The sequence below is a fragment of the Patiria miniata genome, unplaced genomic scaffold (assembly GCF_015706575.1).
Source record: "Patiria miniata isolate m_02_andy unplaced genomic scaffold, ASM1570657v1 HiC_scaffold_5, whole genome shotgun sequence".
Taxonomy (NCBI): Eukaryota; Metazoa; Echinodermata; class Asteroidea; order Valvatida; family Asterinidae; genus Patiria; species Patiria miniata.
The window spans coordinates 326,104-470,282 of NW_024037072.1; the positions used below are offsets into that span (position 1 = coordinate 326,104).

Sequence of the window (144,179 nt, forward strand, 5' to 3'; positions counted from 1 at the left end):
TTGACCCCAAAACCAATCCCAACTTGCCTACTCCCAAGGGCAACCCCCTACCAAAGTTAGACACCAAAATCTCATTTCTAACTCAAGTTATCATCCGGAAACCATTTACATTTAACTCACCACGGTGACCTTGACCTTTGACCTTTTGACCCCAAAACCAATCCCAACTTGCCTACTCCCAAGGGCAACCCCCTACCAAAGTTAGACACCAAAATCTCATTTCTAACTCAAGTTATCATCCGGAAACCATTTACATTTAACTCACCACGGTGACCTTGACCTTTGACCTTTTGACCTCAAAACCAATCCCAACTTGCCTACTCCCAAGGGCAACCCCCTACCGAAGTTACAACCCCAAACAACATTTCTAACTCAAGTTATCATCCGGAAACTAAGCTGCCCGGACGGACGGACGGACGGACGGACGGACAGACATACATACATCCGGACGGACGGACGCCCTAGGCGATGACAATACCCCTCGAGCCTCTCGGCTGAGGGGTAAAAAGGAAGCGAATAGAATAAGACTTCCAGCATATCTGGAAGAACGATGACAAAATCACTCAGGAACATTCAACAATAGATATCAAAATAAAATTTCTAGAGGTTAATGTCTTTAAATTTAAGGGTTTGAAACCACTTAGAGTTGTTATCACACATGATTCTTTGATTGTTTTATTTAAACATCACTCCTACTGATAATTTGGCGATAACTCATCATTTTTCAACTTTTATTGTAACCAATATTTTTCTTTCATTGTTTCTTAGATTTTTAATGAAGCCAAACAAGATTAAAATCTGGTTTTCAATATCAAGAAGCAATGCAAATGAAGAACAATAAAAAATAAGATATTCTGCCAGAACAAAAGTTTCACTTGAAATATATTTGTTTTATAAGACAATGATAAATGAGGATTTTTAATCCATTTTGCTGCATAAATCTTTGTAAGAACACAGACTTCTTTCCAACATGTGACATCTTAATTACAAACATGATCACATCAATGTACCTTTGACAAATAAACACTTTGCTGATTGCAATGTCACCCGACGACAATATCAAGTTACAACCACTGACTTTACATGCATGTCTCAAAACTAATGACACATGTGAAGCACCTCCATTTTTCTTGTAGCGCATCAATTCCACATGTAACCAACATTTGCTAATACCATCCAGCTTCAAAAGTTCTGAAGCATAAACTTTGTCTTTGCCTCATCAACGAAGAGAAAAAATGAAGGAATGAACATCAACACCACTCTGTCTCAAACATTTTTTTTAAGAAAAAACTTTTGGGACTAATAAATGTTTTCCCTCTGTCCCCCGACTACACGTGAACAATTTTCATTTCAGTAATTTGTTTTCTTTTCAACTTGAAACCAATCTGAAGATTTTCTTTGAATGTGACATCACTGATCTTGGCTAGTGACATCTTGGCAGTATTGGGGAAATCATTTTCACTTAAGTGACTTCACCAGTATAATGTGAGATCAATAGTAAATTTAGCAAGAAAGGCCCCATTTTTATGATCCTTCTGAGCAGAAAAGATCGCTCATCATATTTATTTGCTAAACATTCTGCAAAGCAGCTTCTGTGCTTAGCATCTGCATGAAATTTGTCTCTGATTGCAAGTCAAAATACGTGATCACTTTTGTCCGACAAAAAGCTGAAACTTACTTTTGTTTATGTTCTGCACAATCTCGGTAAAATTCAGCTGCCGTCATTTGCTTATGAGCTCCATGCACAAGTACCCCCTCAACGGTAAGAAAGGGAAAGCTGGGGTAGACCACTGGGAGAGATATTTGAATGCAATGCCAATGATGCCCAACGCTTATGCAATTATATGGCTTTGTATACATTCAGAATAAACCAAGTGGAGCGTACTTCCGGTATGAATCCGGTATACTATCCACTGGGCACCAAAAGTAATCAAACAGTGCCCTCTCTTGTTTGTGCATGGAACCCATATTAAGCTCAAGCAATATTTCAAAATTTGCTTTACACAGAATCATTTTATTCTATGCACACATCCCAATTTTGTAGCGACGCAGCATATAGCCCTTTGTGTTGTTATTTGCAGGCACATTGAGTACTATATGTATTTGAACCTTCATCCTTCGTTTGAAAACATGTTGGCCACTTTTCGCCCCTCCCTTATCCATTACCCACCCCCACCCCTTGCCTTCTCCCCACCCCTTCCCTTTTTTTTTTCTTCACCTCTCCTCAACCTTACAGATGATGAAACAAGTCAAGGTGATATCTATTTCCTGGGCTGTTGTACGTTGTGCATCTGCTTGACTTGAGGGCTCTTCTGGTGCGCAGGCATGGGCTTGTTGTGGAATGCACGCACAGCCTCAGGCGGAAAATCCTTGTTGCCTCTAGAGGGCGCTCCAGAGATCAACATCTGCACATCCGGCTTGGGTGGACTGTTAGGTGTGAATAAAATACAAATTGGAAATGCAGTTTACAAAGTTGTATGAGTACAAATGGCACCATTACTATCAAAATCACTACATAGTTCTTGCAAAGGTGTTTTTTCCCTTCAAAAATGAATACCTTCATTAAGGATCTTTCATTTGGCATGGTCTGGACTCTGGAGTCATTTCAAATGACTCCAACAGTCAATCTTCACATATAGTGGCTCCTTACTGCTTTAAATGTCAAACTTTTGATGTAATTAATTCAAAATGTTTAGAAAAAAAATTTGGTTCAGTGCAACTGTGCGATTCTGACACGGGTGTTATTCTCCTACACCTGAACATTTGTTTGTTATAATGTGTCTCTTCTTCAAATATTTCTCGGTGTTTTTGAAGGACCCAGAATGTCAGTACCAGACATAAATTCATCCTGACAGTGACACTGTCTTTATGATTGTTTGTTTTTACCTGGTTGCAGGGCCATACTCTTCCTCCTCCTCTGGTGTCATTTCTTGCGGCTTCTCATGAGGCTGCTTGCCAGTTTGCTTGATACGCATACCACCGGCCTTCACTGGATGGAGTCAAAGTATATACAATTCAACAAACAATCTCATGAATTTAAATGCAGAAATGTAGGGGCCTAATATTTGGGGGGTTTTTTCGAATTGGGAATGAAAAACAAAGTGGATTTCCATCTTCTTTCTTTGCCTGTATCGAAAGTAAAATTTTCAAATCCCATACAAATTCTGCGAAACAATGTTGCAACCTGAGGTTGCTTTTTTTTTTCCTCATGTTCAATGATCCTCCATCCAGCACTCCAAAAAATGACCAATACGCTTTCATGTACTTTGGTTAAAATTCAAGATTCGGAAAGATTCCCATATCTGGTCATCACTTGACACCCTATGCACAAACCCTATGAGACTGGTCTGAAAAATGTTAAGTGTTTTCTCAGTAAATATTTTTCCTGCTAAATATGACTTTCTAGGTGAAGGGAAAATCAGTGGTTTGGAATCATTCACTCAATAGTTACTCCAGTTAGTGCAGTGTGCATTGCGTGTGGTCTGATCTGGCAATACCCCTAGTTCTAGGGGTAATCCGGCAAGTGGTAATTGATTGAGAAATAAGCTAACATGAAGGCAGTGGATATTTAGCCGGAGACGGCAAACCTTTAGTAAACGTTAGCTTGATGGATATGCACTGAACATGCGCAGCAGTTACTGTTTTTTTGTACTTAGACATTTTCCGGTGACAAATTTTAGTCCGGCTCCATGCCAACATTATCGTTGTTACTCCATTTTCACAAGATGGGAATCAGACCATTTTACAATTTCGGACTTTATTTCCTTTGAAAAAATCCTCCAGAGCCACAAATCTGAAAAAGAAAATGTAATGAAGGCCGAATAAAAAAAACAAACATGTTTCTCGTCCGGGTTTTTGAAAAAAAGGAGGAAGCGGGGCTTTTTATATGTCATTTTTTATTTGTTTCAAGATGGCCGCCATTTAAAAATTTCCTTCAACCGTTGGTGTTTCCACTGTTCAAAGACAGCTTTAAAATGAAAGATAAGTTGGACAAGAGAACTGAACATATTTACAGTGTCATTTAGACTTGTATTGGTCTACAATTTATTTTCCGATGAATTTGTGGACTTTTTTGGTGTTTTTTGTACTGCATTTTTCAAAAATGAAAAATAATTTTAAAAATCCAGGCGGCCTCCAAAAAGGAAGCAGGTGGGGATGTCACGCCCCAACTATCGCATCGGTCCCAACTATAGTTGGGACTGTCCCAACTATAGTGCGGCAGTTGGGTCGGCCCAACTATAGTTAGGACTGGAGTTGCGCCGGATGCTTCATGCTTGATAGATCTTGTTGGATTAAATGTTCCGCGGCGCTGGCACCGTGTATTCGTCGTGCATGCATGCCGCAAGGCTGGCCGGCCGGTCACGTGGTACTGCCTAGTTGGATGAGTTGTCCAGCTGCTGGGTTGATTGTCCAGCCAAGGGCGGATCCAGGGGGGGGGGCCAAAGGGGGCCATGGCCCCCCCCCCCCCCCAAAACGAAACCAATTTTTTGTTTTGTTTTTATGTGACATTGCAATAAAGGCAGGCAATGAGTACACCACCATCTTTTCCTCAAAAAAAATTGGTTAAAGTGGTCAGAAATTGCCTCAGATCGCACCACAGAGCATCTAGAATCCAAAAAAATTTCGGGGCCCTTAAGCGGGCCCCGAACCCCACGCCGTAATTTTTTGACCCACTTTTTGGGGGGAACAAAAAAATTTTTTGGCCCCCCGAAAAATTGTGTTCTGGATCCGCCCTTGTGTCCAGCAACATTTTGCAAAATTCAAAGATTGCCGTGGCCGGCCAACTATAGATGGGCCCCACCCATAGCTAATGTCAAAGGTACCAAAAAGTCGGACAGTATGTAACAGAGCTGTAGGGAATGTTTTATAGTCGTCGTACATCAATGTAAACTATAGTTGGGACCGCCAAATAAAAATATTGCGGTGGCCCAACTACAGATGGTCCCCACCCATAGATAATTTCATTGGTCCCAAGTAAAGTCAGATGTGTATTAGAGTTGTAGGGAATGTTTTATAATCGTACAACAATGTACACTATAGTTGGGACCGCAAAATAAAAAGATTGGAGTGGCCCAACTATAGATTCGCCCCATCAATAACTAATTTCAGTGGTCCCCAGTAAAGTCAGACGTGTATCAGAGCTGAAGGGAACGTTTAACAGTTGTACATCAATGTAAACTATAGTTGGGACACCGCAAAATAAAAAGATCGGAGTGGCCCAACTATAGATGGGCCAGCCCAACAATGGAACTTACAGTTGGGACCGTCCCAACTATAGTTGGGACAGGCCCAACTATAGTTGGGCCAGCCCAACTGTGGCACTACAGTTGGGACAGGCCCAACTATAGTTGGGACAGGCCCAACTATAGTTGGGACCGATGCGATAGTTGGGGCGTGACAGGGACGAGAAACATGGTTTTTTTATGTTAAAATAATAAAAGAAGAATATTCTTATTTTTTGGGATGGGAAAAAAAAATTCAAAATTTTGCAAGCGGGGATCGAACCCGGAACTTCCCGCTCATGAGATCCGTTGCTTATCCACTAGGCCACAGGTGCTACACAACCTTTGGTTGTAATTTAATATATCTTATAATTTAGCCCTATCTTAGAGAGTACAGCGCCCTCTGTTGACAGGGATAGCCACCAGCAATATATCCACCCTCTAACATAAACACACACAAAAAAACAGTTTTAAAATAACAATAACATGATTAAGTTTTAGTTTTACCCAATATCAAAAACATTAAACTTACCTGCAGGCGGATGCCCAGCTTTCAATTCTTTTTCATCGACGTCACCCATAATACAACTACGGATTTTAACTACGTCTGAAGAACTAGCTCTGAATAACGTTTCACGTTTGTGAGTGTGTCCGTTTCAGCAAAATCCACACGTATGCACGATGCAGTGATGCACGTCCACGTAAATAAACGTAACCCAGCTGTTTACAAAATGCCTGGCTGACCTTCAAATTCACGCCCAATAAATTTGAAAGACAACTGCTGAGAAATAATTCAAGTTTCTCTCAATAAAAAGTACACACCAAAAGTTTTTTGCTTTCCTAAAGCATTCTTAATATATTTTAAATTGATATTTTACTTTATTCGTAGTTTATTTGGATGATACAAGGCGATAGGGGGAGCACCCCTTTGACAACTAGTTTTGCATGACCTTTCACGTGTGACCTCTGAAATTGCAAGGTTCGAACACGTTCCCGGGGTTAAGGTCGGACTTATCAACATAAAGTCAGGTGCAAATGACAAGACTTTTTGGAAACGAGGTGAAAACGTGCGCACATAATTCTGACGTATACACATCCCGGTCGTAACCGACTCTGTACATCTTAATGGCGAGTAAATTCTGCTTTTTCTCATGAAATTTAAAGCTTTTTAGCTCGATAATTACAGATTTGATATGTTTGAAGTGATAAGATTCGCTTAAGGATATAAAACAAACGATCGATTTAGAGGTACTTGTGAGAAAGATTGTTGTTTTCATTGTCATTGGCCGCACAGTACTATCGCAAGCTCTGCGTACTACAGAGCTTGCGATAGTACTGTGCGGCCAGACGCAGTCGGGCTAGCGTGCAGTACAGTGTGCAGCACTTGCTTGAAAACTTGGGGTAGGAAATTATATAGTCGGACTCCCTATTATCGCGGCATCCCTATTATCGCGGCATGGGAAATTTCTCTTTTTAGAGTGTCAAAACTCCTTCAAGTGGCGATTTTTATCCAGTTCACCAGTCATCAAGGATTTTCTTCCGAGTTGTATAAAAAGGACGATTAAAAAATGTTGTGTCTTTCGGGACTTTTAACGATTTTAATAAATATTAACGTTTTCCAAAACTTGCAAAATTTTCCCTCACCGTGTCTGCTAAAAGGTACCGTTTATATTTTAACATAAATCTTTAATTGCGCTCTGTCCATGAAAGTTCCATTGTCTGGTTCCCATTCTTCAGCTGCAAATGTAAAATGAAGTCGAACGACGATATTTGCAGCGCGAAATCGTAACAACTTTTACGGGATCAAAATAAGCACCGCGCGTTAGAGAAAATAAAACGGCACACCGTGTAAAGTGAATGGCGCCCTCAATCTTCGATCAGTAGACTTGCCTCAGGGATTTGTGTTCTCCTTTCGGGGGAAGGGCAGGGTCTTAAGAAATCATCCTGCAGACATTTTGTCTTTAATCAACTTGAACGTTACAGGGAAAATATCAGACTTTATTCAGGGGGTGTTTTGGTCAAAGATAAACTATGAACAAAAAAGTTGGGATCATTATAAAAACCACTTCCCGCATACCGCGATAATAGGGAGTCCACCTCCGTTCACACACGCCGCGCATGTCTATTTTCACAGGCATCGTACACGGAATAAACCACACCACCCGTCAGATTTTTTTATATTAATTTAAAAAGGAAGAGTTATACTACACATAAGACAGGACAATTCTGGAAGGTTAGTGGGCAATCTCTATTCCGAACGAGAAACGTGATAAGTACCGCGATAATACGGCGTTCCATACTACTGAACACACATTCCATTTTGAATGATTAAGGGAAATAAAAATAGCCCAAACAGGCCTTGTCAGAAATGCCAATAAATGGGAAGTCATGAAATTTTTATATTTTTGTAATAAATTATTCCCAAATGATGTCTTTGCCTTCCTTTTTAGTTTACACTTCAGCGTCATCATGCATTTATAATTTCATTCCAATGTGTGCTCACAACAATGCATGTTCCTTTTGCTCCATGAAAGAGATGGCACGTATTACTGTGAAACTGCTTAAAACGTTACTGTAAATGTAATCTTCTTTTTCATTTCTGGTTGCAGGTGTGATCTGTCCATTAACAAGTGAAGCAGCAAGTAACAATGGGTGGAGGAGACTTGGTAAGACATCTTGAAAGTTTGTGAAAGGAGTGTTAGGCTGAGTAAACAAAAAAAGTAGTTTCTCGTCCGGCCTTTTTGAAAGAATAAAAGAGGCAGACAGGTTTTTTCTCTTCTTTTTTTCACCAAGATGGCAGATTTTCCAAGTTGGCGGTTGGTTTCTTCAATATTCTTGACTATTTTGCTGATTCAAAATTGTGTCCAAAGGAGCCATAAGTGATAACCCTTTCTACATAGCTACAATTTTTGTTTTGAAACCAATAAAAAGACAACAAAAAAAAAGGTCGCAAATGTAAGAATTTTTAAAAAGTTGCCAGGAAGAAAGGAAATGGGCGGGTATGAAAAACTTTTATATATTTTTTATCTTAAATCTTCTGTAGCATGCAGTTAAAAACAATATACCACCTCCAGTTTGAACTTGACTTTCATATCGGTTCCAGAATCTGAAGAAGAGTTGGGATCCCCGTCGCCATGACAACCAGGAGAAGAAGTGGAAGCTGGAAGAACTAGACAAGAAGGAGCGACAGAGGATGAAAGAGATGCTTGAGGAGCGACAGGGGGAGAGATCCATGGAGGACATGAGGAGAAAGGGAGAAGAGGCTGGAGTCATTCAGTAAGATGCCACTGGCTTGCATCTTAGATATCCAAATATATGTTTTGAAAAATTGGGATTTTCAGCATTATGTATTGTGAGTCCGAAAATCAATACAAGAAATTAGACTGCTGCAAGAAACAATGTGTCTACCATTTTTTTTTAGATGTTTGATGGAAAGTTAGTCAAGTTGACCCACATTATATTTGACTAATTTTCTGCAATTTCTGCTCAAGCAGTTTTACTCTGCTTCGTGCTATACAAATCCTTGATATAGGCAATGCCATGGCATGTTAATGGGGACATGACCCCCCAAAACTCAAATTCATTCGAAAACTTCTTCAACACTCCATACTCAGGTGTTTGAAGTATCACTATAGTCTGGTAATTGTGAGATAAGAGTGAGGGGATCATTTTAGTAAAATTTCAATTTGTTTATCATTATAATAACCGGCACTACAGTCAAAGTGTAACGTCAGTGACCCTTACTTGAGTAAGGGGCGTTATCCAGTTTGCCTTTAATAATTACTTTGTTGTTAGCTGTTATTTTATTCTTGGATCTTTTCATTCTCTGGCAATAACAGAAAACGCAAAGACCGTGTAGACTGGATGTACAAAGGCCCAGACAGTCATACTAACCCTGATGATTATCTGCTTGGGAAGGAGGTTGATAAAGCCATATTGGAAGCCCAGCATGGTAAAAAGACAACCGGGGTGAGTTTCTGAATTTGGTCTGCAAGTTTATAAAAACTGATCAATTTTGTCTCATCTTTTTAAGGCAGTGGACTCAAATGTGTAAACAGAGATAGCAATTTCTAGCCTAGTAACAAGGGCAAGTGAAGGACTCCTTACATGTCACACAAGGTTTTCATCCTTTTACATATATGGGAACGCATACCAGGGAAAGTAAACAATGAGAAGGAAGTAGACTGCTCTCTGAGCCCTCCTTTACATCCTAGACTTTACTCTTATATCTATGGAATTAATTGCTACAATGTTCATGCACATATGTCTGCTTGGTTCCTTACACCAGTGTGTGCCATCGTTTGCAGCATATACATAAGAGTTTAAAGAGGAGATGTTGGGAACCAGTCCAGAATTGAGAGCCCATATCACACTATGCTACATGTCATCATTTGCACTATTTTATACTTTAATAGAATAATTGCATACCACAAAAATGTCCTACATTGACAGCAGTGTATTGTATTCTCACCACCTGTCATTAAGGATTTTTATACAATCTATCTCCCTGTTAAACAATGACAGTATTGAGCCTGCCATCAAGAAATGACATGTTTACCCCTAACTCCCACTCACAACTAACTGTGATTTCTGTTGACCAGACCCAGGGTGGCATTGCTTCTGCAGGGGCAGTAGTCGGTAGTTCAGCCAGTACTTCCATCGATGCTAAGGATATGGCCAGGAAAATGAGAGAGGATCCTCTCTTTGCAATCAAGTGAGTTTAGGGACACCATTGAAAATGGAAAGACTGCTGTTGCACTATACTTGGAGCAAGTGCGTACTGGGTTCTTTTGTGATATGACAGTAGATTTTAGATCAGAAACATATCTGCATTTGTGCATTACACCCATAATCGCACAATATCTATTAAATAGGTTTTAAGAGAGAGGCCCAAAAAGTGCTAAAAAGTGGCAGTTTGCCCCATGTTGTTAATTTCTGAATAATTGCATTCCATTTATTATAATATCTTGTGTTTATTTCAGAAAACGTGAGCTCAACAATCGGAAAGAGCTGGTCAGTAATCCAATCAGAATGAAGCAACTGCAACAAATGGTAAGCCAATGGTTTTTTTCCTGTCTGAGTCTAAGGATGAACACTTAAGTTCAGAATGGTATGCATTAAAATGCATCATTGTTTGTTATTGTTCATTTCAGCTACAAACCCAAGTCGGCAAAGACAAAAAGAAGAGCAAAAAATCCAAGAAGCACAAAGACAAGAAGAGTACAAAGCACAAGAAGTCACATGCTGCTTCCAGCGATAGTTCCAGTGAGGAGGATCACTCTCCCAGCCCAGCTAAGAGGAGAAACCTTCACCAACACACATCGCCAGAGAGATACAGAGTTAAAGGCCATCATAGGGATGAGGACAGGCGGCGAGAAAGTCCCATCCGCTCTGGACGAGACGAGAAAAGGAAGATGCCATCACTTGACCCAGCCAAGATGAAGAAACTCCTGGAACGTGAGATGCTGAAGAAGCATAAGAAGCATGTAGATGTTTCCGAATCATCGTCCAGTGAGAGCGACTCAGATGACAGGAACGCTACAAAGCAAAAGAGGCAGATCAAATCGGAGCATCTGTCGAGAGGTCAACACGCAGAGGAGGACCGCAAACAGAGGTACAGGCCTCATGAGAACGTAAGCGATTCACGGAAAGGGCGAAAGGATAGGAGTGTTTCGCCAGAGGTTTTGAAGAGGAAACATGGTGTAGGAAGTGAGAAGAGTTCAGCAAAGTATGGATTACAGAGAGGAGCTAGGAGTTCAAGAAGATCACAGAGCCAGTCTCCAGAGAGAGTACCAAGAGACCAGTTCAGACACCATCATTCTGAAAGCAAAGACAGACACGCTGGCAAACACCATGATAGATCACCCTACAGGGACTCTGACAAGAGCCGTGACAAACACGCTGAGAAAACCAGGGACTTACGTAGGGACAATAGGTCACCGTCGCCTGAACCCAAAAGAGACAAACACAGTGACAGATATGGTGACAGTAGGGCTGAGAAACATGGAAGGAGGGAAAGGAGTCGCTCGAGGACACCTGTGAAGGAACGTGGGGAGTTCAGAGATAGATCCAGGAGGTCTCGGAGCAGATCACCCCAAAGACAAAATGGCAGTCGGGGAAATGTTGTTTCCAAAAGGTAAAATCCTGAGTGGTAGAAATGTCCGAAAACATACACTTTGGGATTTGTCTCCCTTTTCTAATAAATTGAGTGGACTTGAAATGATTACCTAAAAAACAAAGTTCCTGAAAATGTTTATATTATTCTCAAAGCCAACCTTCAATGATTTTAAAAGTACTTCACAAATTGCAATACATGGCGCTGCATTTTGTTAGGTAATATCAACCTATTAATGTTCCCTGGCTGTTAGTAGCAATCCATACAATTGCAAGGTTGATGCTTTCTGTGTGAAATCACTCTGTTTATTGAAAATGTTGCCTCAGAAAATTGACTGCAGAGGAGATGGAGAGAAAGCGAGCAGAGATGATGGACAATGCCAAGTGGCGTGACGACCAGCGCAGGGAAAGAGTCAAGGTTTACGAGGTCAGTAATTGGTGGTCCTGGTGTAGTCGTTTCATAGTGTTTGCAGCTGATGTATTCGTGAAGGATCACAAAACATCACAAGTCTGGTCACAAGTCCAATCACGAGTCGATTCACTTGTCCAGTCACAAGTACTAGGGATTAATTATAACAAAAGAATGCCTTTGTCACAGTTTATTTCAACAACTTGTGAGTTGACATGGGACAGCATGACTTATGATTCACTTGTGATTCACTTGTGATCCCTTGTGATCCTTCATAAGAACTGTCATTTCATTTGCTGAAAAACAAATCAAATCAAATGGCAGCATTACAGATGATGTAGTGACTTTTTTTTTAATATATCAATTTACCAAAGTATACATGTGCAAAAGACAAAATTGAAACTTAACTTACTTTTTCCCTCTTTGTATGTTTTCTGTTTATGTTTTCTGTTTTTATCCTCACTTGACTGAATGGCATTGAAAACAGGCCATTTTTCAGTTGAATTATTTGTTTTTTACACAGAAAGAAGAGCATGCCGAGTTGGAAATGGAGAAAAAGAAGGCCAAAACTGCAGAATTTGTTCAGTAAGCTCACTCTTACAAATATCATCATAATGTCGGACATTTTTAAATATAATTCTTACGTCATGATGTGCTTTCTGAGTCCCAAAAGTATAATTTTAACAATTTCTGATGGACTATAAACGTTATGCTTAGCGGCCATCTTAGAGGGCATCTGTTGTTATTTTAATTCAGTAACAATGAATAAAGCAAAGGCATTGCCCTTTAAGATGGCTGCTATGCAGATGGTATTATGCATAGTGATTGTCTTATAGGGACAGTGCCTTGTTCTGCTATTGTTACTGCATAAGAACAACAAAAATGCATTCTGACATGGCTGCTTTGCAGAGTCTTTTTGTGTGTTGTCTGAAGCACACGCGTCATGCTATCCACCACATTTTTGTATTTTCATGGCACTTTTGTCGCCCTCTTCTTTCTATAGGCCGCTGAAGTTACCTGATAATAGTTCCGTTGAGGATCGTATCCACAGGAACATCTACAGCATCCAACGGACAAAGGCAGCACTGGACAAGAACTTTGCCAAGCGATAAAAAATGACGGACAACATTCTTGTGTATCATAATAACCTATAGGCGGACGCAGTTGTCGCGGAACTTTTTACATTTGCATATCTAGCTCCTAGACCTATTTTCTTGAAACTCAATGGTTCTTGAGTCTGGAGTGCTGAATGGTAACACATAGCAACTGATGAAGACTAGTGTGCAACTGCTAGTGTGCGAATGTATAGGTAGATGTTTTCAGTGCCCGACGTAATCTCGCCACGCCTATTTGGAATATTTTTAAAGTTTTAAAAGCATTTCTAAAGTTGTAACACTACTAAACACATGATGCCCACAATGATGCGCATGCAAAGTGATATCAAAAACCAAGCCTCAAGCTGCGTCCAAGTTTCTTGGCTGTGGCTGGCTGTGGCAATTGCATCTTTTCTTATTCTATTGTGGTATGATATGATTGGATAAGGTTTTAGATAACCTTTTCAAAGGAACATTTTCAAGACTCTTCTAAAACTGGACAATGAATATTTTTTTTTACAAACTGAATGTCCAACAAGATATACATGTACTTATTAACACTATTTTTATACACTAAGCACTGAAGGGAAATAAAACAAATTTGATATTTTAAAAATATTTTATTTCATTATACTTTTTACCATTCATATCACCATCAAAGAAGTGTTCAACTGCAAAACTTGCATATCTCCACCTTAAGTCAATAATTTACATCAATTCAGAAACAAACTCATAATTTATTATTTTTTTGTAAAGAGTTTTGAAAAGAGAACTACACAAACCAAGCCAGAAATCATTTAATCTGATGTTTCATGTTCTTAATTGTACATGTGGTTTTAAGACAAATTCAAAACTTTCCAAACCGTTTGTTTAAATTTGTTATTTTCCTTTCCTGTGAGAAAATGCCAATAAAGTAGATCACATCATGAATTAAATTGGAGAAATCTGGCACATTTTACAAAAGTGTGTTGGCATGAGATTACATATTCTGCAGATATAGCAACCATTTACGCCAATTTATTTACATACATGTGGAGATGTGAATTTTTGTCTTTACACTTTTTTTCCAAGATTAAATAATAAAAAAATCAAGACTGTAATGCATGTCAATTCATGTATTCTGCTTGATCACTGTTATGTAAAATTGCTGGGTATTTCTCAGGAAGTGCAAACTACAATTAAAACGGAAAGCGGAAATACTACATAGAAACCAGGACTTATTTCATCCAATAGTATAGCGCTTTTCATTCCTTTTTCATTTTAAGTAGTTCTGGTTCCTATAATTTTTAAATAGGCAAACAATTAACTTCAATCGATTGCCTAAAATCCTCAAAGGTTACCTGTTTTCATTTACACGCTGAAATTCACAGGGGCCTAAATTCTTTCAACCCTTTAAGAATCCTTTGCAGTTTAGCATGAATTGCCAACTTTTTGAAATAGCAGAAGCATGCGGTTGGAATAGCTTGACATTTTCAACACAATTTTTCCATTACCTTTTCCCTGGATGAAACACCGGTATTGTTTGAATTTTGCGACCTTGATAGTTTGAAGCGCTCTTCAAAGATATTATCTTTCATATTGGAAACACAACTGTCTCAACACCACCACCAGTTGAGAAAGACACCGTGATGGTGTCGCAAGCTCCTGATACGAGCTCTAACTCAAGTCCCAAAAAGGTATCCTTTATTTAATTGATATAATAATGGGACAGGAAACAAACTTTCATGCTCGATGTCTCAACATTAACATTAAAATCACAGAAAAGTAATGTGAACAGACTTGTACTTGTTCAAAGTGTTTAAATATTGGATTGTACTTAGATTGAATTATTTTGATTAACATGCTTTGAATGTATGCAAATGCGTTTTGAAAAACTGTAATGCTGACAAATTAAGGGGAACCCTTGACTATTCAGCAATGAGCGAGGGACTTCCCCATTCCTAAACTTTAACTTTGAATTAGTTAAGCCTTCAAGTAAAAGAAAATGATTGCCTTATGAATCGGATCAAACAATTTGTCCATAAGCCTACAAACTATGCATATCTATACTGGCACTGATATAAAATACCTTAAGCACTGCAGTATTTTCAAAGATTTTGTTGCAATATATAATTTTCCAGCTCTTAGTGCAATAAGAAAAATCCCAACTCAAATACCATATCCTAAGAACACCTATTTGTAGCTTTAAGGAATGTTTCTAGTAACAAAAAAAATCTATAAAAATGAACTTAAAAAGGTAGTATGTTTGCCAACTTAAGATGATGTATCTAACATATCTTTGCCCTCCAAAACAAATTACTAATGCTGTTCTTTTTTTCCTCTTTTTCCTATTTTCTTGTCAGTCAATCAGGAAAGTGTAAGGGATTACAATGTTTACGAGAGTGTTGAAAGCAGAGTTTTACAGTCCATTTTTTGGGCAATCTTAGCTTTCCTTTTACCAACAGAGCATTTTTTTAATCACTAAAAATGACTAGAAATATTCTGCAATACTGACAGCCATTTGAACAGAGACAGGATTGGACTTTATGCAGGAGTTAGGTTGGTGCCTCTGTGGCGGTGACCCACTTCACAGTGTGATTAAGCAGGGTACTAGGCAACAAGTGACAAAAGAGACTTAATACATAATTACAATCGGGCAAAATTCAGTTCAATTTTCTCCGGCATATAGTAAAAGGATCTATGAAATATTTGAATTTCTAGACTGCCAAAAGAATTGAGGTGCCAATTTTTTGAAAATTAAATTAGCCTTTGTAAAGATTTTTGTTGGATTTTCTCATATTTATGGAGCTTTTTAAACAAATCACATTTTTTCGTATTCCAGTTTATTATTGAGAGGTATAACAACATGGGGAAATAAAATATCCCAATTCAAGATGGCAACTGCTGGGGTACCATCATTCTAACTGCCCATGCATTCTTTTGCTTATTAACTTCATGAATCCTCCACACTCCGCCATTGTGCAATGAACCAAAGACTAACTACCAATAAGAATTAAGCCCCACTTTCAAGTTATGAGCACAGCTCATAGAGTTTGCACAAGCAAGCGTTGGCACATGCACCGTGCAATACACCAGAGGTTTAGCTTGACTGTTTGCAAATAATCAGTTAACCAGCCATGGAATTTGCCTTTTGTTTTGATTTTGAAGAAGATTTAGTTTTGTCGAAACGACTCAAACCTTAATCTTGCAAAACTTTCAAAATCACAGGAGATTTTAGCGGATTTTACAGGACTGAAGAACATGGAACTAATCCACTTTTACTCGATTTCTCTTGGAGTTTGAAGCGTTAAGAATGAGTCATTGATTTCCTGCACAATGAAGAATTTTTGAGAGGGTTCCTAGCAAAACCAGGAGGGTGTCAAGCCAAGTCACCAGAGATGAGATGAGGTTCCTTCCTGGTTAGAGAGTTACGAGGATGGCGTGGTAGTCTGTGGAGCTGTGCTGATGCCAGCAGGGAGGTTTGGCAGGGGTGTGGGGCCCGGTATTGAGATCCCTCCAGGGAGAGAGACCGGTGGGGGCAGGGTGGTGGATGCTACAGTGGTGCCTGGGGCGTCTGATGTGGTGCTGACGGGTGCCACAGCTGGCATGGGCGGCAGGGATATGTTGAGGTTGGATAGACCGGGGATGTTAGCCAGGCTGACTGGCGGCAGAACACCTGTGGAAACTGCGAACAGAAAACACAGAGGGATTGGAATATCAAGGAATCACTTGTGGGTTGATGACATCTATAGAGTGGCCCTGGTAACCCCTGGTAACCTTTTTTGGTACTATAAATGCCATCGGACAACTGCTGTGAGTTTTTTTCATTTTTTTTCTCAAACATATTTATGTAACTTTCTCTCCATTGAAACTGTACACAATGAAAGTAGGATTTAGAAGGGCTTTAAAGGAATTAATGTTCACCTTGTGAAAGTTTAAGAGATGCCCATCAAAGTTTCTTACAGACAAACTGCATCTGAGAAGAGCTGTGATATTTTATCAATTCCAACATCGTTGTTGGAAATAATATCATAAAAGTACACGATCTGATAAAAGCCTTAAATGTTCAATTTACAGTGAGTCAACTATTTCACTGTAGCCCTCTTGTTAAGTAAGCAAGTCCGCATGCTCACTTTATTTTGTCACTTCAACATGAAAAGATCTACAAATCTTTCACCATTTCAACATACTTCTATGTCGAACTGAGAATACTTCAAAGCCTGAAAAGTAACTACCTTACTACACCGCATACATATTTATGAGCCATATTTTGTTGGTTGATGTTCCAATGTGTCTAGGAAGTACGCATAGCTACCCTGCACACATGCACACACGACACACATACTATCACCCAACCTGTCAGTAGTTCTAGGGAGGGAATATGCCAAGACTAGTTCCTTGAACACAAACCATGCAACAGTTGCGATTGAAAGTGGCGTTGCTGGTGGTATCATACTAATACAGGCATGCAACTGGGAATTCAGGAGAAACAACGAGGAAATTCAGAACCACACAAGACTTTGTACACTGTTTTTCATTTTGTAATGGCATTCATGAGAAGTAAAAAACGAGGAAATCAGCGGATCCGAGGAACAGTTGCATGGCTGCTAATACCATGTGACAGAAATACGATTACACACATTCCATGTACCAGATTTCCAACAACTTGTTTCAAATTTTGGTTATGAAACTAAACATGTATGAGGTGTAATAAAACAAATACCACCTGGTTAATTTCGAGGAAACAAGTGCAAAATTACTGATCTCTTCGCATTGGGTGATTTTGACTACCTCCCTCTGCTTCATGTCAGCAGATGGTCCGATCAGTCAACAACTTAGCACCAGTGAGTTAATACTTTGTGCCCTTTGACCATAACGTAATTGCATGCTGACCTGGTGTAGTTGTTTCTGTGACAGGCACTGTGGGTTGAGCCCCAGCATCAGCAGGATTAGGGATTTCCACAGGAGGGTCTGGTGAGAACCTCACCCCAGCCACGCCTTTCTCAATCTGACTCGTGTCTGGTGTGGATGCGAGGGAAACCTGCAACATGAAGGCAAAGACAGACGCTGAATTCAGACAAAGTCAATGTACACAACATTTTCGGAGCATGCATTGCAGTGCTGTATATCTCTTGAACTCTTTGAGGCATTCATTATTTTCAGTGTGGGACAACACCTGGTATTCCAGGTGAGGCCACAGATGGTAGTAAGAAGCCTCTAGAAACAACTGAGTGTTTATTTGCCCTTAACGTCTTTTCTTCTACTTTTGAAATGCTTAAGTATATACTAGCAGCACCCTTCTTGATTTCATATCCATTGCATTTTCACATATTACAAGAAGTCACTCACCTCAGCAAATCCATCCCCATGCGTGACCTTGACGCTGTCCATGTTATCCAAGGGAACCATGGGTGCGTTGAGATGTGCCGAGAATGTCATCTTACGACCTTCAGGGAAGTAGCGTGTGGGTATCCGATGGAGGTAGCCGTATCCGATACCACAGCCAAGACTTTCCATAGAACAGTAAAACAAAAATGCAGTGAATAAAATGACACACAGCAGGAAGTATGTGAGTGTCTTCCTACATGACTCACATGTGCAACAGTGTTACTCTCAAGATGCTGTTCCAAAGCCTTCAGCTTGTCAACATTTAAAGCCAATCAAATTCAACCTTTCCAACTACAAACTTGTATTCTTCAATCCAGAGCACTTTTTAACGTGGTTCAGAAAAGAAAGCTATACAGGTACAAAATGTATTAACTGAAACACATGTGAAAGTGGCCCAACAGGGTTAAACAGAGAAAAACCAAGGTCATACAAAATTGTCCAACAGTGGTTTTAACTCAGCAATGATATTCATTCAAATGATTGGCAAAAAAATCTAACAAAGCAAAAACAATCAATCAGCTGATCTGAGGAAAAGTTGACATGTTCTTTTAAGATATTGATAATTTGCAAAGACAGTACAGTTTTGAAGATAAATGGGGCATACATGTAGTGTTGGAAACACTGATGTCAAGGGGATATATTACTCTGCATGTTGCAAGCTTTTACCAATAACAATTTGTTAATTTTCGAGGCCATGTTTCTACTTACATGCCTTCTCCTCCCCAGGTGCGGTTGGGTGTGATTGTGATTTCTCTGCACCCGTCTGTCTCCACGTTATACACATACAGTTTGAGTGGTCGGTTCTCATGCGACTCAATCAGTGAAAACAGATCTTCAGACTGCAACCCCAAAAAGAAAGACAAGAAGTAGAGCATATGTAGTGCATGGATAGCGCTATGATGGACATGCAACTCTCACATGTCTGATGGTCACTGAGTACTGGGCCTTGTTTGCACACTTTATTGTTGTCACGCAACGTTTGTGAACAGACACAAAATTCAACTGAATTGTGACGATCAAGCAACTCTACTACTGAATCAAATAGTATTTCTCACTTCAACCCGTACAATACATAGATTAATACATAATAAATTATGCGTTTCGTCATCTAGTATCAGATAGAAATTTGCATTCACAAGTAAGTGTGTGGCATTGCAGAGGAACGTTTTCATAGATCTTCAATTCTATTACATAAACTGGCCAAATGGCAAAATACCTAGACAAACTCTGAATTTTACAGCACGTATTGGTCCAGTGTTGAAAACTGTGATCAGTAACGGTTACTAACCATGTCCGAATGCAATTATTTTAACTCTGTGGCGATGTCGCCAGCGTCCTTCGGCAACACGTCGCTTGCAATTTCACCACGTGTAAGCTGATTGCGCGTCAACTTTTCAGTCGCGGGACCATTGCGCAACCAAATTGAAACCGGCCTTTATACCATATATCTATGTACTGCTTGGGTATGAATGGAGATCTCCAGCGTTGAATAACTATTTTTAGCTGATCCTGCTGATAAGCAGCCTACACTTTGACAGTTGTTACATTTTTAGACACATGAATCTATTTCTGACAGCTAGGGTCAATCATGTAGATATCGATATCAGGCAATCACATATCACGTAGATTTATCTAACTTTTTCAAGTCCGTTAATAATGTTCCACCAATAGTGTTGTATACCATTGGATAGCCCTTGCTCTATCCAATAGCATTTTGATCACAAGTAGCGCTGTGTGACTAGTCGAAGAGTGGTTACGTCGTGGCTATTACTTATAGTTGCAACCTCAATTGTTTTTTATAGTGAACAGTCATGACGCCATGACTAGTTGTGGGGCCATGACTAGAGTTGCACTGCATCTAAGTGTTGGGGCTAATTGGTTGGGGCATTCATGGGAAAGTTTATAACAAGATCAATGTACATGTATAGTCATACATTTGGAATTTATGAAATGATCATTTTAGTGGACATTACGGCAAACAACATTGCTCCTTTCAAAAGTGGAATAAAACTCCACCCGCAAGAAACTGGATAAGCACAACAGTGTCCAAAATGTTTTTTTTTATCATAGATAGACAAAGATGTATCAATGTAGTACTCCATATTGTCCATTCACTTAATCTGAGATATTTCCTAATAACTACATATGGCAAATAGTCACGACTAGTCGGGTAGTCGCAACTTGTCTTTTACATTCTTGTTCTCATTTTCTGGAAGGAGGTCAGAAGTTTTGCACAATTTGGTTACCGTATGCACGTACCTCATGTAGAATGGTGTCAGCCCCAATGATATAGTCTGTGTTGGATCTAAAGCCAGCTAGGGCAGCAGGTGATGTGGGCTGCACATCCTGAAAGATCATAACATTCCACAGAAAACAATTCAACACACACACTGGCTGTAACTATCCGTAAACCTTTTACATGGAGTCCACAAAGATTTTCTTACAAGTATTTGGTTCTGAATATTTAGACAGTTACCAAATATTATTTAACTATTCCTTCCTACTTATCCCGGCAGTATCACTTAAGATGGGGAAAAATCATTTACAAACCACAGAATTTTTTTGACTTAAGAAACCATTGGATTCAGAGAATCATTATTTACAACACTTGTTCAGTGCAATACTAACAGTGCAAATACTAAGTATTGATGTGTGCAACTGGGCATGTATAATGAAAATGAAATTTAATTTTTAATACAGTAAATATACAGACAACTGTTTAAATTACAGGAATACTGTCAGTAGTTAGTACACGTGTACATTAGGCATCTAATGTGTCGTTCAGCCAACCATATGGTTAGGATATTTTAAGACTTTTTTCTGAAAGCCAGTTACTGTAGTAATAACATTCAATTGTAATTATTGTAAGCACATTTGACCTTGGCAATATCCAATATGTACAACATCCAAGTACAATATCTGACTATGTCAGCCAGGGAATGTTGAAAGCCAATTACACCCCTGCAATTTCATAATTAAAAGAGGGTCATTATCAGTGCACAAGTTATGAAGGTGAAGAAATTGGTTTGTGGTCAAATCAAATTTGTATCTTGCTCAGTAATTCTCCTTTTCAATTGTTATCTTTTTGTTCTCCAACCCTTACTTATCTTTGCATTCATAAGTATGCACGTATTTTTCCTGTACAAACCTGTCCAACAAGTTAGTACAGCCCAGACATACACGAGGTGAACACCTAACTGCTCAAGAATTTCAGCTGTTATTTCGAGGCCAGGTGCATGCTACAGTATGCTAAAAAAAAAGGACAAAAACTAGTCTACCCTACACTACGGTACATTTCACCACACACATACATGTAAGCTCTGTTTGAACATGTAAGACATTGCAACATACATTGTGACCTCAGAATCCTCTTCAGTTCAATAGTTTACATTGATACACTATTCATTCCTCTTGATGCCATCCCCCTGCCATACCCACCAGGCTTTTTCTCTGCCCCACTGCTAACTCTCTCCCTACCATAAAAAGATGTATCCATCTACAACACAACCACAACTGTCCACAGAGCCAGGACTCACCAATACATGCCAGACGTTCTCGTTGGCTCCCTCGAAGGAGCAGAACCGGATGCTGACCCCCAGTAACCCTTGACCTCCCCACCTGTTGTTAGGGGTCAGTGAGACCTCTCGGACAGACAGCGTCTTGCTGCTGTAGACCAACACCCTGACCGGTCGCTCTTCATTCTCCTTGAGAAGCTTCTTCAGGGTGTCATCATCCTTGTCCTGAGTTGATCCAAAAATTGATCTTTTCAAAACACTTTAATTTTGCTGAAATGATTTTTGCAGATTTTTTTAAATGAAGATTTGATATTAAGTTTGGTTTTGTGGTTTAATCAAGAGTTAAAAGACTTGAGACTCAAAATCAAGTCCAAGTATGATTTTTCAGCCACTAGGATTTTGAACTTTAGTCACAATTTTCATGGCTCAGATTTTGCCTCAGCCCGTTGGACTTGGACATGGGCTTAAACTAGTCAATGCTTGAATATGTACTGTACATGTAAGTCTGATTGATGGCAAAAATGCCTGGTATTCAGTTTTCTCCTTAAACTGACTCTATTATTTTGTAAAACAGTTAAATGAAATCAATATCTTGAATATTACATAATTAGTGTAGTTGGAATTACATGTACTGTGACTTCATAACAGTCATGGTTAACATGAATACATTTTCTTCAAGGTAGAATTTAAAATGTCTTCTTCTTTCTAAATAGAAAAGATTCAAGCCCAACATGAAAGCCAATCAAGATGAGGACATACCAATCTAGTGCTTCCAATGCCAATGACAAAATCAAAGAAAGCCTCCAGCCCAGCTTTGTGTCCTGGTGAATTCTCCTGAACCTGAAATGGAGGGGAAAACAGAGGTATCATGTCAGAGAACGTCTGAAAATCTATTAATTCCCATTGACAATGAATCTGTAAAATTTTATACAGTCAAAATCCATTTTATAAAATAATTTGAATAAAAATTGAAACATTTAAGTCCTTTCAATTTTTTAGGTTCTCATGAAACTATGGATTCCTCCTCTAAATGGAATTGCTGGGATTTGCAAGCCCCAAGAATGCTAAGAGATGGCAATACATGTACATAAATATTTCATGCTAAGTAGTTGGGGTTCTGAAAACGGAAGAATCTAAACCCTAACCTTCCCAGACCCTGCAAAATCTGCAAGGCTACTTAGATGATTTCGACCTCAGCCACCTTTACTTTGTATGGAACTTGATGTCCTTTGAACATTTCAATACAAAGAATGTACAAGGATTTTGGTGGATTTTCAAGGGTTCTTTCATAAAGAAATGCTTAGGCAGTTAGAATTCATCTCCTCCTTTACTAAAGTACAGCCACGTTATACAATTTCTGTTCTACAGATAACCTTATTAGTATCTCAATGCACAGTATGACCCATGATCACATGCTAAAGTTCATTGCAGCTGGCACAAAATCTATTCAGACAAGTCAAAGCCAAGTTGGCAGAGCTGATACTGAACTTCACCCACAGAATGCTGACGAGTTCAGATGAAACAAATCACCCTGCTCCATTTCAAAGCAAACAAAGGTCTGTGTACACAAAAGGCTACTGCAAAAAAAGACACAGTTACCTTTGGTCCGACTATCATGCACCCATTACCACCGATCTACATACTTGCTGACTTGGGTCATATGTTTAACTATAGTTTGCGGACTTTGGTCTTTTCTTTGAAAATTCATAATTGCTATATTTAAACAATTTGGCAAACATGAACCGTTAAGATGAAGATGTCTATCTGTAACCTTAATGCCCCAGTACACTGGTTATATTTGAATTCCTATATTTGCACTGCTTTTCTAAGACAGACAATGTGGGGAAAAGATTCAGTAAGACAAATGTAAAAAAAATCACACAGCTCTATGCAATTAGAGAAGAAAATGGTATTAGAATTAAGTCTAGACCTGCAGAAACACTGGCTGGAAACTGGCTTATTCTTGACATGAGAAGAGGCTGTCATTTCAAGGAAAGTACCGTATGTACAGCTTGTGCAGTTTCAAGGTATGGGAATCGAATACACAAACAAAATAGAACAAAACAAAGTACATTGTGTACACCCAAAACAAAAAATTACAACTGAAACTTGGTCAATAGAGTACGGTATTTTATTTCGGGGACCAGAAGCAGGACTTGGGAATTAAAATTTGTTTCATTTTCTTATCTTGCACTTTACTTTTTGTTCTGCCAGTCATGGTTTTAAAAACCAGTTTTGTTTTATTACCTTATAAAAAATTGTCAAGTAATTTTTTACAACTTGCAATTTATGAAGACCTTTATTGTGTAGTTAGAGAGGATGAAATAATGCACTTACTAACACAAACTAGTGCCAGTAAAAAACTGCAAGAAGGCACACAGTTCATGTTGTTATTTTCTCTAACATTTAGGATATTGTAGGCACTATACATTTTGTACATATGTAGTCATAAATAAACTCTACTGCTAACGTTGCAAAATAACTGGCGAAAGCAATATGTTATAGTTGAAACACCATTAACTAAAATGTCACTTGGAAATGCATGACAAACTAAAAAAGCGGGAGACATCCAATTTACACAAGTAGCAAAAACACAAGTAATGAAGTATATTGCAAAAAAGTCTTGTGTTCAAGAAATTTAAGAAACAACAAAAATGACACATTGTAAGCTGTGTACACAATATTTTATTTAAGATTTTTCTTGAACATATTTAAAACAATTGAGTTCCAATTTAGGCTTGTTTATTTATTTAGGAAAGAATGTAGTATCCAGACGCCACTTCAGCATGTACAAAGTCTATGGAGGGTTAAGAAAATTATTTCCTAACAAAATTGAAAATGTTTCTCAATCTCAGTCCCACATTCATGTCTTTTCAACATTTTTGGGAAAGATTCCCACCATATCTGGCCATCAATCATTTTTCCCTTCAGTGACCAATCAGCCATCAGATTCAGAAAGTGATAATATGTCCTAATTAGTCAAATTTAGCAGGGAAAATATAAAAGGATTTACTGAGAAAAAACTTAGAATGTTTAGACCAGTCTCATAGTCCTACTCGACTCATACTTCATAGGGTTTGTAGTACACAGGGTGACAAGTGATGCACGGCCAGATATGGGAATCTTTCCCATTTTTGCAATGACTGACCTTTATTGAGATGACATGAGTAAAAAAAAAAGGGGGGCCGTCAGGCTGCAACATTCTTTCAGTAGGCCTAGACTAGTGGCAGGCCAAAACCAAATTGTTACAATATCACAAAGTGCATGGCTGTCCGTAAAGTCCGTGCGTGCCGAACGCACCGTGATCCGTGACGTGCCTCCCCGGCCAACAACCCACAAACGCCCGCTACACCTACGTGTACTTACCCGTAAAACATGATAACCCTCCGTACCGCCACCTGGAACTTCTACGCTGGAATTTCCACCCATTCTAAGCTATTTTATTTTCATAAATCACACGAAGGAGAACAAATATACCTGGAAGGTGGAGGATGAACTGAAATCTGCAAAAGAAATTCTAAATCAGATAAAAATACAACTTTAGATTTTAGTCACAGACTGTTCGGTACGAGCAGGTGATGTGTACGAAGTTCGCTCACTGGTTTCCGACAATGTCACAATTAACAATCGCAGATAAAAGCGGACACCAGTAATTTTCCAATCAAAATGGCTTCTTACGTGGCACATGTATGGTGCATTGTGGGGAAAGAAAATAATATTAAAGGTGGACTCCTGTTGTCATATTTTCCAGCATCGATCAGTTACGTTCAAGTTGTGAAATCAACAGATCAACATATGTATTTGCTATCTCAAGATATGTTGTTTGTTCGAGCGTGGGTTTACTTTGTACAAAATAGGCTTTTGTCATACTTTTGATATTGTCAATGTGTCAGCTGGTTTTATGGAAATTGAGCTGAAACATATAGCCTATTAAAACTCAATCCATCCATAAGTTTCTCTAGCATGTAGTGAAGGTTACATTTTTTCTTTCTTTCAGGATTTTAGAAAGGGCGAACATATAACTTGTTTTCCTTTCCACCGGATCACAAACTATAGCCTCTCACTCAATTAATAGTTATTAACTCCGCTGCTAGCAGTGATCCTTTCCAATTAAGTAAACAACTTTTAAAAATTATGGTGATCAAAACATCATCCTAAACTAGAAAACAGTACATTGGTTAATTACTACTTCGTGTGCCATATCAGGGGGGAGGGGGCAACTTACCACACCCCTGGCATTCTGTAGGCGTCATAAAACAAAAACAAAAACAATAGACACATTTTTAAGACGGTTTTAAGACGGCTCAGATGTAGATACAGTAAAAAAAAAAATCAGACTTTAGTCTTAATCCCACCCCCCCCCCCACCCCACCCCCGAGTGGATACGTTCGCAGGTTGCATCATAGGGGAATAAACCTATCCTCTTAAAAGTCTTCCCCGCACTATTTTCGAGTTTCAACTGGGGACAAAAATGTTCTTTTTCAATTTACATTTTTTTGGCAATACCAACCGCAGTTATACTGAATGAGACATCATTTATCCAACTTTTCTTGAAAAAAAACTGCGCGTAAGTACATGTATTAATTAACATAAACTTCGAAGTTCGAATTATTTCTGTTTTGTGCGCCAAGATGGCCTTTTTCAGAGGGTTGTGGCCGCCTAAAATAGAAAAAGAGAAGGTTTCTGTTGAAAAAAAATGAACATTCGTCAGGAGAAAGAAATCTGGTGCATAACTTTAATTGCCTGTAACAGGTTTGAATAGAGGGCGCTGTTTATAGTTTTCATGTCCCATTTTCAGATTTCACGCGTACGTACTTACGTATGTGTGGCCCAGTCAGTCAAGCCTCAATTACCGAATACCACCCCGGCATTAGCGCATCTCGTGTGTTCACAACAGAGAAAGTCCCAGACAGGATTAGGGTGCAAATCGCTCATGCGATACAAAATCAAATCTGTTCAGAGTTGCTGTGTAAACACGGTGTGTGTACTTGTGTACAGCGAGCGCCGTACATGCAATCGGGATTTTCTATTCACAGTTGGTTAGCAAACTGAATGCATGTTTTGTATAAGCGCGCTAGCGATAATAACCTATTCGCTCTGGAATGTGACCTTACTGAGTTGAGAGATCACCCGGTCCAATCTCGGAGGCCACACAACAGGGGCGCTGGATTTGAAAGTCAACGGGCTTGTATTAAAAATAACCCAAGCAGTTCACTGTAATATGCCATACATTCCCTGTGTATCCCCATGTGTAGAGCATTATTCTCATGGCTTTCTCAAGTGGATGTAAAACTAGAGTTAATTTTGAAGGATCACATTGTTGAAGGCCGATTGGTTGACAACAACTGGAAGAACTTGAGCAATCATGTCGTTTCTATGTCCGAGTGTGGGGCTGCTGAAGCTTAGACGATTCACACGAACAGGTGGGTAAAATATCTTCTATATGAAATGGTTTCGATTCACTGATTGTGTATAGGTCTACCAGTTTAGACTTTATAGCGGATGATCCCATGTTTGTTAGCCGTCATTGGAAAGATATCCAACCGCCACTTCTTTGGTTGTAGTTATAAAAGAGATCAAGTCAAGAACAGTTTCAACGTATTTTTAAACAAAACTGGAGTGGTCTTTTCAACATTTTCGCAATGACTACCCTTCATTGAGATAATATTTGATTCTCATTGAGAAAGGAACATATTGTTAAACTTTAATTAAAACCATGGAGGAAGCTAATTATAGGCGTATGGAGCTAGTTAAACATTGCCCTTTAATATGCCTGTATGGCCCATAAAATATGCAATGCCTGATCCGAAGTTCGCTCGTACCCCCACCCTGCAAACACCCTGTTGCCCTAATTGCGGGGGGGGGGGGGGGGGGGGTACGAGCGAATGCCTGAAGTCGTGCGGTATGATCCATATGCAGTCATTTCACAGATTTTTTTATGTTGTGCTTGTGACCTGCTTTGTGTAAATGTGAACTTTCGATTTAATGATGCACGTTTTCGTAATTTTATACTAATGTTTTACTACAATGTATTTTTAAATACTTTTCTAATTTATTTACCCTACAGGCTACAATAAATTGTCGCAGAAAAAAAATCTGGGCAACTGTTAATCAATTTTCATTGATCACTGTTAATCTCAACAACTCGTACGTACAACTCTTATTTCAAATTTCAAAACGTGAATAAAATTGTTAAAAACGAGTTGAACAAAATGAAAACTTCAGTGCTCTCCTTGATCCTCGTGCGGGCCGCCACGTACACTGAACGCCTTGTTGGTCGATTTTACACAAACCTCCATGACATTTCTTGAAATCAGGTTGTGATGCCATGATTAATTTAAATATGAAAGAAAAGAAAACGATTTAGTAATTTCCTTAGATCAGTTCTAGTCCGAAAATTTGGGACTCTCAATGTACTGTGTATGAGAGAGTCCCAAAACTCAAGATATTAAAACGTGCCACATAAGAAAATAGACTGGCACATGAAACAAGGCCAGCTGCAGACAGTCCAACACCAATTTTAGCAGCGGGGTGAAACGGTTTCAAACTGGGGACATCACCAAAAAGGGGCACTTGCTCAGTAAAAGCGGTGCAGCAGCGTATTCAGCAATTTTATTTTGTTTTGCATGTTTTTCTGCACTCAAGGTCTCCTGTCTGTATCAGTTCCTAACCTTCAATGGACGACGGTATCGAAGGAAATTTTCCCTTCGATTGTACGCGTACGATACATTTGTTCTTTCCCCTCATAAACTTTATGCATTCGCCATTCCAAAGACTCCCCTTGTCTCATTTCTCTAGGTCTTGCCAACCCCCGGTCACGAGCTCTTCGTTCCAACGTCCGAAGTCGAGGTACCTCCGTGGCGATTGAGAGAGCAGGCAGTGACGTCTCCATTGCGTCACAAGGAGGATTCAGCGCCCTCTACGGTGAAATTGATCCAGTCAGTCGAAATGACGAGGAGAAAAGAGCGGGTACTGCAAAGGAACCCGGAGCAAACGGCGGAGAAACTTTCGGTGGAATATACGTCGGTGGAGGTATGCACAAATTAAATTGTGTATTGTCATTACAAAATGCATAATACTAATCCTGTTGTTTCGAGAGAAAAATCAGTTGTGCACTTCTTTACATATCAAAATCTGTTACTTTCGGCCGATCAACTTTTTATCTTAAATATCGTCCATGAGATAATTAAAATGAATATTGCAATCCCATTATGCCATTAAATGTCTTATCGATTGTTTTTAGAAACTGGCCGACCGCAGTTGCAGAAAACAGTCAGAAATACCCCAAGTTGCCAGCAAGCACCTGATGTGGAATATTTTGCTCAAGATCCCGCCACGGTCCAGTCGTTTACTTTCTTTGATGAGACCTTTGAGTCGTCTCACCATCCACGAATCGACGAACAGATGATGGAAGATGAGACGGCAAACTATGGCGCGCCAAACGAACAACAAACCCCACTTCTATCAAATGCGTCACTGAGTTCGTCTTCAAGCAGTCGCAATCGGGCGCACTATAACTTGCCCAACTGGGTGCGTCAGAGGCGTTGTCTGCCGACCCTGAACGAGATCGATTTCGATATGATCGATGCGATCAGTTTGGGGAGTTTGAGCATCTCCTCTGAGATCGACATACACGATGAGAATAACAACAGTGTTCCTGCAGCAAGAGCATCAGATAAAGGATCAAAGGTCAAGGCTGGTTCTGCAAAAAGAACTCGTAGCGAAGATTCGTGTGACAACCAAATTCACAATCCTCTGCCGCAAAATCACCAGTTTATGGAAGGAGAGTTTCTGCAAGGCAGGAGAGCCAATTCTGTATATTCACCGAAGAAGACGAAGAGAAATGACTCTGTGACGACGGATGACTCCGTCTTTGAAAGAGAACCACTTCTTCAGGAAAATCTGTCCCATCATCCATCAACTAAGCTCAGACCCTCAAAGACAGTTGGAGCCAGAAAATCCCCAAGAACGGGGAGTCTGCGCAGACGATCCAAGAGTCGAGATTCGTCCCTTCGGTCAAAACAGCCTGCTGGTAACCCTGGCAACACCAGGTCTAAAGTGTCATCCAATCCACATCAACAAAATCGTGACAAAAACAATGAGCAAACTAAAACCGAGAACATTGCTAAAGTTGGCAGCCTAGTTCGTTCAAAGCCGCTCTACATGCGGGCAACATCGGAGCGCGCGCTGGATCCCAGTGCCATGAAGCTGCGCCTGGAATCTTCGGCAGCCAGAAAATGGCGCCAAACTGAGGACAGGTCACCGCTGAGTGAGGTCACCAATGTCAGCCAGCCACAGGCGTCCGTGTGCGTACGGATGGAGATCATTCAACGACCGGTAACGCGAGACCAGAAATACAGAGAACAATGTACGGCGTCACCGATGAAGACGCGAGAGCCTCACCAGGACTCGGCGAAACTACCGGCGGGTAAGATACGGCCGACACCTAAGCGATCCAAGCTGGTTTACTCAAGCGATGGTAGGGGACGGATGGGATCACTCCGTCGCAGATCGACAGAAGTAAAGATGGACTCCCCTCGGGCGCGAAACATCGTCAAAGAGGAAACTATCGACAGCCTTTTTCGCAGCAACAGCAGAGCTTTGCACGAGATTTCAAACTCTGACAAATTCCCAATTATGGAAAACTCCAAGACTAACTCAGTTGTCATTCAAAGCTTGGAACGGCAAGAAAACCAAGCGCAGAACCATAACCAATCCGACCCATCAGGTTCGATCATTATCAATGACGAGCTTAGAAAATGGGCAGCTTCAGTGGCTGAGGAAATAGAAAATCAAGTTTGTGAGCAGGAATGTTCAACCATGGAGGAAGGAAAACATACCCTCCGTGGTTCAACCGACGACCAGGTGACGAATACAGAGACTGATCCTCAGCAGCAACGGCCGAAGCATCTCGTTCAGAAACCGAAGTTTGCCGACAATTCCGTAAAGGAGGCGCGGATCGTAAGCACATCCAAGATGGCGGTCGATACAGTTCCTGAAGAGGCTGACAATGCGCTCTTGCTCCCACCAAAGATGTTGAAATCCGCATCATTCACCGCACCAAGTCACTCAAACGCTGCTGAAGGTAAAACCGTGTCTTCAAAGCCCAACACAAGATCGGCAACAGACGTGCGTGCTCTGCAGACTCCTCTCACCCAACAACAGCGACGGAAAGTCGGACGGAAACCCTCCAGCAACAGACATGGTCGTGCCCATCGCGTCTCGGCGGTCGAAGCTTCTAGGCAGGACATTGTGGAAGTCGTTGCCGCCATGAAAGCGTCACTGGAATCTACCAAAGCCACAGAGGGTAAAGGAACCAACCGGCGGGCAGCCAGCTTCGTCAAAAAAGTACTTGGCGATGCCGTGGCGATGTACGATTTTGAGGCGCGGACTGAAGATGACGTCACTCTCAAACTCGGTGACGTGGTCACAGTGATGAACAAGGACGACCCTGATTGGCTGTTTGTGAAGAAACACTCCGGTTCTCGGGAGGAGGGTTTTGTGCCGAGAATCTTTCTTCGTCTGAAGAATAGCGACCAAGGTTAGCACCTTTTTTCAGTATGATCTGGCTCCAAATGTGTCGTTAAATTAAAAAATATTACGGACTTTATTAATTCTTTTAAATAAAGTAGAAATTAAACTCTAAAGTGGTAGTGAAAATCATGTGTAAATTGCAGCCTGTGTAGTATGGCTTATAATATTGAGGAAGCAAAACATTGCTCATTGTTGTTAATATTAATTGATGTGAGAAATTTATTGATTTCATATCTTATTTCTTTCTTTACAGAGTCATCAAAATCGGGGGTTCATTCAAAAGTCAACGACAAGAACACAGAAATTTCAGGTACTGAAGTTTCTGAGCAACCGTTGGAAACTATTCTGGAGATCGAGAAAACACAACCGTTTTGTAACCAACACTTTGAAGACGCCCGGCCCTCAAACTCTCAACAACACCAACACGTTCCTACTATTCAAACAAATCAAGTGGTTTCCTCTGACCAGACATACGGCCAATCAAACTTTGTTTCCTCAAAAGACGCAAGTGAGCTCAAAACTACCAACCATTCGCAGTTACGGTTTGCCAAATCACGTGAGCTTCGTCATCACTCTACGAGCCAATCAAGGCTCCGAAATGATGATGGTGTGCGCGCCCGCAAGTTTAACACCAACATTAGGGGCGGGGTCAGCGCAGTACTGATCGAAACTTACGTGGTGGTGAGTGACTACACAGAGCAAGATGAGGACGAGGTCAGCGTGGTGGAAGGAGAGGTCGTGGTGGTGAACTCGGGTCAGCAGCATGAGATGGACTGGATGTGGGTGTACGTTCCTCGGACTGAAAGGTTCGGGTTTGTGCCGGCATTCAGCGCTAGACCACTCGGCTTTCACTTCTCAGATGTTTAACGCGAGGTATTCATCTACATGTAGATCCAAGAATGTACATGTACATTTAAAAGTGTATTACATCAACGTTAATAATGATAGTCATTGCAGTTTAGTTTGTTATGAACAATTAAATTAGATTTTGATAGTGACCTTAAATTTTGGTCTCGTTAATGTTGACATATATCAATTGATACACATACACGTACGCAGGTCTCATATAAGATCGAACAAGTGGAAATTTTGAAATGAGTGTAATCGATCAAATTCCTGACGACATTCTTCCACTGCACAACATTTTGTATTTAAAACTATATTTTTTGTTACAACTTTTTAACGTAGCCTACGCAAACATAAAGAAAACGTTTCCGATTTACCATAAATGTTACTTTATGAAATCAATATTGAATGTTTTGAAATGTTAGAACTGTTGCACAATATGTAACTTCTCCCTGAAAACTCATCTTTATATTTATCAATTCTCGTTAATAAGTACAATGTAAGAAGATAAAAATATTTAGTTACTTGTTATGAGTTTGTGTTAGTGTAACATCCATACAATTTATTTAACATAATATTTCATCCTTCGTAAATATACAAATTGTGCACTCGGTCAGAAGCTACTGTAACTATAGTCATTTTGATGTTTGTACAATAATTGTAAAAAGTGGCAATATGATATAGTGCAGCTCAAAATTTGTTTTTTCTTACATGGTAATTTTGAATATGTACTCTGTAAATTACCTACATGTACTTGTAATATTTTCATTAATGTACCACAATGTTGTTTTGATAACGTAGTAGGGTTGTGCATTGTACTACTTTAAAGGTGGTTTTATGTACATGCACTTTGAACGGTAACCAGAAAGGACAAACAATGAGAATATAAGAAAAATGATATAAATGCACAGATATCACAAAGGACCTATAAACTTGATAAAAGAAGATTGTTCGAGTCATCATTAAATTGCTGTTAATTTACCAGCCAAAAGAATCTTTGTCGAAACTCTGAATCAACAATTTTTTAAAAACTTGTTCATTGTACATTATTTGTACCCTTGTAATTATAAGCTAATGAGACGTTTCACTGTACATGTACATGTATTGTGATGTCAGTTTCTCGCTAATCTTACTTTATGCTAATGAAACAATGGAGTGATACCTTTTCAAGTCGAAAATTTGTCTGGAATTAAAACACTTCCTCCAATTGTATACATTTATAAAAGTACATGTATTATTATAGAATTATCCAATTTGGATAAAATAGTGAAAATGTGGCCGTGACAACAACAGTTGTTATTGTCTGTATCCAAGCCGCTGCCGTTGAGGGCGTGCCATCGGTGACATTCGCAATGTTTGGGTTGATACTGGTCAGAGTAATGTTCAGTACCATAGCATCTGGTGAGTCGTGTGGAATGGTCAACTTTTGATTGGAGGTAGCATATCCATACTTGAAAACCTGAATTTGAGAATAACAAAATGGTTTGAGAAATCGTTAGATAAGTTGCTTTAAATTTATTGGTTGGATGTACAATTCCAACACGTCAGAATCGCTTACAACTTACAAGCAATGTGTAAGACCCAGGCAGGAGTATTTTCCAGTACTCGCCCGACCTTGTAGTAAACAGTGGATGAGGCGACTTGAGTTCGACAATCGACACGCTAGCGCCATCTATTGGTTGGTTATCCGTGTTAAACACTTGCCCCTTGACACCTGTGGATAAAGAAAATTAAACAAACTTTTTTTGGTAGAAAAGATAATTAAAATTAATTTGTTGATATGCTTGTCTGACTTTTCAATGACTTCAATTTTGCATTTTTTTAAAGATTTTTTTTTTACGATTAAATGATTATTTCACATTTCGGTAGAAGTTCCTGATTGAAACTGTACCAATCCTTTCATCCAAACAACATCGCATCTTCAAGTTGATTCCTGTTCATTGTATTCTCTTGTAAAAGAGGCAAGAATTTCCTTAATCCTGAAGGGCTAGCTTTTGTCTCCTTTCACCGGATATCTAAGATAAGTTCTTCTGTCAACCCTACCTCTGTTGGCCTGTTTAAGGAACTCCAGCATCGGTAGTCGGTTCTCCTCCCAATATAGTCGGAGGTGCGATGGTGCCGGGTACTTACAGCAAGACATCTCAATCGTGATCTCCATACAACCCCCGAAGATGTAGTTGAAGTCTTGCATCCCTCCTAGAAGAATGTAAAAAAGGAAGTCGTTACAATGTTCATGGTAAATTTTGGTTTCTGTGATGTGAGCCTTCCTGTTGGACAAGTGGGCCCTAACTCTTTTGTATGTAAATGAGGAATACTTTTCTTTTGTGTCAAATACTTGTGAAAACAGGCTCCAGTGAGTTTCATTCCCTTTAAAATGTATGTGACAAGCCAAATCATCAGGGAAATAGAGCTAAAAATGTCCCCATTTTGAAATTCCAAGATGGCGGCCAAGATGACCGTGGAAAAAATGGAAACATTGGTTTTGGGTTTCAGTAGACCCTAAGATTTCCAAAAATGTATAGTTTACCTAATCCCCAAAAACTCCCAACGAAACTTGGATTAAGTACATTGTGAACCGGACTATAATGTTCTGTTGTTGCTGCCTTGCAGGGCGTGCACATATCAAAATAATATATTCTTCTGATATCTATTTATGGGCTGCACGCGCCCTCGCGCGTACTGCGCGTTGAGACGCAATGCTGTGCAAGTCGATTTTCATCATTCAGTATGGTTATTAATCATTTCTGGTAATGAAACCAAGGATTCCTGAAAAGCGCCCTAGGCACTGTAGCTCACAAGCCGAACCTGTGGAGAGAAGACGATGAGAAGAATTTACAGTTTTAGAGGTGGGAGGAAAAGCCCAGAAGAATATTTTTGGGAAACCCCACGGAATCAGGCAGGGACTGAAAACCCAATCCACATATTGGCCCAGGCGGGATTCGAACAGCGGTGGAAGGCGAGAAAAGTACCGCTACGCCAACCTGACTCGAATGTTCCGTAGGCACATGCAGTGATACGGTGCGGCCCTGCTGCGAGAGGGGTGTAATCATCTGGTGAAGAGCTCATTCGGTCATTGCATTAATCCGGTTCGTTAGTAAAAACGTCATACACGCGCGCCCACCATTGGTGACTAGCGCACATTGGCTACAAACGCTCGAGTTGCGTTAACTTCCGGTTCCACTCATGCAGAAAGTGCTGGAGGTGACGTCACACTAACGAACCGGATACTTAAAAAATATAGGAGACCTTTTCAAGACGAGCGTACCTGCGACAGAGTACCAGTCTGCTCCGTTGGTAATCCCATCCACGAATCCCGTATCAGTATTGGGGCTGCAGGTATTCTCCTGAATCAGATGCATTCTGGGATGCGCCTTGGAATACGTCTTTGCTAGAAACCTGAAGACGTCATCATCCGGACTCTGGTGATACACGGTTTCCATGGCATTTCCAATCCCTGTCAATTTCCATGAAAAAAATTGAGCGCAGAAACTTTGATGTTTGCTTTTGAAAGTTTAACATTGGATTTTTGCCTGGTCTTGGCTGGAAATGAACCGCATCTATTCTCTTCAAACGTTCCATAAAATTCATACTCCTATTGGTCATTTACTGGAGACTAAATATGAAATGCCCCCTTTTTAACAATATAAATGAGATTAGCAGCTGAAAAAAATGAAAAATAAGTGATACAGTTGTCGGCCACTGAGGCCTGTTGAGGTGTCTATATAGACTATATCAAAGTGACAATCTTGTGAAATGACAATACATACATGTTATTTCGGCACATATTTATGGGCGATTGCCGCCTATTCAAACAAAGTTAAATTCTGATTATTTTATTTTATTTATTTATTTTGCGTAACGTTTTTTTGGGTTTTTTTTTGGCTTGCACGTACCAGGTTGACCCGTGTCGTACGGAAAGTTTGCCACTAACGCCCCGCCGTGAAAGTTGGCCGACAACACGAACTGGTTCCCGTAGATCCAATCAACGACGGCTTTCGTCTCCGGCTGAATCGGGTCGATTGTCGGCTCGAAGTAATCCGGGAAATTACGGTTCAGATCGTATCCGTTCATGTTGGCTCTGAGAATTTGTATGGTAAGAACAAGAGTCTCCAAAATTAATCTTTAACATCCTGTCTCTTTCTTACATTTCTGTCATGATCAAGAATTCGCGATTGAGACTCACGATTTATAGTAGAATAGTCCCATGCATTATTTGACTCCATTTTCGAAATGAATATAGTTCGGCAATGGACATTAGAAAGATATCATTAAGGGTTGATATACATGTATAGTGAAAGTCCAGTGTATACCTCAGATCAAGCCCTCTGCATTTCTGTTTGGAGACTTCGAATCCGTCTGGGTTCATGGAGGGAAGAATGTGGATTCTTGTGGTGTCCATCAATTTCTTTATTTCTGGGTTTCCTCTTCTGTATTCCTTGAGGAGGTACTCAAGAAGGTGGAGGAGAACCTCGCGACCAACAGCCTGATGGCGAGACGACAAAAATGTCATCATTGTCATTTGTCATTATAACTTTCAACAACACTGGATTGATTGTCACCATCGTCACTGCCATTCGTTATGTTGCACAGTATTATTGTTTCTTTAGTAAAATTAGTAAAAGACATTCATGGATTGGTCATTGCACTCAAGAGTAAACATATCAAATATACATATATATTTACAACTTCATGTAAATGAAACCAAGTTATTTAAATAACTTTTTTTGATGCAGTATTGAAATCACCGTCATCTGGCTGCCATGTCAATTTCATCAGCAGAATACGTGAGCCATAGGCCTCACTCTTTGATGCACACGTTCGGCAGTCATTAATGTCTTACCTCGTTTCCATGCATATTCCCAACGTATTTGGCCTCGGGTCTTCCTATGACTCGACCATTTGGTTTCACACCAGCTACAGCCATAACCCACATATCTCTGCCTAGGAAGGAAATCAAAAAGAGATCAAAGTTTGAGGTCGCGTCCGAATCCCTTAATGACTACCGGTATAGGTCTTAAATAATAACGTGACACATTGACAATCGACGTAGACGTGCCTCTGAACTGTGCCGTTTCCGATATGACTGAAAGTTGTTGCAGCTATATATGGGCTATAGAGGAAAGAGCGGTTCAATTGAGGTTTTATAAGATATTTCATTGTCAGTGTCCAACGATGTGTGCTATTTAATTGTAACTTGTTGATTATGAGTAAAAAATCGGCAGCACGTCTCTCTCAATCTTTGGCTACACTGACAATTGCCAACAAGTTTATGAAATTGCAATGACATAAGAAAACATCCGCAAGTTTTACAAACCTTGTACCGATTTTCCAATGCTGTACATGTGACTGGTGTTCGGATACTTGTTCGTCAGTGACGTCATCACTGACGTCAGGTGTGCATGGTTATGATACTCAAACTTCACGATGGGCAGGGCGCAAACTGCGCGCAAAATGGCGATCAGAAATAATGAGATGGTTGTTCCTGACGTCATGGCAGATCTTTTCTACAATTACAAATGTATACACACAGCTGAGAGAGATCATAAAAAGGAAGACATCGTTGACTAGCCAAACTTAAACAGTTGACGTTCTAAACTGTTGTTCTTTATCTTTGAGTTTGCCTCCAAATATTGCAGTTGGTTGGGATGGGGTCAACGGAATTCCGAAGAAAATATGACTTCTCTTTATTTGGTGACAGCAAGTAATGCGACAGAATTAACATATTAAGGATTGCTTTGTTTCCACGTGTTTGTTAGCGAATGTGATTAACACCCCTCCGCCAGCTTGCCAATTAAAAAATATTAAATTTGGCACATTTATTTCACTGCATGCATGGATTTGATGGCTTGTCAGCATTTTTAACACACTGAGAAGTTAGAACCTGCTTTGACTTTTTTTGATACTTCGAAAATTGAACTCATAACAGCGATCGCACGCTGGCAGTACAACGGACAGCGCCGGCGAAGCTATAGGCGGATCCGTCGGCACATAATTCATGGAGAATTGAGTTTCCCAAATGGCAAATTATGATGCTCCTATTAAACAAACCGGGTAAGAAATGTACTTACCTATAATTCAGAGTCTTTGATGAGACAACATCTGCTGACTTCTCTCACCCCACCAATGTCGAACAAGTCCCAAGTTCACGCGCACTTCGCACCCATTCATAATTTTTTCTTGTCTCAAGCCGGCCACAAAAATAACAGCATGACAATTTGTAGGAAACCGCAGACTCGCTGATGACCCGAAAATTGATGCGCCAAAACACTACCAGTCACCGCGGGTACCAGCGACGGTTAGTGCCGCAATTATTATTAAAAGTGAACTGAAAAATGACGCATTTCCGAACGGTCAGCCAGGCCTGGTTCCGTAGGGTAATCACCACCGAGCAGTGACTGCTGGATTGGAGGAAAAGACGGAAACAGTTACCCCAAGCCTCGACCTGCGAGACCTTCCTGGATTGTCTGGGTCCAATCAGGACATCGACATTGTCATGCAGGAATTAAATGTTTAAAAGTCACAGGCCGCAGCTGACGGCTATGTAAGGCAATGTTGCATCTTTTTAAGAGGTTAATGCCCAGTAATGTGATGAGTAATTTCCACTGAGGTTTGGATTACCGAATAAAGAGCCGAGATCTTCAGTACTTTCTGCCCACGAGTCAGTGGTGTAGCCAGGAATTTTTCCGTGGGGGGGGGGGGGCTGAAACATTTTATGGGGGGCGTCATGTAGATCAATGATAATTTTTTTAGAAACTCAAAATCTCAGGGGGGGGGGTTGACGGGGGGGGGGCGACAAGGTTTCTGGGGGGGGGGGCTGTCGCCCCCCACGCCCCCCCCCCCCCCCCCCCCCCGGGCTACGCCACTGCCACGAGTGACATCCATGGCTCAACTGCCACGAGTGACATCCATGGCTCAACGCGAGAACTGACATTGTCTAACCAGGGGCGAATGGGGGCGTGGCGTGGCGTGGGGGGGGGCGCACGCCCCCCTTCCTTCTTCAAAGAGAAGAAGCGAGATAGAGAGAGGGCCAGGGAGAGACTCAAACAGAGAAGAAAAAAGAGGGAGAACCAAAATTAATAGGGCAGTTCACGTCAGACCGTAGCCTGCTAGGATAGGTTTCATGTAAGACAATCACACTTTTACTAAAATTAATAAGCGACGGCCGCGCGGGACCAAGAACTGCGACGAGACAGCGCGCGCGACGAGACGAAAAAGGCAGCGGGGGAGCGAGAGAACTTGCTGTCAAGTTGATACATGAAAATGTACCAGACCACTCTAGCAGGGCAGGCGGGCACGGTGTCAATCGGGGGGACGGGGAGGGGGGGGGGGGTGTTTCTCATATCGTTTGTCCCTCCCTCCCCTGCCCCCCCCCCCAAACTTTTTTCGTCCCCGAATAAATATTGTAGCCTACAGTTTGATTTTATATCTCTGGATATAGCTGATTCAATTACTCCAAACTCGAAAATGTTGTTTAAATTATGATCTTTTGCTAAAAAATAATTGTTAAAGTGGTCAGAATCAGACATGCGCTGCCTGAGATCGCACAGAGCATAGATTTCAACATTTTCCGGGGCCCCGGACCCCACGCTGTTATAGGGCTTCCTGCTACGCGCTCACGTAACTATCACATTATGCCCCACCCCCCTCCTTGGCCTTCGGCCCGTAGGTGCCACAAATTGCCTTCACCATTTTGCTGCATGCTACATTTCACCCCGCCCCCCTTTTGGAAAATCCTGGATCCGCCCCTGCTAACTTGGACCCGCAACTTAACTAAAAATGCGCATAATTTCTTGCACGTATAACAAGAAATCACCCCCAAAATTGAAAAGCTGCTGCAATTGCCTTTTGAACCGGCAGGGGCGGATCTAGCTTTTGCACGGGGGTGCAGTTTTACTGCATGGAGGGGGCGGGAGGTGAAGACCGTCCACACAGCCCCCCCCCCCCCCTCCTGCCCGCCGACGCCGAGATCCGCCACTGACTAGAAAATGAATTGCCATATGAGGTTCACGTTCATGTTACAGGGACATGCAAGGATAAATGCCGGATTTCCTGCGGGAAAAAAAATGCTTTTGATGAAATTATTCCCGGCAGCTGCCTATTTTATTATATGCAGCAGATGCCTAACACTTGTATTCTACGACCTGCAGGTCTCTGTTTCCAATTTCCGTACTTTATGGCACTATTTTTGCCCATCATCCATAGTGTCACCTTGTTTTGTTAATTTTCCTTGAAAGAAATATCTTCGGAATTTCCCAAGACAACCCCCCTCCCCGAGCAAACTCTTTGAAACGCCCACAAGCCCCTTCCCTTCTATCCAGTCAAAAGACTACGAGTTTCGCGCGCGCGCGCCACCATCGACGTCGCGCTGCATTCTGGGAAACACGTGTGAAAAATAAAACTACGAAATTATTTTCAATCATGGCGGACAGTGGAGCCGAAGAAGAGCAAACTCCAGCCCAAGATAATGTGGTCACCAAGTACAAAACCATCGGCGACATTGTTAATAGTGAGTAGAACTCAGCTCAGGGGATTCATGGACGACATTCTGGTCTGTTTGTTTGGTGTTTATGGGTGGCATTCCGTGAGCAAATGGACCGAAATTCATGACAGCTGGATTGAGTTTGTAACGTGGGACTACATGCGAACAATAGCCTGTATTACAACGTGTGTGCATGTACATAACCTGATAACGGGCCACGCGGAACTGCTTGCTAGTTGTTGCAGGGCATGTTGCAATCATGGAGGAAGGAAAACAAACTTGCGTAGCCCGCCTATGGACATTTTACACTGGGTTGCCCTGCAAAGAATATTGCAAACAGTGACGTGACTCTGCTTTTGTGGAATTTTGGGAATAATGTCGCAACCTGACACAACTTTTTTCTTCGTATATCATCTTAATCATTATGAACTTGCAAAAATGATGATAAGACATTAATCTGGGACTGAGAAGCATTTCCATTTTTGTTAAGAATTATTGTACTGGCCCTGTCAAAAAATTGCATATTTAAAAATGTTTGCACTTTAATTTTCCTGTTCAACTGGTTCTGCAAGCGCGCCATCAGGGGTGAACTCTCAGGCTCTAATTAAAATTTGTATTTGTTTTTGAAATATGAAAATTTTTGATTTAGAAAATTATTAAAACATCATAGTTTACTTAAAACTAAACTACCTCATCTCAAAATGTGCACTGACATTTTGCGACTTTGAAAAAGTTCAATCAAATGGAAATGTTTTGCCACAGATAATGTTTTCACTTATTTCAGGATGTTTTTTAAACAAAAACTGACTTCTGGTGTTTTTATCTGTTTAATTAGTAGATATTGTGTAATTTTTGTTTCAAAAGGAAATTTCTTTTGATTTCTCCTGTTTCACATGATGGGAATACCCATAGCCAATAATAAACCATTTTTTTCCTCATGCTTTTTTTCTCAGATGCATTGAAGAAAGTGGTTGAGAAGGCTGCTGCAGGGGAATCTGTGCGGTCGCTATGTGAGCTTGGGGATAGCTTCATCCTGGAGGAGACCAGCAAGATCTTCAAAAAGATCAAGGACTTGAAGAAAGGTCAGGGGCCATATAGATGTGGATGTGATGTGTACACGCTTAAACGATTAAACAAAAACAATTCCAGATCTGTTTACACATTTGAATGAAAACCGAATTGTAAGGTACATGCATGTTAAACATACATTTGTACATAGCACAACTTAACAATGGTTTAAATCATTTTAATTAAAAACCATAGAAGCACTGCTTTCAATCATGCCCGTCTACAGACATAATGGGCAGGCATCAGCCTCTATGAAATGGCTAAACATTTAACGTTGGAACGGTTCTTAACCCTATCCCCATAGGCCCTTTTGGCCAGAAACCATCCTCAATCCTGCAAAATCATCCAATTGCCACCATGTAAAAATTGGATTCAGCCTCAATCCTCCAAAATATTGAATTATCTGTTATTTCTTGAATTCGTTCAGTGGAGGGGTGACCATTACCGCAATCCTTCAAAATCCTTCAACAATCGCTGTTAATGGGGTTGAGGCAGTGGCGATGACATTCAGAAGCAGTGCGGATGATATCAAGCATAATGCAGAGCTCAATTATGCATGGTAGAACATAACAATACAGGGTACTGCCTACAAACTCGACACAATGCATCCTCCAAATTCAGCCGACACTTTTTTGCCATTCAGCCAAAATCCTCCAAAATCCTCCAAAATGTGAGGAGGATTAAGGAGGGTTAGGGTCAAAATATTTGCTAAACGTTTTATACAAAATTAAATGTAAAGTCGCATCCTAAGTTTAGACTTGGACCTTGTGTTGTTTTTGCTCAGCCATGCATAAATATAGGCCTGGATTATGCTTGAATTCCTCCGTACTTCTCCAGGATGTCACTGGCCAAGCCTCAACATTATTGACAGTCACTGCCACAGGATTTTCCGGATTCAGGCAGTGGTCACCCCTCCACGGACCATATTTAAGAAATAAAGGAGTAATTGGAGGATTGAGGCTATATGCTATTTTTCCATGAGGCCAATTGGAGGATTTTGCAGGATTGAGGCTACATCCTAGGAAAAAAGGCCTAGGGAGTTAGGGTTAAAGATATCCTAGAGATTAAGGTTAAACCAAACCTGCAATGGCAGAGCATAATGTGATTACATTTATTATTTTGTTTTCCAACAGGTATTGCATTCCCCACCTGCCTGTCGGTCAATAACTGTGTATGCCACTTCTCACCGCTCAGGAGTGATCCTGACGTCAGCTTAAAAGACGGAGATGTTGTCAAAATGTAAGCACTGGCAAACCGTTTTGTTAACTCTCATCCTCCTTGATTCATTAACGATCCATGAGATCTAGGAGGCTTAGTGGAGGGTGATGCCATCGATGAATGTGCCATTTAACAGAAATTAAAGTGAGGGGACACAGAATGTGGCAAAGGTTGTCTGCAAAGAGGACATTTTTTTGAGGATTTGTGTATGTGTGTGCGGGTGTGAATGTTTATTGTGTTAATCAAAGACATACATGTGAGTCACCATCGAGTAATTGAGGACAGAAGTCAAATCAAGGACGACCTCGATTAGAAAACGTGTACAAAACCAATGAGAGCTGTTGCAGAAAAGTCTAAACAGAAGATCGATGATGACTATTCTAAAAAAACAAACCAAACCTTTATTGATGAAGAGGGGCACTGTGAGGGCTGTTACTTTTAAAACTCCTGAAGAAATAAAAAAAAACAAGTCTTCATAAGAGTATCTGCTCTTAAAATGAGACAAATTTACCGCTTCATTAGCTTCCTTTTATCTGAGGAACTTGATCCCATATTCAATGATCCATGATTGAAGGACCCACTATGGAAGCCAAGTTTGTCATCTGTATGTGTATTTATATTGAAACAACACATATTTTAATTTTATTAGTATCTTCATTGAAATTAAAGATTACTGTGTTTTTTTTTTAGTTTTACCACACTATTTTCTAGTGATAGAAAAGTTACTTACATTTGAATGAGCCATCAACCACAATTTTCACAATTTTCAATTTATTTTTAGCCCGACAATAATTCAGTTCTTTTTGGGGTGGCATGAAAATCTGGTGGTGATCTAACATATCTGATGATTTGATCTTTGCAGTGATATGGGTGGTCACATTGACGGTTTCATTGCTGTTGTTGCTCAGACGATTGTCATTGGTGCGTCTGCCGATAACAAAGTTATGGGAAGGAAAGCTGACGTCATACAGGCAGCGTACACCTGCTCTGAGGCTGCCCTCAGAAAGATCAAACCGGGAGTCCAGGTACTAGACTTTGCAATCTATAGACCTTTCTTTTGCTATGTTACAGCTGTAGTTCTTGCCGACCACGGGTCAACAAACAGTGGAGGACAACCACAAAAGTTCCATAATTGAGTAATTTAAAAAAAAACAGACTATTTACCAAACAATTGGATGTTCAACAGACACTACAAGCAGCTAAATGGAGATACATGTCTCTCAACTACTCAGGATATTATTGTGCCATTTGAGGCAAAATGTGTTTCCAACCACTATTAAAATTTAGGCCACTGAAAGGCCTATAAAGCATCCACGTTGACCTTAAAAAAGGCAAGATATTACAGAAATACATGACTCTGATGCACATCATAACACTGTGAATGTAAGGAGTTTTCCATGTAAGGAGTTGTGAGAGGCACATACCATAGCACAGTTAGAGGGATGTTTAAAAAACATGAAGTAAAAATTGTAAACAAAATCATTGGAAATTTATATTGTTTTAACTTGTTTTGACTCTTTGACCGAAAAGGTATTCATGAATGGGAATAAATATAGCCTGTATTAAACAAGTCTGTTCAAGTCCGACTGGGGACCTGATTGCCAATAATATCCCTCGCCTTCGGATCAGGCTATTATCACTGTCCATTCCCCCAGCTGGTCTTCAACGGATTTGTTTAAAACCAGCCAAGCACACATTTATTCTCTTAGTACAGTAAACTCCGGCTAAACCGACATCGTATAAACCGTCCTATCGCTTAAATCGGCCGTCTGACGAAAGTCCCGATTGTCTCTAATGCATTTCCATTGACATTTTCATTTCTAAGCCGGCCTTTGTAAGCCACCATTTCGCCTATATCGGCGTGTTACTTTCAGTCCCATTTCCTCAAAACCCCACAAATTCCTCTGTATAAGTCGGCATCGTGCTCTGCGGTTTGCAAGAAGTGTCGAGTGAAAAGTCCCACACACTGCTAACTGACATCTGTTTATCAATGGCACGGCCCGTGATTGATGCATCGGCCAGCACGTGTACACTAATCGCACGTGTACACTGTTTCATGCACAGTCTTACACAAAGTACGTGTCCATTCTGTAAAAGAAAATGGCATCCAAAACCTGTTCGAAGAAACGGAAAATGGAGACAAATCATACACAGAAAAGTACGATATCATTAAGTTTTGTGAAGCCAATCCTGGGATGAAAAAGGTGGATCTGGCTCAGAAGTTTGGCCTTCCTCGAGGAACCTTGTTTGACATTTTGAAAAACAAGGACAAGATCATCGAAGCTGTGAAAAAATCAGATGACAGGAAGGGCAATATAAAACACGTCAAACAAGTTACTTACGATGATGTGAATTCTGCCGTCATCACATGGTTTCGGCAGAAATCCAGTTTGCCTGATATTCAAATCGACGGTGAAATGTTGCTAGTTCAGGCACGGAAATTTGCTGCTGATCTTGGTCATGCTAACAAATATGCCAAGGCATCAAATGAAAATGAAAAGCATAAGAAAATTGTAAGGTGAAGATTTTTTTATTTACAGCTTTCTACTTTTGTAATACAATGTAATCTGCATTCTATTTGTGACAAAATACATGGACATAGCCCACAGCCACGTGCGCGATCAAAAAATCATGCGCTCTGTTCATTTTGGGGGTCCCCTTATTGTACCAGTACCATGCACACATTTAATTCGTGACTGTACACGTACGTACGTGCACAATGTACACTACAGGCACATGTACATGGATGTACAGTATGCAAGCGAACTGTATATCGTACCACTGTTAACGCTAGCCGGCCGCGCCGTCCTTGCTTCGTACGTACAGTACGTACATGTACATGCATGACTTTCTGTGATCAATCCCACAGCCTGTTTGTGATGATAAACATTGAGGATATATTTGCTGGAATCAACCATGGATGTAGAAATAAACCTGGGTAAATCAAAGCCTTTGAATTTTAGCCATGAATCTTGTTTGCATGATCCAGATACAGATGCGCATAGGCCATTAATTCAATCTTATTTTTTTCACTCCGTGATTCAATGTGTGTATTTGTGTAAGTCGGCAAAATGACGACTTGCAGCAGAAGCCGACATGCGCGTAAGTCGTCACAAATTCTCTGCCGGAGTTTACTGTATTGGACAGCCTAACTGTTTTTTTTGTGTTCATATACCGAGTCTACTTCTTGTTCCAAAATTTCAGAATTATGACATCACCAAGTTGTTTCAGACGATAGGTGAGTCGTTTGAGTGCCAACCGGTGCAGGGAATGTTATCCCATCAACTCAAGCAAAACACCATCGATGGAGAGAAATCAATCATCCAAAACCCAACGGATGATCAAAGGTAGACTGATTGTCTCTGTGTCTGTAAAACAATAATTTATCTGGTAATGATTAAAATGGGAAGATAGTGAATCTGTGTTCAGTCCCCTCTATTTAGAATGTATTGGCACGTGAAGCTCATGAAGGGTTTTAGACAGTTAAATTTTGGCAGATGGTGAAAGGTCAATGTGTATGTGAGATGGGGAAATGGTTATATGAGTAATTTCATCATGGACATGACTTGATTTTGACTCATTTCTTATTAGTGTAGGTCAAACCAATAAAAGTCATAAATTTCTCACTTGGTGTACAGTCGTAAGTCAACGAACCCAACGTAACGGGAAATCTTTCCTAAGTTATTGCAAGTTCATCACATCATCACAAATCCATCCAAAGTCATACTGTCTCAAGTCAATCCACAGTCTATGTGAATGAGTTGTGACAAACGCATTCCCTTATTGCTGTAAATCCCCCTTCTACTCGACGACCTCTATTTGATTGCATTCCAACTCTAACCCTGACACTGCTGCAAGTATTTTCCTGGTACTTTGCTTCATACTTCAATGGGTGTGACACCTGCTGAATCCAGCAGTAATCTGACTGGTCAAACAAAAGAGCTTTTGCTGACAACAAAAATCCAAGTAATTATTGGTTCCAACAGGGTTAATAGGGTTAATATTATTTTCCACTCAAAACGTTATAAATTTCTTACCATCCCCCCATGTTGACAGTCTGAATGTTTTGCTAACATCAACCATATATTGCCCCATCAAGGAAAGAACACAAGGCATCAGAGGTGGAGGTTCATGAGGCGTACGCCATCGACGTCCTCATCTCAACCGGTGAAGGGAAAGGGAAGGAGAGAGACACGCGTACCACGGTATTCAAGAAGACTGACGTCGTCTATAATCTCAAGATGAAGACAGCTAGGGTGCTGTATAGTCAGGTGGACAGCAAGTTTCAAAACATGCCATTTACTCTCAGGTATGTTAGGTTGTTGTTGTAGGGGTCCACCAGGCATGGTGGGTCTATGGGTGTGTAAAAAGGACTCTGCTGTATCTCGGGTTTTAGCTTTATCTGCTGCTCTGAAATTGTTCAGAAGCCTTTAATCCTTGGCCTCATGTTGCAGCATCGGTCACACCATGAAGTGATGTATCGTGTGAAGTCCATAGACAATCCGTCACTTTGTGTTGGGTATTCTTGACCTAGTGGTGCCCCCAACAATATGCTCCGATGTTCCTGCAGCAGAGCTGGCCCTACAATGTATATAAGGCACAAACAAAAATAGTCGGTCTCTGGTCAGACCAAAGTTCCGGAATTGATGCGGCGACGTGGTTTTTTTTTGCTTTTTTTTTTTTTTCAAGCTTGGATTGTACAGACAAGGTGGGTACTATTTTGCTTTTTTGTGTCCTCCATATTCCTTGGTGCCCTCCATCATTTGCCTTTGTGCAATTTCCCCATTTCTTGGTGCTCCTTGGTACAAAAATTTATGGTGGTGCGGCAATAGAGGTTGCTGTTGTAGGAAAATTTGAAGAAAAAAAAAGATTGACGCGCATGATCAAAATGGACACGCGCACTGACCAGAGACCGACCATTTTTTGTTGGCCTAAAGGGTCAAAGTCTCCCAAGTTGGTGGTCAATAGTATACAAATATTAAATGCTTTGAGTGGTGTAGTAAAACTAGCCTCCTGAGGTGATCCATGGAGCCTCGGGAAAATAGAATGCTCCATGGATCACCGAGGGAGGCTAGGTTTACTTCACCACGAGATAAAGCATTCAACATTTGGTTTTTAACACTTCACCCACAGATTCTGCTTGGTTTTTAACATTTTAAATTACTTAAATCTGAACACAATTAAAATAAACTCTAATTCCAATACAAAATACAAAATTGGTGAGAAACTTATTTCTCTCTTCCAAACCACCCCTTCACGAAATGTTTGAACCCAACTCTTTGACGCGCTCCCTTGGGAACAATACGTGCTACGCGCAACGCGCACACCAGCATGCATTGGCACAAAAATACCGCGCCATCGGTATAGTACTTTGGTTGCTAATGGTATAGTACTTTGGTTGCTACGGGTATAGTACTTTTGGCCGTGCACTGAAAGATAGCAAAAATAGAAAGTACCATGTGACTCGCTCTCGGCCAATCAAGACACAGAATCTGTGGGTGAGGTGTGACAAGAACCACTAGAAATGGTACGGCTTGGAAAACTAGCCAGTTATATCGCTAGTTTGTGTAGTCATTTCACCAAACTCACATATATACATCTGAACATTTTGATGTGAAATGCACATTGCACATACATGTTGGGTGATTTCAAAAGGGTGATTTAACAAACAACTTTTTCTCTGAGCTGCATACTGGTGTCATGCGATATGTATCCCGTACATGTTCCATTTCTAATGGTTCCCATTAACTTAGACCTGGTTCCTTAAGCTCAAGCAGGGAGACACAGCTGAAGATTGGCAAGATAAGCTATAAATTGACCAAATTTCAAAAAGACAACATGGCTGGCTCAAGGTGTACTATCTGTCTTTGTAATGTTGGTCTGAGCTCATGTTTGAGACTGCCAGTCTTATGTCCCAGTCCCAGAACAATAAATTGGCAAGTAATTTAAGAACGTTAAGCTGCTTCTGAATTGAGCACGTTTTGTGTTGCGGCTTTTGGTCTTGTTATTGAATACAGATTCCCCATTGAAGTGTTATATGATATTTCTAATGGAGGATGACACTTGAGAGACATGGGTGGTTATATAAATCTGATTTCGCCAAACCAACTTAATTCAGATTGAACCACAATGCCATCGTAAGTGGCTGTCATCTTGCCCATGTATGATACCATCTTTGTGTAAACCAACACATTCCTACCATGTACAGTGGAACGCTGCTATACCGAACATCATCCTTGGCTCCCGGTTTTAATGTACTTAACGTACCGAACATCGTTGTTGAAAAAAATCAACAGATTAACAAAAAAACCTACCGGTTGTACTCGTATTAAACACTGTTTGGGCCACGTTAAATTCCCGAACATCAAACCACCCATGGTTACATCGTGTTTGAATGTTGAAGAGCAATAGATGGCTACTATTTCCCCAAGGAATAAAATGGAAAACCACCCGTTGCTAAAGTTTTGTGACAACTCCACGCGTGGGGGCGGGATGTGAGAAATGCATTCGTCAAAAGAGGGTACAGGCGGTTCAAAATCGCTATACGGGTTGATCGTTATAACGAACACTTTCTGTGGATCCCATGATGTTCGTTATAGCGGCATTCCACTGTATACTCTTTTTAGATTGGATAATTGTAGTATTGATTGGCCTACTAATAAGGGGAACTTATCTTTTTTGGCATAACACAGGGCTTTTGATGAGGAAGGCAAGGCACGCATGGGTGTGGTGGCGTGTACCACCCATAAACTATTTGAGCCCTACCCAGTCCTGTATGAGAAGGACGGAGAGTTTGTTGCTCAGTTTAAGTTCACCGTTCTCGTCATGCCCACCGGCCCGCTAAGGATCACCCAGGGGGCACATCATCCGGAGTTCTTCAAGTCGCAATTCTCCGTCAAAGACCCAGAAATCAAGGTGAGCCGGGCTGTTTTCCCTTACAGTATCTTCCAGTTACTATTAAGGTCTTGAGGCAGCAATTCTGTATTACTGAGGCAAATTTTAAACATTGTTTGTAAACCTTTCAATTCTATAATCTGGAAAGTCCTGGCTGATTGTACGCCTTCAGATCCCACACTCAGGATAGCCTTGGCAGTGCAGCTGGTCGTATACATTCTAAACATTTTGATCGAATCAAAAGGTGCTGGGACATCATTCCCCATGAAATGTTAATGTTTCCGGACAGTATAATCTGGAACTAAACAACTTCTTGTAAGATTTCTAAGATTTGTTATTTTTTAATGTTTATGTGATATATTTTTCTTCACCACAGGCTTTGCTCTCACTGTCCGCCAATCGCAAAGCGGCCAAGAAGAAGCGAAAGAAGGTACTTATTTGGTTGTCGGCCAAAAAGGGGCAGTGGTTTTTCAAAGATCATCTCAATACAATTTTTACATTGTTTGACTGTGTTAACTATACAGGTAATCTGACTGTCGCAATCTCTCGGATACACACTGATCTGGCTACGTAAACACATGTACACCCATGATACCCACTGCAATGGAGAAACCATTGTGCACATTATTGTACAAAGCAGCTGCCCCGTGACAGACTATCTGAACAATAGCTAGCACAATGTTTCGCCATTGAAGGGGGCCTTCATGATAGAAGTGATAACATACCTGGATTGGTCTGTAGAGTCAGACATTGGCCAGTACATACAGAAAGGTTCTTGTCCTTTTAGAACTCTGATACAATGTCAATTTGATGGGGTACTTGTACACAAAGTCCATTAAAAAAAACCTATCCCCCTAGGCCCTTTTGGCTAGGAACCATCCTCAATCCTGCAAAATCCTCCAATTGCCACCATGTAAAAATTGGATTCAGCCTCAATCCTCCAAAATCATCCCATTAATTCTGGAATTTGTTCAGTGGAGGGGTGACCATTGCCTCAATCCTCCAAAATCCTCCTCCGTTCACTGCTATGGGTCGAGTCAGTACCGATGACATTTAGAAGCAGTGCGGATAATATCCAGCATAATGCAGGGTTCCATTATGCATGGCTGGACATAAGGAATGCTGGGTACAGCCTGCAACCTCGACTCGAAAATCCTCCAAAACTGCTATGAGGATTTTGGAGGATTGAGGAGGGTTAGGGTTATTAGTGAATCATGCTCAGTGATAGAAGACATTGTTTTGGTCGGTGACAACTCTTTGATTTCATTTCCAGGCGGCCAGCAAAGCGGCTGATGCAGCAGAGGCAGCCGAAGAAGAGGCACCAGACCTAGTAGAAGACAGCAAGTGAGCGAACCTTCCCTCCCCCTTCATGTCTCATCTAGCTCCTCCCCTTATTGGGGCCTCACCACACAAATGTTATCATAAAGGAAGAAGTGTCATAAAGGAAGAAAGGTCATAGTATGCAAGAGCAGGGTGATTCGCCGAAGACAGAGGATGGCCAAAACATTGGCCAACAGGAATTCATTTTAGGATTGGGTGTGGGTGTTAAGGATTGATTTTATTTTTGTCTTAAAGTATATCTGACAAGAATACACAACATGAGTGTAATGGATATTTTCATATTGGTTTTCATATGCATTAAAAACAGTTCTGTGTTTAAATCACAGATTTGAAATTGTGATGAATATAAGAGGGGAACTAGTCCATAAGCATCAGGTTTTTTTTCCAGTATCAAGTTTGTAAGTGCAGTTTCCTTCCTAATCATGGAGTTAAAGAGGTTGTGGAATGCTCGAAGACATTTCCGTCATTTTTCGGGTATATGTAGCCTAAGGTGTGATGAAATAAAAATGACTATTGTGTCCGTCATGAAATGAGTACAAAAGGTACTTTTGAGAGCTGTTTTTCAGGTCCTGTTTCGACCCGAACGTGCAATTTGTGTAAAAGTCGTCGTTGGGGGCAGCAAACAAAACACAGTAAATCGTGACGTAATAAACAGGACTCGTTTATACTACACTGCATCAGGAGTCCTGTTTATTACGTCACAATTTACTATGTTTTGTTTGCTGCCCCCAACGACAACTTTAACACAAATTGCACGTTCGGGTCGAAAACAGGACCTGAAAAACAGCTCTCAAAAGTACCTTTTGTACTCATTTCATGACGGACACAATAGTCGTTTTTATTTCATCACACCTTAGGCTACATCTACCTGAAAATTGACGGAAATGTCTTCAAGCATTCCACAACTTGTATAGTGTGTAAAATGTATGCGACTTAATTTCATGTTAACTTTAATAACTGGCCAAACTTTTACTTTGAACGATCGGAATGATCTAAAAAAATTATAATTGTCATGAACTTGTGTCTAGTGTTTGAGAAGCCACAGTGGCAATGTTAACCCGAATATATTTCCAACTATAGGTACAATTAGGCCCAACCATTTTCCTCCAAAAACTGGCCAACGTTGATAATAACTTTTATTAAAGGAGGTTTTTAGATCAAGGAGCATTTTGCCATATCACTGATGGCCAGATTCAAATTCAGTTTAAGGAATATACAATTATTTTTGTGGCCTTTAGCGGAACAGAAAATGTCGACATAATTAGCTGCATCAAGGTCACTCATGAGGGCGCTATTAGCGTCCGCTGTCTTATTTGGCCTACGACAGGATACATGCATGTAGCATGGGGTGAGCATCATATAATTGCCTCCAGTATTCTTTTTCTTACAAATTTGAGAAAAAAGTAATATAATGCTCCGTGTTGCAGATGGTGCTTTTGATTTTAGATTTCCAGAAGTTCTTGTTTGTCATTGCATGGATAGGGCAAGGAAAACGATTTTTTTCTATATAAAACATTTTCCTATTTTTATCAATTATGCCCTTCAATTTTTTGACTCATTTTCAAAATATGTTTGTGCTGGTGATGAAATCTTTCTCTTTTTGTGACCAAAATCATGTGTGGAATTGTGTTTTTTTTCAGTACACGTACGATTGATGTCATTCAGTAAAGCTGTTATCAAATAGCACTTTATAAGCCATTTGTGTGTCATTTTAACGTTCCATTCACTGCTTTTTTTGACTGGATCAAATCATAGATTTCAGAAATTCATGAGACTGATAACGAGGATTGCTGTCAGTTTCCACAATTTGTTGTAATAGATACAAATGATATTTTTTTTCCTGAAAACAAATTGGGAGGGGTGTGGGTCATAGTTTTACATGGTTGTCTGTAACCAAATTTTTGACCAAGTTGGAATTTATTTCATTTGAAAATAAATATCTGTACCATGAATCCAACTTACACCAGTTGGGTGGGACTCGCCTACAGGATTTATTGCTGTAACTGAATTCATCTATTACAGCTAGCCATTTCCAAGTACTTCAGATGCAGTTCACCAAAATAATTTTATACAAGTTGTCAAATGGTGAAGATAGAGTTTTCCTACAGATATATGTAAGTGTTGTCTTCGGCCACTCTCAGAAACTGCTGAACAGGAAGTTTTTCTCGGCATGACTTGCCGATAACCAGTGAAAAGTTTAATACGGTCTGTGTTGTCTGTAGCTGGTAGTCGGTATTTTTAAGCCAAGCAAAAGTTGCTGGTTTGCAGTTTCATGAACGTTTGGCCCTGACACCTTGCTGGATCTTCTGGCTGTGGAGGGAGGTTTCTTTCAAATAAATAAAAAATACTCTTATAGAAACTGGTAATAAAAGCACAGCATCTGCTTTTCATTCGTTTCCACCGAAGGTTTGTTTTCCTTTTATTTTATTTTTTATTAATTTTAATCTGCTGAATTCTGCAAGAAAATCGCCAAATAGGAAGCAGTTTGAATGGAAAAAAAACACTGTTTATATAAACCTCAGTGGGGATGCAATCCTTAGGGAATGTACAACATTTGCTTTTGCTGCAATGCTCAGAAATAATGGATTTGAAGGATTAGTATGTTAATGGCAAATATTGTTAAACTGACTTGTTTCACGTTTTGGGCTTGTAGATGCTGGAAAAACCAAGACAACCAATTGTTCTTGTAGTCTGGCTCCCTGACCCTACTTAAGATGAAACAGAGCAATTTATAGACTTTGGGAAATTGCAAGGTCAAAGAATCAATCTAGCAGGCTTGTACCCCTTCACAGGTGTGTAATTAATTCCAAAGAAAATGCGGAATAACTAAATATGAAAAACGAGGAGCACTTCTTGAAAAAGGCCCGTTTTCTCCAACGCTGGTCGGCAGATCAGCGTTGGAAAAATTCAATGTTTCTTGAAAATGTCAGCACACCAGGAGCCACGATTTTACAGGATGCTCGAATTTAGACTGACCCTACTTAAGATGAAACACAGCAATTTATAGACTTAGGGGTTCGTAATTTTTACCCTAACAATCCAGTAAGGTATTTCGTGATAACTTGAGCATTTCGTTGTTTGATGTTTGCAAATGTTGTATCTTCCCTTTAAATTAAAAAAAGAATAATTTGCAGCTACAACATGCTAGGCACCTAGGTGTTTTGCTTTGAACTGCCGAAGTATTCATCTTAGAATTCTGATTGAGACTTCATGTGTTGCATTACATTACTGCAGGAAGTAGCCCCAAAATATGAAACACTGGCATGCAAGTATTTCTGAAAACGCAATAAAGTTTTGAAAACAATATAGTGGCCACATTTTCATGCAACCTCTAAAAACAGTTCTTTGCAATTTCAGTTGCTCACGACATATAAGTACGGGGTGAAGTTGGTGTTCGTAATCTTTACCCTGGCAACACCTTCACTTGAAATTTTGTGACCATTCTTTTACAATTTTGTGACAATTGTTCTTGTTATAAAAACTAACATAAGGGTAGGCATGCAGGAATAACTTACAAAACTATCTTTGTTTCGACTCATATTTTGACATGCTAAACATCAAACATACACTTATTCAATATCACATCAACTTGATTAATACATAAACATATTGCACATGCACACGTGGTCCCTGGCCACCCCCGCTGTTTCCAGGCGCTTGGTATCTCCTAGGATGCCGATGCTCCTGCTGGGTAGCCTCTGGAGGATGAACCACTCATAAATGGGGGTGGAGATCTGATCGGCGAGGCCAGTGGACGTCCTGAGGGGAAAAGCAGGAACACAAACTTACGATTTTCAATTGAAAACATTTCTAGACTTGAAAAAAGGAGGTCAAATAATACCCAAAGGCAATGCCTCGTGATGAAAACAGTCTGAGATTGGGAATCAATCAAGAAGCCATATTGGTCTGGTTTCCTGAAGACGAGTAAACTTCACAGGACAGATTCAGTAATTGGTACCACACTATTTGGTTGGTCTGTTTGGCCCAATGCCAAGTGTAACATTGACATGCCTGCCTACAGCTTTGGATTAACTAAGATGAATATTTCATACCTTAAGTGGGTAACACAGAAGTTGCATATTTTGAGCTTTGGGTAGCAGCTCCACATTCTCATGGACGCACATGCAATGAGGCTACCATAGCAGAAGAGTGTGTCAGTTCAAAATGACCCTTTTTAGGGGGGAGGTGTTTCAAGGCTGACAAATCTGGGAAGCCATACTGTAACAGTTGATTTTTATTACTTTTTCCAACTGCACCTTTAAACTATAGTAATCTATAGTAGTCATGCATTGCATATATTCTAACAAAACTACTTTAGAGCTTAGTACTGTTAATTTTCCCACTTAACCTACTGTAGATAGTATTTGAGCTATGGTCAAACCACAGATGCATCTGTCATGGTAGCCTTTATTGTTTACTCTAATAGTGTTAGGGATAAAAGTTCCTTGCCCTAAACCCGACTTAATGTTTATGTAAATGACTCTAAGTAAGAAAGACACTGCATTTTTATTCTTAATCTTGGAATTCCTCATGCATATTTTGACCCAGCCCTAAAATCCCTTTGAAAGCCCATTAAGGCGTGGACTTGTGACAGGGGCATGGTGGTGGATGGTGGTGTGCATTTTAGTTCCTTATTTTTCAAGTACATGTACATGGCTAGAAGTGGAAGCCTAGTTTAGTTTGTCTTAGTTTATGTGCAAGACACTATGTTCAAAACTACTAGACATCAAAGAACATATTAAGAAAAGAAAATGGAGCTGGGCAGGGCATATGGCCTGAACAAATGACAACAGAGGGACAAAACTGTGCACAGAGTGGAGACCAAGGGAGACAGGTTCACGTAGTCAGGGAAGACAGACAACAGGATGGAGAGACGAGATTGTTAAGTTTATGGGCATTACATGGCTGAGAGCGGCACAGGACAGGACCAATTGGCAGCAGCTTGGCGAGGCCTTTGCCTTGCAGTGGGCAGATAACGGCTGAGAATGAGAATGATGATGACTATGTTCTTTACTTCGCACCATCACCACCACCATTACTTCACTCAAAGGGTTCAGTGGTCTGCATAGTCTTGAGGGTACGTAACCCCGTTCCAATTTTCTTTATCCTAATGCACCCATGGTAGTTTTTACTGTGCTTACTAGTAGACTACGGTATCTCATCATAGTGGTCCCAAATCCATATATTTGCTCTGTCGGAAACTAGCCATTTTAAAATATATATTATTCTGATCACTTTGCGTGCTCTCCTTTGGTTAATTATTTTGTAAGCAAAGAAGCGTTCATTATATTTCAAGTATTTCTATTTTCTGATTTTGCACACAAATGGTCCCCTTGTCCGTTATTTAAATAGCCCCGTTGGCCGTGATCAACATCCATGTATGTTAGATTAATTAGTTCGTCCCCAACTGGTGATCAGCCTCTTTGGGTTGCCGTTATATTTATACAATATTTTATCATTTTCTGAGATGTCTCAGAAGCCTTCCAAGCATTTTTCTCCCAATAATTGTCAAGTCGTAAGTCAAGTCGCAAGTCAAGTCGCAAGTCAAGTCGCAAGTCAAGTCGCAAGTCAAATTGCAAGAAAAATCACATGTCAAATCAAGTGTCAAATCGCAAGTCAAATCGCAAGTCAAATCGGGACAAAGTATGACAACGGAATGGCTTTGACACACTTTCCACCCTGCAGGAAACCACTTTGGACAAAGGTCGGATGATCTAGCTTGAAAATGTGGGATTACTGGGAGTCCAAAACCGAAGATAGTGATTGGCCCTTAGACTGGCACATGAACAAGCCAGTTTAACAGTTCTCATGTACAGCCAAACAAAAATAAAATAATGGAACACCTGGTAACAAGACTCTCTGTCTACAGTCATGCAACCAACTACCAAATGAGTCACCATTTCAAAGAAATGGAACAGTAGAAATCTTACGCCATATGCGTCATTTGCAATGCAAATTACAAATTGCACTTTCTAGTTCAGTAAGCTGTACGTAAAATTTGAATTGCCACCTAAAAATCAGCTTGACAGAGAGTGTGCTTCTCTCAGACATAAACCAACCCCACCCAACCCAAACCCCCACTCCAACCCCCAGGAAAAAATGTAACCGAAATCATGTGGGATGACTAAACAGGGGAACTAAAGTCTATGTGGAGAGGAAAGGGGTAACATACAGGAAGTGTTTGACATTTAGACACACCCATGCCTTACAATGGAGTCATGTTGACATGCTTCTACACAAGACGTGATAATCTCTGCAGATATGAAAGGTGACAGTTGCCTTGCTGGCATTTCTTTCATTTTGACTTATTTCCAATGATTGCAAAAAAATCTTCCACTAATCAGTAAAGCAAAGTAAAAACAACAAATGAATTGGCCAAAACTACAACTGAAGAATTCCCAAACAGGGCACTATAACAAACCTTTCTAAACCATAAAGTATTCTGGCTTTGTCAATGAAAAAAATATGATTTTTATTAACTCTCCAAGAAACGATCAAACTGACCCACTGGATGGTCAGAATGTTAGAGCTAAGTCCCGCATCTTAAAGTGAGGTTTCAGGCCTGGACAGTTGGGATAATGGTAGATGGTAGGATGAATGAAAAGAGAAAAGCAAGAACAGATTAAGAGATTCAAGTAAGAAGGTAAAAGGGGTGAGTGTGAGAAACAGAGATGTAGAGAACAAGAGTCGGGTGGAAAACATGAGAAAGTTAGAAAAAAAAATTGTACAATTGGAAACAATGAAGATGGGTAATTAGAAAAGCGGACACGGGAGATGGACTCAAGATTAAATAACGTAGGGGTATGATAGAAAGACTTTGGAAATGATGAAAGTTTAGAGGATGTTGGGGAAGTGAGGAGGAAGAAACAAGATGCTGAGGTGGAGAGTGATGAAGGCGATTGTGGAGATAATGGTGGTGGTTGTTATGGTGATTGTTTGGAATTCTACAATGGTAGTGAAGGTCATAGTGAACATGGTTTGCAATGATATTTTATTCAGGAAAGGGAAAAGGCAGAAAAAGAAAAGAAAAAGTGAGATGTAACTCTTTAGAGTAACAGGTTGAGTGATGAGGATGTCACAGCCAAAGTTATGAAGAGGGGAAATAAGTAATTTTGGTAAAACCCCAAACTTTTTGCAAAGAATTGCTACAGACTCTATACAAACACATTTGTAGGTTCTTTATTTTTGGGGTCAAAGTTTCATGTTGCTATTCAAGACTCTTAGCTTGTAATAAGCAGGCGTAATAATGAGGTCTGAAACATATCAATCTGCACTCCTCAGCTTGATAAACTACCTCACTCTCTATTATTTTAACATGTCTACTGAAGCAGTTTGTGCATGTTGGCAAAACTCAGGACTTCTGGTAACCAAAAGTTAAGTAAACCTTGGCAATAATCAAGAAAACCTTGGCTAAAATGAAGATAATTAACTGACTGAAAACAAAAGAAAGTTAAAATCAATTTGGCAGATCTGGAATTACCTCTAGGGTTTCCTGGTTCAGACAGTCTCCTGCTGTCAAATGGGTCACTGTTTGAAAACAAAAACAACAAGGACAAGACTTTAGGTTTTTTTTGCAAGCCGTAAAAAGAAATCTATGTTTATTCCCTTAAATGAAATGTCATCTTGGCTTCAAACACAACGATTCACAGTAGCAGTTCACAGTCGGCTTACTGGTAGTGTCTGACTTACCAACTATGTTATGGAGATTAAAACAACTCGTAGCAAACAAGCAATTCAAAAAAAGAAAAAGGAAAAAACAATGAAAACAAGAGAGAAAAAGTTGATATAAGCTAGATCAAACAATGGGGTCTTTCACCCACCTCGGACAGGTGTTTCAGAGTTACATTTGAATACATTATTCTCAAGATGGGAATTGAGTTAGCTATTTAAAATAAGAAGGACACACTTCAAACAAAAGATCAATTGCTGCAGTTAGTCAAATGAGTCCACACTCTAGTCAGTGGAAAATACATAAGGTTTGCCTGTCTGGAAGCAAAATATTATTTGGTTTGGTGTGACTCTTGAGCACCTGTCTGAAATGGGAGTCTGACTCCCCTAGTCTCCTGACTCCCCTAGTCACCTGACTCCCCTAGTCACCTGACTCCCCTAGTCACCTGACTCCCCTAGTCACCTGACTCCCCTAGTCACCTGACTCCCCTAGTCTCCTGACTCCCCTAGTCACCTGACTCCCCTAGTCACCTGACTCCCCTAGTCACCTGACTCCCCTAGTCACCTGACTCCCCTAGTCTCCTGACTCCCCTAGTCACCTGACTCCCCTAGTCACCTGACCCCCCTAGTCACCTGACCCCCCTAGTCTCCTGACTCCCCTAGTCACCTGACTCCCTAGTCACCGGACTCCCCTAGTCACCTTACTCCCCTAGTCACCTGACTCCCCTAGTCACCTGACTCCCCTAGTCACCTGAAGCACACAGTTTCAATGTAGTTTCAAGAGTAGCCCGTGAACTATAGCAATGATCATTGGTTTTCATTCTGTTTAATTTGTTAATGGTGGAGTACATAATCTGTCAATTATGCATTTGTTTTATTTGAAGCAAGAAAAGTGCTCAAAATGTAAAGAGGGTGCTCAACAACTAACCTGATGAAGTTTTAGCTCAGTGAATGCTGTATATTCCGACAAAACAATTCTAGGATCTCAATTTCAAATCAAAAGTTGCCAAGTCATATTTTGAATTGCGCCCAAAATCAGCATCTGGAACAGGTTCTCATTCAGCCGATTGCAGCTACAGTACGCAATGTCACGGACTGAACTAAATAATTTCACAGGGAGTTTAGTGCCATTACCATCCTTAGACCTAGTTATTTTTGTAACAATAATTTGATCAGTTACTTTTTGGATGGCTGCAAATGATCTACTCTATCTTTTAGAGTTGGCTCTGTAAACTGATAACAGGCAGACTGTGATCTACTTACTTGAAGCTAGTCTCCTGATGACCTGGGGTGGTTGGTGTGGATGGGTGTTGGGGTGGGACACGATATGGGGGCGGAGATGTACGACTGAACAGTGGGGTGCTTGTCATGGGCAATGCGTCAGGATCACTGAAAAAGAAACAATATGAAAAGTAATGGATAAAAATATGTCTGCTTTAGGTTAAACAATGGAGAGAGAATATCAAGAGTTTGCTTTGACTTTCCTTCTGGATATGAACATAATGAACCTTCCTTAAAGAGGTTGTGGAATGCTCGAAGACATTTCCATCATTTTTCGGGTATATGTAGCCTAAGGTGTGATGAAATAAAAACGACTATTGTTTCTGTCATGAAATGAGTACAACAGGTACTTTTGAGAGCTGTTTTTCAAGTCCTGTCATGCCTGTTTCGACCCAAACATGCAATTTGTGTAAAAGTCGTCGTTGCGGGCAGCAAACAAAACACAGTAAATCGTGACGTAATAAACAGGACTCCCGATGCAGAGTAGCATAAATGAGTCCTGTTTATTACGTCACGATTTACTGTGTTTTGTTTGCTGCCCGCAATGACGACTTTTACACAAATTGCACGTTCGGGTCGAAACAGGACCTGAAAAATAGCTCTCAAAAGTACCCTTTGTACTCATTTCATGACAGAAACAATAGTCGTTTTTATTTCACGACACCTTAGGCTACATATACCCCAAAAATGACGGAAATGTCTTCGAGCATTCCACAACCTCTTTAAGTCAGTTGATGATAACATCGAAAGGATACAAAATAAAATGTGTCCCAAAACCAACTATTTATGGACAGTGGAAGGATTTCCCTTTAGTTGAAATGAATGTCTACTTGGGTGTGATGACTCATACATGTCTGGCACCTTGATGCAAATGTCAAGATAAAGCATGGTTATAAATACTGTGCAATATCGGTTGGCTAGCATGCTAGAATGGCCATTGGGACCTCTAAAACATGGCCTTATCATTCCGGGATATTGACTTTGTCATCCATAGGCAACTTACAAACTTGTATCTTTGACTTTGGCTACATATTTACATTGCAGTGTCCGACAGTCAAAACGTGATGCTGCATCCGAAAACAAACCCCAAACTTACAAACAAAATAACACGGCTACATATACTGGTAACTTTTGATGGCTGGCAAAATAGAATGTAGGTTCTGAACCTAGGCCACACTGCTTGAATAAGCATAGAAAAGTCCCACTTGACTTCACAAAAATAGGTAACAAGTCAAATTTCTGAGGAAAAGAGGTTTCAAGAATCATTATTGGCCTGCAGATCAGCAGTCAAAACTGGTCCCATGCGAGGTTCATTCTGGATTCATTTATTAATTGGTATCACTGTACGATTCCAATTGAGAACAGTGTAAGGCTCATACTCCAGCCCTACCAGCCAAAGAATGGTGCCATTTTTAGGGTTAACTTTCTTAGGCTATGATGAATCCCTTATAAATAGATGGCGACTCGAAATGTCGGTCTGCACAGAGTACATCCCCCTTGACTAGCCCCCACACAATCCTGATCATGATATGCCGTGTCATTAATGTCAAACTCAGGCAAGGAAGGACGGTGAGTTGCTTGCTGCAGACAAACGTCGAGGAAACATTAATAATCACATTCACTTTAAAGGTCAATGACCTGTGTGTTTTATTTTAGAACAAATCTTGAACACCGCTTACTTTCTGCCGTGTTTTTACAAGGAAGTAGTTATGGCGTTTGACAATTTTTCTGTTTAAGCTAGGAAAAGAAAAACAACTTCGCGGGTAACACCCCCCCAAAACTGAACATTCTGTTTCATAATGAATTTACCTACAAGTACACAATGTGATGTTAAAGTTTAACACTTAAACTTGGCTTTTGTTTAAAGAACTACATGATCATCGCAATCAGACTTCAGCTGTCTGGAAGCATTTCACATTATTTTGTGACTTTGTTTTTACTGTGAGCAATTTATCCCAACTTGCTGACTAAATGAATGAAGAAGTCACTTTCAAAGACATTCTCAACAAGATATGAATTTTGTTGTTGGAATGCTTAATGATAAAAAAATTAGCAACTTAGACAGCTGTTTATCCATTCAAGGCAAAATTGGAAACCAAAATCTTGATAACTGATTCATTTCATAAGGAAACATTTTTGATAGCAGAATTTAAAATGTGTATTTTCAGCTAAAATATTGGTGTCATTAATTTGAAATTTTATAACCACCACAAATGAAGCTCAGCTCACACTGAGATTTTACAAATATAGAAGAAAGGCCTGATGTAAATATCTAATTTCAAATTTTCAGAGCCAATCGGGTGATTGCAATTTCTCTCATTTACCGATTTCTTATAGCATCGTCAATTGACAATTAATATCACACAGCTGGCATTTGATCATCTTGGTCCTGCCTACTAGCTTTAGAATAAAAGGTTCTCCGTTAAGGTACCCCCTATCAGTATTGGTTGGAGGAAGGAGCAACAACTCTGGTTATCTTCAGATCTGGAGAGTATATATAAATAGTCTTGGTTGTATGACAGCGGTCCCTAGCGAATCACCGACTAATAGAGGAAACAGGAAACCTTATAAAATAGCGACTCGCGGTTTCCAGCAGTTGGGGTAAGAGGTCACAGATTCCAGTCACAAACCCAGGTTAAACAGAGCTGACGACGCAAGCAGAAAGGGGGTTTCTTTAGTACCCCGCTCCCAGATTTTGACGTCAGTTCAGCAGGATATATCCAAATGGTAGCAGGAAGACAGGTGGTCACATACGAAGTAAAAAAAAAACCCTACAAAGTAGGCAAGCGAGAGTGAATTTATGTAGACTTTGGCTGATGGTATGAGGCATCTAGCTAGAGCTGGCAAATGTCAAGGTTGTGTCTGAGGTGGACATACGTGAATAGAGGTTCTTCAGAAGAAGCTGGATGTTTGTAGCATACTGGAGAAAAAGATCTCAAGAGCTATGCGTGGTGAGTGTTTTTGTATATTGGTTTAAGCTTGCGAGTGGTGCTGGGGGTGTATGAAGTCTGTGAGCTTCAGTCACATTATAAGATTAAGAGCTTCATACTGGAAGCTGGAAGTGTTATCCTTGGGTGTAATATTGCCTGCAGGGGCACAGGAATGATTTGAAAGAGTGAAGGAGGGTAGAAGTGCCAGGTGCACAAACTGAATATGTTGAAAAAAGAAAGTCACCACATTTTTTTCTCCCAAAATATCGCAAAGTTAATTTGTAATTAATTATTAAACTTGTACTACGTATGTATAAAAGTTCCAAAATGCAGTTACTAGTTAATGTGATGACGTATAGATTCAAACACCAACCTGTTTCCCTATATCAGTGAATGTCAACTGAAATAAGGGGTCACATTTGCCATACATCCAAGAATCATACACAATCCATGTAGATCAAATGATGTCTTGGATGAGACATGAGCAGCTGGAGGATTGGGGGGGGGGGGGGAGGATGTGAGAGGCAGAGGAAGTGGGCACTTCACTCAGGATTACAAGTACATGCCTGTCATCACCAACAACTGCTGAACTAAAACCCACACAAACGTATCGCTTTGAATAGCGCTTTTGGCAGATATTTCTTCAGAGAGCACGTCTGACCAAGTCTGGTGCAGGATCCAGATTATGTCAAAATGAGTTGTGACAGTTTATTGTCACTTGTTCCCCCACACAGTTAATAAAAAATAGACAACTGGAGAATTAGCTTCAAGAGCTTCAGCTCTCATGTAGTCATGCAATGAGGAATTATTGACTTTATCAATTTGTAGTCTTCGTTCTTTATCAGGGACCTACAAGTACAATGTATGTGTAAAACAAGACATTAAAGTATGAATTAAGCCAAAAAAAGGGTGGATGTGGTCTGTGACCTTTGACTTCCAATGGGTTGGAAGCTGAGTGTATGAGGAAAACACTGTCAAAATCTCAAAGTATCTGTTACAATAAGACTCGGACTGGGTCCGAGTCCAAGTCCTTTAACAAAAATTGGACATTTCTTGCATACCTGTTCAAGTGAGTTCAAGCACTCGTATTTCTACTCATTCGAAGTACTCAGTCAACATAGCCTTAGTCAGTAATGTAGTCAAGGTACTTGTGACATACGTCCAGTCATAAGTAATTCACATGTCAGTTCACATGTCCAGTCACATGTATCAGAAATAAACAATAACAAAGGAATACCTTAGTCAATAGCTTGTGACTCGACTTGAGACTGGATGACTTGTGATTGACTTGTGATTGATTGATGATGGTCACTTGGTGGACTTGTGATTACTTGCGATGGACTTGTGATTACTTGTGATGGACTTGTAATGGACTTGTGATGGACTTGTGATGGACTTGTGATGGACTTGTGATGGACTTGTGATGGAATTGTGATGGACTTGTGATGGACTTGTGATTACTTGTGATTACTTGTGATTACTTGTGATGGACTTGTGATTACTTGTGATGGATTTATAATTACTTGTGACCCATGACAAGCACTATTTATGTACAAGTTTAAAAACAATTTACTGCCCATTTCAAATTCAAACATGTTTACACCAAGTACTTAACTGCAATTTACATAACTATAATACTCGTGTGTCTACTAACTTACATTTCCACAAACCAAAACATAGAACATCTGCCTTTCAATATAACATTAAATACTCCGGACCTAAAATATGGAATAATCTACCATTCTCTCTCAGATGTTTAAGGTCTTATAATATTTTCAAACGCAAACTTAAATTGTACTTTATGTAATGTGGTATATTTTATATGTAATGTGCCTCTGCCATTGGACTCTGTATGCACAGCGATCCTACTCGTAGCCCATTATTAATATTATTTTTCATAACTTTGTTTACTGCTTAGAATTATACATGTGTGTAATTGTTTTTTTTCTGTTTATATTTGTCTGTTTTGTGTAATGGCATGCTGGATACAAGCTATGCTTTTAAGGTTTTGCCACCTGTAGCGGCCTTCATATTTTGTTTCAATACTTATATTATTTTTTCATTTCTGTCATGAAGAGGAAATAAATGTGATTTGATTCACCTCGAATACAACACCAGCCTTACTTTTGATTCCTGCTATATATGTTTTGATTAAAAACAAAAACTGATCGTTCCTAAACAAAACTGCATTCTGTTGATCAGGACTTACTGTATGTGATGTCGTGGTGAGGATTGGACGCTACTAACAGCTGGATTAGCGCCGTGGGGGATTATCGGAGTAGTCGGTGAGGAGGAAGGACCTCCGTCGCGACGATTTGACAGTGCCCTCAACTGACGACTGGCCTGACGAATACCCTGGTGATGGGTCAGCTGTATTCTGCAGAGAGGGGTGGGCACAAGGCCAAGGCAAAGGGGTAAGTCCCAGAAAACCACAACCTCAATTCAGGCATACAATTTTGAAAATGTTAAGAAAAAAGAGGAACTTTCAAGCTTTATAAGACTTTACACAGTATGTTTCCAGTTTTAATGGTATCAGTGTGAAGTGAAAAACAGGGAAATTGGCTGATCCGAGGAAAGGTTGCATGTGTGTAAATTTGGCACACTGCCAAATATAATTTTAACACATTTTGTGATATGTGCAAATAATTCATGTTCAAAGCAAAATGTTCTTGTCTAAAGATTTCTAGGGAGCGAAGCAAAACACTTCTTGAGATATCTCAACTTTTGTTCTGATTTTAAGAAAACCCTTTTAGTTTTATTGCCAATGAAGACTTTCTATAACAATTAGGGACTGTGCAGTGATGTACAGATTACCAGTTGAAAGTTGAACTCAAGTACAAATTTCATAGTTAGTCATTTTTCCAAACATGACTTCTGTAAAGTGTCAGTGTTGATTTCCTATCATCGTTGTACAGGATTGCATGCCTGCACGTGTGTAACAGAGTTATAGGGGCACTTTGAACCTATAACTGATGCTTTCATTGCATCTAGCCCTAACATGTGGCTGGCTTACACAGTGTAAGGGGTCATTTTCTGTGTTTGATTATGAATTCTTCGTACAAGTCTTAAAACGTATTGAAGGAAACTTCTGTTTCAAGTTAAAAACCCCAAAACTGAATGATGCAATTAATCAGTCATGTTCAAAGTTGTATTATCACCGATTAAAACATTAATGAATCATGGAAAATTTTTAAGTGAAAAAAAAATTCCAAACACAAAAAAAAAAGTGGTGTAAAAATCATAAAATTAACCAATCAAACACATCAAACACAAAGACAAAAAAAAAGGAAAAAAACTTAAAACTGCAATATACAAAATCTGAAAAAAAAATCTTGATAAAAAAATGGGGGAAAATTGGAAGGAAACCACATGTACCACTTAAACCATAAAGAGAAAAAAAAAGGAAAAGGCAACAGTTCTTAATAATCTAATGGAAGAAAAAGACCTAAAGAACCAACAGAATGCAAACAAACAAAACAAGAAATAGAAAACCTGTAAAGATTTGGAAACACAAATACAATGGATAAAGTATCCATTTAAATGTAAGAACTTGACAAATAAATTAACTGTGTGCAAGAAAAAAAATTAAAATGAAAAATCAAGATTATGTTAAGAATATCAACAATGTTAAATCTTGGTCTGACCATGGCGTTAGTAGGCTAGACATATGAACAAATGTAACCCATCCATTTCCCCCTTTTCTTTTTAAAAAGCTGATTTTTGGTGCCATGAATCTACCGAATCTACTGTTTCAGATCAAGCCATTTGTCAACAACACCTGTTCACCTGTTTGTTTTCATTATCCATGTTGTTAGTTGAGTGATTATATGAGTGAAACTGAGCAGGAAATGCTCTTCGTGAGTTGTCACTTCAATTACAACATGATGGAATCTTCATGTCACTTGAAATTGTTTTTTTTTAAGAAAATGCTGTCACTGCACAGCGACAGCATTTACAACAAGCTATGGTTCCTGCATGAACAAGTAAACATGCCTAATTCAAAATGAAGTGCGCAAGCCTTCAAGTAAAAAAAACCAGCAGTGGATTCAAGTCATGTGATTAGACTCACAAGACAGTGGTTTTGATTTTGTCATAATTATATTTTGGGTCAAAGGTCAGCTTTATTTTATGCAAATGACATAAACTGATTTGACAATTCAGACCAGTGTTCAGCACAAGCTGATTTTTAAAAACACAACTTTTTTCCTTCCTTTACAATAACTTCAATGTTGGTTGGGCCTTGTCCATCCAAGACCATTCCCAGGGAGATCTAGCTTGTGATTGGCTCATGCTTTGACCAATCAGCTGACAGCATGTGGCTCAAGCTGCTCATTGCATTGGTCGATGGTTTGAGTTCTGTAGTTGAATGTCAAGATTTCTTTTGAGATAATTACACTTCATCCCTCCAATAGGAGCAAAAATTACCCTTTATTTGAAATTACAACTGGATGTAGCAGTACAAACGTTTTCCGATGATGTTCTCCCCTCAAAAAAGCACCTTGACTCGGATCTATCAGTCAATGAATGTCCTCTTTTGATTCACTTTACAGTCCTTATAACCCCTATCTTACGTAGCTTTTACGCTTTGTTTGTATTTGTACTTTTATAAACACAAATACATTAGTCTCGTATAAGAACAACAATTGAAGTTTAATCACAGATGTGACTCTTGTCTGATTCTATTCTGATATGGGCAGTCCACAGTCTACCTAAAAAATATTCTACCAAAAATGAGGAAAAAACATGCAAGAATTGTGCAGAACTGTCCCATACCAACCTGAAGTAAGTCGGGCTTTTGTGAAAGTGCAGGGGAAAAAGAGATTGCAGAATCAGTGTAATAGGGTGGAAGCATGTATTATGACAGTAAACAAACAAGGATAATTGATTAAAACAATAACAAGACCGGATTTGTTACTAGTGGAGCTACATGTAGATTGTTACCACTCGAGGTCTCATTTTCATAAAAAAATACAGTTGAGAGGTTTGTGAAATTGATTTAGTAATTTTAATTGTTTTGTTAATTTTGGCTTGGGAAAATGGACCATCTTTGTTTTATTAAAACAATTCCTTTAGAACTATTTTCTTTTAATAAAGGCAAATGGGTAGGACGATATTAAGGGCCTGAAACAAAACCTCAAACAAAATCTCAAACTGCAGCTTTCATTGACAACCTGTCTGCCCTAGAAAGTCTGATCAGATTGGAGCTTCTATAGCGATCAAATTGCCGTGATTCAGTATCAGAAGCTAGTTAGTCCGTATCAGGACGGCTCCAAGCTCCTTGACTCATTCACCCATCACCTGTTGATGGCATGCACCTGTGGACAGATGGTGCCTAACAGGCCAATTGGAACTTGAAACCTCATTCTCAAATTAAAAAAAAATCCATGAACTAAAGCTAGGGCTGGTATGTAATCGTCCTATGGGATAATTCCACCTGGTATGTTGTCATTTATAAGATAACAGTTATTAAACATTAACACGGTACTACCACTAATTCGGTACATGAACTTCACTGTGATTTTGGTGCTTCTTGAGCGTAAAGCCGTGTTCCCATTGGACTTTTTTTGGTTAAAGTACCGCGACTTTTCTGTAGAATGACAAAATTAAATCCAATGGGGACACACGGTAAACTGACGTCCCTGTCAACTTACCGCGACCGTGATGTAAAACTAACAGGCCGAAAGAGGACGCGGAAGACTTCCGCGCAGCCACGGTAACTTAACAGGGCCGCTAAAAAGTCCAATGGGAACGCTCCGCGCTGTAAACCTACCGTGTCCACGCTGTAAAATGCTATGCAAACAACAACACTTCCTGTATACACAGAATTCGCGCGAAAATGTTAGTATGGTTCCCTGTCTCGTTTGCACTGATGGCGGTGTGATATTATCATCGTACCGTACACAGCGTGTGTAGCATGCACTACGCTCAGCTGCAGCGCTTTTTTTCAATCTCGTCCAGCTGCTGCAGTTTCGCTACTTTACTAGTTAGAAACATGGCAGATTTGATCGATTTTGTGAGGAGTTTAATTGGGCTAGATGAACGTGAAAATGCTGATGAAGGCACAGGAGAAATGACGTAGCCGACTAAATTCAGCGCGAGAAAAATACGTCACAGGCACGTCATATCCCGCATAGGTCAAAGGTGACTGTGCACAGCGCCCGCAATGTGTGACATTCTGCCAGTCTCGAACAGCGAATGAACCGTTCCGTCGCGGAATATAAGTCCAGGTGGGAACGCACGGTAGAATTACACCAAAGCCAGTCACGATAACTTTCCGCGTGGCCGCTGAAGAAAAAGTCCAATGGGAACACGGCTTAAGCTTCACTTGGCAGTCAAATTCAGGCTCCCTTTGCTCGCCATTAAAGTATCATATGGATTTCACATGAAAGAAACAACACCTGAACTTTTACTGTTTTCTCCAAGGGTATCTACAAGTATAAAGCCATAATATAAGTTGCTGAAAAGTCACACTTGTACCTTACTCCTTGCAAGACTTCACTGATGATAAACACTTCATATTATGCCCCACCCTTTTCTTTTAAATTGCTTCCTTTCACTTGGTACCAGAAATGTCTTAAACGTTTTTGTTCCCGACAAAATGTCTGAAACATGACATTTCTGGTTCAAAGCATTTTCTCTTTAAAAAAAAAGAAATTCCTATAAATACAGCTGTTGCTGAACTTCTAATTTCTCAAATTGACAAACTGGTTAAGTGCCTGTATAAAATGACAATGACAGATAAAGGTCATGCTGTTACCAAAAAAAAGCCTTCAAATACTAATAGGTCTAGTCAGTCTTAATATCAAGGCATCTAAATCTATTAGGAACCAGTTCAAAGTGACGGGCACCAGTGCTAGGCCAGTCCCTTGTTGTTTACTATCAAAAAAGAGGAGGGCAAATGATGATTGCATTGCCTAAAGCTACATCAAGTCGCTGCAAAAATAACTTCCAATAAAGTTCATGTCAATCTTCAAAACAACATCCAAAGTTCATTCTCCGCAAAACGTCTGACAGCAATATAAAAATTCATTTTTTCAACGGTACCGACTCGTGATATTTCAAAGTGTATAGTCAGGCAAGCGGGGGACCAGCGCAAATGTCACAGCATGGAGGATATTTAATAAGGACCTATACTTCCTCTGTCAGGATACGGTCATGGCAACGTGAGTAATGGATATAAACTGGTGACCTAGCTGTGAGCCAAAGGCAACAACAGGGGGCACTGTTCATCTTGAGCAGGAGGTCTCAATCCATGCAGTTTGTCAAAATAATCAGCATCAATATTAAAACTGTTGATGCTTGAGTGTTACATTTTTACAGTGTGCAACAGTTGTTATCCCTGAGTTCTCTTTAGTAGGAGAGATACTTTCGACAGACTTTTGATCATCAATGACCAATGTAAAAACCTCTGATATCAGTTTAAAATCTTCCAGTGGGCGGCTGCTATGAGCACAACACAACATGTGCTGTTTCTGTAAACATGGCAATGAAATGTCGCATACAATCTAATGTAATGATGTGATGAGAACAAATGCGCAACATAAATGTCAGTCTCTGTTTGCAAATTAGTAACACTTCTTGTCTGTATCAAAGACATGTAGCAATCATGAAGAAACTTCTAAAATCTTTCAATTTTGCTGAAGCCATGAGTATTCAGAGGGACATGTTGCCATGGATACAGATCCAGGATTTGTCTCTAAAATTAGATTTGTAGGGTTTTGCAAAAGGAGATAAGACTTGGAAGCTTAGTAAAAAAAAAAAGACTGAAGAACTTTACCAGAACCTTGGTTAAAAAAAATTGAACTTACATGGAGCCTTAACAATGCCTACTGGTACTCCATCAATCAACACCATTAGAGCTTTCAGGAAACCAGTGGTGCCAACTTTGAGTATGAGGTATCCGTTTTTGTGTGTGTATACATTTGCAGGCTACGTCTGAATTACTTGACTATAGCTGACTGTTACACACCTATCTATGGGAAGTGCCTTTGGCCACTTCCACAGGCGCGTGTGTAACTGTGAAGCTGTAGCCATGTCATTTGCACATGGCAACAGATCCACATTACCACGAAGCTAACCAAGAAACTAAAGATGTTACTTAGTCTCAATTTAATGAAAATCGAGTAAACAAAATCATCTTAGTGGAAATTTGTTTTACATCAACTAGCAGATGGTCACATCGAGGCAAATTATTTTATAGATTAAACCTGGAAGTAAGTTTATTTTTAGTCTGTTGTCAGGGTGAGGTTTAGTAGTAAAGAAAATACATTCACACACTACACTTTGGTTTGTAGAAAAGAACATTGCTGGCCAATAAACAAAGGTCAGTTGGTAAGAAATTACAGGAGAGTACAGATATACTTACTCAGGAGTTCTTGCTATGTGTTTCCTATGGACAAAATAGGACAGATAGTATCAACATTATGAAAAGAAACATAAATGAAACGACTGCTATTCTTAGATACTTTTGATAGATTTCCCAATAAACACATTATATTTAGAAATCAGGTTTTTTTATGCTGGAACCCTGACTACATCAATGAGGATGTGCGACAACTTCCAATGTTCTGAGATTTCATCTATACAATGATTATTCTTCCTGCCCTGACTCTGTGGTCTGATTGGATGACCGTGTTACAACATGAATCATGGAGACAGGATCTGTCCAACCAGTTTACAGTTTGGAGCAAGACTACCTAATGTGGCTGTCGATGCTTCCTAGTGGTAGAGCTTTTCACGACAGAGTTACCCTGTTGACTTCCATTGCCTCCTGCTTGTAAATTAATGATACAATAGAAATCATTGTGTGCCCACAACTGCCAGCACATCTGAGTCATGAAATATGCTTAAGATTAGCAAACAGTTTGTGATCTAGCTCATTTTTTTCACTGTTAGGCATCACCATTAAATTAGCCATGGTCTCTTCCAATAAAACAATGTTAGTATTTAGGTCTAGATACTTACGAGCTCCCCCTACAGCTACACATGAGGAAACCCAGCACAATGACAAAGATGAGTGCCACGGCCAGAGGAGGTACGACGATAAGTAAGAACTCCACCAGGTGATTAGGGGGCTCGGTGGTCAGCGCTGGGGGCATGTATTCACCCCCCAGGGGCACAGGCTTGGGGTCTGAGGAGGGGTCTGTCTCGGGTGACTGGTCTGTCTGGGTCTGAAAATAGAAACACCAGACAATGGATAAACACGACAATAGTTGATTGACCTTATCTGTGTAATTTGTGGAGGATGACTGTTCAGTGACGAACCCTGATGACACGACTTGACCCAGGTCATGACCTTGGCAATATATACAGTCAAATACCTTTATAACAAGGTCCTTGGGACTTTACAAAATTACATTGTTATAGCAGGTACTTTGTATTAACAGTAATGGAAAACAAAGGAAAACAAAGGAAAACAAAGACTTGGGTTCTAAAATTGTGCTTGTTATAAGCAGGACCTTGTATTAACAGTGCTCTTCTTATCAGGGTTTGACTGTAGTGTTTTCATATAGATGAACATGTAGGGGCAAATGATATTGTTTGACCCGGGTCTGAGCAAACTTGTGAAACACACTCACAACGAGTATAAGCTGCAGTCGTCTGGTCAGCAACTGCATGTCCAACAAAATCTAGATATCTCTTCATTAATTTACAAGATAACATTCAACCTGTAAACATATATCTTCATAACTTTTAAACCAGATTCTTTTCATTACTAAAATCAATATTGATGTTTCATAACACATACCATTTGCTTGTTAGATAAGATAATTGAATTTCGATGGAAGATTAGGTAATCAGAATAAGAATTCTAATTTCTAGCATAAATCTTAGGGATTCACGTACCAGTTCTAAGCGGCACCAGTCAACCTCAAACGTTGGCTTGAACGCATCGGCCAGTTTAAACGGCACGTAAGCCCCATTGATGCAGTCACTGGACGCCTCTGAATGGACTCGGAGTAATTCTGTGGAGAAGGGCGTCGTGGAACCTACACTCACATAGACGCTGTTGAAGGAAAGAAATGGCAAAATAAAACATTGTGATACGAAAACGGAAGAGTATTAGGGAGATAAAGCTGACAGGATAAATGAGGATCAGGTCTGGGGAAAATTGAATGGAGTCTCTACTATGCAAGCTTACTTTAGTAGAAACAAAACTGTGTTATTCCGAAGCATTATATCATAACCCATAGCCTATGGAGATTACTGTTGTCACACAGCTATTTTTGATGCCAAATCTACCCACAAGTTTGCATACTCTTGATTAGGCTTGCAAAATGCGTTCAGCTTTGGCTGAATCAAATTTAGCTTGTTTTTAAGAAGAATTAGGGTTGCAATGAAATAGTCAATGGAATTTAAGGCAATGAATTTTGGGTGAAAAAACGTAGACTTTAAAAGTTGTGATGGTATTATTTCAGTTTCCTTTTCTCATTCATATATGTACTGTAACTGTATTCTTAGTCCATGGCACAGCTCTAAATTGATTGTGCTATGTCATTTTGTCCAACTATTTTGTGTGATTCAGTGATACCACTATCCCAGCATTATATAAGATGGTTTATACCATCTTGACTGACATTTTGAGACAAGACGGTCCCAGTGTATGCCAGGAGAAATCTAGTCAATCCCCAAAGCCACTGCGGATAGTGTGTCATTAATGCCAGAAGCAAGAGGATGTTTCTTAAGATTAGTTCCTTCCCACTTGGAAAGCAGACGATGCATTTTTATGGATCATGCAACAGATACATAAATAATGAAAATACCCTGTGCACAGAGGGCTCTGAATGCACCTCAGCCCACGGGCATGCAGTATCACCACAACATACAATGAATTGAGGCGGTAAACATAAATGACCAAATAAATCACTTAATGACAGTTGATGTATTGGTCCAGCATCACATCTTTGTTTGCAAGCAGGAGGCCGTCCTACACAACAATGCATTAAGTGTGAATTTTTCATGGCTCTCTAACAGCACCGTGTATAGTGGAAGAAATTTACTCTTGGAGGACGATACCTAAGGAGGTGATCATATTGGGGCTTTTGTGGCTATACCGGTAGGTGGGCTCTGATGAACAGCCCTAGCCCTCCCTAAGCAATGCCCATTGCAGACACAGCATTATACAAACTGTAAACAAGACACTTGAAAATCTGGCACAACACCAAGGCCCAATTGAAGAGTTTATTTCCAAAACAGGATACATCCATTTTAAGAAAGAGACAAATTTGTGGTTGTGAAACCTTATTAAACAGTAAACAACAGCTGTTTTTTAAACTTGATGTTTTGCATTGTTGTATTCTTAAATTCCCTTCAAGTATAAAATAGCCATTGAAACTAACTTTGGGCAATCAGGAACCAACCAAGAGCAATATACATTACATGATAGTTTAGCTGGTAACCTATTGTTGCTAAGCAAATATATTCTGTGCTTAAAATATTTCTGTGCTTTGGAGCTCTATGTTATAAGCCTGAGTTTCCTTTGTTTATGGGCGATGTACAAGCTAATACAAGACAGTGCCTTTGATCCAGGAATTCAGAACAAAGCCCCCCCCCCCCCATGACTCACCCTTCCCTTCCCTGGGGATCTGTCGGTGTGGAGTTCCCGGCCTCCACTGAGTCTGATGCCGGCCTCAGCCTGTGGATGACTAAGGGAGTCTGTGTAGACCAGACCAAAGCTGACCTATTCAGAAACTCTTGTTGCCGGTCAGCGGAAAGCATGTCTCCCACATTGTGGTTGCTAAGGAAGAACGTGGCAAGGTAGCTCGGGGCATCTGCGGGGGAAAAAAAAATCAAAACATCTGCATGTTGAGATTCAATGAATGTTGTAGGAGTATGCTGCAAGAGTAAAATCTAAAATCATTGTCAGAAGTCAAATTGATGAAAAGCACCTACAGGTACATAATTTTCATCTCCAAAGAAACAAATTCAGGCTACAAAACTTTCCTTTATTTCCTTTTTTTAATGGGCACGGTAGGAAATGCGTCATGTTTTGACCTTTTCTCACATACTAAACAAATCCGTGACATTTGCACATGCGAACTTTATCATCAGTAACCTGCGAAGAACATATCTCTATAAATACAAGCAACAATTTGAAGCTTCTATCAACAAATGTGCTGTGTGTCACCTGAGTAAAAATATCTGGATCAAATTATTGAAGAACAAAGTTTCAGCCAGACATTACAAATACTGATCTCAATTTGCTCTCAACTAATAATACCGGTGGCAAAATGTTGTCATTTAACAATCTTTCCCAATATATGTAGGACAGAGGACTTAAAAACTCTTCCAACAGAGAATGTAGAAAACATTTAGGACTCAGGAGATCCTTTGAAATGATGGAGAGATTGGCAATAAATTACCGACCCATCTCTTTGAACATTTTATATAAACAAAACAATGACACCTTTGTCAACTAGTGAGGAATACACAAAAAATAGGCTTTGACTCTTGCTCTTAAGGATTGAATCTTGTCCCAAACTTGCTTAAAAGTGTATCAAATTCTACATATTTATGACATGGAACTGGCCTATAATTACAGTATTTTGTAAGGCAACATCAGTTTTGTTCAAATATATACAGTGTACGTGTGGGTTGACATATTAAAACTTGTATATAATATAGAATATCTTAAATTATAAAAAAAAGCAAAAGTAGAAAATTATAAAAAAAAAGAAGTTATAAATCTAATATTTCCCTTCCTCATTTTTTCCTCTTCAATTCACCTCAACTTTGCAAATCTTTCCTGTATATTTGATCAATTTCAATGAGTTTCCTCTTTCCTCAGCTGTCACAGTCTCCCGGTTTTCCTTGAAACATTTCTGAGCCCTGAACTCTTCAACTTATAATCACCTTCTTCCTGACGCAAGGAGCTCACGACGCATTATTCTTATCGGCTTGTTCACATCAAAACTTCCACTACATACAGTTTACATCTGTTCATGAACCCTTATCAAAGCATCTGCGATTCCTCTATCAAGATTTTTTTCTTGGCTGGAAATGTTTTCATTTTGTTGTTGAGAAATTCATCTGACGCACTTTAAATGCACAGCAGTAACTCTTCGGAAAGGACAATGAATAAAAGAACATGTAAGAGAGGTGACACAGAGAGATGAAAATGCAAAGTGTAATGCTCTTGTGACATCTCCAAATATAATGGCTCTGTACAGGGAATGTTGCAAATTGTTTTAGTGCTGTGGAAGTGCAAGTCATGCCAGTATTCCGACTATAATTAGTTTGAGTTTAAAACCTGTATGTGCAAGTTTAACATTGTGTAGTTGTTGAGCATTTATAGTACGTGTTGCTGAGTAGTGCCAACAGTTCCTAAGGCACTATCTTTGGAGTACAGGATGACGTTCTGGTAATGTCATTTTTACAAAAGACTCATTCCAAGGTTGAGTATATCAAAAAGAGTTAGGAAACAGTGGTAAACAGGTGTGCATGAGACGGCCAATCAACAGGTTGCTGATCACAGGATGCTTCATTGCCTGGTGATGACAGGTAGGTTCTCCTCTCTAGACTAACAAGGTGGACTGAGAATTCTGGCCACTTGACCATTAGTGACAGTGACTGGTCAGTGGTCAGGAACTCACGCCATTATCACATGAGCTTCACTTAAACCTCTGTGACTTGACGGCTTTAAAGACATGTCATTGCGGTGGGTTCATGTTTGGAGTTAAGCGAGATGAGCCACTGGTTCCCCTGAGGGTTAACCATCCTGTTTTTGTCTGCATGTCATGCTTTCTAAGGAAGCCTGTCACTGCCGCAGGTTTTTTTCAGGACGGGGAAAAGATTCAGAGAAAAAATAACTTGTTTTTGGAGAGTAGAGCTCTTGGTAATGGTTGATAGTATCTGTGCTGGGCTGAAGAATGTACGATTTACAGTGGAGTGCTCAAAAGTTCTATCTGAAGAACTCAATATGGAATGAGAGATCTGCCAGTAAACAGCCTGCTGTTAACAAGCCTTAGTCGGCAAGAAACCAACTTCCATCAACCAATGATTGTGACCAACTTCAGTTTTCTGGGATTCATATTAGCTGCATAGCTGGATTGGACTTGTGGAATTGCAACAGAACTGGGTTGTTTGCTTCTGTACGAAACCAAAGAGTTTATGAAAAGTGTAAGGGGGAAATTAAAAGAAGACCAGGAACTTTTTTTTTGATTGACCTGCCATGCATATGTAGCCGTAGTCAGCTACAAAAACTCAACATCTACCAACACTGATTTTGTACAACCTATGAAGTAACGTATTCGAGAGTCACAATTCAAGAAGTGCACCGGAGCGCTGAATTCTCTTCTGTGAATGCAGGTCACGAAATCTCAGTGGATCTTCGTCACCAAACCAGACCAGACCATCTGAATGGATGACAGAGAAACTCTGAACAATGTTGACTTTGCATTTGGCCGCTTCCTCTGAATACTTTGTCTCAACAGTGATTGTGTTGCTGGAAGAACTGCAAATAAGTGACCAATCAGAACGCGCATGGCAAATTGAATCAAGACACTGCCAAAAACTCATTTTGGCAAATTTGTTCACAGATTCTGTTCAAACGCGACAATTTTTTTGTTGTTGTCTGATTGTTTTAATCACTGAACATCAAATAATTAGTATTGCCTCATAGTTTGTGGGATTCTCAGTTATTGGTAACTTGGTCACCAATAGGAGACAAGCTACTAATGTATGTCATGGTGGATACATAAAAGGTAACATCTGATTGGTTGCTATACTATACAATTCTCGCAATATTCTGTGAAGAGCTAAAGCCTCAGTCTCAGAATCAACTTGAATGACAAAGTACAACAGTTGACAGCAACAGCCAATCAAAGGAGATCTAAACCAGGAAATTAAAGAAATGGCCTCAAAGTTGCCGGCTCTGACAGAGATTAAAGAAAAGTAGAAAGGATCATTCCAGCTTAGGCACCTGTCTGTATGTTGAGTCTTCAGTCAATGAGTCACCTCATCAGTTAATCTGAGTACCCTGCTGCTGAGCTTTATCAAGATTGGTTGTCAATACCAGTTGAACAATGGGAGTAACTCAAGGTAACCCCGCTGCAGAATGTCCTGGTGGGGTTCGAACCAGCATCCTCACAGATGGGTGAGTAGTGCTACTTTTCTTTTGCGGCTGCTTTATACTGTCTTTTTGTGGTTTTAATCAAATGAATTTGGTACTGACAAATGCACATTTATCAGACTGCTTTTCCGATTCTAGGATTACTCTGCGTCTTGTGTGTAACTGTAGGCAATGCAATCTTTCTGCTCTATTGAGACTAACTATCATCTTTTATTAGTGTTACAGAATTACACAAGTATGGGGTGGTACAAAAAGAAGGAAACGCACAGCAATTTTCACCTACTGGTACTTGTTGAGCATATTTCAAAAATTCAATGTAATGGTATGAAAACATTGATCTTTAAACATAAGTGACGAAAAAAATGATTGAAAATGCGTCTTTTGTCTCTGAGATATCGAAGTTTAAAAATTCCATGTGCCAAACCTGTTTGTCCGCGGACGGCTTTATTCCATCTGCTTGACTGAGCTCCAGAGCTTGATTTGAAGATAAAAAACACTGCACTAGACTTACATGTACAAGTGGACAACAGTGATTTTGCCGACTTGTATTAAAATTAGCATAATAACACTTTCTTGCGATTTTGATAAAATATTTTTGTCACCATGTATGGTTAAAGAGCTATACTTCACTACATTATAAAAAAAAAACCAGTTCAAATAAGTTACATGTAAGTAAGTAAGTTAAAATTCCTGTCAAAAGTGGGTGTCCTTCTTTTTGCACCACCCTGTAGAAAAGGCTTTCAATTATGAGTACAAAACATTTTACTAGCAGTGTTGTACATGTAGTTAAATTGTAGCACAAAAGAGAGTCTGAGTATTTTACTCTAATTTGAATATGTTTGCTTTGGATTTGAAGGGTGGGCCTGTTGTCCTCTGCCTGAATCAATGACTGACTGACTCCCCGACTGACTGACTCTGATTCACTGATTCACCGAGTATTAATAACATCCAGCTGTCATTGCAGCTGCCATGTTCTGCATGGAAGCTATACTATCATCCTACATCTTATCAAAAATGATGCCTGGTTTCATAAGATTTGTTATGGATTCACGACTGCATAGCCCAGACACCACAATACATAGGCTAGATGTCCTGTAGAATGTGAAACTTGGTTATTACACAAGTGTTAGATTTTGGAAGATTCCAGAGGCATCTAAAAACAACTTGCAGTGAATCAGGTTAATTATTTAGGAGTTTTAGGATCTGTTACTCAAGCAATCTCGGGTTTGGGATTCATGTGATAATATTAATGTCAAAGGTCATGACCTGCATACCTGATTGGTCAGTTATGGATATCGGCACCTTGACACGAGCAGACTGGTAGGTGTTTGTGTTCAGTGCTAGGATCTGTTAGGATGAGAGGAGATAGGAGAAAATAGCTAAACAACACAAAGGTCCTTGAAATGTCATAAAAATAGGTCAATGAGTTATGATATCAGCAGTCAAGAACTGAGCCAATTTAGCAGAAACACTGTGTTCACCATAGAAATACACTATGTTAACCTAAAGCACCATTTCACGTTATGGATGTGTTAAAGGTTGCACCCACATGGAGATTCTATTGCTACGTCACTTATTCTTAAAACAAATTTTTCCTCTGAGAAAAGAATGTCTTTAACTGTGCTTACTGCTTACAGTCTCTGTAACAGAGGCTCTGCTAGCAGAAAATTGTATGCTTAGCATCACCATGAAATTGGGGCCTGGTTAATGTCAATAATACGATATTGATGCCACACTTCCAACAGTTCAACCCCAAGGGCTTCAATGAGGCATTGGTCTAGCTACGGTCCCCCTAAGGCCAGACAATGAAGCATTGGTACAGAGGGATATAAACGACACCTTCCCCCTACTTCCTTTAGTCTTGTGACTTGCACTCGATGAATTCCGATTGGTAATTATTGACGACAGCTGTGGAAGGGTCAGGGGATAGCTTAATCCTTCCGCTGTCCTTCTTTTATCAACTTCTTGGTCATCAACGAGGGACCGATTTCTTGGCACAGCTTAGCATGCTAACTTCAGGCAAACTAAGCAGTAAGCGCAGGAAAGACCAAGCTTATTAAAGTTGTTTAAATAGTGACACAAAGTCTATGCAAGCATTGCCGTGAGCTTAGCACATTTCCTTTTTCTGCTGCCAATTACGCAACTGCATGAAACGGGACCAGATTTTAACCAACAAAGTCATCAAGCAACAAGAACAACATACACTCGTTATTGTTATTATTCATCTCTATTTCGAGAAGTTATCCTCATCAGTGCTTGAGCAAATCTCTGCCTTTGCTCAAACTTTGAATTGAAAGCAGACTAGGAAGGAAACTTTTGTTTGAAACGTGACAGGAAAACTCTGAGGAAATATTGCCTGCGTAACGTGCAAGTCACCGACTAAGAAATTCAATCAGGAATCAAAGCAGGGTTGAACCATGACACCAACCTGAGATGACTGGAAATGAACATGATATGAAGACTACAGAAACTGTGAAAATAGTAAATGCATGTTGCACACTGATGATAGCACATCTGTAAACCAACTGTTAACAGGTGTGTTATCTTTTGGAAACACAGTTCTGGCAACGCCTCCCTGCCCCCACCTAGCTCCCCTAGGAAAGCAAATATAACAAAGTGTGATATAATTATGTCCCCTGCCTAAGAACACTTGCTATCAACAAATACTAAAAACAGACAAACAAGCAAAAGGTTGATATCTATAAGAAACTTGAACGTGCCAAAAATCTGAATGATTCAAATTTTCTAAAACCTGCACACAAATTGTATATCTTGTTGAGTTTTTGATTCAGTAAAAAACAAACATACAAATAAAAACATACTTCAAGAGTGATGTCACCAATATTGTCTGCATCAGGTGTGCCATACACGTAGGCTTGACGGGCGGGGTCTGTCTGAATGTAGCTCAACCATTCTGGTAAACCCGGCTTACCGACAAGGGAGGGTTTGTAGACAACTGGGCCGGGCTGGTCTGGACCTGAAAATATCATGGGTCATGAAGGGCAAGAACTGTGAATGTCACTGAGCTATAAGGGTATAAAATAGAACATTTAAAACATGCCACACTGTATTCATGTGCACATCAAATTCAAATACAACCGTTTGAATGCACTTCTCATGATGCCTGCAAGCGTTATTCTCCACATTAAACTGAACTCTATGGAATCATCTCAATATCAGCGCCATTTCAGTCTACTAATTGACATCAAAACTACGCTCACTATGGGGAGGAACTTACGCTCACTATGGGGAGGAACTTACCTACAATCCAAGGTAAAAGTTTGATAACTGTTTTAAGAAAGTGTACGAGTACAAGTAAGCGTATATATGTACACAAACTTTTGTAAAAAACATTTTGGAATAATTCAATTCAATTTATTATTATTAACCATCATGATTAATACCAACTGGTCACACCTCTATATGGTTTTAATAGAGGAACATGTATTCTGTGTAATTTTACAAATAATCATGGAATATTACCATTTATTCATAGTCTTTAGCTTTTTCATAATTGAATTGAATAGTGCTTTCTTTTCATCCATATGTTGGATTTTTGTCTTTCTAAATTAATCTAACATTGCTACAATGTAGTCACAAAAACCTGCTATTTGAGATAACTTTTATGATTTGGCTATCTTAGCTTTTACAACTACTTTGTGACAGAATAGCACTGACAATACCTTCATCTGAATGACCCTGGAGACTGATCCCTCTCTAAAAGTGGCCATAAAATGTCCAGCTTTGTAAGTCACAGATCTCTGGAGAGTGATGATTTTATCCAGACTAATTAAATTTCCTTGCAAACAGAGAAACCTTTCATCCTTGGTACATGTAGTTTATCTATTGAATAATCATCAAGGCTAATGAAATCCGACCAGCACAAAGGTTCTTCTGGCCATTGACCCTGCATGGATTTGTTACAATTCGCAAGGGAAATAACTGCGACTTTGGAGTCTATAATCTTAAAATTGTAAATCTGATCAAATGCAATTTATCAGTTACTACTTCCTAAAAAAATTAATCTGTGAGGATTTGCCTTAAATCATCCAATATCTACATGGCAAATTGAGTTTATAAAATATAAAACTGGGGATTTTTTGCACACTTACATTGTAAAAAAAAATTAATGACCAAAAAAAGCAAACTAGTATTAAATCTATTAATTTACCCAATGAGAACGGTCCAAAGAAGTTCTCTTTCTCAAAGACGTATTGGAAGTTGAAGCCCACTGCTGCCTGCTCACACGACGACAGAGAAATGGTAGAAGCAATGACTGCAGGAAACCAGGGAAGAAAAGTATACAAAATTGTAAAAATTAGGCATTTTAAAGTTGCTAAATAGTTGGATCGGTACAAAGGGTTGTAACAGAGTTTTATCAGGTAACATTTTAGTTCAAAGTTGAAAACTGGAACCAATTTCATGGAGGTGCTAAGCAGAAATTTTGCTCAATGCATGAAGCAAATGTCAGGGAACCAGTCACAAACAATAAACATTGCATGACGTTTTGGATGGTAACGTGTTTTTTGCTAAGCAAATTCATTTTTTAGCTTAACACATTTCTGTGTTTCGCAGTTCCATGAACTTGGCCCTAACTTGTTTCCAATTCCTTGTACCTAGTGTCAATACAAGCGCCATGTCCCCTTTCCTTCATGTACGGGACTGCTGTGCGCTACCTTCCGATGGGAAATTGCCGACTTCTGCTCCGGTAATGCTTCAGTTCCTTGAACAAAGTTTTGCCTCTTAGACTACATATTAGTGTAAGAGCATTCAGTCTATTATTTAATGTGTGTGCACATTTTACAAACTTGAACTACCCACATAGGTTATTTACGATACATTTCTTTTTGAGAACGATTGTTCAATCTTCACTGCCATTTTTGCTGAACCCGATGGGACAGGCTACCATCCTGTGTCTGACTGAGTCACTGACTGACTTGATCACTAAGTATACATGTGAATAATGTCTTAAAATGAGACTTTCGATTCAAGCTCAACTAGTCAAGCCTAGTCTCCCTTTTAAGGATGGAGGGGTGCACATGCAATGACAACTTGGCAAAAAGTGGGGGACTTCCTGAAACAGCGCACGACAGAGGCTGATATTTTGGTGCGTGTGTGGCGTTTTCCTTGCTGAACCCTCCAAGGATAGGTATACACGTACTTAGTTGAGTTGAGTCTTGCACTAGTTACTGAGTCATGCCCCGGTTCAGGTTGGCAAGCAACCAAAAGAGCCAAGTCAAAAACAAATTAACGTTAGGAAATCTTAATAATTTGTGTTTTAAAAAAGAAGGGGAAAGACAAGTTTCAAATGATTCAACTTAAAAAAAAAAACCTTCCTCCTTCCTGGGGAGAAAAGTTAACGCCCTTTGCAAATCTTCCTACTTTTTTCTGTCCTGTTAGGAAAAATCCTCAATTTAAAGATGAAAGCCTGCATAACATCACTGTTTTATGACTTCTATCTCTGAAAATCAATGTAAAAACATGACTTTTCTTGTTGCTAGAAGATTTAATCTAGACTTAAGGAATGCCTGTCGTTGTAATACAAAAGTCTGAAATTCAACCTTCCATGCAGAAAGTCATTACAAGTGACCAGGTTGAACACAAAATCTTGGAAAAACAATCTTACAAATTGTAAAGACTGAAACTTATATTTATTTGTGCTGCATTTGTCAATTAAATCCTTGGAAAGTCTTCTTTTCAACACTGACTACAGAGAGAGCCCCCAAAATGAAAACTCTTGGCACTCTACTCGGAACTACACCAGCGGCAAAAACTTGCCAAGAAACCGGATAGGACAGTCCACTTCAATCCAAAAGGGGTGTGAACTTCCAAGTAGATTTGAGGGGATTTTGTTTTCATTACAGAGGAAGTTCACGCAACTTTCTTTTTGGCAGCAGAAGCAAAGCGCTCGCTCGCGATGACTGATAATATTTTTTTTAGTGAAGGGGGCGAGGGGTAAAGATGTAGCGAGATTCACCAAGGGAAATAGGATGCTTGCACCGCTGAGTACCAAAGTGACCTGTAGACAGCACAGCCTTCTGGGTACTTGTGTAGGCTCTGACGCTGGACTTACAACTATTTGACAGGAATGGTGGTGGGCTAACGGACAGGAGCTATCATCGTTGGCATTTTTGTTTTTATTTTGTTTTCATCTTTGTTTTGATTTGGTGTTTTGATACACACACGTGTAAGTCAAGATGGCTGTCGTTATGCGCACATTTCTCCCGGTCCAACTCGGGCATAAGAAGACAATCCACATCAGGTTAGTTTTTTCCCCATAAATATCTTTACATACATGTAAATTTAACGTGCATAGGATAATATTAGAATCCTGAAATTTGAAGTATTTATTAAGGCACCATATTAGTGCATGGACTCCGATGATGGGTTATTAATGTCATGATAAACTCTGAGCTACTTGTAAACAAATTCCTTCATGATCTCAGCAGTGAACCTACGAAGAATGGTAAGGAAATAAGAATTTAGCTTGATAAGGTTTTGCTATAGGAGTTAAAGTTTCAGTTTTTGAATATGGCACAATGTACATTTGTACTTTCTAGGAAAAAAACACGAGCTTAATTTAGGAAAATTGTTCTGTTTTGCTTGAAAGAAAAGACGCTCGGACTACATCCTCTGAAATCATTCAAATTTTTTTAAGGAATTATTTTGATTAGATCACTCAATGCACTGTACATTATTTAAATAGTCTGATGTTTCTTTTGACACATTTTATTCATGAGCTAGTAACTCATAATGTTTTTGTTTATATCATTTTCATGTTCGTACGTTGGGGTAGCACTGTACATGTATTGTACACATTCACAAACATGTTAACAAAAAGTCTGGGCATCATTCCACCACTAAAGACATTTTTTTTATGAAATAAATGAAAACTAATTTTGAAGATAACAAAAAAAAGAGAGTTTAAAACCAGTCTGTGTTTTATCAACCATTTTAAACCACCCAAGTAACAGACTCTCGGCCAATAGGAATGGGTAAATCTTTAGCTTTTATTCAACCACAATTCATTAACGGGGCCTGTGGAGGTAAAGGGGGGGGGGGGGAGATTGGGAGGTGTAGGGTTTGGCCCAGGTCTGGTATATAGGCCTATAATATGACACAGCAATCTCAGTATGATACAGCACAACGCCTAGCTCATAGGGCCTAAGATTTTCCAGGGTCGTTGTCAGTTCTTTTGTGGGATCATCTTCTTATGAGACAGCTGTTAGGGTTGGTCATGGTATGACCCAGACAGGTTTTCCTGTGTCCAGATTCTCTCTGTAAGTCACAACAATAAACAGACAGCAAAGACAAAAGTACATCGTCACCCAGATCGAGGTAATCCTGTCATCAGCACAATTTCCTTTTTCACCATAAAATTTCCAACTGAAAAAAGGTTATTACACATTAACACAGGGTTAGTAAGCTCAAAGTCAATGCCACATTAGACTGCCTTTCCACCGTACATGATTTCATCTGCTGGTTGACCATTTTGTAGTGACCGGTACCTTCTTCCAATCCAGTCACATTTAATGAGAATATTTACACGTATGCACAATCTGACACAAACATGCAGAATGTGCACATTGGATCATGTTTTGGAGATTATGGGGACTAGGTTTGAGTGTTTACACTTGTACTGAGTTTGCTTTGGAAAGTGGAGCAAATTAAGACGGTTAGTCATACTTCCTGATATGGTCAACCCTGACTCGAATCGAGGGTCTATACATGTACATGCACAGCAGCGTGTACCAGTAATAGTATGTTATATTCATGTGCACTAGTCTACTGTGTACAGATGTACACTACATGCCAACGCTTAGCACTTCAGACATTGTCACATTTGCACAAATGGGAAAAAAGTGTCCGTACCAGTTGACTTGCCATAAACTGTATGACTCTATCAACAATCATAGGACTTGGAGTGAGTCATACGAAAGTGTTAAGATATTATATCATGACAACCGCTACAAAGAACCTGCAGAAAAATAAAACCTGTATTACCCAACTGTCCAACATTTCTTTAATTCTTCAAAGTGCCTTTACACTTATGCACTCCTTTGCCTTGTTTCAGGTTGTCAGGACGCTGATTTCGGGCTCAATTCAAATCTTGACACGGCAACTTTTAAATTGAAACCGAGATCCTAGAATATTGTTTTCTTGGAATATATGCAGCCCTCACAGAGCTAAAACTTCTTCAGGTTAGGCCCCCCCAAAAAGTCTCCGGTTTCTGGTATGGAGCTTGCCCCAAAAGTGGTGCGGCAACGCTGCTTTTTTTTCTTTTACTTTTTTTTTCTTCATATATCGGCTGATAACTGCAAATGGTGCCCGACTAAATTTAGTACAAAATATACGGCAGTCCAGAGAGGCCACATAAAGCTTATACTCGAACATAACCCTATCTAAAAACACGTTAAAATTGTGCAGCAGCAGGATTCCAGTCAAACCAGTGAGTTTGGCAGTTTTGAGACATCATCTAACATTGAAAAAAAAAACGTTTTTCATTTTGCCGACGCGCATGGCTACGGCGACGCTACATGGCTAGAGTTTGAGCACTTCTGTTGCAAAACTAAAAAAAAAAAAAAATGCACAAATGACAAGTGATCTACCCTACCTTTAAACCTAACTTGAAGAAATAATGACACAGACAAACATAACACAGCTGCTAGCAGCTGCTATCATTAAGGAACTGTCAGCTGTCTGGTCCCTTACATAATACTCACATTGTCTCTAATTTGAAAACAATGCGAAAGTGTATATATTTTGTAAAACCAGTATTAATTTCTTAATATCTAAAACTATCTATTTATTTTGCCGTTTCATTTAATGTGATCACAATGTGGTAAATAAAGAATGAATGAATGAATGAAAATATTGTGTTTTACAATGCCATATTTTAAAATAATATTACGGCTGCTGCATGCTGTCTTAACGATAGACCCATGAACGTGGCTTGTAAAAGAAAACTACACGTTCACGAGTCTATCGTAACGATAGCCTCATAAAAATAACGAAAAATTAACAAAAAAGCCTCATGTCTTTTTTGCCATAAGATTAAGAATGCGCAGCGCACACTGCATATATAGGCACACAGCCACCAGCGCGTCAGCTCAGCGCCCACAGCCAGGGGCCGCAGCGTGATATCTACAGCAAGCCAGCGCCAGTGTGCTGCCCGTTGCCCGTGCGATCATCATTCGTATATCGATAAGCGAAATTATCATACCAAAAACAACAGCATAGACAGAGATCGATGCCATGGTAGTCTTCCACATTGATCGGCTTTTGATCTTCATGCGATGGAGAACCCAAACAACAAGGAAAAGTTGCAAAATTCAACGTATTTTTAGGGTAATTTTCGGTGAATTCGTCGCCTTCAGCATATACCGCATTCAGTACACAAACGGGAAGATCTTGTTATGTTGACCTGCGCTGGACACAACCACTTCTAATGAGGGGGGTTCAGATGGGATCGTTTGACAATTTAATTTATTCTACTATTTATCTCAAAAAGAAAACATTTACTTCGTAAATCGTATCAAGAATTTCATTATGGTAAGACCATTAAAAGCAGTGCACTTTATGAGGGTTTACTACATTCAATTTGGAGCCCGATCTAAAATCTGTTATTTTTTTATATTCCTTTATAAAAATGAACTGCACCGTGACTGTTTCAATAAGGTCACAGTTAAATGGCTTCTTGTCACTATCGAAAATAATCGATAAATTGAAAAGTGACTGGAAAAACAATGCAATTTCAATATCAGATAAGATAATCGTGACATGCAGTGGCTTTTTGTCGTGTCACTTGTAAGTATGACTTTTTAAACTTTTTTTCAAGAGCGGCATATTTGCATAAAGAAAATGTGGAATATCTTATCTAATCGATTCATCGAAATAAATTCAATCCAAATGTCAATACCACACACTGCACTAGCACTGCCCACTCTCAACAAAATGGTGGCTGAGTAGTGAAGAGAACACGGAAGAGTCCCCGCTTTAGTAGCACATTTACGGGGTATTTACCTGCTTTTTTGCTGGCCTTTTTCCTCTACGATATCCCCTTGTGGTAGTGTATGTCTTGATGGTGAAAAATAAGGTTCTATTTGACGTTTCTTTGTGATTTAATCGCGTTCAAAAGGTAAGTTGGATTTTTTTGCTCAGTCAGTGACTGACACAGTACAGGTGTATCAATGTCATGCATGACGGGTGTACACATCATCAGTGAGCTAGTCACTCAGTGTGCAACTGTAAGTGCAACATTGAACCATGGAGGAATAATTGAACATTGTACATTGTGCTTTTGAGTGTTGAACACATCACTCATCAGTGATTTAACTTTGATTATTGTGTCATTTTAGGAAAGAATTTCATTATACGTAACGTATGCCACTAGTTTTTCCCTGACTGTAATTACTCCTAAAAAAGTCCTAACAAAACAATCCTAAAAAGTGAAATTTATGCACCCGTCAATTGTAAGACGCATCCTCGGACCCCTGCCCCGGGGCATGTGTGTCAATGTACACAGGACAGTCAAACTTTGGGGTCCAATGACGCACCCTTGCGTCTTGTTCATGATGAACCATTCACGCATTTTGACACTATTTATAACAAATTTTTGACGCACCATTTCTGGATAACAACTCACCAATGACGCACGTATGATTGACGGACATATGAAATGATCGACGAACGAATCTCCATAGCACGGAATGGAACACGCACACTTTGTGGTCATGACTTGTGTGGGTACCGTATTGTAATAACGATGTTTAATTTCCATTGCGACCCATGGGCACCAGTGGGGCCGGGGAGATGCGTCCAAGCGAATGCACCTCCAGCTGAGTTGAGAAGGGGAAACCAGTGAACCAATCGTGACGATGGCTACATGTGCACCGCAATACTCCGCAAGCGCTGCCAGGGCGAAATTACGAATTGATGAGTTGCGATGCTGAAACTGGATGATCGTTGGAAGCATTTTAGAATGATTTGTTCCCTCTTCTGATTAATATTCTAATCTGAATATAGTAACTCAGAAATCCTGGAGCTAAACAAATATTTTGTTTGCTGTATTTTGTATACCGAAAAAAAATGGGATGTCAGCCGGGCCGTTATGATCATGGCCTATGGGTTGGCCATAGGGTTAGGAATGTACATTTAATTATGTACGCCCACGAAAATTTTCGCTTTGGGGAAAAAATAACAATGCTATTCAGCTCGTGACTTTTTGGGACAAAGTTTAGAATATTGTTTAATTTTGAAAACTTGTTTAATTGGCATTCATTAAAATAGAAATGTTAATATTTTTTGCTCACACTAATGAAATAAATAAATAAATGGAGATAGACGATCGGCCTTGGCAAATCGGCAAGGATTCCAGGAGGGTTGTGACGATTGCGAGCCAAGAGGTGGGTATTTTCATGTTATGCACAAATAAGTGTATACAATACATGCCAGGTTGTTTCCTCTTCGTCATAGAAAATCAAAAATGTGCTTGCAAAATTTTTGACTGAGTCGGAAATATATTTGACAAACATCGGATTTAAGGACAAATCTTGGATGCAGGGTGCGTCTTACAATTGACGGGTGCATGAGAAGGGCAGGGAAAATATGGAAGCACTTGTGAGAAAACACTTAGGCCTAGGCTAACACAGGGTGTCAAGTGGCATCCGTATATGAAATTCTTTCCTACCTCTTTTTTTCCCCCAGTTTTCTGGGCTCATGACATGGGGAGATTCGCCAGGAAAGCTGAGTTTACTAACCATATTTAGAATGTGGATTTCAAGCCATGGTCTGTGATGGTCATGTTATTGCTGATATTTTCCATTTCCATTAAAATTACAAGCAAAAACTCAGCTTTCACGGCCTACAAATCCTTTATGCAGCAAAGGAAAATATGATCAAGCTTAGTCCGAGTAACTTGGACCCAATTTATCGCCTTTTAACATTCAGACATTGCCCAACAAAAACATCAGATTTCACCCTCAAAACGGCCTCCAAATAATTTATACCACTTGAGGTGCAAGTAGAGATCGATGATTCAGATTGAGGTACTAAAGTTTACTTACTTTAACCCTTACTGCCCTGAATCCTTCAAAATCCTCTTTGCCAAAGTGGAGGAATTTGGAGGATTGGGGTTACATGGCAAAAGTGCAATTACTGATTTCGTAGAATACACTTTGTCAAGATCTTGGGCCAGACCTTGTGTTGTTTTTGCTCCTAGCCATGCATTTAGGCAGATTATGCTTAAAATCCTCCGTACTGCTCCAGGATGTCACTGGTCAAGCTTCAACATAATTATATGTATTAACAGTCACTGCTGCAGGATTGTGCAGGATTCAGGCAGTGGTCACCCCTCCACGGACCATATTCAAGAAATAGTGGAGGAATTTGTAGGATTGAGTCTATATGCTGTTTTCCCATGAGGCCAACTGGAGGAGTTTGCAGGATTGAGGCTACATCTTAGCAAAAAGGCCCAGGGAGTTAGGGGTATATGTTTAAACAGTATATTTGCTAAACTTTCACAAAATTTATTGCAAAGTCACATCCGTAATCTGTGACCTTAGCAGTGGGCCTCTGGGCCTTGCCTCCAACACTCTACTTAGGAGGATCTGTGTCAGGAAATAAAGTGGATTGTTTCTTGCTAAATCAGAAGGCCCCTATCTGCCCTGTCCAGTTGCTCATCTGTGATCTTGCCTCTTCACTTCAGCACATCTGTGCTTCGAATGTTGTTCTACGATTGAGTCTGTGATCTTGCCTCTTCACCTCAGTGCCTCTGTGCTTCCAATGTTGTTCTATGATTGAGTCTGTGATCTTGCCTCTTCACCTCAGTGCCTCTATGCTTCCAATGTTGTTCTATGATTGAGTCTGTGATCTTGCCTCTTCACCTCAGTGCCTCTATGCTTCCAATGTTGTTCTACGATTGAGTCTGTGATCTTGCCTCTTCACCTCAGTGCCTCTGTGCTTCCAATGTTGTTCTACGATTGAGTCTGTGATCTTGCCTCTTCACCTCAGTGCCTCTATGCTTCCAATGTTGTTCTATGATTGAGTCTGTGATCTTGCCTCTTCACCTCAGTGCCTCTATGCTTCCAATGTTGTTCTATGATTGAGTCTGTGATCTTGCCTCTTCACCTCAGTGCCTCTATGCTTCCAATGTTGTTCTATGATTGAGTCTGTGATCTTGCCTCTTCACCTCAGTGCCTCTATGCTTCCAATGTTGTTCTATGATTGAGTCTGTGATCTTGCCTCTTCACCTCAGTGCCTCTATGCTTCCAATGTTGTTCTATGATTGAGTCTGTGATCTTGCCTCTTCACCTCAGTGCCTCTATGCTTCCAATGTTCTATGATTGAGTCTGTGATCTTGCCTCTTCACCTCAGCGCCTCTTCACCTCAGTGCCTCTTCACCTCAGCGCCTCTTCTCCTCAGCGCCTCTATCCAATGTTGTTCTACGATTGAGTCTCGTGGCACCGGGACTGTATTTTTGAAGAAAAAATTAAACATGATGAGTTTGATTCCCATGTAATCCATCAACTTTGTACTTGCCATTCTAAGTTCCCCAGATAGTTTGTGAATATGTTGCAGAATGAAGCACATGTATGGTATGCGTATCATAAATTAAAATACATATAACAAGGCTTTGCATCGCCCTCTTCAAGAGATACATGTACATGTAGGTGGCCAGACCCGCTTTGTAGGGCAGACCAGGGGGACGTTTTGTAAAGGAATGTAAACAATGTATTTTTAACAATATTTGTTCGTGTGTTAAAAAATAAAAGCAAAAACAAAATTTATTGTCAAATGTCTCTTTAAGGATGGTTGTGTGGATGTTTATATCATACCGGTACCTCTAAATGCAAAGTTCCAATTAACATTGTTTCATTTAAAATGTGTTTAGTAGCCCAATTGGGCGCATTCCAGGATGCAGTGTCCTTTTAAAGCCAGATTATAATGTTTGCTTTTATGTAATGCACATGCAGGGTAGGAAGGTAGGAAGGGACGGTCAGTGTATCCACTGTATGAAAGAAGCGTCAATCCTATCTGTCCATTGGAACTTAGTACATGTACATGTATTTATATCAAGAGAATGACAGAAATACATAGTTGAAGCCAATCATTCATCACTGGTCTGAAATTTATCCCCTTATTTATTACAGGACACAGCTAAGCGGAACTGTTCTACTATTGTGGTTTATTGTTAACTGCTATTGGCTTTTACAGCTCAGTATTGTTTACATATTGTAGGATCAGTGTTACAATAATGGTGTAAATGTATATGTAATGATGCAGTTTCACTACTGTAGTGATTTAATACTTGGTATTGCTATGCACTGCTTATTCTGATGTGACTCACGTTGTGTGTGTGACATCATTGTGATGCATCCTACTTGTGTAATGCACTCATAGGGTAGCATACATATCCAATGAAGTGACTTTTTCTCTGATAACAAATTGTTCATTGACTGAAATAATTTACAGAATTATTGATTGGGAATTTTAATGGGGTGTAGCCATCAGCATGGATTTAATTTAATCATGAAATTGTTATGCCTGCATAATACATGTACCTGTACCGTATGGATCTTGAGAATTTTTGTGAGGCACTTAGTATTGGGACAGGGTACTGCAATGCATTAGATTGATGTTTGTTTTCCTATGGCAATAACTTGTATGAAGTTTTAAAGGAAGTACCAGTACATGTACAAACACAGTTTTTTTTCTCATGTCAGCAATAGATTGGATGTTCAAACTTTTTTGTGTCATATTCTGATGAGAAATTTCTGAATGCACTGATTTAGGGAGTTCTACCTTGGTTACCATGTAATTTGTAGCCGGATCCAGAATTTCCCCCTTTTTTTTTTTTTTCCCGAAAGTTTTTTTGCGTGGTTTTCGCCCAACCCATAATCAGGAATTTATGTCTTGTGCTTGAAAATGAAATAAATGTAAAATAGGTTTATTTCAAGTGTAAGACATGTACCGGTAACATACGTCTGACGTATTTATACATGTACCGGTGTAGCGTGAATTTACGTTTCTATGAAATTCGGACTCATTGGTAATACCGCGCATGCGTAAGTATGGTAATTAGGAAAGTGACCGGTCACGTGAGAGGGATTAACCAATAATAGGGAAAAGGGGTCCGATTTTCATAGGAGACGGATTTTCATGTGACACCGGTACATGTATGTAAGTAATATTGTTCGCACTTCGTAGTCTGTTTCATCAATGAACAGTGTCCTTGTCAAATGCATTTTGGTTAACTTCATTGAATTTGTTGTAATGTATGCAGTGTCCCAATGGAAATCAGTTTAAATATTTTGCTTACCCTGGATAAAGGTACCGGTACATTGTATTAAATAAATATACAATATACTTATAAGATAAAGCTTTATGGAAGCAGCATGTGCCACATCTCTAGAGATAGTGATTTGTCACATGGTGCTACCATAAACCTTTATCTTCTTGCTATCGTATCTTCAGCAAACCTTCAAATCTTATAAACATACAGTTTGTTTGTGCACAAAAATGTTTTGAAGGCCGTTTCAAAAGTCAAGTTTTTCATTCAAAGAAATGATTGCAAATGTAGTACATGTACGTATGTCTTCAACAGCGCAGAAACCTGCAGGGGAAATCCAAGGTCACATAAGGTGAAATCTCATTGTGTTCTGGAACCCAAAGAATTCCAATCATGGCACAATGGGTCGGTCATAATGTGTTGTGTGGTCACTAAACCACATTTTGACTGCTGTTGAAATGAAGTGTTCTTCATGAATAACCTAACAGCTGGCATTTAACCTGCACACAATTTGCACAGCGTTGTCAATGGAATTTGGATTTCGTGGTACTTGTTATTGAATAAACCAGCATTGAATGAATTCATGCACATTGAGGATACGGTTTACATAGTGTACATGTATGTAATGGAAGTTATGAGATCATGTTTGGGTGTATTGGACATAAATGCACAGCTATGAATATGTAACAGTATGCAAGTTCAAATCAGTCCTATGCTTGGACTGACATCATTTAAAAAAAAATTGACTCCAAGTTGTCAAATGTTGTCACATGGCATGTGCTGTGCAGAAAGGAAGTTAATAGTTCTTTGGAAAAATTGAGGCGTCAAGCGGATATCATTTGAAAAGATTGATCCAATTCTTATCCACCCTTGTCCTTTATACTAGTGACACATAGTGCATCACTATCTTGAAGGCATTTTATACCACACTTTTTCTTCAACGAAAAGAACATACATGTAATTACACTGTATGCATGACACTGGAATAAACTTGAGAATAGAACTAAATGTCCTCAATTTCTAGTAAAAAATAAATTACCTGACAAAACACTTGATTAAGTAAATCGTCATTGTTTTGTTCATACTGTACGCACAGAACTCAAAAGATGTTTCTGTTGACACAACCTTTGCTAAACAATAACATACATGCAAATGGAAGAGAGTTTTCAAGGGTACGGGGCATTGTACTTTTCTAGTAGATAAATTTATGTTCACAAACAGAAAGTACAGTATGTAGGCTACCCCACTGCAAAAACAAAGGAACAACCAAGTTTGTGTGTTCTTTTTTTATCCTATACACTGTACCAGGACAAACTCATCTAGGTATGCACATAACTATCTGTGTATATTGGGCATTTTTGTTTGGTAATGATGCTGAATATAAAATGATTTGTGTGTGGCACTATTTATCCTGCAGCCAATGTGTGTTTACCAAGCACTTGGCGCCATGTCTAACATTTCAAAAGAAATTATGTGCATAATCAAACCGATTTCTATGTCGGTTCCAACTGCATGTATGTCAGTCTGGGTTTTTCCATATTATAGGCCTATGTATGTTGAACACTATGTGGGTTGTGAGTTGATCAAGACTCCCACATGTACGTGTACTTTTCTTTTCAGTCATTCTTTGGTCTACACTGAATCTCAGTTAAAATGTTTTGTTCGGCATTAGGCGTTCCTAGCAAAGTGTGTTGGTTTCATCAGTTATTGTCACAGTTGACTGGACATTTTAAAAAGCAATTATCGTGTACACGTAGAAGTAGTGTGGGGATATACCGGTACACAGATATGTAATGAATCAAATTGGTTCAGTTCCAGAGTACATGTACTTGTACATTGACATGTAACCTAACAGAGCTCGGGGAAAAAATTGTAATGTCTTCCGAAAGGACTCTTGACTTGATATTTTGATGTTACTGATTGACTGTCATCTTGTTTTATCACGCTGTTCTTGCACAGAGCCCTTGGGAATGATGAGATAGAGATGTCAGCCACCATGTCAACCAGAATCGGTGGCAGCGCTGGTAGTGGGGTCACCACTGGCAGTGTCAACCCTGAGAAGAGATCTTCCGTTGCCAGGGAGATGCATGTAGCTACCACTCCAGGCGCCAAAGTCAGTAAGTTACGCCACCTGTTTGAAGCCCCAGCCCAAGATGTCAAACCCCCGTACAGGTCCAAGATCAACACAGCAAATGGTGTGGCCCTTCCACCTCAGCAATCTACAACAACTACACAGCATTCCAGTAGACAACGTCCATCCAGCCAGGAGTTCAACCTGAATGTATTAGCACACGAGCAGCAGAACGAGGACCAATATGAGGATCAGGTGTCAGACAATAAAGGTGATCCCAGGTTGCGTTTTAAGAATGCAAGGATGCTCTTTGAAGCCACCAATCGAGCTACAAGTCCACCTACAGCAAGGAAGAGCACCTCCACTACAGCTAAGCAGCCTCTGAGCCCGCCAACTAGTCCTCATGTCAACAAGAAACGCTACAGCAGGAATACTTCCACAGATAGCACAGGTACTTGTAGCTCTGGCGAGAATGAATCTCCGAAGAGAACTCTTGCCGGACGGCCATCTCCAGTTGATGTTCCAGAGAAACCTTCACGCCGTTTTGATGCCAAGGTATCTGATAGTACTAGCACGCGCAACGCTGGCCCCATATCTAAAGTAGTCCAGGATTTTTACTCTCCAATCCAGTCAGCCAGCACAGATCCAGTTCACAAACCACAACCTGCAGAAAGGACCAAACCTTCGCCTCCAACGTCACCAAGATCGACAAAACCACTTCAAGGCATCAGCATAGAGAATGGAGGAATGGCGAGGCCCACTGAAGATCTCAGGGAACCAGCTGCTATGCGTCGCGCTCGTATGCGATCACGGTCACCTGAAGAGGAGAAGAAACGAAGAAGCCTGGATGATCCTGTGCCTTTTGTCCGGAGGGAAACAAGTCCCACAGATATCCATCATGTTCAGGCCCCCAAGACCAAGATGGCTGTTTCTGCATCCACCCTTATAGCCTTGAACCAGCCTGACATCAATTTACATGAGAAACTTGGTCTTGATATTGAAGGAGGAGCCTACATTGAGAATAGGAAGTCACCTGTCTCTCCAACTTCTCCTATAGCCAAGAAGCCTGTAGTGTTGCGTTCGGCTGGTCCCTCTCACAAACTCCGAGCAGGCATTCGTCGCTACTCCCGAGAATATGAAGATGAGGATAGCGAAGAGATGTCTTCTGAGTACAGCACTCAGGCTTCTGCCTCTGATACCACTGTTGAAGAGCGTGAGATCACTGTGTCGGCTGCAAAAGCTGAGGAGACCGAAGCGAGCCCCACGTGGGATTCGAGCATCGTGTCAACTCGGACTGATGCCCCTGGTAGAGGCCCCCTTACAGGGGAATCCCAGGTCAAGGCAAGCCACCAGACTTTCAGAGATGCTTCCCCAACATTCCATTCACCAACAGGCCATGTGGATGAACCAGGCCTGACCGCATCCCACTATGCAACCACTGAGCAGAGTCCTCAGAATGAGGAAATCAGGAGCAAGGTCTTGGATAAATTGGAGATTGCCATGCAGACCAAAGAGACGGCGATAACCAATGATGAGGAGGAGGAGGAGGAGGAGGAGGAAGATGAGGACTCGGAGCCAGAGATGGAGGAGCAGGAGATGGATACCAAAGAACTTGAGCTGCAGTTGAGTCAGGAGGCTCGGAATATAATCAGTGGCAGGGGAAGGTCTGCTTTCATTGAGATTATTGACTCGGCACAAGAAGATGAAGATGAGGATCAAGAGACAGCTGAGGAAATTGCAGAACAGGTAAGGATTTCAGTGTAGATAGATAGATAGATAGATTCCTATTTGCCGCACAAGGGGAGGGGTAAGACCCCTAAACACGCCTCAGGATTCTTGAATATGTCGAACGTCGTGCACTTTCTGTCAATGTTCTCAGATGTCACTGATCAAAATTATGTCAATAATGACGTTCAAAATTAACATATTTGACACATGATATATTTTTGATGCAGCCAGATTTAGAGGTTATTTTCAGCAGCTGAAAGGTGGGAGACCTGGCAAATATGCAGGTACGGTTGGAGATGTTTTAAAACAACAACTAAATGAAGAGAGAGAAATTGTCAGTTTCTGTCAATTTTATTCCATTTTCTTCATAGCTCAATATTCTGAAAGGGACTTTTTTTGCGGGGCTTTAAATCACATAAATGTTGAAAACTATACTAAATGGTCTGTGTTGTGGAGAGAAGTTTTGCTTTCAAGTCATCTGGGAACAAACATTTTACTTCAAACGTCCAACGAGTCCCACTCCCTTCGATTTGCACTGGTAGCCGACAAAACGTCCACAAAATGTACACAGTCCACCCAATTATCCCTGTATGACCATTGTTATAAAGTTGCAGGTGTAAGCTGGTGTTTAAATGACCAAAGTCATTCTTTTAGCAGTTTTAAAAAAGTGGAGTTGTGTCTTGGTTTATCTTTTGAGGAATGCCACAAGCAAATTGTAAATCAGTGCCTATTGTATCATGATACACAAATGCCTGATTTCTGTACACGTACCGTACAGTATACATGTACATACATATGTACAAGTGTACTTTTGTACTGTACCTGTGTATATAGTCATGTATACATGTACATGTACCTGTCTGGTTGAAACTACAGATTGATTCGATGGCCAAAGGTTATTCTGAATCATTGAGTTCATGTACATGTACATGTACATGTCGGTATGAATGCCTGTGATTGCTGTGTTCACTGACTTTTGAATAGTGCACACTTTGGCACACCACAGTAGTGAACGCAATTCGTCACCGATCAGTAATTCTTTATAAACACAAACAACAAAGCACACAAAAAGCATATTTTTCGTCATACAATGTACGTGTAAAAATAGTCCATTACAAGTTGTGTTCCTTACATGTTGAAACAGGTTCCGGTACCTCCACAATGTACCGGTAAGTGAACATGAGACAGATGCACATTTACTGAAAAACAAAACTCTATCATAAATTGATAAAAACTGGTTGTACAGTATGCATACATGTACTGAATACGGTAACTTACCCATACCTAGGCTAGTACATTATTAATTCATTACAATACCGGTAGCTCAATCCCGTAATTAATATGCATACTGTCACAGGGGTGGAAGGTTAACATGGTAGACATGACAACACTTTACATTTTTTTTTTATGTGGAGGGGGCCTACATGTATATGAGGCAGAACTCTAAAGGCAGAACTACCGGTAGAGCATTTGGTCATTTTTTTCCTTGGGTTGTGTGGTTGTTCATGTACTCACTGCATCAGTCTTACTTCTAGCTTGTACTGCAAAATGTTTACTGTACAGTACATGTACATGTATGTGTACTAAAAAAAGTATGTGTGATGTACATGTACCTGTACGGTATGCGTACCGGTATGTCACAGAGTTTCTCCTACTGTTGCTCGCCTTGCATTCTGCGCATTGAATAAATACACACACGTGTACATGTATGTGTTCCTGTTTTGATTTTAAAATGTTAACAATTTCCAGATACTGTACATGTACCGGTATTGTTCCAGAAAAAACTTTCCTGGCTATATTCCAAGGTTTGATTGACTACTTGGCCAAATTGTTTTGGACTATGACATCCTATTCAGCTGGATTAGGCTTACAGGCTGTATAGCGTTCAGTGTCCATGAACACTTGAAACCATCAAGATAGATTATAAGTACACTGTAGCTTTATCAGATTATGAGGCTTGCTTGATCCTGACTTGGACCATAGAGGGATTAAACAGATGCTTGGACTGGTCAATTGCCTCTGGCTCCTGGGCACAGGGTACCCATACATGTTATGTAGTTTGGGATGCAGGGGAACAGGCAGGGGATTTACCGGTATTAACATGTTTGTATAAAGTTTCAAAATGGACATATTTTTTTTGTCATTTTGTTGGTGATGCACTTTTAGTTTGAATGGAACACTTGAATTTGAATGAATTTTAGTCAGTCCCAAAGACTACAAGGACCATCATGTACCGGTACATGTACTACATGTAGTACCGGTATGTATGGGGACAGTGTGTACATGTACATGTATTCATTCAAACTATAGGCCCGAATGTCTGTATTCCCAAATTGGTGACATTCAATATCCTCCGTATGTTCCCATAGACCACAGACCGTGGTAATCATTGCACAAGCAGCATCCATCAGCCTGCGAAATCCACACGTTTTTGATTGCAGCCCATTACCCAGTATGCCCATGAGTCCCATTTTGCTCAGGGCAACAACATGGAAGCATTGTTAAGCCAGCATCGCACACAGTTACTGCTCCTTGCTGCTCCAATCTTGCCTCCAATCTGCCTCCCCTCCTCCTCCCATTACTCTTAATATCACCTCGCCCCTCCTTAGATCAAACACCCCGGTAGCGATACCATTATGCCACTCCATATCCGATTACGCGACAATGCCGTATCCCTTGGAATCAAAGAAGCGAAAGAAGACCCCAAAGTAATTGCCTGCCAAAGTGTTGTGGTTGTCAAAGATGATTTGCTATTGTTTTGATTAAAGTGGCAAAAGATACAAGTAGGGCGACTTCGGCATCATGATTACAAAACCATGACAAAAAGTGAAGGCTTAAATACATACTAATGAAAAATTACTGTAGTGATTTCAGAAACAACTTCAGGATCAATTACAGTGTTTTTGTTTCATGAAGTGCACCCCTTTAAAAATTAAAATATGATAACCCATTAAGTACCGGTACGAGTATCCTCGTGCAAAATATTGATTTTTTTGTCTCAGCAGTAAAAAAGTTGCCGTATGGAGAGTCTTAAGTCTTTTCAGACGATATGAATATTCTGATAAAATTGTTTTAAAGGAGAAATTTTGCAGTCTTTGTCCGCAGTGTACTACATCTACAGTGTACAGTACATACGTATACATACATACGTAACATGTGCATGTGGATGAGGGTAGTGCGAGCACTGTGTACTCGTGTACTTGTGTACATTTGTATATTTTAATAGGAGTCAGTAGAAGCACAGCCTTGCAACAAATTGAAGGATAAAATATGGCAGTTTCTACCTCAACAAAAGCATGTGGCATGTGTGATTATGTGTTATGGTTATTAAAAATACTTGGCATTCATAACGGCGCTTGTCATGACAGTTCCTGTTGCTATTTTTGTCCGCAAACTGTCCAGTTGTTGTCATTGAAATGAAAATTGATGGTTAGTGTTTTGGCAGTGTTGCCTGATTGATATGATTCAATGTCCCTAGTACGTACATAATCGACTGTAGAAAGTACATTAAATTTGTATTTTGAAAGATTTCCACAATGACTGCAATGCAAGCTGCAGATTGAAATTGTAAATGAAAAAAATGTATTTCAGATTGAAAAACAAATTATTCAGAAAACAACTGTGCACAGTCTATTTTCCTTAAAAAAAAAGGAATTGGGAAAAGGATCACCAAATCAGAACTTCATTTCATTGAAATTGAACATGCACTGACAGTCAGGCACAGACCTTTGAGGTCTTTTCAAGAGTGAATACAAATTACAGTGCATACCAGAACATGTTTACCCTTTGTTTAAATTATTGTTTTTTTGTGAGATAGTCTTTCCCCAATAGTTCACTAACCTATTAGCACAGTTTGTATTAAATTGTATGACATTGTATACATTACTTCACCATAAATCAATAAAACCATAGAGCTAGTGCTGCAGGGCGGTTTGGAGAATTTGCAGGATTTACAAATTGAGCCTCCATTCCCTTGAAACTTCTCAAGTACAAAGAATGCACCATTGGTTTCCTGTGCAGTGCAGGATTTGAAGTGATGCAGGAAATTTCCCAGCAAAAATGCCTAAGGAGGTAACTTTACCTTTGTCAGAGGTTTAATGTCATATGGAGCCAGACAGGATGAGACTGAGTAATGTCAATATCTTCAAGACGGTACAGCCCCTTCCTGGAAACTACTATTTAAAACATGAAATGTTTGGGGAAAGGAAGTAAGGGGTGCAGGAGGAAGCCAGGAAAGATTTGGGGGTTAATCTGCTCTGTAGACCCGATAGACTGCATTGGATCTGGCTAGACAAACCTGGCAGTGGTCCATTTTTTTCTGCACCCAAAAATTTGGTTTGCATTGACCTTTATAATTATAGGGATGATACGGACACACCCTTCTCAAAGCAATAGTCATGAATCCTCCAAAGTTAATACCATTTTTCACACACCATATTGGGTTAGGGTTAAGACTTGCATACGAGGGCACTTTTAATGCAAGTATAAGAATTTATTGTGTTTGTGACGTGAAGAATGCAAATTTATAGCACTATTGCACATGCACAAGTACTCCGTATTTAACCTTGCAACTCCCTTGCAATCTGACATAATACCGATACAATGAAGTTCTGATGCATTGTACTGCGCTGCATGTGTGGGCATTACAAAGAAATATTTCTATTCACTCCTTTCATCTTTTTTTTATTGTATGAATTTTCAGCCCACCTTACAAATCTCAGATCACCATACGTGCACCGGGCACATGTAGTGGTACGTGGCACATTGTGAAGTCGTCCAAGCTGACTCAGTGGGAAACCACTGATCAATGAGAATTGATCAATGAAAACTACATGTAACACCCATCAAATCAATAGGATTTGTACAATTGTCAATGCCCATGGACCATAGTCAAGGCTACGCCTGCCCAGCCCTACCGGTAACTTGTGGGAAAAAACAAGTGACAAATCAGATTGTCAACATCTGAAACCAAGTTGTCTAGAATTGTGGTACAATGATCCATATAATTTTTTGGTGGCACTGCATTTACTGTAACCTCAAGTTCATCAAATTTTGGAGGATTGTAGAGCATACAAGAAGATAGAATCCAACCACTATTAATTATTGGCCGGGATTTGATCAATGCCCACTACGTACACATTAGGGTACAAAGAACATGTGCCACTGGTTTCCTGCACAGTAAAGCATATTTTGGTAAGGTGATGTCAGTTACCAGTTACCATACATGTAGGAACTGCTGGTTTTTGCCTGCAGCTTAGTCCTCAATTTAAGAGATGAGAAATTGTTTGCGATTCAGTACTTGTTTGACAACTTGCTTTGGATGGAAGACTCTCTGGTGCAGTGATTAATCATCCCCAAATGTTGACATCACGGTGACATATTCGGTATAGACTCCGCCTACACCATTAACCTGATTAGATGACTGCCTGCTTTAGAAGTGCTTCAACCTGAAGTATTGCACTCTACTCCTACAAGGTTTGAAGGCCAATGGCACACACCAGCCAAAGATGACAGAAATCAGAACTTAATTGTCCAAAAATAAACAACTTCAGTGAGCCCCTCACAATGATCATAAATCAATGAAAGCTTAAATGTACAGTGTAGTGTTCAACTTTCTTCCAGCTTTCACTGATGGAAGACCTTTTGTGTGACAATGTTTTTTTGCATTTAATCATGCTTATATTTTAAAACTTTTATACACCAAACAAAGAAATGTTACTTCTTTCTTGGCTTGTCCCAAATGTAACAGTACATGTACAGGAATGCATGACATGTACCGGGTACCGGGTAGATGTTGAGAGAAATAGTAAAACGTAGGTCTGCACTAAATTCCTGAGGGTAGGTTGTTTATTTTGCTTTTCAGGAGAATTTTTCACGTACAAAGTAAATGTGTCAAAACATTGTGGGACAGCATGAGAATTGCCAGTGTGTGAAGACTTCATTTTTCCTGTAGTTTAGGCATACCGGTACAGTGTACAATGTAGTGTTGATATTTGCCTTCAGCTGAATTCTTAAGACTTGTGTTTACAGATGTATGTGTAAAGCACTGTTCATATTTTAATTTCGTAAATTAATAAGTGTACATTTAACAAACCAATATATTGCAGATACATGTATGTGTACTGTACATGCCCAACACCAGTTATTGATAATGTTGGTCTGTCAAATTTCTGATAGACATGTACCGGTACCACTGGCAGAACCAGCAATGGTTTAATTTAAATTAATGAAAATTTGAAAGCAAATTTATGTACACTATTTCATATTTGAATATTGTAAGTCTAAATTTGCCTTAGAATTGATCAAGGCATCCACGTTGTTGATGTTTTATGTATTTACAGGTAAATACCGGTAAATAGGCCTAACAGGGTGTCTGAAGATTTCCTGGAATCACATTCCATGGCTACAATCTGAATATCGTTTTATTAAAAAAAATTATCGAAATTGAGGACTTGTATAATTTATGTGTACTGGTCTATACATGTACCGGTACCTCCTACGGGTACATGTATTGGTATGCATGACTTCATGCAGCAAATTTATGTGACCACACTACAAACTGATTGAATTAAATTAATCCTTCTACTCTCTTACAAATTAAATTTAATGTAGGTCAAACCACCATCACCATCACCACCCCCCTCCCCCTCCCCCTCCCCCTCCCCCTCCCCCTCCCCCTCCCCCTCCCCCCCCCCCCCAAAAGAAACCTTCAATACGAATGTCAAGCAAGTCTGGTGACTTTTGATAGAAAGGCTGATAGCCGACAAAAGGTGTCTGTAAACTCCTTGGCTTGTAGACATGATGAAATCTGCACCTTGTTGTCTGCTAATTACTTAGCCTGAGTAAAGCCCTCTACGTACCCTGACTGTTGGCAAAATTACGTGCCATGTTGGCTTGCAATAGGCTCGGTTTGGCCAGGCTATTGCCCTGGGGGATATGTTCTGCATCAGATTGCAGTAATTGGCTGGCTAATTTATGAATGATTTTGATGAGCCACTTTTGCAGGCATGGAATAAAATGTTGTTTTTGCCAGACATACGGTACCCTGGCAATATGGTATTTTATTGTAATATACATGTAATTGTAGGCCTACACATGTATGTATTGTAAGATGAAGTTAAGTAAGATGTTGTAGGAATTTTGTTTATACCCGGTAATTGTCTTTGCTGTTAAAATTGAACTGAAATATTATTTTGACAATATCGGTAGCTTGTCAAAGCCTATCAAGCAATAATGCCAGAAAAAAATAAATGTACGGTACATGTAGTTTTTACTAAATGTTGTGGTCCCCACAATGTGCATTGTTTTGAATGTTTTGACCCTATACAGCTACAAAGGGAGAGTTTAGGGAGACCACTGGGACGGACCTACATGTATGTAAATGCATTGTTGACAACACCTGATGCTCTCACGAAGATGCTATGGGTCTGAGCAGATTCAGATTAACATGAGTCCAGCATACTTCGCGCCATACAACATGTACATATGCATGAGGCAGTACAAGCACGCGATGTGCCCCTCCCACTTGATCTTTCAAAAGTGATCCCAAAATGCCATCTGCTGTTCTGCACTGAGTCCATATTGTTTATCAAAATATTACTATTTTTAACCAAAAATATGGATTGGCTTTGAAAGCGATTTTTGATAGCAAACCTGATGCCTTGCTCCATTCAATATTTGGTCCTTCTTCATTTGACCTGAGAGTAACCTGACTAGTCATGCATTTCCTCACTGCATCATTGTGCCTCCCAAGGGTCCAGACTAGTCAGCTTTCACTCTGTCACCTGCTTATGCTCTCAGCTTTTATTCAGGCTTGGTGATGAGATTGATAACAGATTTTTATCTGTGTCTGTGGTTGTTGCTTTTGTTACATACCGGGTAAAAGTTTTTTTTTTAACCAAGAGTCCCAGGTGCAAGTAAGTCATTGCTCTTGTGGATCTTATGGGATTATAGAAGTACGTGTATGTAGGTTTGTGATTCATGGGTTTGTTTCATTTCATTTATCTTACTTATCCTCCAGGGGTAGAATATGTCAGTAACTTGTGTATACATGTATTTCCCACTGATGTCCACTGTGGAAGCAACCCAACCCATGCACCCCTGAAAAAAACAACTAGAAAGCACTCAGAGAGCGCAAACCTCCGCCAAGGCTAAACAATTCCCGCCATATTGTCAGTACACACAAAAGAAATACTCGCATAAATGGTGAAGAATCCTTTAAAAAAAATCCTGGATCCAGACCCAGATGCGGATCACTTCCAAAATCTAATCGTTTTCTACTGGTACCAAGGACCACCCCTAAACAAATTTTCCTGCAAATCCGTCCATAACTTTTTGAGTTACACCGGTAAATGTTGTTAACAGACAAACCAACCATCCAACCAACCAACAAACTATTCAAATCCGATAAAAACATAACCTCCTTGGCGGAGGTAATAAATGAATGAAAAGGCCAGCATTCAGAATATTTATTGATACCAAATGAGAGATGAGTTTCTAAGGCAAAGTAATGAGATACTTGCCACTAACCAAGTCAGGATCAATTAAAAATAAGATTACAAATGTACATGTAGTTGGAGGGTGGTACAGTACCATTAGCACATATATCAGGGAGAATGGACTGGTACATGTTACGTGTATGTACATGTATGCAGTACCATAAACTTTACGTTCCTGTACAGACATGTTAAGCACTTTGAATAAGTACTCATGCATGAAGTGAAGCTTTTCCCATATGGGATGCATAATAAAGCAGAGAAGGAACTTCATGCTTGAATAATTAATGATAACGCTTTGAAATAATTATGGACTTGGTGTCCTTTCAGTGGCAAGCTGTTTCCTTACACATGTACATGTACACTGTGCATGTACATGTACACTGTGCATGTACATGTACAGTATGCACACACACTGGTACAGGTACATGAACATGTACATGTACATGTATGCACATGTGTAGTTAACACTGGTTTGGGTTGGTTTCCAGCCTAAGTCATTTCAAACACAAACTTGTCACATTTGTGTACATGGACATGCATCATGTAAAGAGAGGGATTTTGTATGGGTGTACATGGGTGTACATGTTTGTGTTAAAGTGTACACAAAACATGTATTTCAAAATGTCACCCTTGAAATTGGATAAAATGTAATTATCCTCTAAATTAAATCTTCTAAAGAATCCTCTAAATGTTGAAGACATTATGGACATGTCCCCGTATACTGCACCATATCCCATACATGTGTAGAGTACGTGTATGTGTACCTGTACTGTATAATGTACGTATACATGTACCGGGTAGTACAATTGTCCATTCTTATGTTTGTGCACAGTGCAAATTATGTAAAATAGGTAATAATCAGTTTTAATGAGTTGACATCAAAATGAAGAAATCTACATTTAACGTTTTGCATGGCTAACAGTTTAGCCAAGAACATGATTGAGTGAATGGGCCGTGAGTCAGAGGCCTAACGAGCCAATCTCATAAATAACCAAGTACCTTGTACAACAAGGAAGGACATTAAGTCACATCTGGGTGAGGCAAGCACGCCTCGTTCTCTCCCACTCTGGCGGCGGGACGTTTCTTGTGAGACACGTCAGATGTCTGGACTCTCTGTCACTGAGAAAACTGTGTCAGGTGCAGGATACTATACAGTGTACACGATAGTAGAGATATTTGACCATAGAGGAATAATTTAACAGAATATTTTGGAGCAAAAACAGTGTCATGAGGGGTTTAAATAAAAGAGTCAGTTTTTTTTTAAAGTTAATTAATTGGCTGATGTAATCTTATTGGCCCAGTTTGCACCTTGCAAACAATGTATGAAGGACTTTAATCCAAATTTGTTGTAAAAAAAACCAATCTGAGTGTTTGATACCTCTAACGTGCACAGGTACTAAGTGCTGTGTATTTGGAGGGGAGGGGAGGGGAGGGGAGGGCATGGCAAAGGTGAACATGTTTACATTGTTTATTTTTCAGTCTGTTAAGTGTAACCCATTAGTCCCTTAGTCCCTGTTTCTCCTTGTACCGCCCCAAATTATACCAACACTGTATGGTTTTATATTTTGTAGATTCATAAGGGAATGTGCAGTTTCCATAAAAATGTACGGTATACATGTATGTTGTAGGCCTATTATACTTGTCTGAACATTCTTAAAAACACTAACATATAATAGGCCTAAATTAATTAAAAATATACAAAGTTCTATCAAAATGCAAATGTACGTGTACATAGTATGTAATTGTAAAGAAAATACAGAAAATACATGTACAAATGTACAAAAAATGTGTATAGTGGGGAAAGGAGTGTGTAACGTGTACAGAAAGCAATGCAAACCCATTGTTCTAGAGTAATTACATGTAGACACACGTACATGTATATGTACGTCATACATGTATACATGTTATACAATGTACACATACCGGTACTTTATGTACATTTTGTAATACCGGTACATGTGGATTTCCTTCAGGTTGCCTCCCTGTGTACATGTATTTCCTCCTCATGAAGACCTTCTTGAGATGTAACCCATCAGCCCAGGTTATTTTCACCTATGGACAGTTTCATATTTCTCATTGGCTTTTTTCCTTAATGGAGATGAATCACGACATTGACAGAGCGATGTGACAGTTATTGCCACTGATGAGACCCAAGAATATTGCCTGGCACACTTAACATTCATCTTGGTACTGACCAAGTGTGAAATTGACTATCCTACAATTGATGTACTGGTACATGAAATGTAGGCACGATGTACATACGTACATGTATACATACCTGTTGGTCCAGTGTCCCAGTAAGGAAGGTGGGGTCATGAGACAGAAAGGGGTGAAATATCTCAATAAACCGTGTGGGAAAAACCATTGTTGAGAATTTATTTAACCTTTGAAATCCCCACAGGTACATGTACATGTACATGCACCGTACTACTGTAAGTAGCATGAGTGTGCATACATGTACAAATGTACATATTTTGTTAATTGCGTTAAAAAAATTAAATTAAAATAAAAAAGTTAATGTGCATTTCATCTAAACAAAGTTTCATGTAACTAGTACAAGACTGCATGCATGTACCGGTACCGGTATATTCCCACAATTAACCATTTTCAGTTTGAACAATATGTTGGCTTAATTGAAGGTACATAATGCACATTGTAGATGTACATACGTGTACGTGTACGTGTACATGATGGTCCCTTGTCTGCTCTGGTAAGAACTGTGCATGCAAAAAAGGCAGCGATTGTCAACCCCAAAAAGAACAATGATCAAACAGCCCTAAAAAATAACATTGAAACATTCCTTGCTCTAATATACACACAGTGCTATCAGTATCAAGTGATGCCCCAGTTTCATTCACACTACAGGAGTACATGACACCACAACATGACCTGACTTGACCCTAGTGTCCTTAGGACCCAAAACAAAGCACTAAGCATCTGTCAGATGGGTTGATTGACAGCCCCATTCACTTGCAGTCTGGTGTGGTGTGGTATTGTCTGGGGAAGACGCATCTGGCTGGGGTAATCATGGTTAACTGTGGAGTGACATACATACATGTGTATGGACATGAACCAAATACTCAACACAAATGCAGTGACGTTTACATGTGACATGTGGTTGTTGACTTTGGCATTACATGGGACTGGTGTACCTGTGTACATTATTATTACATGTACCGGTATGCACATGTACAACCATGAAGAGCAATTGACACACTCTTGATGTACCGGTACTTCAACCTCTTGATGCTCTACAACCATAAGGAGCATGACACACTCTTGATGCACCATGCCGGGGAGGGGGAGGGGGTCGTGGGGTCCATCTTACAATTGACTGACAGTGTACATGTATTATGAGTAAAATATCCTGATTGTTCTTTAACATTGTGCAGAATTTGGCAATAACACAAATTTGAAAAAAAAAACAAGGCTGTAGGCCTACTTTTTGATGGAATGAAGATTAGATGGTTCGTCATACAATGTAAGAACCATTGTCTTCACAGTCTCCCGTTATCATCATTATCACCATCATAATAACAGCTTGCATGTTCAACATCACAGTACCACCTTCACCACACAACCATCATCAATACTGTTATTTTCACTTAGTAATCACCAAAAACTTGAACAATAAAGAAAAAGGTTATAAAACTTGAGGTTTATGACTAAAGAAAAAAGAAAGGAGTTTCTGCACCTGGAGGAAGGGGCGCCTGTCAGACCCAAACCGGTTGCCTACATGTACATGTAGTAGAAATGTGTCACAGACAGTACACTATTTGTATCTTGACCTCTGTCTAGACAAACCCAGTGGGGCCAGTGTCATAAAAAGCACCTCAGAATTCTTCATTCACCAAACACCATACAGGGTCTATCTGACTGGCCTTCCTGGAAATACACGTAGGTGGGCCAACAAGTCAAAGGGAAATACATACATGCATTGTATGAGATTTCATTTCAAGTTTCCAGTTGTCTGGTCTGTCCTTTTTCAGAAAAGGAAATAAATCAGATTTCCTTTAGGGTTAAAAAAAGAGAGTTATTAATGTAATTAAACAGGGCCATTTCTTGACAAAGCACTGAACAGTTTCTTAACAAAGAAACAGTTTTCTTAGCAAAAGAAAATAACCTGTGCAAATGTTATGTGAATTGTAGTTTGTGATTGGTTTCTCCGGGTGATTTTTGCTAGAATTGGCGAGGAATATTTTCCGATTAACAGCTCCATGAAATTGGGCCTACAATGTAAGTGAGGGAAACACTCGCCTTTGTGTCAACCCTTTCCTTCTGAATATGATACGGTACAAATCTACGGTACATTTAATACGGAAGGAAATGATATAATGGTCCAGTTGCAATGCTCACAAGTACTTTGTGGGCTTCAGTGAACTCATAAAGGGCTTGTGTTGCTTTGAGAAAATATTGGTATAAAGATTAAATCAATTTCAGATTGAAAATTTGAGGAATGCATAAAGTGTGTGCCGAGCTCATGTTATATCATTCTGCTTACATTAAATGTATTTTTGTTTAACATGCACAGTTTGATCTCAGTTTCTTTGATTTCTCTCTTGTTTGAGGTCACAGAATCATGTGTAATCATGTGCATGTGCTGCGTTAATGGGGTCAAACATTTTTTAATGTAGTTGATTTCTGCTCTGAATTTTAGCACCAAAAACAAGAAACAGGTGTATTTCTAACACATTGTAACCCAAGTCCACATTATTTGTTTCACGCTCTTTGTACAGAGGCACATCGCTGAGCTGTCTGCCCTCTCAGACACAGATGACGAAGACGTTATACATAGGAAGAAGAGAAAACTCACATTTAGCAAGGCACCCATCAGGGTATGTATCAATGTTGTCAATTTCCCCAATCACAACAAGCAGGAAACAGGTGATTTATCTTATTTGCCTGAATGTGCCCATTTTGGGAAGATGAGGATCAATCAAGAACAAAATCCCCACAAGGAAAAATAAAAAATTAAATCTGCAAACAACAATGGGAGACTTGTGAGACCTTGGTGGCAGCAAACACACTGATTCTTTTTTCCACTATTGTGGAAAAAAGAATCAGTGTGTTTGCGTCATATTGAGCATGCGCGCTTTAGCTTAAACATGACATTAACAATTGAAAAGGACTGGGGTTTTTTTGCTGCCACCAACATCTTAAAAGTCTCCCATTGTTTCATACAAGAAACAGGAGAGAATGTTTTCCTGAGACTTGTGGGAAACAGTACAGTAGAACTGTTTTCTGACTGATCAGCTCAGCAAAGCACAGTCAGGATGGCATAGCGCCATCGTCTGGTCACTTTGAGCCAATTTGCAGGTACGGTTGTGAGGTATCATTCTTTTGCTCTGCTGCCCTCTTGTGAGCTTCAGGAGAAACGCTGTGGGTTCCATGAGCTTGCCTGTCAGAAGGAGGGCCCACATGTACGTGGATTTTTTTGTAGTTCGTGATACCACGGAGCTTGGAAAAGGATGTTTGCTGAGTTACCATTCATTCAAGCCATATATGTAGCATGGCTGGCTCAAAATTAATGAATAAAGTAATTTCTTTTTCTGTTTGACATGTTTACATATAAAGCAGAGGAGACTATTGTGTACACATAATGTTAGGCTACAGACATACTGTACAAATACCTTTTTTTTCCCAGAATGCCTTGACAACATGCAATGGATTTCTTGCATTGATTTTTTTGGTAATAAAAATAGGGCTGTGGTACCTGTACACGTATATTATGTTGGTAATGTCAACAGAGAGCAGCGTGGAAAAGGGACTTTTGTAAAAGAAAGTGGGCTTTTAGTCAGTGTCCATAATAGGTTTAGGATACAACACTCAGTGTATATACATCTCTGGCCTTTTAATCGATTCACTTACCGGTACATGTACATTGTTTGTTTTAACAATCCAGCGGGAATATTTTTAGCAGTATTCAAAGTTGGATTTCACAGAGTGTTTGTATTATCGTCATGCAATATTTATGATAGCGAACGAATCCCGTGTCAAAGTCAAGACTCGCTAGCATGGAACAGAAAACAGGATTGTGCAGCAATGTAGTGTAAGAAAGACTTTGTTTATAATTTCTCAAGCGTTTCTCCGGATGGGAATAATTGACAGATGCTAAGAAATGTATGCAAGGTGCTATTTCATCCTCCGTAAGCCAAGCATGGCAGTATGGAATAGTGTCGGCAATCTCTGATTACTCAAAGGCGCTATGTTTTTGCTTTTTTTTTCACAATCACTCATCGTAACTCACAATATCCCGTTGACACGTCGTTAAGTCCCAAAGCAGTTGTGTGTCAAGCCACTTGGGCCTCGCTCGTTGCCGCATTGTGAGAAGATTCTCACATATATTGGCTAATTACACTCACCACTTAAGCCCGCGGAACAGATGCGCCAGTGTGAAGATGCCAAAATTGCGTGATGTGACAAGACTGGCACCTTAACTACATTCATGAGATACAATGACCGCTATCTCTGGCAACCAGACTACTCAGCAAGGTCAACAGTACTGAAAAACAAGTTTTGCATTTTCCACTCCATCTGGATCTGTTCTCTGTTTTGTCCATGGTCGATACGCAATGGGTCACTCTATTCCTAAATTATTCATTGTAATGGAAAGACTTGTTTGCACTGTGAGGCATTTGATCAAGTTTTTAATTTTAAGGTCAATCTAATTGCAAAGTATCTAAGGTCTAAAATAACAGTGAAAAGCCTCAATCGTTATATAGCGGTAGTATAGCTCTATTCATCTTACCTTGAATTCTTAATGAAACCTTTTCCATTTTGTGATTTCCTGTTTCTCAAGCAGCATCCTAAATTTCAATTAAGGTCAAAAAGCACATATATCCTGATGAACCAGAGCTGCATACAAAGGAGCCAATACATGTAACTCTAAACCCTCAAAAAGAAATCACATCAAAAGACAAGAAAGCCCATTTATGAATAAACGGAAGGGGGGGGGGGGAATTTGGTCAATAATTACCAGAAAAAGACATTCAGCATATATTTGGATTTTATTAATAGCCTGAATTATTCACCGCAGAGCAGACTTTGCAGTGAACTGCTGGCGGGCATTTTCAAAACACAGGAATGGACTATTTTTTGTGGGTCGTCTTGGTCATTTGTCAAACTCTTTTCCATTTCTGTATTTACTTAATGGTGTCTTGCTGATAACGTCCAATCGTTAGGCGTGGTGGGTACTTGTAAACAGAACCATTGATCAGCCCAGGTGAAAGTAACTCCATTTGAGGGAGAGAGCGCACTGTGGTTTCTGGTTTGCATAGTCATAAATTTAAGTCATGTAAGCACAGTGTGACAGAGTTTTGCGGCATACATTCATTGTGATGTAACCATGATTTTTGTGGCTTGATGACTGTATTTGATTAGACATCTGTCAAGGTGTTGGCATGGAGATTGTTGACTAATATTAGTACATTCACAGCTTGTATTCCTTGGGTCTAGAGTTGATTAGTTGATGAAGCTGGCTCAAATGACGTCAATAATACAAGTACCGGTACGTACCGGTGTATTGTGAAGACGACTCCTGATACACTTCAGCAGTGTTTGTGTGGTTTGCTCATTGAAGTGACTTTTCTTAGGAACATATTTTTTTGCAACTTTCTGCTCCTCTTAAACGTATGAAAATTATTTGACATCCCTGTTTGGTTAATCTTATTGAAAAGTGCACTTCTTTAAACATTTACAATTTTCCATACGGTACTTTTCCAGACAGCTGAGGGCGCTGATGCTGTGATGTCATTTTAGATTGTCATTTTAGGAAGACACTGTTCAGTTCAGGGGTTTTCTGTTCAAATCGTGACCCAAAACTTTGCTTATTACAAATGTTTGTGAGAAAAGTTTGCTCATTGGTTTACTGCCAAGTATGGACCAAACAACAAATCAAAAGAAAATTATGACAGAGAAATATCCAAAATGTTGGTGCTATAGCTATAGCAATAGCATCAAGGTTTCTGCCTGAAATGACATCACACGTTTGCTCATGAATATGGTAATTTGCATTAGAATAAAAAGCAAAGATGGGACCAAAATACCCTTGAAAATGGCAGAACAAAAATTGAAAATTGGGTTAAATGTAACACAAAGGTGCATTTCCAAGTATTGAATTATAAAAAATACATTACATGGACACTTTAAACAAAGACGAAACCTGCAAATAAAGAGCGGCCAACCGTGCCATAGCGTAGCAGTGCAAACATGCAAGGGTACCAATCGATCCAGATCGAAAGACAGCCCGAACTTTAGATTCCGAAAGTGGGTCAAACTGATTCTGTATTTGTTATTTCTTGAATGTTTTCAGAAATAAATGAAATGTTGATGATCGGTATGAAAATGAGGGAACTTGCATTCCTTGCATGAACATGTGATTATAGGCACTAAAAGAAAAGTTACATTTTCAAATCATTAATTAATTAAATAATTAGACATGCACATACGGTGTGTTGCTATCTTCCTTCCCTTGACAAGGCAGGAAGTAATAAAACATGCTTTTATTAGTTTAAAATTTAATTTCTTGTAGTAAACATTATTTTGACAAAAAGGAGCGATTTATTTGTGTTCACCGACACACGCTGTGATGTAGTTCACATTTTGTTGCAGTCAGCGTGTAGATTTACAGGTTGCGACGACAATGACGCAAGCTGCTTGGTCCCAATTATTGACCGATACTTCCACGTATGTACACACATGTGCATCGAGTTTGATTATCACAGCGGTCACTTCACACGCTGACCGACGGAACTTCACGTCATCGGCTTGATTAAACACAGCACTCCCATTATTATTTAATCAGTGCTCTGTTCCTTCCATCAATTATGAAAAAGAGGGGGGGGGGGGGGAAGGGGGAAGAAAAAAGGCATTTTTTTGTTGGGCCATCTAAATGTCATGATGTTGCGGATTTATTACGCCAACTGAAGACAAGAAAAGAAAATCTGCGTAGTCATCAAGGGTTGGTTTACAGAACGTGATTCTATATCAATTCCGCACAGGGTTCCAAACAAAGAAAGACTAAGAAACAGTTCACTGAAGGATGCAGAAATTTTACTCTGCAAGCTGCTATAGATTCATCAGTTGACGTCTTGCCATTCAGTCCCTCCACCCCCCCCCCCCCAACCCACAATTTCTTTTTCCGGAGATGTCCAGGGCATATCTGGGAAGATCTGTTTACACTTGATGACTTGTTGGTGAATGGAGCCCTCAGTGTTTTTCAAGAGTGCGTTGCAGCGGCAATTCGAGAGTTGAATTTCGTTTATGGCTATTAAAGAGGTCCTTTCATTGACACTGCTGGTTTACTAGCAGAGACTTTCTCCCTTTTGATTTGATGTGGGTACAAAGTATGTAGGAGGATGGAAAGTGGGAAGAGATATAGAGGCACAGTAGAGGCTTTTGCAATTTCAAGATTTATTTGTTATTCTCCAGGGACTGGAAGTTACCTTTCCAGTTGGCATTTAGATCAGGTCGTGAGCAAGGGATGGAAATTTGACTTTGCAATTCAACAATTTTTTGAAATTAAATAACAAATAATGGGGCAAAAAATAGATGCACTGCAATAGTTGGGAGTTGATACAATATCAGATGCACGATCTTCAAACACTCTTATCTTCATGTTGATAAACAAAGCATGTGTTAAAAATGAAAAGATAAACCACTTTGGAATGCTTCAGCGGACATAAACCTGACACTGAGTGGATACTGAGTTCATTACACTTGTAGTTTATAGCTCTCATAAAATTGTCAATTTTCTGCTGAAACATGTACATTATGTAAACGAAGAGCATTTTTTACATTCTAAAAAGAAAAGCTGAAGGGGCATTGACTTCTTTCCATACATGTACACTATATAAACCTTTGGAAATACATGTGCATTATGATTACTGGAATCAAATGCACATTTTTGTAGATGTCAGCATAAAATTTTCAAAGTAATGAACAAAATACATTTCCAAAGTTTTTTTTATCATAAAGACTAATTCGGCGGCAACCATTTTCTGCAATGGCACCAGGCTTGCTTGAGTCATGCTCAAGTTGAACGCACGTACTCTGGGCTCCTTCAACCAATATGGGGTTACAGAAATGGGCGCACGTGCGGCATGTGCGCGGGCATGGCACTACCGCAAAAATGGATTCTAATTTTGTACGGCAAATTAAACTATACATGTACATGTGCATCTAAGGTACTTTCCCACTTGAATATTACATGTACTATCTGTCTTTAAAAATCTGTGGAATGCTAAATATTGATCCATTGCAATGAATGTTTCACAAAGACATATACTTTGACATACATAAATGTTTACATTTTTCATTCAAAATTTACCTTTTAATAAGTTTTCAATAATGGAATTTGACAGGCTGAAGAGAATGCACATGTATATAAAGCTGATTGTAGGCCAGTTCATACAGATACTCTCCTTGTGCTATTTTTGAGTTTCACTGCGAAAAATAGATGTATTTTGCCAAAATTGCCTTTTTCCCAGCAATGTGAAAGTTGTTCATTTTGAATGAGATACCGCTACCAGTAGCCTATCAAATGGAAAAATCTACACTTGTCAACGTTGAGTTACTGAATTATTTCTTCACAAAATTGGAATTATCAGCTGCCAAGGGCGGATCCAGGGGGGGGGGGGCCAAAGGGGGCCATGCCCCCCCCCCCCCCAAAACGAAACCAATTATTTTTTTTTTTTTATGTGACATCGCAATAAAGGCAGGCAATGAGTACACCACCATCTTTTCCTCAAAAAAACATTGGTTAAAGTGGTCAGAAATTGCCTCAGATCGCACCACAGAGCATCTAGAATCCAAAAAAAAATTTTGGGGACCAATTTTTTTTGGGCCCCCCCCCCCCAATTGTGTTCTGGATCCGCCCTTGTCAGCTGCCAAACAGTAATTGGGCTTTCAGAGGGGGGGTTCATTTGTGCGCACAATGAAAACCCTTTTTCAGAGGGTCACGGATGCCCAAAATCAGAATAAAGTACTTTTTTCATTAAAACAAACAAAACAAATTGAAATTTGTTAGGAGGAAGAAATCCAGTCGTTGAAGAGCGCAGGATATGTAACTTTTAACGTGTATTAGCGAAATTGCTATGGAAACTGCAAAGGTGATGATGAAACCACAGTTGTTGACATTATGAGAGTTATTTTTGCGAAAACCGACAGTATTGATTCGAGCCGGTTGTTTGTCTGAACTTGAAGGTACTTGCCCTCATCGGTAATGAACCGTAATGATCAACACATCATCGGTTACAAACAAAAAAAACAGCTAGTGTGTATTAGAAGTTGTATTTTGTACGTGTGTACCTTGCCTAGCCTGATCAAGCAAGCATCTCTCTTTCCATTAGTTAATGAATGCCTGCAATCGATTGGTACAAACTATTGTTGCAGTTAACGACACCTACGCACTCTTATCTCTGGCATTTTCGTGAGGTCCGTGCTGGACTTGACATTTGCTGTTGATTTAGGCTGACCACCAAAAAAGTACACGATACCCAAAGTGCAGACACAAAGTACACATTTATTGATTTTTTTCCCTGCTAATTTTTGACCATCAATATCTACATAAAATTCAATTTTTTGTATATATGGAGTGCTTTCTACATGTAATTTGTTAGCTTTTTGTGTGATTTCATCATAAATGTCCATGTACAGGTTTTTTTTAACAAAAGGTAATCCAACAATATTACTGGTAGATTAGTAAGTGAAAGTTTTGAACTTGAAGACTGTCAAGTTGGTGCCATCTTAAAGGGTACCAGTAGTTTGTTAGCTTTCCATTTGTAATTTATTTAATGAATTCATATTAAAAATGCTCCCAGTCTTAATTCTCCCCGAAATTGGACATAAATTTCGGAGATTAAAATTTTTAAATAGAATTATTCACTTGCTATGTTTCCGTTACCTTTAAAAAGGAGATGAGTTAAAGAATGTTTCAAGATAAAAATGACTGTACGGTACACATACCGGTATTTGAAGACATACCAGCATGAGTCCTTCTGATTGGTTTACTGCTTGGTAAAGTGCCTATTCCATGAAGGGGTGAGTTTGCCCACTTTATACTGACCACTGACATTGCCTAAGTCTTATACCTTCCCTCATCCCCCACTCCCTCTCCCATCCCCAGAAGCAAAAAACTGAGTAAATAGAACTGACAAGTCATCCTCAGTCAGAAGAGTGCCCCCTAAGGGAGTGGCTTAGCCCCGCCCACACAATGGAATTACGGGATTTAATCGGCAGCTGGTTGTCAGTGCTTGTCCACACTAAGTTTCTTCCTAACGAAATCTTAGTATCTCCCAACTTCTTTTTTTTTTGGCTTGTTGTTGTGTTATATTCAGTGCCCCCTGGCAAATTTGTGTTTTTGTAAAGGAAGCGAAGTCTTAGTTTACTTTACCAAAAAAAAGTACATGCCCTGTATGTTGTCATTGGTTTATCCCAATGTTGTTAGATTTTGGAATTGTTCAGGAGGCTTTGTAACTAAATACATGTAGGCAAGAGTCTAAAGTGGCGCACAGTTTCTTCAGTTATTTGGTTACTTCAATAATTGGTTACATTCTTTGCTTGGATTAATTGGAGACCAGGGTATTTTTTAATGATGTATTTTTTTAATTGAAGCTGCAGAGCACTCACCAGAAAAATTCTCAAATCACACATTTTAAGAATTCCAACACAAAACTCAAGAGAATGTGGGATTAGGACGTGTAGCTTTATGCAAACCTAAATTAGCTGTTTGATTAACCCTGATCCCCAAGGCCTTTTTTCTAGGATGCAACATCAATCCTGCAAATCTTCCAACCATAGTTCCAACTGCCCCCATGTAAAAATTTGATACAGCCTCAATCCTCCAAAATCGTCGTCGTTATTTCTTGAATGTGTTCATTGGAGGGATGACCACTGCCTCAATCCTTCAGAATCCTCCAGCTGTCACTGTTAATACGTTGAGGCAGTGCCAGTGACATCCTGGGGCGGTGCGGATGATTTCAAGTACATACGGTAATATCTAGGCCTAAATTTATGCATGGCAAAGTAAACAACACAAGGTTCAGCCTAAGTAAGACCTTGACACAAGCATCCTCCAAAATCAGCCACACATTTGTGCCATATAGCCTCAATCCTGCAAAATCCTCCACTTATGCAATGAGGATTTGGGAGGATTTGGGAAGGTTGGGTTAATCAAAACTGTAACCAGATTTACGACATGTTAATCATTAAGAAAAAGCAATCGTACTAAAAGTTTAACATCTGTTTGTACTTTGTAGGTTAAACTGGCAGTGATCCAGTGAGTTTGTAATTCATTCTTGTAAACCCTTTCAAAGTTGCCGAGGAGACAACTATAGATAAAAAAATGCAGTCAGCTTTTCCCTCCCTCCACTCCCCACCCCTTCCCCAGCCCCCGGATGATTGGTGCATGTGTTCTCAATGACAAGAAAAGAATATCATTATACATTGGATTAAGGACAGGTGGTTTGGATGACTTCCCTCTGACTATCAGGTACAACATGTACATGTACGGAGGATGCATGCTTCTGGTAACCTCTACTCTGAGGGCATATCTGCTAAGGGATTCTCCTTAATCCCTTTGGAAACTAAATCCTGGATCCTTCCAGATTCTTCCGGCCTCAGGATTAGTGTGTTGGGAATCGTTTCATCATATGAATGCATGCAGTGTAGTAAATGATTTAGTGCTTTGAAATTTCACCTGGTAGAAATAATAACTGCATGTAGACCGTACAGACAAACAGAACAATGTTCCATAATTTGATTTTGATGGCTCGGAGACCTTTTTTAGTGTCCCACGTACAACGTTTTATCTTCTCTTGATTTCCATAGCAACTTACTTTTCAAAGGAGCATTTACAAATGCAGAGGCTTTTTGTGAGAACTGCACTATTGATTTCAAAGCCCTGGCAACCTGTTTGAAGGAAATGGACGGCAACTGGCCCTTTACTCTTGTGTCTAATTTTAGCTACCGGTATAAACGTCATCGTCTGATGGAAGCACGAGTTTCAGCTACTGCTTGTTACGCACGTACAGAGCATAGGACTTGTTACCACTCTTGATTGATCCGCCATTCAGGCAATTTCAAAAGGATGATACGGGCAATTGTTGAATTAAAGTTAAGGGGCGAGAACGGCAGCAAACATCAAAGCCATTCAGGCTGCAGTAACTTCACAGTACTCCATCTCCCCTGACAGACAAGCGCATAAAAAAAGGCAAGTCGCGTAAATTGTGATGAAGCTACATCTGCTAGATGATTACGCGGTGGTCGGGGGCTGTTAGCATTTACAGGTCCTATTCTCTTGAAAGATCAAGTGTCATTTCCCTTTTGTGAACCGTCACATTTGTTGCTGAGCTGCAAGCCGTCAGTACTAGTAAATGGGGAGAATGGCTTTTGTCTCTGCGTGAATTTGATATTGTCCACAGGATAGGAAGGCCTCTTATCACCCCAAGTACCGTAACCTCATATTGTATGGCAAGCAACAACTTCTTAGCATTGCCGTTTTACCTTCATAAATTGTGTTTTTTTCCCCTGTAAAATTGTCTGAATTTGCTTTGATATTAGTCAGTTTGTTCGCACAGGAAAATTACAGGAGCAGATGATTGCATGCATCTTTTACCAATCAGAAAGCCCATAGTTAAGCACATAATCTGGATGACAAGCTGATGTATTGTTTTAATTTCATCTACATGTAACACAGACATTTAATTCCATAGTAAAACCGGTAACTGATTTAGTAATATTGGTGAAAAAAGGAGTCTTCTCTTTGTGGAAATTTAAACTCAGTGATTTATTTAGATTCAGGAAGGTCATTTAAAAAAAACGTGTTTTGTTACTCCAAAGTCAACGGTCAAATGATTATTTCCAACCAAACATAATATCTTAAAAGTTTGATTGTCTGAGTTACTTTGGATTGAGTCAGCGGCAGAACGCAGTATGTCAAATATAGTACCCGTCAAATGTCATCGCAATGAAAAAACAAACTTATTATTCCATACGGCCATCTTCCAAGGGCGATTAAGATCAATTATTTAATAGCAGAACCAGCAGAAAAAAAATATATTTTCAAGTTGACTTCTTCTCCCGGGAGAGAATTCAAAAATCGAAGAAATCACTTTCCATTCCCATTATTTATTTATTAAACTCATCCTTGGATAGATCGTCATTGGCAACGAAGGGCAGGGACTCGTCATTTGATGTGTGGTCATCCTGCTCAGAATGACGTGGCTGACTTGTAAATGACGTCAAAAAAAACGAGCTAGGTTTTTTTTGGGTTGTCTGACTTCACTTAGATGTTGACAAATGAGGCATCTAGTGGGAACTGACAGACACCTGGTGCAAGATAATGGTTGCAAATGAGGATGCTCCTCCAGAGCAGGAGGAAAAGCAATTCCTTTTTTTGTGGGGGGGGGGGGGGAGAGACAATTTGGGAGTTTCTTGAATTAGTTTGCCAGGTTGAACAGCCTTGATAGGAATTGATGGGCAATCTCACTGCTGCTTATGGCCTTTTAAAGTAACCTATTTTTGAATCGACAGGAGAAAATTGCTATTGATTTGTAATTAACCATTACAAACTCCAGACATGTTTTTCCTCGTTCTTTTTTTGTAACTAGTAACTGCACTCGTAAATGATTCTCAGCGTACATCTACAGGTATAAAAAGTTGCTGAGTAGTAAATTCTCTTTTCGGGCTTCATGAAGTGAGTCAAAGTCCCAGACAATTCCTGCACAACACAACATATGGAAACAGAATGAACTTGCTTGTATTTATTGTTTCTTATGTTTTCAAATAATGTTTTGAGTCGCATCTTACGAAGCAGAAGGAATTCATACCAAGTAAAGTTTACCTGAGAAAGTGCTCAAGATACGAGTGAGTTAAATGCCGGCCATGCACCAGAATGAAATTTTGCCTTACCTCCACTTTGTACTCACCATCAAAAATAGATTGAAAACAGGAGAGAAGCTTGCGACGCCAGACTGCGTGAATGATTGATACTTGATGTTGCTGTTAGCTGTGAATATTGCGCCAGTCCCTCACCTTGACCTATCACGACATTTCATGCTCTTTTGGGGGAGTCTTGGTGCTCAGTGTGCTTCATTTCCAGCAGGAACAGCAGGTGATGAACTTGGCGGGGGTTTATTTTTGTTACATTTTGGGAGGAGAGGTACGGGGGAAGGGATGTTGCCATTGCTTGGCTGGGCAGAAGTAATGTCAAATTGGATTTCTTGTGAAATACACGTACATGTAAGGAAGCAACGGATTAGTGGGTATCTCAGCTTGACTGCACTGGGAATTCCTCATTACTTGGGTTTTCAAACTGACATTCTAAGAAATCTTGGCATCTGTTTGAAAACTTTGACTTGATTAGCCTGCCATCATATGAAAACATCCTTTTGAACTATGCATGTTTGACCTTACATGTATTTCCACATGTAAATCTGCAAGTTCCTTGTACATTGTTAGTCAAAATGGTCAGAGGGTTTTTTATTCTGCCAAAAGGGTTTTGGGGAAAGATATCTATTCTTAAAGCAAACATGCTCATGATATTGAAAACAGACTAGGATTTACCAATATGGTTTATAAACATAAATTCTTTTAAGAATATTTGCACCAATTCTTTTTGAACATCAAGATATTCAAAATTTGTTATCAGGGTATAAACATACATGTACGTAAAACCATGGCACGTATGGGATGTATTGTGTGTACAACGCATCGTACGCAGATGGTCACATGACGATGGGCTGATGAGAACTGCACTTGTCTCAAAAGCTTTCTCACTATGAGATAATGTGTACGGTACATGCACAAGAGTCAGTGACATCTCTTTGGTGATTAGCAGTTTACATGCATCCACTATTGGAATTCACAATTTTTTTTTTTCTTTTTCTGGATGTAATTCCATCTGAAAGCCATCAGAAGGGGGGGGGGGGGCTCCACGATCTTCCTGCAGAGAAAATGTTGAGCACTTGTTGTTTGGAGTGTTCTGTTACACTGACTGAACATTCATTTCACAGTTCAGAACATGACCACACCAAATTTCAAAGGAATGGATCTTCTATAGCATCACAGACAATTTTGTAAAAAAAAGAAGTTTTTTTTCTAAATGTTAGTATTGGGTTTGGCCCATCAGTGTTGTCCAATGACTCCCTGGTGCAAAGCTGTCATCATATTTAAATATTGTACTCCAAAAACTGGATTTTATGTTAACCCTGCAGAATACATTGCTCTATGCGCACATCATGTAAAAATGCAATAGCATTTTAGATGCATATTCCCTGGAAACATTCACTGAAGCTTGTTTGCAATATCATATAAATCATAAACACATTACATTTATGACATGTGAAACAAGCAACTTATCATCTGACAGATTACAAGTACCCGGTACATGTATGAAACGCCAAACCAATGGCCATTTCCTCTGAGATCAAGGCAGGTGACTTTGTTGCCATCCTACAGACCACGTTTCAGGTAAAACAGCACAGAGAACTTGAGAACGTGCCTCAGCCAAATCTCCCTCTCCATCCTCAAGTGCCACTAACCTGCTATCATCCAATCAAAGTTGTCCCAGCTCTGTATCGGATACAACACAAGGTCTTATCTTACGCAGGTTGTACGTTGGGGACGATTTAAGCCGGGGCAAAATGCACCAGATATGATAAAAGTACAGCTCTCTCTCTATTCCCAACCCAAGCATTCTCATTCTACCGGCTTTAAATCAGAGATTTGGTCTCGGAAGCACCATTAGGCCAGCCAAGTGATTGGGTTATAGCAGCGAATTGTACAAACAGACAGAGAAACCTTCGTTCGGGCTGTTACAAACGCCTGTACATGTAACTGGAGAGTACCGATGTGGCAGATAGACAGTTTAAGAGGAACTCTGTACGTGTATGATCAGACTTTAGCGGTGGGTGAATTTAGTGGCTGGGGATTTCCATCAATCGGAAGGAAAATCTGGTAAAAGAAAAATAAAATTGTACATGCACTGTACATTGTACCTTGAGGGAAGTGAAATTGTGGTGCCATTTTCCAAATATGTAGTTAATATTAATATTGGAATATTAAGGCATTAGGGTAAATAATTATCAGTCTTGCCAAACAAATTGAAGGATTAGAGGGCCTATTCTGTATTCTTCCAAGGTTTGATAGTTTTGATAATTTTGGTAATTTTGGACCGGCACCATTGGGGTGGGCACATTTGAATTTTTTCGCCGTGTCTATACTGTGTGCCCAAGTGCTTTCATATGATCTTGGAGTCAGGGAACCACAATAAAAAAATATTGTTTATTTAGACATTGTAAATCGCACATATCCACCAGTGGTACACAAGGTGCTACATCATTATTACCCTGCTCATTGGGCCAATGAAACATTCCAAAGACTATCTCAGCTCTTTTGGGAGTATACAGGTCGATGCTGCCATTTCGGTGCAGTGGTAAAATCAACCAAAATCAACCACAGTAACCATCCCTGTGCTTACAGATACCCAATTTACTCCTGAGTAAGGATAAGCAATGAGTAACTAAGTGCTTTGCCCAAGGGCACACACACCATCACCCCAGGCTGGACTCGAACCCAAAACCTGCAGAATTACAATGTACTTGCGGACTATGAATTTAATCCTCCAGACCACAAGGCCAGGGCACTGCACTTATAACCAGAACTCACGTCTGTATGGTGTGGTAATCACCTCCAATGCATAACTAATTGGATAAAAGCCGACTTTGCTGAAGCAGCACTGGAAATATGCAAATGAATCTACGGCTATCAAATTAAACATGTATACATGCACCTAAGCCCCCTCATATTTCATTAATTTTACTCATCTGGCTGCAATTAGCCGGTTCTTTGATCACGTTTATGTCTCTTACCATCTGCGTAGCCTTGTTAAAAAAAGTGCAGTGCAGATTATGTGTATGACAGTGCTTAAAGGGTCGCTTTTATTTTCCAAGAATTGTTTTCTTATCTTGGTGAATGCTCATGAATGAGCTTTGCATTACAAAAGCTAAAGGGCTGTAAAAAAGAGTCCAAAACTCTACTTTTGAAAAGGAGCTTCGTATTACATTAATCTTAATACTAAGTTCTTTGAAAAAAGGTAAATGCTCATGAGCTTTGCACTACAAATGCCCAAGGGTTATTAAAAAAAGTAGTAGAAACCAATATTTAATGGAGCTTTATATTACATGTATTTTGATACTAAGTCCTGTGAAAAACGACTTTTAAACCCATTTTGCCAGATGTTAATGGAAGTGTGAGTATTATCTTGTCACAAACCTTCCAAATCAATTTGAGTAGATGCAAATTTTTCTTAAGCCACGGTGATGCTGGTGGCATCTTAATGCTCCAGAGTTTTTTGCTCTTTCTTAGAAAATCAATCATCTAGGCCCACCAGAAATCACAGTCTAGTCCCTAGACACCTCTGGTGCACTAACAGTACACCATGTTGTTAGTCAGTTGTGTCCATTCAACCCTTTTCTTGGTCATAATATTCTCGCAAAGTCCTGCACTCCAGAGAAATTGTGCAAATGGACAGCAATCTCACACTGACCGGAAGGAATCACTTGCAATTTGTCATTTTGACACCTTTCAAAAAGGTCTATTTTTACACACATTTGTGTTAAATCTCACGTGGTTTCGGAAGCATCATGTGTCCAAGGGCGGATCCAGAACACAATTTTGGGGGGGGCCAAAAAAAATGTTTGTCCCCCCAAAAGTGTTGGATTCTAGATGCTCTGTGGTGCGATCTGAGGCAATTTCTGACCACTTCAGCCAATATTTTTTGAGGAAAAGATGGTGGTGTACTCATTGCCTGCCTTTATTGCGATGTCACATTAAAAAAAAAAAAAATTGGTTTCGTTTTGGGGGGGGGCCATGGCCCCCTTTGGCCCCCCCCTGGATCCGCCCTTGCATGTGTCAAAGTCCACTGGTTAGATGATACTAGACCTGTTACAAAACACAAGCTTTGTGGACGGAAAGGAGCACATTTGTGGGTTTTAAGGAATAAGTTGTATTCCCTAGTCAGTTTGCACTGTGGACGTGGTCGTCCATTCAGGAGAATACACTGTCTCTGTGATACCGTGCATGACATTTCAAATCTAATGGATTTTGCCCAGCTAGGTGTCTTCAAAGGAATGTTGATGAAAAAAAATTGAAACAGTTTTTAAAAATGATATTAACAAAAGAATCAACTGTAATTTCTGGTGATATTTGATCTGTAATATCTGCTGTAATAGTTTCATGATCTTGGTGGGACTTTGTTTACATTCATAAGAAACTGCTGGACTTTACAATCGGATACGATTTTTGGGGTCTGAATTTCATAAGTAAACAGCGGTTGTTTTGGTCTTATTTGTTTAGTGAAAATAATTTGTAAATTGAATTATCATCTACTTTTTTGAGCCAAAAGATTGCATTTCTACATCATGTGACTCCAGGCACCATCACGATCATACCGTAGTTGCAGTATTAGAATTGAAACTTTTCTAGGGAAAAAAAAAGATAAATAAATTGACTAGATAAACAGTGAGATGTTATATATGTAACAGTGTATTGAAATAGCCAAAAGTATGTCACAAATGTTTGTACAATGAACAGTGTAATAGCCAAGTATAGTCTAGCCAAGAACCTAATACATTTCCTCCAAAAGATTCCATCCCCTTGGCAATTGTATAAATAACCAAATTAACTTATTCACTTAATTTTTTAAGCTTGCTATATTGATTTTTCCAGCCTGTGGTACTTTATAGCAAACATGCTACTTTTATATTTAAGTCAGAAAGTGTGCGTTTCGCTGTAATGTTTCTTTCATTAATTTTTCATTCCTCGTTATGCAAACCTTAGCTTACCGGGGTACCTCCATTCTCAGTATAATATCTCTACGGCAAAAAATCCTGATCCTTTGGCAGTAAACAAATTGTTGGAATATTTTGGAGAGGTATACTTTGCCTGCAGTAATTGGCACACCATGCATTTTGTTTGATTGTTACGATTCCATGAATCTGTGCAATTGATATCAGGGTACCAGTTAATCCACTGGGCCCCTGTCACAGCCATATAATTCATTCAAATGAATGTACACGTACACAGGATCCAGGGTATGAGCACCGGTTTCCCCAGGCCAAGTACCGGGCAACATTCCTCTCAGAAATGTGGAGTCTAATGAAACCCTTCAGAGATAGGTTTTGAATTAGCTTGCCTGTGAAGATGAGCATTGTGCACCAATTAGGCACTAGTATTACATTCAAGGAAATATCAGACTTGGGTTACTGGGAAGTAACTCAAATACCCCGATTTTGATAAGGAAACAATCAAAAGCTACTATTGAATCATGAGGTAGAAAGAAGTGCCGTAAGGTTCAATTTGACAAAATCAGCCTATAATATGCCTTGTTATCAGATAGAATCTTAAAAGAGAAACTCTATTTTGTTCGAATACATACATTCGCACGGATATTAAGGCTAATTTCTTTAGTAATTTTTGATTTTTGAGGATTTCTTTCCTTAGGGAGAGGTCCATTTCCCGACTCTGCGGATAGAAAATTATTTCATGAATACCGGTATGTGTTCATAGCTATAATTCTATTCAATTTTGTTTAGTTTTATGTATATTTTCTGAGAGTTAATATCCTACTGATGCTTATTTCATTGATGTGCCTTTTATCAGTTTGTGAGTTCCCACAAACATGTAATTTGTTTTTGGTTTTGGTTTTTTTGTTTTGTTTTTATTTGTCTTTTCTAAGGATCAATATTCCTGTTGATGCATATTGCTGCATTGATTGAGTAATTGTGAATGCTCTATTCTCCTTGTTGTTTCCTCATTTGCAGTTGATGGATATCTTCATGCAAACAAATGCACATCTCATTGCTTCTCCTTGGCAGTGACGTCAACATTTTAGTTCCTTCAAGGGCTGTGATGAATTTCAATTTTTGTGAGGGGGTGGGTTTGAAGATAAGGGGAATAGATGTATTAAAACTGCATGGTTTTTGTATTTTATATGTGGGCAGAGGGGTGGTGGGAGGGGTGGTGGGAGGTAGGAGGCGTGCTAAAAAGTAGCAAAGTCCTCATCTGGAGGAACCACTCTTTGTCTGTTTTGTGACACTGACCTCCAGAAATCAGTTTGGAGATATTATTCCAGGAAAGGTTTTGTTTATTCATGGCTTTTTCTTCACTTGCAATTTGCCAAAATGTTTCTTATCACTGAGAGTTTATCAAAAACTTTTGTTGTGTTTAAAATCAAGGGAACCATGTTGATTTTTTTTTGACACCACTGAGATACATGGGATGGTCATTGTTAAGAAAGAAGAATGTCCTCGTTTACGTGTCACGATGCATCATTCCTATCAAGTTTTGTGACATACATTTCAACTCTAGACCAAGTAAACATGTACATGTACCCACTCAATGTTTGAGCATTCACATTATTTCTCAAAATGCAGAGCCAGCTTAATTGTAGTATGTCTTTGGTTAACTTGTCCAGATCTGGTTTGTAATCTTCATTGGTTCACACTCGCCTAATATCCAACCTATGCACCGGTACATGTATTGTTTGTGCCGATAAACCAGTGTTCTCTTCAGCCTGTGTTTTACACTGTAACCTTCTCCAGGATTTCAAGTGCTGGTATTTTAAGAAGTCAACATTTTCAGTTTTCATTTGCTCACAGCACAGTACAGTGCATTGTCCAAGAAGTTCAAGAACACATACATGTACCGGTACATGTACTTTCTCTGACAATCTACTGCTCTTGAATTCAATAGTTGCTTCAATTACACCTCATGACATTTGCTCCCTTTTAGTGGTTAGTTGGATCAACAAACAGTTGTTACCCACCGTTTAAGCAAACTTGAAAGGGCAAGTTTAGCTTAGTTGTTCCAATATTTTGAAGACAGATTTTTATGTTCACACGTTGCACATATTTGCAAAGGATTTATGTAAAAGAAATATTTTTTAAATTATTATAAACATTGGAGGTCCTGACATTTTGAAATATTAGACTAGGATTGGAACCTGCTAGGAACGACCTGGCCCTCGTATGTTTAGTGGTTGGGTACGAGTATTTCGGGTCAATCCAGTCAGTAAGCATTTTGCAGTTTGAAAAACTCAAGGTAACCGAACCTTGTTTTACCTGAAGAGGCCGCTTTCCTGAGTTGGGATATTCATTTGCTGACTGAGGATCGACTGATGATTTCACTGCATGTACCGGGGTACATGGTACCGGGTACATGTCTCTCCAAGAATTGATGTAGAACCCATGTGACGCACACAGCGTAACGGCTATTTCAGAGATCAATACTTGACATTCATTTGGCAAGAAATGACAGCATTGGCATGCACTTACTTTTGGAGTGGGCTGCCTTCTCTCCATCTTGCAAGGAGTCATTCCAGAACCTCCCCCACTCCTCTACTCACCATCCTCTTCTTCACTCATTGCCTCACTTGAGGCTTTTCCATCTCCCCCCCCCCCCCCCCCACCCCAACCAGCTACTTTTCAAGACTAGAAGGCATTCACACTCAATGCAGTCAAGTACAAGTGGTTAAGTGCAGACCCTTTCATGCATGTTTACAAGAGGGAGGTGGGAGCAACTGTGTAGCAATATGGGTCGGTTTGGACATTCTGCCATAGTATTACTGTGCAATATATGGATAGCTGTTTTGCCTGTCGAACCATGGAGGAATATATGACATCACATGTGACATGGTCTATGGACTCCGTGCACAAGCACTCCCTCAATGATTGAAAAGGGAGAGTTGGGGAGACCACTCAGAATCTCTCTTGAACCCATTCCTGAAGGTGCCTAATGCTCACAGGAAGACACCTTTATCGATTTGTGCAGATTCAGAATAGGATTAATCAGGTGTCCCTCCACTGGAGTGCTCCTCCATCTCTAGTTGGTGCGCTCAGTCCATATGGTGTTAGTCTTCTAACTTGTGTAAAAGAGAACATGCACCCTAAAACAACCATTTCATTACAATAGAAAAACAGTCAACTCTTAATGATTGAATTCTCAAATTGAACAGTGTGTAAAGTGTGTAACGCCTGGACAATACGGTACAAATGCAATTGCTAATATTTGTATGTACTTTTTGGGTGTCCCTGTAGTGTAATGTTAATCACACCATACCCCAAGTTCCCAACTGTGGCACGTCAATGCAGCTCATGGTTCTCTGAAAACATTGAGGAAACTAATCAAATTACTAAACAATAGGCAATCCCAAGACTTTTGGCAGAGTGGTCAGGTTTGATAGGCAATGTTCCTTAAGACCTCAGGGTACCCGGATAGAGGAAACTAGAGTATATCAGGGGAGTTCTGCCCTCTCAGAACAAGAGCAATTTGGTCACACAATTGCTACAAGTGCCGGAGGGGGAAACTAGCTGACGTGTTGAAATTCCTTAAGGTAGTGATTTCCTTGCATTGTCTTCCTCTGTATGTGTACGTGTGGAGTAATGACGATGGGGGTAGGAAACCGCATTGCGTGCAGTTGTGGGTTTCTGCAGCATCACAGGAAACACTGTCTACAGAGAAAGGAGGAATTTTAAGATCATGTCTGGATGTTCAAATAATTGTCATCTTCTACATTAGATGACCACATTGACAAAAGACTTTTTGATAAGAAATGAACCTTAACAATATTTTCTCTTGGGACCTTGATAAAAATGTGTTTCGTTGTTAAACAACCTTATTCCATTTGTTTGCATTTCTCTTCTAAAATCACCCCACACATGACGCAGTGCTTTTCTTTTGATATTTTAACATTTACAACTTGAAAGCTTTAAAAGTTCTGACCTTTCAAACCTTTTTTCCTCCTTGTTATTTAAACTTCAATTGGGAATAAGTAACTTTGAATTAACTCAAAAAGTGACTTGGAAGGAAAACAGATAATAAGGTCGTCTGTCCCTCTTCAGAGGAATTCCGCCGGCATTCCCGACAAAGTTATGCAAATTGCTGTCTGTCCATCCCTAAATTTAATAATGTCCCTTCTGGTGTCCAAGCAAAGCGGTTCAAAATTGCCCCCTCAAGTGTCCCATGTTTGTCAACCTGCTCATATCTGACAAACGGTTTTTCTTTGGCCGAGGAGATGAAGTCGTTTGGGGGACAAAGTTGGGCTGTTTTGCCAGTGCTTCAGATGGGCCAATCAAGCTTTGCACTAATCTGCCCAGGATTGAGAAGTACCAGTCAAATTTGGGTAGGCTGCAAAAACATGCCAGGGAGTATTTGTGTGTATGTCTGCTCACTCCAAGTTTGAATATTGGAATTGGAGATTTAGGTCAGATAGAAGTAGCGGTCAAATTGAGGTAAATGTGGGTTTCAGAATATTACTTTAGTTGACTTGACTATTATGGTCAGAAGTGGAACTTGAGTTGCGAGTTCAAGTGTTTGTGAAGTTTTTTGTAATTTTTAAAATTATTATTAGATATTTATTTTACTCTAAATACACAAAAACAGTTTAAGCAAAACTGTAACAGTTTGGAACTTCAGTTGCGAGTTCAAGTGTTTGTGAAGTTTTTTGTAATTTTTAAAATTATTATTTGATATTTTTTTTTTACTCTAAATACACAAAAACAGTTTAAGCAAAACTGTAACAAAATAATAGTAAATGTTAACATATTCAATTTTGATGAAAACATTCCCTCCCTCCTAAAAAAACCACCAAATGTTGTTTATGTAATTATTTGAAACTTTTATTTTTTCCCTTGTAGTTTCCTTTTTTTCCCTATTCTTTTTCATTGCCCTACCCTCCTTCGCTGTATACAGTGTTTATTTAAAAAGAGTGTTAGCCACAAACCAATGTAAACTCAACATCCTGTGTAATCCCTCACCAGAACTCTGCCCTTTTCCATTCATTATTTGCTTTGTACATTTACCGGTACCTACATGATTTTTTCAAGCGAGGGGACAGTACACTGTACCGCCTCTGTCGTTACTCTTTAAATCACCCTTTCAATTAAAGCCTCCCGCCTCTGCTCCCCAAATGAAAACAAGCATTTGTTTGGCACAGAATGAAATATGATCCCTCCGATTGGATTAATATCACAGCTAGGCTGGCATGTACATGTGCCGCACGTATACACGATGCACAAATCCCAATTAATTATTGAAAAGTTTTTGGGCGGTATGCTGCCGGTAGTAACCGCACTCTCTCCATTCAGGTTTGTTTCAAGCAAGGACGCCTGCAATTTGGCCGGTAATATTTCATCGGTCTTATGCTCTGTTGCCCCCTTCTCTAAAGTGAATACTGGGAGATGGATATTGGAGGGTTGGATGGGATTTTAATTAAATACCAATTATGGAATGGCTGATAGCACTCTGCCCAGGCTATTGGATTACAGCTAGATGGCAGTTCTCTGTCGGCTTCTAGCCTTTTATTTTTATTTTTATGGGGGGATGTGTGATATGCACATGTGTCTACACTTCCAAACGTTTGTTTATCAGTCTCTTCATTTATTTATCTTTTCACAGTGACCAAAAAAGTCCCTGGAAAGGTGAAAATAAACATTGTAAATTTGTCAATAAGCCAGGAATCGTGTGAGAGATGATAAACAAAGAAAATATCAGTTTTGTTAGCAAGAGGAAAACCACGGAAGTTTTGTTTTGAAGAAAGACACCCATTTAAGCTAAATGGAAGAATGTCTGAAGAGGATCAGTGAGTACGGTAGTTCAAGTATTACCTGTGCTGGAATGAATACTGCACAGACAGAATATTAATGGGCCCTCTAGCCAGGCTATTTGGTGTCATTTTTTATAAATCACTCTGTGTACCTACTCGTTTTTTCCTGCTTGATGTTAGCTTGTAAATCCCAGGCCAATTTTCCAAAATGGCAGTTGTGATAGATCACAAGATTAGCATAGAAAGAGAAAAGTGAAACCAAATGTCCTCCTCGATACAACCTCACCTCTTCTCAACAACAAAAGTATTAACCTGCTGTTTGTGTGCGACGATAAATTGTCTGGCAAGTTGATTATATAAGGGATCCTTATTGATGTGTTTTTCGGTCAAAGTCTGGACTAATTCGCAAGTGGCAGACAACAAGAATTGTCAGTTTTGGACATCTTGGTTGAGAAATGTCAGTGACCCCGGGGATGTTAGTTCAATCAATAAAAAGCTGATAAATGGACCAGGTGGTTAAATGCTAACAAAATGTCATCCCCTGAATTAAACACCCTGGTTCTGTTGTCCAATTTTCCTCTCGCCAGAGCTGAGAAAACAAACCTCAGCTTCTCTGCCCTCAGAAAGTTTCTGTAAGTCTGGACAGAAAGAGGGATGAGGTGGTTTGTTGAGGCTGGGGTGATTGGAAGAGAATTGATAGGAGGGACACTCTTGAGATGGGTATGAAGGGCTCTATACTTATATCACCATTTTGCAAGCAGCCGACTCCAACATTTCTCTTGCAAACTTGTAGTTTAGTCGGAAAAGGGGGTATCGTGCACCCTCGGAAATCAATTTCTAATCAACGTTTCTAGGTAAGAAAAAATGCGTAGAAAACGATTTGCTATGTTAAAAAATTCAAAAAATGTCCCACGTATTGTTTTTATGCAAATTAGTGCCGCCATTACCGAAAAATCTATTTTTAATTATATCTCAGCCAATATTGCAGATAACTGAACGAACTAGGTGTCTAAACCCATGTTTTTAAGGTCGGAGATCACAATAAAACTATTCTGGAAGTGACCATATGTGTCTGTGGCATAGGAATATGCAAATTAGTGCCGCTAATACCGGAAAGTCATGTTTTTGGCATATCTCGGCCAATATAGCACATAACTACACCAGTAAGGTGTCTAAATCCATGTTTTGAGGGTCAAGTATCATTAGAAGACTATTCACGAAGTAACTATGTGTGTCTTTGGCATGAAAATATGTAAATAATAAAGTGTCGGTTTATCCGCTCTTTGATTTTTAGCCAATATCTCGGCCAATATTGCACTTAACTACACAAGTAAGGTGTCTAAACCCATGTTTTGAGGGTCAGGTATCATTAGAAGACCATTCACGAAGTAACTATGTGTGTCTTTGGCATGAAAATATGTAAATTCTAAATTGCCGGTTTATCAAAAAAATGATTTTCCGCCAAATTATATTCAATTTCAGCCAATATTACAGTTTATTTTGAATATGATGGCTTAAAATAAACTTTGATCATTATTGCTTATCAAAAACCCTTCTGTCAACATTAGCTGCAATATTGGCCGAGATATTGGCTAAAAATCAAATTTCTGATAAATCGACACTTTAGAATTTACATATTTACCTGCCAGAGACACACATAGTTACTTCGTGAATGGTTTTCTAATGATACCTGACCATCAAAACATGGGTTTAGACACCTTACTTGTGTAGTTAAGTGCAATATTGGCCGAGATATTGGCTAAAAATCAAATAGCGGATAAACCGACACTTTATTATTTACATATTTTCATGCCAAAGACACACATAGGTACTTCGTGAATGGTCTTCTAATGATACTAGACCCTCAAAACATGGGTTTAGACACCTTACTGGTGTAGTTATGTGCTATATTGGCGAGATATGCCAAAAACATGACTTTCCGGTATTTGCGGCACTAATTTGCATATTCCTATGCCACAGACACATGTGGTCACTTCCAGAATAGTTTTATTGTGATCTCCGACCTTGAAAACATGGGTTTAGACACCTAGTTCGTTCAGTTATCTGCAATATTGGCTGAGATATAGTTACAAATAGATTTTTCGGTAATGGCGGCACTAATTTGCATAAAAACAATACGTGGGACATTTTTTGAATTTTTTAACATAGCAAATCGTTTTCTACGCATTTTTTCTAACCTAGAAACGTTGATTAGAAATTGATTTCCGAGGGTGCACGATACCCCCCTTTTCCGACTGAACTATTGTTGCTTTTTCTACAGAAGAATTAATTTTCCATTTTCACCACTCAAATCTTAAATGTTTGTCCAATACTGACCTTTCCTTGTCGATCCTCGAGAACTGCGATATCTGTATTCTTTCTTCTTTATTCCCTTGTTGTAGTAGAAAAGAGATATGAACCCTATTTATCCTCCAAGGCTTGTCATTCTCCCCATCTTCATCTAGAGGATCTGAGAATTACTACAAGTGTTAGTCTGTAGATCCCACAAAGTCCTGCAATGTGATTGGGCTATCGTTAAGTCCAATATCCTGGGGAGATAATCTTGCTCTGTACTGTCAGGATGAACCCCAAAAGTTCCCCGTGGTGAAGAACGAGCTGAGATGTTTTGGGTTGATAAGAAGGTGTTGCGAGACACCGTGCTGAATTGCTTTGGTTCCAGGTTCAAGATTGCCTCTTGACATTGGATGATTGTTTGGCCGAGTTGTAGAACACCTGTAAAGCACTTGTTTGAGAGTCTGTCATTAGATATTGTTCAATGTGAGAAGTGTAACTGTAATCCACTGAAGTTTGTGAATACAGTTGTAAAGGTTTTCTCATTTGGAAGGCATTATTGAAGTTGATGCTGACAGGAGTTGAAAAAATACAGGTTGAGTCAAACAAAGCAGAACCTAAACCCCAAAAACTATACTTCATATTTTGAAAAACAATTGAACATAATAATGACTGGAAAGCCAATTTTATAAGCTACTTTAAGATGAAAAAATGACTTAAATTGCTCAATCCTTTCAAAGAATATCACCATTTAAACACAATGACCCTAAAACCTGTCTTGTCCAAAAATGCGATTTCAAGAATCGTCGTCACAATTGTCTTCAAACATCACCAACGATAAAAACTCAGTTTAAAAGTTAAAAATATTCCACAAAGTCCTTTTGAAGGCTCGTCTTTCAAAAAAGTGGATTTTATAAATCATATTGTTTGCCAAAACCAGGGTTGTTAATAACGATATTGTGTACTACAGTTGTTGACAGTTGTTGAAACAAGTATTCTGTTCCAAACAGTCAAAACACTCAATAAATTGCTGTTTTTGGACGACACAGGTTTTAGGATCATTGTGTTTAAATGGTGATATTTTTTTAACGTATTGAGCGATTTCAGTAATTTTTTTCATCCTAAAGTTGCTTATGAAATAGTTGTTCCAGTCATTATTATTTTTGGTGCTTCATATTTGTTAAAATATGAAATATTTTTGGGGGTTTGGGTTCTGCTTTTTTTTTACTCACCCTGTATTACCAGACTAATATATTATATTGTGTAGAAAAAAAGGATTTGTATGCATCTCAGTCAAACTAGGTCGTTTTTAAAAAGTGAGGATTTAAATGTCACATAAACAAGATTTCTCAGAATCATAAACATTTTCTTCTGATGACAACTAATTTGTATAAGTAGATACATTGTACGTGTAATTAGCCTTATGTACATTTTTATTTGTGGTAGTGTGATGATGTGTAATTTAAGATTGAACTCAAAATCTCTCAAAAGTTTTGCACATTCTGGCAAAGTAGAACTTCCAGACAGACTCCTTGAGAACCATTGGTTGTACCTTGATGTATTGTGATTGGTAGATTCACATGGAATGTATTCAGACTGAAGCATTTCCACCAGTGACTACATTCCTTACACTTTCCCATTCTGGTTTATGTGTATTTTTCACCCGTCCACCACTGGACACCCCTGTTTCAACAATCGATCACCCCATAGCAGTGACACGCAATTTGCATATTAACTTTCTCAAGCCCTGCCTCCCTCAGCCGGCTCTCCCATGTCCAGTCAAGTGAGGGCAGGCTTGATGAGCCCTGTATGTATATAGGGGAGAGCTCTTGCATGTTGCATGCATTCACTCACTCATTGTGGTATAAGTTGGTGCCTGCCAGCCAACACCACCGAAGAAGATGCTGTTTTTGTTTCATTCAGTAAAAGGCTGAGGCACACAGAGAGTGTTACACAGCTTTCTTGTTGGTGAAGTGAATAGCTGCACAAATGCTGAGAACTTTGCAACGAGAAGAAGAGGTCTGAGTATCAGCAGGCATCTCATGTCATCAGATTACTGAAACCAAGTTTTTTTCGGACTCTAGCACAGGAAACATTGTCATCTTCATTTGTTTCACCATCAAGTTTGATTGTATTGAGCTTTTTGTTGGCACTGGACGTTTCATCGCAACAGTCTGACGTTGATGTGACATGGACTGCATCACATCGTGTTAATACTGCTGTGCTAGCAACATCAGTAGATGATTGCATTTGCTCGAAAGACTCACAGTGACTTTCAAATCATCTAAAAGAAACAAAAATCTGTGGACTGGAACGACACATAGTCATGAGAGTAAAATGAAGTGAATGGTTTTCATCATGATCATGCCCACCCATCTGCCACCAGACTGAACATAATCTATGAGACAAATCCATAAGATATCACTTTTATCAGGAATCTTCTACATTTGTCGGCGTGAAGCACTGAGTAAGGAACTGTGCACAGCAGGACGGACGAGTCTCCAACCCACGCTTTCCGACGAACCACGCCACATGGAGTCAGGATACTTTCCTGATTAAGAACATGTTTTTCATCCATAAATCGACCCAACAATAACACCACCGTCATCCTGCGATCACTTACCCACACTGGTAAGCCTTCTATCCTTTCTGCTTCAGAAAAAAAAGAACTGTAATACAATCCCGACTGTTGTCTCTGATGAACCTGTGTCCAAGACACCACCTCGGTGGGAGATCATCCAGCCAAGCTGTGAAGTAGTCTGGCTGAACATTTGCTGTAGAAACACAGTACCGGCCGCAACCCGTGGAGTGTTTCCTCCCGTTCACTGGAAACGGCACCCTGCGAGCGAGAGATCGTGTGTCTCCTTTCAGATTGTATTTACATCACCGGGGATTGTAAGGTTTCATTGGCCTACCCGCTGGTGTTTGGACGGTTCTCCGAGGGAGGGCCATTTAGACTTCACTGCTTTCAGTGTCGAGTCATAACCCATACAACTGATCCAGTATAAAGCCTTTGCTTTGATGCTTGGCCCTCAAGCAGTTTGTCGCAATCCTGTTGCCAGTTTTGTTTATCAAACCGCATGTAACTTTGCCATTGGCTCATTTGAAAGAAACGTTTGCATCCAGAGACCAACTACTGTCGCTGAATGCTGAGACCCAACATAGTTCACCCTGTGGTACAGACAGCCAACTTGATCCAACCTCTCTGTTTCATTGATAGACGTGGTTTTAGCAATGCAGTAATTTACATGGACCCCATTGACAAATTAGTCAATCAATATTTGTCATTGAAGGTAAAGGTCGAATCCTCTACCGTTGCTCAGTCACGGACAATATAACCCCACTGTGTTCATCTTTGTGCCATCAAAATCACCCAGAACACTGAAGTGAACGTGAGTATATTGTCCATCCGTCTCTCGTTTGCCAAGCACGCAACAGCATTTCCCTCACGCAACTGTGCAAATAGACACTAATGAAATCGCTTTCATCGCTGTCCATCGAAACCAGCCAAATGGACTCCTTTTGAGAAATTGATGAGAGTTTGATGAAAAATTTCAAAGAGTTTCTCATTTTATTCTTTTTTTTCTGGCTGGAAGTTACCATCGTCAACAGCAGACAGTCCACGGCTATTTTTGGAAAAGCTGAAGTATTTTCTCTGGACCATATTTACCCTGCAAGTGGAAATTTGAGAGAATAGTTTGACGAGCGTGATCAGGAGAACAAAAATTAGATATCGTCAGGACCCATTAACCCAAGGTTTTCAAACATAGCGGAAATGGCTGCAATTATCGCAATTATGGCCTACACTTGCTCACTTTGTCTGCTGTGATGGTAAGTGCTGTCCACCGAATTGACTGAACAGTCGGGGGCATTTTCAGTGTCCAACTCAGCCCTGTCACAGTTGGGATGAAAAACTTGTCTTGAACAAAACAACCAATCAGTGTTTTTTGGTTTTGTTTTTTACATTGTCGGAGATCAGCCAGAAACTGCTTATAATTGACTACCTGTTTGACAGTCGCTGCACCTGAGCAACACTGACACTGTCCAATTTCAAGGATCAGTGTGTCACTTAATCCCAACTCTCTCTAAACTAACAAACACCTATTACCCACACGCGCAAAGCCGAGGCGAGTCAATTACATGTACCTGTAGTCTCCAGTAAGTGAACGTGGACATTTTCATTGTTCCCGTGAGATCCGAATTATTTTCAAAAGAATTGAGTCTGCCCTTACTCAGATGTCCAAACTTGTTTTCTCCGTCTGCTGAAATTAAGCCTTTGATATGCCAATCGACTTTAGAGGACAAAACCCCAACCAGAAAAGACTTGCGGTGTTTATGTACGCAGTAATGACGTTCATCGTCTGTCCTTACTTCACATATGCACAGCTGTGAGATTTGAGTGGAGAATTGGACAGCAGAGACATTTAACCTCTAGTAAGCTGCTAAGATTTGTACTCAGAATGGCTACGGAGAAAACATCAAGCATCATGTTGACTACCACAGGATACACTGAGGCATTGAGTTCAGTGATGGCTATGAACGGGTCAAACAGTTCCCAGCCGGCAACTCCTGACTACTTTATCATGGACCTGCAGCGTGTGATGTTTATTGTGACGTGCATCCTGTGCAGCATGGGATTGTTATGTAACGGCTTCATCATCGTCATACTGATCCGATTCCCCAACATGAAAACCCTAGCCAACAATTTCATCTTGAATCTTGCATTGGCCGATTTCTTCTTTATGGTGACCTTCCTGTTCCTCAGCCATCAGCTCAAGACTGGCCGCTGGGTGTTCGGCGCCTTCCTGTGTCGGATCATCGTGCCCTACGATGCCATGACCCAGTTCCTGGTCATCGACTTTGTCATGATCATGAGCATTGACCGGTACTTTGCTATCTGCCTTCCCATCAAATCCATGAATTTCCGCACGCTGCGGAACGGTCGTATCACCAGTGCGGTGATATGGCTGGTAGCCATGCTGTCCACCCTGCCACTGTGGATCTACACTGTGCATATCTGCCAAAATGGCTCATGCCTGTGTCTTGCTGGCGTCTCATCCAGTCACAACCCAGCCGATAACCGATGGTGGAACATCTACACCATCATCATTGGCTTCTGCGTTCCACTCATTATTATCTGTATCTGCTATCTCCTCATCCTTCACCAGCTATTGAGGAACCCAATGCAGGATTCTAAGAACAGTAGCCGTCGAGCTGCTCGACGGGTTGCTATCCTGGTCATCTGTATCATCATTGTCTTCATCCTCTGCTTTCTGCCCTTCTACGTGGTTCAGTTTGTCCTTAGCACCCTAGAGGAAACCAACAACATCATAGCAATGGTCTATGTCGTCACCTGGAGTCTCATGTACTCCCATAGCATCATTAACCCCATCGTCTACACACTTGTAGGTGAAAACTTCCGCAAGAACATTGGCTTCATCTTCTGCAAGCGGTCACGCAACACTATGTACTCACGCCAGAGCAGCATGCGAACGTCAAGCTTCCACACTCGCCGTACCCGCAACTCCCTCAAGTCTACCAACAGCAACGATCCGACAGGATTGCGTCCTCACAATGGATACTACGTCCATCTAGACACTGGACAGCACCGGGGTGCCAGAGAGGACCCAGTGTAAATCATATGTAAATATATGTAGATTTAGGTAAATTATTCATTAGTTTAAAGTGTGGGTGTAATGTAAATATTACCTATAGAGTTTACATAAAATCATATATCTGTAACTAGTCACTTAAAGTGGCTTTTTATATGTAAAAAGAACAAGTAATTTATTAACACACAAACTTTTGAAGTTTTTAAAGTTAAAAAAAATCATAGAGATATTGACAAGTTTATTGATGACAAACAAAATCATCATTCTGTGTAGCAAACCTGTTTGAGAATGTTTCCTCACTATATTGACAGTATTACGTAACTTGCCCAAAAATCTGTGCTTGGTATTGTTCTACCAATTCCTAAACCTTGCAAGTCTCAGACCTGAAGAAATAAAACCAAAAATCTGGGACCACAAGTACCTGTCTATCAAGATCCTTATAACATGTGTATAAAATTTGAGGCTTTGACTAAAAACTTGACTTTTTTTTTTAATTTGGTGCATTTTGTTTGCATAGGGGCCAGCCTGTTCCATCTGAATTTAATTCCTTGAATGGATTCTAAACAAGTTAACAGTTCTGTCTTACTCTTCAGGTGAAAATTCTGTTCAAAACATTCATGTTGGAAATTTGTTTTGAGACTTGACCACAGACAATCTTTACACATACAATTTTCATTTTGTGAGTGTGAAGAGCCTGTCAATTGAAACAGGAGGTTTTGGACCAAACCCATGGCCAACCTTTCCACTTTGCCAGCAATTACTTTGCAGACCTTGTAAATATGTACAGTTCTTAATTTCACACATTGAAGTGCAACCTTAAAGTATAATTGTATGTCCTGTCCCTGAACCAAAGCTTTTGTGTACTTTGAAAAAAAGAAGGGAAAAAAACCAAGAAACAAAAAGAGAAAACCAGTTGTTTGTACATTTATATTTCTCGCGAAGGAATGATATATTGTTTTATGGACTTGAAATCTCATGTTTGTTACATGTATGAAAAAAAGAATGTGCCATTACCAGTTTACTGCACAGTCTGGGAAGTACGAGGGATTAGCGAAAATTCCTGGCAAAAATGCCTAAAGATTTAGGGTTAAACTAGCCCAGTGTTTCACAAGTTTCATCAATCTACTGGTATATTTCGTCAGAGATGAACATGTATCCATGTCACAATGATTTAAGGCTGACATCTGCCCGAGAACAATTAATGAGAGATCATTATTTTCATCTTTTCTCTCTAAAACATGAACATGTAGTAGAGTGATATGAAATATTGGGGAAAATCCAAAACGCACACTTTGGCTTACAATGCTTCCAATATTAAATCCATAATAAAATTACAAATTCATAAAAAGTATTAACTCACAATCTGTAGACTCTACGTTAGAATGTCCATGGCATAGTTATTTTGAAGCACATTTTTAAGAAGGAGTGGTTAAAAACTTTTTTTTAAATCCTTTATTTTCTGTGCAATATTACATTTACATGTGAAATCTCGATAAGTCAAACTCTGATAACTCAAAACAACTGTTAAGTCAAACAAAGAATGCATTGCATTCAATAGTATAACAATGACATACAACCCTGCTTAACTCAAAACTCTGCTCATGTCAAATTTTGAACCTGTTCCCTTGAGGTTTGACTTGTCAAGATTTCACTGTATATGTAGATCAGGTTTGTCAAATACACAAAATATGGAATTGGGTTTGAAGAGTGCAGTAGTGTCTATCATATAAGATATGTAAATTGTAAATTGTAAAAATGTACATGTAAATGCTTTCATTGAAAAAAAAAAGTTGTTTTAATGTACAATCTTGTAAAAAAAAAGAGTTTTATATCAGAGAAATTTAAAGCTGTCAGCTTATGATTTATATTAACTGACTTCAAAAAATGCCTTCGCTTATAACACTTACCTCCTTGTTTGGGTTTTAAGTTCTAGTGCAAAGTGTTCTCAAGTTGTATATGTGGATAAGAATGTAGAATAATAACACTGTAATGATTTCAATAGAAATGTTACATTTTTTTTTACAAAACGGAAACACGTAAAGTTCTGGTAAATTTCGAGCCAGCAAGCTTACATTAATTGTATGACAGATACAACATTGCTTGTACATGTATGTTGGGGACAGCATAATAGGCAGATACGCAGTTTTTGTAATGCTAAAATAATCAGTTTTCATGCGTTAATAATCGATGTTTCAGAGGTCATTTGTACATTATTGTCTTTAACCGGTATTAGTGATGTGGTTTAGACTTTGATGTTACTCAAGGAACCCTAACAAATGCGTTGACCAAACCTATAGGATTAAGCTCTGGTTATATGGCTGCATGTTCCAGCTACCTGATTTTAAGGTCCCTTACCTGGTACTTTGCAGATCTTGTAGAGTTACGTGTACATTTTCTACCTCAGAGTAGGGAGATGAAACCAAAACTGGATCATTAGTCTAAGTGTTGAAAATGCCCCGGTAGTTAAGGGTTCATTTTAAATGCCTGTTGTTTTAAAGGACAATCTGCTATGAAATGCATTGATTTTTAGTCTAACTTGTCTTATTGCTCATTAGTGTCATGCTAATTTGTTCACCGTTTTTCAGTCCCAAACTTGTAATATAGTAAGTCAACTAAACGTGGATCTACATGTACATGAAGTGAAACTAACTAAGTACCGGTATCCTGACCAAAGTTGGTTGCCACATGTATGTGCTGCGTACCTCATGCGTCATGCAACGACCGAAAGTGACCCCTGGTTTTCCCTCCAGGGTATGTGTCCAAAAGCCGTCAGCCTGAGAGTAGAAACAAGCTTTGACAAACCCAAAGCGATTCAGGTGTATTTTGTAAGCTCTGTTGCAATTTGAGGTGTTGCCTTCCTGTAGCGCTGATAGTGATACTGCTGGGTTTCCCCCTGTGCACAGAGCCAGTTATAGCTAAAATGGGTCAGAATAACCATGGAGGAATAAAACCACATCCTCCATGGAGTAACACAAATTGGAATAAAGTAATCTCTGTTGCTCTGAAGTCCATCAAAGGATTAGGACCCAGACAACTACCCCCCCCCCCACCACGTCTGTTGGGTTGTCTGCCAAATTGGCTTTTTTAATTTCAGCAGAGGCGCAATGGATTAGAGTGCTTCCCAAAGACAATAACAAGTTATGTGTTGCAGGTAAATGTTGCCCTTGGTTGAAGTGGAAGTGTGAGCGAAAGTGGGGGAGTTTCGTGTGTGTTTTGTGAGGGTGTGCTTGGGGGGGGGGGGGTGGACGGTGTGCGTGGGTTTGTGTAAGGAGTGTTGCATGTGATAGTGGAGGCATATGGAGGGAAATTGACGTAAGATTTTACTGGGGTACATTCAGAGTGTTTGAATGTGTCAAATGGAGCGAGGAAGCGCAGGAGTGAGGAATGCGGGGGGGGGGGGGGGGGGTCTACAAAGTTGGGAGGGGATTTGGATTTTCAGTATGAAGAAAGCATTGTTCTAAAGACGCTCTACCAGAAGTTTTTCCAATCCTTTCAATATCAATCCCTTCTTCATAGATAATCCATAAACTCATTTATAAGCAGTTATGAGTTAACTTAACCCAGTCACCTTGCATTATAACAAATCTGCACAAATGAAGGAGGGTGGATGTGTGTAAGATGGAAGAGCCTGGTACAGAGGGAGGAGGAGAGACCGAATGAATGGATAGAGACAAAGGAACCAGATAATGTTTCAAGAAGGGAGTTTTGAGATAGTGGAAAGAAAGACACGAAATTAATGTTTACTTTTTTCGGGGTTACTAGATTTTTTAGTGGGGATTGGGGAAACATGTAGACTGAGAATTGAATTAGCTTTGCAAGAGAAAATGTTGTCATTGGACTGTCTTAAAACTAATTCCCACAGTCTGTACATGTAAATGTTAGTCCATTATGAGAAGAGCACACTAACTAATATCAACCCAACTCACTACTCGGCATGCATGTTGGCCATGTCGGTTCATTTCCACTATTCATTTGAGCGTTTTTTGTGTGTTTTACTTTGAGTTGAGTGTTGCCAATGTAACTGGCAGTAAGACGCT

General features: G+C 39.7%; 9 protein-coding genes across 13 annotated transcripts; 5 read left to right on the forward strand and 4 right to left on the reverse strand.

The window, feature by feature from the left end:
* Nucleotides 1-646: 646 nt before the first annotated feature.
* LOC119741502 (death-associated protein 1-like) lies at nt 647-5,959 on the reverse strand. Its single transcript, XM_038217280.1, has 3 exons — nt 5,755-5,959; nt 2,887-2,989; nt 647-2,427 (listed from the first exon to the last, which is right to left on the reverse strand). The coding sequence occupies exons 1-3, from the start codon at nt 5,801-5,803 to the stop codon at nt 2,262-2,264; spliced, it is 318 nt and encodes a 105-aa protein (XP_038073208.1). The 5' UTR covers nt 5,804-5,959; the 3' UTR covers nt 647-2,261.
* Nucleotides 5,960-6,254: 295 nt separating this feature from the next.
* LOC119741500 (pre-mRNA-splicing factor CWC25 homolog) lies at nt 6,255-12,858 on the forward strand. Of its 3 annotated transcripts, none has more exons than XM_038217276.1 (10): nt 6,255-6,350; nt 7,832-7,888; nt 8,326-8,498; nt 9,062-9,191; nt 9,824-9,936; nt 10,205-10,274; nt 10,376-11,358; nt 11,664-11,763; nt 12,269-12,330; nt 12,749-12,858. In XM_038217276.1, the coding sequence occupies exons 2-10, from the start codon at nt 7,871-7,873 to the stop codon at nt 12,855-12,857; spliced, it is 1,758 nt and encodes a 585-aa protein (XP_038073204.1). In that variant the 5' UTR covers nt 6,255-6,350; nt 7,832-7,870; the 3' UTR covers nt 12,858. The 3 variants fall into 3 exon arrangements, with proteins under 3 accessions (XP_038073204.1, XP_038073205.1, XP_038073206.1); XM_038217277.1 differs by lacking the exon at nt 6,255-6,350 and adding an exon at nt 7,523-7,603; XM_038217278.1 differs by lacking the exon at nt 6,255-6,350 and adding an exon at nt 7,697-7,715.
* Nucleotides 12,859-13,444: 586 nt separating this feature from the next.
* LOC119741501 (Golgi reassembly-stacking protein 2-like) lies at nt 13,445-25,338 on the reverse strand. The gene is made up of 8 exons (XM_038217279.1): nt 25,088-25,338; nt 22,481-22,561; nt 21,743-21,946; nt 20,466-20,552; nt 18,915-19,045; nt 18,168-18,327; nt 17,712-17,859; nt 13,445-16,503 (listed from the first exon to the last, which is right to left on the reverse strand). Exons 1-8 carry the CDS (start codon nt 25,148-25,150, stop codon nt 16,247-16,249), a joined length of 1,131 nt encoding a protein of 376 aa, XP_038073207.1. The 5' UTR covers nt 25,151-25,338; the 3' UTR covers nt 13,445-16,246.
* A 1,407-nt stretch (nt 25,339-26,745) lies between these two features.
* LOC119741239 lies at nt 26,746-33,279 on the forward strand. Its single transcript, XM_038216984.1, has 4 exons — nt 26,746-27,144; nt 28,520-28,753; nt 28,965-31,262; nt 31,509-33,279. Exons 1-4 carry the CDS (start codon nt 27,087-27,089, stop codon nt 32,120-32,122), a joined length of 3,204 nt encoding a protein of 1,067 aa, XP_038072912.1. The 5' UTR covers nt 26,746-27,086; the 3' UTR covers nt 32,123-33,279.
* A 29-nt stretch (nt 33,280-33,308) lies between these two features.
* LOC119741240 (carboxypeptidase D-like) lies at nt 33,309-38,438 on the reverse strand. The gene is made up of 9 exons (XM_038216985.1): nt 38,170-38,438; nt 37,416-37,605; nt 36,942-37,042; nt 36,412-36,584; nt 35,995-36,179; nt 35,367-35,555; nt 34,145-34,297; nt 33,667-33,815; nt 33,309-33,560 (listed from the first exon to the last, which is right to left on the reverse strand). Exons 2-9 carry the CDS (start codon nt 37,591-37,593, stop codon nt 33,339-33,341), a joined length of 1,350 nt encoding a protein of 449 aa, XP_038072913.1. The 5' UTR covers nt 37,594-37,605; nt 38,170-38,438; the 3' UTR covers nt 33,309-33,338.
* A 2,034-nt stretch (nt 38,439-40,472) lies between these two features.
* On the forward strand, nt 40,473-51,610 carry LOC119741466 (proliferation-associated protein 2G4-like). Its single transcript, XM_038217224.1, has 9 exons — nt 40,473-40,607; nt 41,534-41,662; nt 42,782-42,887; nt 43,729-43,891; nt 46,071-46,213; nt 46,966-47,175; nt 49,559-49,781; nt 50,137-50,190; nt 51,034-51,610. Exons 1-9 carry the CDS (start codon nt 40,520-40,522, stop codon nt 51,106-51,108), a joined length of 1,191 nt encoding a protein of 396 aa, XP_038073152.1. The 5' UTR covers nt 40,473-40,519; the 3' UTR covers nt 51,109-51,610.
* Nucleotides 51,611-54,119: 2,509 nt separating this feature from the next.
* LOC119740229 (epsilon-sarcoglycan-like) lies at nt 54,120-87,486 on the reverse strand. 2 transcript variants are annotated; one of them, XM_038215464.1, is made up of 12 exons: nt 82,667-82,808; nt 82,222-82,326; nt 80,873-81,027; nt 79,325-79,397; nt 74,547-74,751; nt 72,827-72,986; nt 71,945-72,150; nt 71,346-71,369; nt 65,190-65,357; nt 60,033-60,158; nt 58,582-58,628; nt 54,120-54,860 (listed from the first exon to the last, which is right to left on the reverse strand). In XM_038215464.1, the coding sequence occupies exons 1-12, from the start codon at nt 82,686-82,688 to the stop codon at nt 54,769-54,771; spliced, it is 1,383 nt and encodes a 460-aa protein (XP_038071392.1). In that variant the 5' UTR covers nt 82,689-82,808; the 3' UTR covers nt 54,120-54,768. The 2 variants fall into 2 exon arrangements, with proteins under 2 accessions (XP_038071392.1, XP_038071391.1); XM_038215463.1 differs by lacking the exon at nt 82,667-82,808 and adding an exon at nt 87,274-87,486 and having other exon boundaries at nt 54,121-54,860.
* A 198-nt stretch (nt 87,487-87,684) lies between these two features.
* Nucleotides 87,685-110,619, forward strand: LOC119740228 (proteoglycan 4-like). Of its 2 annotated transcripts, none has more exons than XM_038215461.1 (3): nt 87,685-87,857; nt 95,299-97,156; nt 110,373-110,619. In XM_038215461.1, the coding sequence occupies exons 1-3, from the start codon at nt 87,700-87,702 to the stop codon at nt 110,601-110,603; spliced, it is 2,247 nt and encodes a 748-aa protein (XP_038071389.1). In that variant the 5' UTR covers nt 87,685-87,699; the 3' UTR covers nt 110,604-110,619. The 2 variants fall into 2 exon arrangements, with proteins under 2 accessions (XP_038071389.1, XP_038071390.1); XM_038215462.1 differs by lacking the exon at nt 87,685-87,857 and adding an exon at nt 87,943-88,188 and having other exon boundaries at nt 110,373-110,618.
* Nucleotides 110,620-136,154: 25,535 nt separating this feature from the next.
* On the forward strand, nt 136,155-141,584 carry LOC119741980 (somatostatin receptor type 2-like). The gene has a single exon (XM_038217967.1). It carries the CDS (start codon nt 138,991-138,993, stop codon nt 140,164-140,166), a length of 1,176 nt encoding a protein of 391 aa, XP_038073895.1. The 5' UTR covers nt 136,155-138,990; the 3' UTR covers nt 140,167-141,584.
* Nucleotides 141,585-144,179: the final 2,595 nt, after the last annotated feature.

Coding starts and splice junctions, on each gene's coding strand:
- LOC119741502 (XM_038217280.1), bottom strand. CDS start 5,803: ATGGGTGACGTCGATGAAAAAGAATTGAAAGCTGGGCATCCGCCTGCA. Junction 2,990..5,754: donor AGCTGGGCATCCGCCTGCAG/GTAAGTTTAATG, acceptor GACTCCATCCAG/TGAAGGCCGGTGGTATGCGT. Junction 2,428..2,886: donor GAGTATGGCCCTGCAACCAG/GTAAAAACAAAC, acceptor CACACCTAACAG/TCCACCCAAGCCGGATGTGC.
- LOC119741500 (XM_038217276.1), top strand. Junction 9,937..10,204: donor GATCCTCTCTTTGCAATCAA/GTGAGTTTAGGG, acceptor TGTTTATTTCAG/AAAACGTGAGCTCAACAATC. Junction 11,359..11,663: donor GGAAATGTTGTTTCCAAAAG/GTAAAATCCTGA, acceptor ATGTTGCCTCAG/AAAATTGACTGCAGAGGAGA.
- LOC119741501 (XM_038217279.1), bottom strand. CDS start 25,150: ATGGGTGGAAATTCCAGCGTAGAAGTTCCAGGTGGCGGTACGGAGGGT. Junction 21,947..22,480: donor GCATTGGAAGCACTAGATTG/GTATGTCCTCAT, acceptor GGATCAACTCAG/GACAAGGATGATGACACCCT. Junction 18,328..18,914: donor ACCTGGGGAGGAGAAGGCAT/GTAAGTAGAAAC, acceptor TTCTATGGAAAG/TCTTGGCTGTGGTATCGGAT.
- LOC119741239 (XM_038216984.1), top strand. CDS start 27,087: ATGTCGTTTCTATGTCCGAGTGTGGGGCTGCTGAAGCTTAGACGATTC. Junction 27,145..28,519: donor TAGACGATTCACACGAACAG/GTGGGTAAAATA, acceptor TCATTTCTCTAG/GTCTTGCCAACCCCCGGTCA. Junction 31,263..31,508: donor TCTGAAGAATAGCGACCAAG/GTTAGCACCTTT, acceptor CTTTCTTTACAG/AGTCATCAAAATCGGGGGTT.
- LOC119741240 (XM_038216985.1), bottom strand. CDS start 37,593: ATGACGTCAGGAACAACCATCTCATTATTTCTGATCGCCATTTTGCGC. Junction 37,043..37,415: donor CATTGGAAAATCGGTACAAG/GTTTGTAAAACT, acceptor TTTCCTTCCTAG/GCAGAGATATGTGGGTTATG. Junction 33,816..34,144: donor CCTTAAACAGGCCAACAGAG/GTAGGGTTGACA, acceptor CTTTATCCACAG/GTGTCAAGGGGCAAGTGTTT.
- LOC119741466 (XM_038217224.1), top strand. CDS start 40,520: ATGGCGGACAGTGGAGCCGAAGAAGAGCAAACTCCAGCCCAAGATAAT. Junction 42,888..43,728: donor GACGGAGATGTTGTCAAAAT/GTAAGCACTGGC, acceptor TGATCTTTGCAG/TGATATGGGTGGTCACATTG. Junction 46,214..46,965: donor AACCCAACGGATGATCAAAG/GTAGACTGATTG, acceptor TGCCCCATCAAG/GAAAGAACACAAGGCATCAG.
- LOC119740229 (XM_038215463.1), bottom strand. CDS start 87,343: ATGAAGATCAAAAGCCGATCAATGTGGAAGACTACCATGGCATCGATC. Junction 74,752..79,324: donor ATCCATAACTGACCAATCAG/GTATGCAGGTCA, acceptor TTTCCCCCGCAG/ATGCCCCGAGCTACCTTGCC. Junction 65,358..71,345: donor CACATAGCAAGAACTCCTGA/GTAAGTATATCT, acceptor CCCTCTCTGCAG/AATACAGCTGACCCATCACC.
- LOC119740228 (XM_038215461.1), top strand. CDS start 87,700: ATGAACTGCACCGTGACTGTTTCAATAAGGTCACAGTTAAATGGCTTC. Junction 87,858..95,298: donor GGCTTTTTGTCGTGTCACTT/GTAAGTATGACT, acceptor GTTCTTGCACAG/AGCCCTTGGGAATGATGAGA. Junction 97,157..110,372: donor CTGAGGAAATTGCAGAACAG/GTAAGGATTTCA, acceptor CTCTTTGTACAG/AGGCACATCGCTGAGCTGTC.
- LOC119741980 (XM_038217967.1), top strand. CDS start 138,991: ATGGCTACGGAGAAAACATCAAGCATCATGTTGACTACCACAGGATAC.